This window comes from Pleurodeles waltl, chromosome 9, assembly GCF_031143425.1.
Source record: "Pleurodeles waltl isolate 20211129_DDA chromosome 9, aPleWal1.hap1.20221129, whole genome shotgun sequence".
NCBI lineage: Eukaryota > Metazoa > Chordata > Amphibia > Caudata > Salamandridae > Pleurodeles > Pleurodeles waltl.
Window position 1 is genome coordinate 59,443,752 of NC_090448.1, and position 144,179 is coordinate 59,587,930.

The 144,179-nt window shown below is 46.9% G+C and overlaps 1 protein-coding gene across 1 annotated transcript; it reads right to left on the reverse strand.

Annotated features, from left to right (window-relative positions):
* Positions 1 to 63,729: 63,729 nt before the first annotated feature.
* Positions 63,730 to 101,573, reverse strand: KLF15 (KLF transcription factor 15). The gene is made up of 3 exons (XM_069206280.1): positions 101,421 to 101,573; positions 85,998 to 87,111; positions 63,730 to 65,505 (listed from the first exon to the last, which is right to left on the reverse strand). The coding sequence occupies exons 2-3, from the start codon at positions 87,038 to 87,040 to the stop codon at positions 65,337 to 65,339; spliced, it is 1,212 nt and encodes a 403-aa protein (XP_069062381.1). The 5' UTR covers positions 87,041 to 87,111; positions 101,421 to 101,573; the 3' UTR covers positions 63,730 to 65,336.
* Between the last annotated feature and the right edge of the window lie 42,606 nt (positions 101,574 to 144,179).

Sequence of the window (144,179 nt, forward strand, 5' to 3'; positions counted from 1 at the left end):
TACAGAGCTCCCCAGGTTGCACGGAGAGCACATGTTTTTAAGTCAGGAACTTTGCGCCGTATTCCCCTGTCCTATCACACATGCATCACCCCATGACCATCATGGTGAGCACAGTTCAGTAGTACAGCTTGCCAAGTTGGTCTTCTCACTCATACTAGGGGTCGGATTTGGGGGTGCCATGGGGCATTTGGAGGGTCTAAATACCGTCTGAAACCAGGCTCCTTCCTTTTTGGTGGTTTTTCACTGCAAACCCCACCTATCACTTACTCTCAATCTTGGAAGTATGAAATGAGAGAAGTTGATCACATATGCATGTGTTGCAGTGGTTCCTTTCCATTGTTCTATGTTGCAGGCAGAGCTACGGTGTGATCCAAAGGACTCTGCTGCAGAAAGCAACCATCGGAGGAAGTCCAAAGGGGGCACTTCATGCCAACTACCCAGGAGTCTTTACTAAAGAAGCCCAGGATGAAAACAAAGGTACCCCATTAGTCCCTTGGGCAAGTATGAGCCAGTGAGGGGCTTTCCTGGTAACCATCCACCCCTGTGCATGTGTTCTGCTTCCAGGACTATAGGATTCAGGCTTTAAACACCAAAAGGTACAGCAACTGATGTAGTTTGGGTGTTTGTTGGCTAATGTGGTGAGTGGTCAGGATGGGTCCTATCCTCCCTGGCTGCCCTTGGATCACCAATCAGGTAACTCATTACCTTGCCTACCAAAAAAAAACACCTTCAAACGAATATTCTCTAATCCTAATGGTTGTTGTCTTATCTTTTTTTGTAATATTGTCTTCACTTTCTGGGTGCTTGCATTCATTCAACTGTGGCAATATGAGTATACCAGGCTATGGTATATCAGCGCTATGGTTCCAGTACAAATCCAATGCTTGACAGCACACACTCACCTTGCACAGAGCAGTCAAATTAGAGCACAAATTCAGGGAACGACGGCAGAAGCAGGGTAATCATAGTGCCTATTGCTCTGCACTTTATGCCCCCCCTTGAGCAATGCAGCAAAGCATCTATGGTTGCTGTTGTACATTGGTTAATAAATTAGTAAATCTACCTATTCAAAATCTGGGTAAATGGAGTGACCTAGGGTGCACTTGTAAGCATATTCTTGTAGATGTAAAGACTAATTTATAGGGCGGGTTGAGGTATCTCCTCAAGAAAAGACTTTTATACACCATATAAGGCACCATTGACTAAAGAAAAGTATACATCCATCCGCCATAAGCTTTTATATGAAATTTGTGTTTATTTCCACAATTTTAAGGTTTCATGAAAATGCCAAATGGTACAGATGGGAATTCATGAAATGCACAGATATTTGTAGATTCCACCTCCCCCCAATACCTCTACCTTCTGATTGTTTGAAGTGCAGACAATATTTATGAGCTGGGTTATAAATTGAGACTCACTACGATTGGATGCCATCACATGGACGGTGGCCCTTTTTTTAATGCAGTTAATTTTCTTTAAAGGAAATGGTAATACATTTTAAAAGAGAAAGGTTTTTTTTTTGGTTTAATTGTTTGAGAGTCTACTCCCCAACAACACTTTTTCTGAACATTCACAAATGGGAGGGTTGCCATTAGCAGATAACACTCTAACATTGGAGTCAGTAACTTTTCAATGTTTTGCGACTGGACTAAGGTCACCGATACAGGCCATAACAAATCGCTGTTAGGAAGGGATGACCTAAACATTTGTTATGGGTTTTAAAACCCATTTTGCGATTCGGTGATGTGTTACAGAATAAGAAAATATGTATACCACATATTAAATAGTATATCAGGCTCTTAGTATCTGTTTCTATACATTTTAAATTATTTGTCACATGGAGAAATCCCTTCCTCTGCATCCCCTAAGTAAATAGGAGAGTTTTTCATACCCCATGTGAATACTTGTTATAGCAATTTTACCACAAAATGAGCCTTTGCAATTTGGAAATGAAAAACGTTGACAGTATTTGTGAATATTCAGAGTTACTTCTATGTCGGCATTGCCAACCTTTGTACTGTCAGCCTCGCCATCCACCCGGTCTGAGCATCTAGGTTCCATCCCTGAACATTAAGCACACAACTGAGGAATATTCAACATGTTAACAGATTTTATGCAGTAGTAAATCAAATGCACATGCGTAAGTGTCCAAATATATAGTGAGTCTAAGAATAAAGATCAAACTGTTTCAGATTTTGGTGCACAGAATATTGTGCACAAGTGACTGGCAGCAAACAGTGTATTTGGAAGCATGTTAGGTCAGTAATACTGTTTATTTCCTGGTAGGATTTAAAGAGTACATTACAGGAGGAAAAGGCAGAACCAACATCACAATAAATCATCCAAATATAGCACTGCATACAAAATATAGCCCTCCATGTAACCTGTACCCAGAAATTACAGGGAATCAACATGATAAGGCTGGTATAAGATCCATCTAACAAGGAGGAAGGCAAATGTGAGTCCATACATCATATCAGCACTTGTCATAGCCCCATTTGTTGCAGCACACAAGTTGTCCCTATCCCCACACATAGTCCCTCATTTTGACTTCGGAGGACAGAGAGGAAAACCCGTCTGCCAAAGTTCCGATGGGGAGGTTGTTGCCAATGTGGCTGCCTCCTCGCCAGGGCCATTACGAGCTTTCTGCTGGATCAGCAGGTGGAACCTCAGTTTCCACCTGCTGGCCAAGCGGGAAACAGCCTACAGCATTGTCTCCAGCTCGTAATAAAGACGGCGGCAATGCTGTAGTGCGTAGAGTGCACCAGCACCCGTCGCAAAGTTCACTGTCTGTAAAGCAGGGGCTCCTGCCAAGTGTATGGGCAGTGAAGGGGCCCTCCTGGGCCACCCTGCACCTCGTGTCCGCCAGCTGTTTCATGGCAGTGCTACAGCCATGAAACCACTGGCGGAGAAGGGAGTCGTAATCCAGCGCTGCCCTGGCAGATTAGTGCTGCCAGCACCGCCACACCGTCGTGCCAACTGAAAGTGGCGGTGCTGGCGGTCCGACTATGGTGGTCAGACCATCGCATTGGCGGCGGTCTGACCGCCACCACAATCTTGCCGGTTATTGGAACGCCAGGGTCCTAATAAGGCCCATAATGACTTACGTGTCACGGCAAATGGATCAAGTGGGTATTCCCCAGAATGTATATTTACTCGAGTACAACTGAAAGCCAAGACAAAATGTGGTGCATATTGTTCTTGTGCAACATGAGTCTTAGTACCCACACCTATTAATATTTTACTCTCTAGATTCTTACATATTTTCCAGTATTTTTCTGCAAGCAAGCTAATGGAATTTATACAATTTTTGCTTTATAATTCACACTGTAGAGAGTGATTTTACAACAGAGAAGGTCATGTCCTGCTGAATGCTCAGACTCAAGTCATAATAGGACTGTATTTAGTGCAGAAACATGTTGACTCTTTCCTAGGGTATAAAGATTGCCTTATTTCTTTTTGCACACTGGAGACTTTTAATAAAGGAGTCAGTCCTTCATGGCTATTTTTAATTCCTCTATGTCTATCCCCACTGTATCACTATTTACAACATGCACACAACTGATATCAATAAGGCTTTCTCTCTTTTTCGAGCCCCTCCAAGAACATCCCTGCCTTTTCGGGCTGTAGCCCACATAGTTCAATGCTTCTATTAATGTAAGGAGAAGCCCCGCAAAGAAGCATACACCTTGTGAGTGAGTGGGTGAAGGCTTTCATACTATTAGAATGATTACTTTAATGAATCTATCAACATAATGTGAAGTGGATAGGCACATTCAAAACAGTTTTGCCCACCCCTGTTTCTTTGTTCTGATTAGTCTATGAATTTTGTTAGGATGCACCCTTGGCATTTTCATTCCTCTCCCCCTTCCCTCATTTGTTCGAATAGAAAACCATTGAAACACACCACATCAATGAGAGACAGTTGCAGCTCAGAACATCATCCACACCCTAAAAACCAGACCCCACTGCAGTATGCACTGTACACAATATTATGTGCCTGAAACAATACACTCAGATTGGACACCTGTTGTACACTCTAATAATGCACATGTGTCCATGAAGTGAGACAAGCATACAGAAGAGCTGAAGAATCAGCAGAGCCTCTGTGATGCGTGGTGGCGTTCACTGTTAGCGGGAAAGACTTCCGGGAACTATATTCTTCTGTGGAGCACTCACCAGATCTCATTCATTGGTTATCCCTCTGGTTCCAAAGGATGTAACAAATGCAGATGGTCCAGGAGACTCAAACCACCTCCCTGGAAAGAGCATAGCCCCAACCTATGGTATAGTAGACAAAAGTGCACTAGGCTCTCAGCCCCCAACCTCACTACCGCAGCAACCTGAAACCAGCCTCCAACCTGTACTTGGAGTGTGGTGTGTAGCAGGAAGGGTGGATTTTAAGATATCAGTCAGTCCATTCCACTGATCTGCATGCATGGATGTGCCTTGCCATCCACCTGATTCCAGATGTTATTCTATGAAAGTGAGATGAGTGTGATGCATTCTGGGATCAGTAGGTCTTTTTGCATCGAGCTGCATGGTCTTGTTTCAGGACATCTTCTAAAGTAAGGACTGAGATGAAGAAGGGGATGAAAAAGGCAGACCTCCTGATTCATCAAAGGTGGCTGCCTCTGGCTGATGGATTCTGTGATGGCTTGACCACCGGCAGAGACATCGGAGGCTCACTGGTCCCAATACAAACTCTGAAGCTCTGCCAATTCATGACTAAGCTCCACTCTGCTAAACTCTGAATAAGGTCATTACACCTGCTTAGACTTAGGGCATCAAACTCACGGGGAGGACGCCGCTGCCATGTCAGTGAAATCCCCCCCGCCAAGTGTATTACAACGTTCCCTCCAGGCTGACCAGCGGAAACATTGTAATACGCGGTTTCCACCGGGCTGACCGGAGGGAACAGTGCTACAATATTGGTCTCGGCTCCCTCTCAATGCATTCCGATGGTGTTGGGTAGGGAGGGCCCCGGCACCTGCTTTGCACCAGCCTTTCCATGGCGGGGTTCCTCTCATGGAAAGGCTGGCAGAAAGGTGTGTTGTAATCAGCCAGGCGGCATCCTGGCTGAGTACAACTAAGGCCTCCACCGCCACATCGGGAATCATGTTCCTGGCAGGGACGGCGGTGTTAAGGCGGGTCTGCCCGCTAGGGTTGTAATGTGGTGGTCAGACTGCCTGGAGTGCGGCAGTCTGACAGTCACCACAAGTGTGGCACTCCTTGGACCGCCACACTCGTAATGAGGGCAGATAGCAAGATGTGCATGTGTCCACCAACCCCACCCACATGCTAAATAGTGTGCATTTTCAGTCCCTTTCTCAATGGTGATTTATGCAATTATCTGATGGCAATGACCACAAATTGTAAACATTTAAAAAAAAACAGTCTCACATGTTAACCTGCTCCTCATCAGGGGGTTTTCTGTCCGCCTAAAGGTATGGAGGAACTTTAATCTTAGGTGACTATGCTCTTTCTTCCTCTTAGATTCCAGGAGGCTGAAAATTGACAGTGTCGTCTGATTGAGTAATCCGTTAATAGTACGGTCAATAGTATGTTTTACTTTGTTTCAGATTCTTAGTTCTAAACTCTAGGCAGCCATAATGCAACAACTTCATTAACCATTCACTTCTGAGAAAGTTTGGAGACATGGTCTCATTGAAGGGTGTCTTCTGCATTTCAGGCTATAGACCTGTCCAAATCCGCATTCACGTCGGAGAGCACAGAGTTTCTCATGAGGTCACACTTCCCTCATCATGGGCAGAACTAGTGGTAGACCCCCGCCTCCTGCTGTGGGCATGTGTGTGCTGCAGGAATAGACATTGATGGTGCTGTCCTCTGTACGCCCTACTACCCTTGAGGACTTATGCTGTGGTACGCAGCAGCAGCAGGTCTCTGTCCATGCCCCGCCTTGGTGATTATAAAGTACATGAGTTTCAGGTACTATAGGGTCCTTGTAGTGTCGGAGGAACTGAGGATTACAAATGTCAGCATTCTAAGCACAGCATCTATTTTTACAGTTTGAACTATGAACAGGACTCTGGCTCTGATACAAATACTCCGTGCACAAGCATCAATCAGCAGCAGCTCCTGAGAACCAGCAGATAAAACGTCTCACTCGATGATCTGGTTGCTGCCCCAGAAGCAACTCTTGACTGCAGAGAGCCTCAGAGGCCACAATGCATTCTCAAGGCCAACAGGTCCAAAGTTGGACACGCATCGGTGCACCAGGGAGCCCAAAACCCTTAGCCTAGTTAATTACACTTCTTGATGCATGTAGACCCTCCGACCAAGGGACATTTAGGGGCATATTAATACTCCGTTTGCGCCGGAATTGCGTCGTTTTTTTAACGCAATTCCGACGCTAAACTAACTCCATATTTATACTTTGGCGTTAGACGCGTCTAGCGCCAAAGTCCATGGAGTTTGCGTCATTTTTTAGCGTGGACACCTACTTTGCGTTAATTATATGCAAGGTAGGCGTTCCCGTCTAAAAAATCGACTCCGAGGCATGTGCGCCGTATTTACACTCCCGGGCAAAAATGACGCCCGGGAGTGGGCGGGTCAAAAAAAATGACGTAGGGCAGGTTTTGCGCCGTTTTTTAGCGCCTGCAAAAGGCAGGCGTTAAGGGACCTGTGGGCTCGGAAGGAGCCCAGAGGTGCCCTCCCATGCCCCCAGGGACACCCCCTGTCACCCTTGCCCACCCCAGGAGGACACCCAAGGATGGAGGGACCCATCCCAGGGACACTAAGGTAAGTTCAGGTAAGTATATATATATTTTTTTTTGGGTGGCATAGGGGGGCCTGGTTTGTGCCCCCTACATGCCACTATGCCCAATGGCCATGCCCAGGGGACATAAGTCCCCTGGGCATGGCCATTGGGCAAGGGGGCATGACTCCTGTCTTTGCTAAGACAGGAGTCATTTCAATGGGGGTTGGGAGAAAAAAAAAATGGCGCAAATCGGGTTGCGGCGCAAAATTTGCCTCAGCCTGACTTGCCCCATTTTTTGGCGCCCAAACTCCATTTTCCCCTACGCCGGCGCTGCCTGGTGTATGTCGTTTTTTTTGACGCACACCAGACGGCGCCGGCGGCTAACGCCGGCTAACGTCATTCAATAAATATGGCGCCCGCATGGCGCTTCAGAATGGCGTTAGCCGGCGCTAATTTTTTTGACGCAAAACTGCGTTAGCGCATTTGTGCGTCAAAAAGTATAAATATGGGCTTTAGTGATTGGAGAACTTGATCTTCAGATGAAGAAGCTATCAATGATTTGAGAACTTCGACCCACAGACCAAGGATAAGCTATGATTTGTGGTAACTCATTGTGTATGATGCATGCATATGTGTCAATGTGGTTTGAAAGACCTTAAGGACAATATTTCCAGTCAAGCAGAATGTAGGCTATTCCATGGATCCATAGGATGAAGTTGCTGTGTGCATTGCCTTTTTGCTGTATTGATGGGCCCTTTTTCAACGTAGTTACATATGTAGAAGGGCTAACAAAGGTAAAGTCGTTTTGGTGTCTGATAAATCAGGGGTACCTTGGGTATTTGTGATGAACAGTAGAGCACTTCTCATTGAATGTTGAACTATCTGCTAGTTGTCATATCAGACATCTCTCCCTCCATTTTCTGTCAAGGGAAATTAGCATTAGTGTGACTGTTAGCCAGGGCTGGGCTGTTGTGTTTATATAGAGCAGAGAAGGCGAGTAATTTCAAGGCCCCCAGATAGGGAACTCCATGCTCTACCTCTCTCCTTTGGAGCAATTTTGTGTAGAACTAGAAGGAACTAAGTGAAGGAGAAATTAGGCAAATAAGTAGAGACATTTAACACTTTGAATTAGAGCGAAAGTGGTATGGGTGGTGTTAATCCTTCAGCATGTGATTACTTTATACTGTTGTATTAAAGGATGCCAGCCCGCTGATCAAGAATAGCTTTAAGTTGTATGATATGCTATTGTGTTTAATTTATATACTGCCAAGATGTGCTCACTGAACCTTGTAGTAGTGTTGGCTCAAGAAGCAAAACTGAGCCACCTCATTGACTCACAGGTAGCACTCTTAGTGGGCGCTTTGACTTTTCAGCCTATAACCTGCGTTCTTGGCCGGAGGCTTCGGGCTCTCAAGTGATATTGGCATTAACCCGGCGAGCTGCACTCATATGGTGGAACACACCTTGTCCAATTGTATCAGTGCTTGGATCAACCATTCTTCCCTGATTTTGCAGTGCTAGGAATGATGGATGCCGGCATTGCATGTCTCAGCCCGCTGACCAGCGGAAGGCTCTCCCTACATTTATGGAGGGCGCATGAGTGAAGAAGATCAAAGTGGCCCTCTTACAATTTATTATATTTATTTGGCTTGTTTAGGAAGAGAATGTGCTGCTTTTCTCTGATCATTTACTCAAGAATACCACCTGAGTTATAAAATCTTGGGGTCTGATTTATACTTTTTTTGCGCCACATTTGCATAATTTTTTGACCCAAAAGCAGCACAAACGTCCAAAATATTATTGAATTTTTTTAATTTGTGCTGCTTTTGCGTCAAAAAATTATGCAAATGCGGAGCTAAAAAAGTATAAATCAGGCCCTTGGTTGCTGTGATGCAGGGAGTTTGAACAAAGCTGGATTACCTTATGCCTGGGCAAGTGTTAACCTGCTGAGTGTGTGTAGCCGGAATGTGCAATGATTCTGTTTCTTGCCTGCTATGAACAAGAAATTGACTAGAGCAACAGGTGCTGCTGCCCTGTCCTTGGGAAGCTTTGCTCCTAAGGCATGGAACGACCTTCCACTCCTCATCAGATCCTCCTCATCTCTTCTTGAGTTTTGCAAGAAGCTGAAAATCTAGATCCTCTAATAACCCCACAGTGGCTACGACCCTGCACAACACCAGGATACCCTCACGGGTGATAGTGCACTGTACAAATCCACATACCATAATAACATAACAGTACTCATCTTTCCAGAAACCATGAAATATATGGAAAGTTGTCAGTACTTTTTCCTATGTGTCTTTTATTGATACATTCTCAGAACTTTCTAGGCTGCATTGGACTTCCAGAAAATCAAAGCAAAACTCATGAACATTTTACAAAGACTGTGAGTATGATTCACCACTCCCCGCCCAACCTTAAAAGAATTAGAGAATATTAAATGCTACAAATATCTGAATGTTAGGGGGGCTTGCAGCTGTGCAAAATTAAGGTCAATTGCCAATGTAGTAAGACTTAGCTGCCAGAATGGGTTGTACATAAAGGCCCTCATTCCAACATTGACGGGCGGCGGAGGCCGCCCGTCAATGTTGCGCGTCAGGAATACCGCTCCGCGGTCCAGAGACCGCGGAGGGTATTCCAAGTTTTCCCCTGGGCTGGCGGGCGGCCGCTGAAAGGCCGCCCGCCAGCCCAGGGGAAAACGACCTTCCCACCATGAAGCCGGCTCGTAATCGAGCCGGCGGAGTGGGAAGGTGCGACGGGTGCTACTGCACCCGTCGTGTATTTCACTGTCTGCTATGCAGACAGTGAAATACATTTTGGGGCCCTCTTACGGGGGCCCCTGCAGTGCCCATGCCGTTTGCATGGGCACTGCAGGGGCCCCCAGGGGCCCCACGACTCCCCCTCCCGCCATCCGGTTCCCGGCGGGAGAACCGCCAGAAACTGGATGGCGGGAGGGGGAGTCGGAATCCCCAAGCCGGCGCAGCAAGCTGCGCCGGCTTGGAGGATTCCTTGGGGGCAGCGGGAAACCGGCGGGAGACCGCCGGTTTCCCTTCTCTGACCGCGGCTAAGCCGCCGCGGTCAGAATGCCCTGCGGGGCACCGCCGGCCTGTCGGCGGTGCCACCGCGTCCCGCGGCCCTGGCGGAAGTAATCCGCCAGGGTCGTAATGACCACCAAAGTCTAAAAATAACGATTTTTAACAATGAACAAGCAACACAACATCTCACACCATTAGTGTTATTCAAATACCGTCAACAGCATCACTTTGAAAACGTGATACACTATAACATCCTTGTTTTCTTCATAACCACTCATTCCTTACATATTAGGACAGCAACAGTTTGCTTCCAATTCACCAGCTCTTAGAAATGATTCATACATGTTTTCACTCTCCCTGGCATTTTGGCTTGAAAACACATAATAAAAGAAATCTGCAAGAGATGCCCTCAGTCCCCAAGAGGTTTGAGATCACAGCTATCCGATAAAGAATGCCTTGAGAGCTATTCCATGTCCAGCTTCGCATTCCTGGTTGAATTGCATTAGAACAGAGTCTCGCAATCAATTTTCAACGTTCAGAGAGTTTCTTATTTCTCAGATATCTCCTGGGCTCATGGGACAATGTATAAACTTCACATGGCCTCTGGGAGGAGAGAAAAATAGCAACATCAGGATCCATCAGCATATCTTGGATCCTCGAATAATATTGGCATCACAGGCAGCTCCAAAGCAATGCGTAAGCTGAGTCCCTTGAAGACATATTAGAGCGCCGAAAAAGCTACAAGGCCATCCCAGCTTAAGGAAAAGTTTGATGCTGTATATACTTTGGGATAACTTCTTTCTTTGATTTCCAGTTTCACTTGAGATTGCTTTCCGCTAGGGAAATGTAGTGCCTTGAAAACAGACAGCTTCTTCAGTATTTAAATGGGAAGCCGAGTTCCAAACTTTTTTCTGAATCATGCAAAGCCCTTAAGTCTGTTTCCATTTCAGATCTATATTGTTCTCACTAGCTGAAGGGAAGGTAGAAAAAATCTTCAAAGTTCTTTGAGAACGCTTCTGTGTGCTGTCACAGAAGGAGAGAAATTCAGATATTCCCTGGAGGCTGGTGCCTCTGGACGTCCAGTAGTGCTAGACAAAGGCAACCACACACAACATTCATCAACCTTATGGGACCAAGGCAGATCAGCCATTTATCTCATCAGGATAAGGCTGGAGCTGTTTGAGGCTGGTTTTGAGGTCCAGAGTCGCCTATATCTCCAGCACTTCAGCACTTATGGCAGTAGCAACATGGGGGAAAAGAAGAGAGGAAGAGAGAATAAAAAGAATGCGTGGAAAGAAAATGGGTGCAAATAGAAAGGGCTGGTTTAGAAAAATTTGCCAGGGCTCCTTTTGGTTACCAGTTTAATCCACTCCAGAGTGTGCAACAGAATTTTCAGATCTCCCATTTGCTCAGTTTGGTCTTCCCTCTATACAACTTAATAGAGCAGAAGTTATACTTCAGGAAAAATGATTGTGCTCCAAGATGCACCCAGAGGCCGATGAACTACTAGGAGCATGGTCAATTGAAGAAGATTTCAAACAAATTGAAGAAGTATTGATGCAATCTTATCAGATAATTTAAAATAAAGCGCTTCGGCAGGATCGGAGACAGGGTTAACTTCAAGAAGATATGAGGAAATGTGCATCAACAGATAATAGCTCTGAGACCAAATAAATCAGCATAGTCAATAATTAAGATCTGAATCAACAAGGATGGAGTCCAGTGATTTAGAAGCCACAAAGGTTTATTTTAAATTAATGATTAATACAGAAGGCAAAAATATAAGGTCAGGCAGAAAGCACGATAAATCAGTACAGGGAATTAGCATAAGGCCCAATGAGATGCAGCAAAGAGTCTGACATAAAATCAAGTTTCAAAGCAAAACTATTCTAAGTCAAAATCAAGAGACAGATTGGTACAATTCTTCTCTCACAGAGTTGGGACAAACCAGACTGGCTCACCTCCAAATGTTCTGTCTTTTAGAGGCAAATCTATAATGGACGTCCATGCAAATATGACAGTCAGTCTAAGGTTAGCAAAGCTAAGTAAATCGCATGTCAGGATTATACAGTGTCAGCTATTGCCACAGCCTCGCACTATCTTCTACCTAATATTAAGGTGCCCTGTTCTAACCTAACATCATTGAACGTGGCAGTACAAACCCAGTTTACAAAAACAATGGAAGTCTCATTTCTACAGTGTTATTGGCTAGGAGACCATTGCATGTACCAAAAGGATTCATCCGGAATTTTTCAAGAACAGCATGTCAATACACAGCATCAATGCACAATTTGGTTAGGTGCGGTGTAAGAATGACTAATGAAAACACACATAATGGCTGCATTGCAAAACAATATCAGTGAAGCCTAGTTCGGGCTTAGTTATTGTTAGAAATGGGGTTTTTGGTTGGCAGTCAGGTTACCCTCTGTCCAAGCAAGAACCCTCACTCTAGTCAGGGTAAGTCACACACAATCCAAATTATCCTGTGCCCACCCTCTGGTAGCTTGGCACGGAGCAGTCAGGCTTAACTTAGAAGGCAATGTGTAAAGCATTTGTGCAATAAATCATACAATAACCCAATATAGCACCACAAAAATACACCACACAGTGTTTAGAAAAATATATAGTATTTATCTGGGTATTTGCAGGTCAAAACGATCAAAGATGCTATATGAATTTGTAAAGATATCACTAAAAAGTGATATGAAGTGTCTTAAGTCTTTAAAAAGCAAACAAAGTCTCTTTCAAGCACAAAGTACATAGTTTGGAGTGGAAAATCTCCGCAGAGGGCCGCAGAAGAGGAGATACGTGGAAAAATGGTGTGCTCGTCGGTTACGCCCCTTCACACACGGACTTGCGTCGTTCTTTTTCACGCGGGGAGACGTGTGTTGTTCTATGGGAGGAAAAATGGTGTGTGTGTGTCGGTTGCGCCCCTTCATACACGGACTTGTGTCGTTATTTTTCACTCGGGGAAGATGTGCGTCGTTTTCCGACATGCGGACCGTCTCCTTCTATGGGTCGCGGGATTACCAGATGCCCCAGGGTTTGTGCGTGGATTCTTCGGCATGTTTTCCGGCTGCGCGTCGTTCTGGGAGGCTGTGCGTGGAATTTTCTTTCTCACGGCAGGCGTTGCGTTGATTTCCCTTCTGGAAGTCGGGCGGCGTTGTCCATGCGGGGGCGTGCGTCGAAGTTCCGGTCGCCCCGTAGGCGTTGCGTCGAGCAGCATCGGCGTGCAGCGATTTTCTCGCCGCGGAGCAAGCTGTGCATCGAAAATTTCAGCGCACGAAAAGTCAAAATGAAAAAGAGAAGTCTTTTTGGTCCTGAGACTTCAGGGAACAGGAGGCAAGCTCTATCCAAGCCCTTGGAGAGCACTTTTACAGCCAAACAAGAGTTCAGCAAGGCAGCAAGGCAGCAGTCCTTTGTAGAAAGCGGACAGGTGAGTCCTTTGAGCAGCCAGGCAGTTCTTCTTGGCAGGATGTAGTTTCTGGTTCAGGTTTCTTCTCCAGCAAGTGTCTGATGAGGTAGGGCAGAGGCCCTGTTTTATACTAAAGTGTGCCTTTGAAGTGGGGGTGACTTCAAAGAGTGGCTAAGAATTGCACCAGGTCCCCTTTCAGTTCAATCCTGTCTGCCAGGGTCCCAGTAGGGGGTGTGGCAGTACTTTGTGTGAGGGCAGGCCCTCCACCCTCCCAGCCCAGGAAGACCCATTCAAAATGCAGATGTATGCAAGTGAGGCTGAGTACCCTGTGTTTGGGGTGTGTCTGAGTGAATGCACAAGGAGCTGTCAACTAAACCTAGCCAGACGTGGATTGTAAGGCACAGAAAGATTTAAGTGCAAAGAAATGCTCACTTTCTAAAAGTGGCATTTCTAGAATAGTAATATTAAATCCGACTTCACCAGTCAGCAGGATTTTGTATTACCAATCTGGCCATACTAATTATGACCTTCCTGCTCCTCTCAGATCAGCAGCTGCCACTTCAACAATGTATGAGGGCAGCCCCAATGTTAGCCTATAAAGGGAGCAGGCCTCACAGTAGTGTAAAAACGAATTTAGGAGTTTTACACTACCAGGACATATAAACTACACAAGTACATGTCCTGCCTTTTACCCACACAGCACCCTGCTCTAGGGGTTACCTAGGGCACACATTAGGGGTGACTTATATGTAGAAAAAGGGGAGTTCTAGGCTTGGCAAGTACTTTTAAATGCCAAGTCGAAGTGGCAGTGAAACTGCACACACAGGCCTTGCAATGGCAGGCCTGAGACAAGGTTAAGGGGCTACTGAAGTGGGTGGCACGACCAGTGCCGCAGGCCCACTAGTAGCATTTAATCTACAGGCCCTAGGCACATATAGGGGGTCATTACAACCCTGGCGGACGGTGTTAAAGCGGCGGTAAGACCACCAACAGGCTGGCGGTCTTTTTTTCCGTATTATGACCATGGCGGTTACCGCCATGGTCATCCGCCGCTTCACCGTTCCGCCCGCCAGGGCAGAGACGACCTCTGGGCTGGAGACCTGGGTCTCCAGCCCGGCGGGCGTCACAATACCGCCGCCGGTATTTCGACCCGGCTTACCGCCGTGGATTTCCAGCGGTAGGAACCGACATGAAATCCATGGCGGTAAGCCCTATCAGTGCCAGGGAATTCCTTCCCTGGCACTGATAGGGGTCTCCCCCACCCCCCACCCCACCGACTCCCTCCCCTACACCCCCCACCACCCCTGCCACCCCCCAAAGGTGGCAGGGCCCCCCTCCCCACCCCGACCCCCAACATCACATAACTCACACACACACGACACGCACGCAGGCACCACCAACACACAAACACGCACACACACCAACATACATGTCTACATCCACACACTCAGTCAGACACGCACACCCATATACAGACATACACGCACACATCCATACAGACATACATACAGACACTCATTCCCAGCACACGCAACACACCAGCAAGCATACACGCACTCACACCCACCCTCTACATACACAGACGCACACCCCCATGCACCCACACAACACCCACCACCCCCCCTCCCCTAACGGACGATCGACTTACCTTGTCTGTCGATCCTCCGGGAGGGGACGGGAGCCATGGGGGCTGCACCGCCCACACCGCCAACAGAACACTGCAGCGCCGAATCACAGGATGTGATTCGCTGGGCGGTGTTCTGTTGGCGTGGCAGTGGAGGTGGAGCAACCTCCACTTCCCCACCGCCCGCCAGTATGGCTGTTGGCGGCTCTCCGTCGTAAAAAGGACGGAGAGCAGCCAACAGTCCTAATACGCCGAGCGGCAAACCGCCACTACTGGCGGTCTTCCGCACGGCGGTCCCCCATAGTGCACTCTACTAGGGACTTACAAGTAAATTAAATAGCCAATCATGGATAAGCCAATCAATAGTACAATTTACACAGAGAGCATATGCACTTTAGCACTGGTTAGCAGTCGTAAAGTGCCCAGAGTTCAAAAGCCAACAACAACAGGTCAGGAAAAATAGGAGAAAGGAGGCAAAAAGATTGGGGATGACCCTTTCAAAAAAGCCAGGTCCAACAGTTATCAAACACTTGAAAATATAGTATTTCAAAGGTGTAGTGTTTTTGTTTCAGTGCAGAAATGCTCAGAAGGTTAAGCACACAGATTTGTAAAATCAAAATTCAACCTTGCAGTAGTTATAACTTTTATGTAGCTGACCTGATGGCCATTGAGTTAGTGTAGGAAAATGGCTTCTCACTCATTTAGTCCACTGTGTTTCTTTGCTTTTTTAACTATTTGGGTTTTGGACCTCTGCTGTCAATGTGCCTTAGTGTGTCTCACTCACTGTATACTAAGTCAAATTGGATTGTGATTGAAGGCACCAGTGCCTACCTTTAAAATTAGGGTCTGTGGGATGAGGCTGTGGGCAGGTCGAATGTGAACATGTGCGCATATGTGTGTACATATGTTTGGGATGAACGGGTAGAACTATGGCCCCTTTCACCCCAGTACACGCACACAGGTAGCCTGTTGCAGAGAGAACCCTTCATGAACTGATGATGACCTGGGTAAGCCTTATAATGTGAGTGGCCATTCATAGTGTTCATCTATAGTGCTTACTGAAAGGTGTGTTGTGCTTTTGTGTACTGTACATTATAGATGAAACCTGCAGGAAGGTGCAGTTCCGCAATAGTTAGGCCTAGAGAGTAGGTTCATGCAGCAATTTCCTGGCAAACAAGAATCGAGAGTGCACACATTCCATTGGTTTTATCTTATCTGCACTCGTAGCATTTTAGGCTTTCAAGAACCCTTTGAGGGAACTCCCTAATGAGACTGTGGATCACCCTGCGGAGCCAAGTTAATTTCTCTGCTGACCAGTTAGGGAGTCAAGGCCTTCCTCCACACACCAGGACCTTGCTATTAAATAGGCTTGTTCTTGATAGAGGAAATGGGACAGAATCTGCCTATGACTTTAGACACTGCTGTTGCCTGAGAGGACTCAGCACAGAGAGGACAAAGGGAAGAAGGCAGCTCTTTGGCCAGTTCTTGGTAGAGGAATTGGTTGGGACAGAATCAGCATGTGCCTTTTCACACTGCACTGGCCTGGAAAGACCCAGCCCAGGAATCTAGCCACCCCTCTGGAGCCAATCACAAGAGGTGCTTCCCTTTTATGCTTTGGAGAGAAGGGACCAGGCAGCTGTGGAAGTTAGAGGTGTGACTTCTTGCTCTCAGCAGCTCTTGGAACCGACCTCTTGAAGTCACATTGTTCGAAAGTCCCATAATGTTATGCAAGAGAGTTGGAATGGAGTGGAGTGATGATGTGTCATACTAGAAGTGGGCAGAGGTGCTTACCTTCTGGAACTTTTTATTCTCACTTAAAACCCCCTGCACAAGTGACAGAAGGGGAGAAATAGATGGATTTTGAGAGGCACTGGAGAAAGCCGAACCCCTGTCTGGAGCGATGGGCCACCCTGGACATAAACTGAATGGGTGTCTTTGGATTCACCTCTTCAGGGCCAGTGGCTTGCCTGTTTCCTTTAGTGGTGTAGACTTGCTGGGGGGCCCTGAAGGAGATGTCTTCCCCAGGAACTGTGAGAACTTGGCCTGTAGATAAGTAACCCTCATCAGAGGGGGGCCTGACTCCAGCTGACACACATGAACCTGCTAGAGGTCAAACTAGCTTGTGGTATCTGCAAAAGTGGATGCAGGAATTATATTCTGCCTTGAGAGCTGTGGGGTACTGCTGGAGAAAACCTCTGGCTGAGCTCAGCACCAGGCACTGGGCAGCAGACAGGTCCTTGGCAAGGAGCTGAGTGACAGGAGGCAGGGTCCTCCCATATCTGAGGGAGAGCTCTGGATTTGAATGTGCTCAAATCTTGCTGGGCTGGTGTATCAACTAACCCTCAGAGATCCTTTGTTCAATCACTCAGTCATCTTAATTATTTTCAGCAGTACAGACCGTAATAACTAAGCAAGTAAGAACAAACTTACAAGTTAGGATCAAAGAAGGCCCCAGCGTTCCCAGAAGTCATCCATTAACGTCCTTTTAAAAAGAGGGTGTTACACAGTAAACCATGTATCACATCTCAAAATATCACTAGCAGTGAACAATCCTTAACTAGCATAGTCTAGTGTGCAAAATTGTTTTTCTCAAGTTGTGACATGCAGCCCAGATGTAGTTAGATACACACAAAGGGCAAGTGCATTAGTGAGAGCTGTTAGAAACCTGACTAGAAGAACTAACCACATGTAGCACATGGCATTGGACAAATTAACATAAATTGCATTATTGTGTCACAACCTCCATAATCACAGTCACAACACTCGCTGATTGCTGGATGGGTAGTAAAGTTTGCTAGATAAACTCTAGCAGGGAGAACATTAAGGCCCTCATTACAACTTCGGAAGCTGCGGGTGCCAGTATACCGCCAGTGCTGGCGGTATATCTGGCTCCCTATTTCGACTTTTCCGCTGGCCCAGCGGAAAAGTCACATCAACATTGCAGCCTGCTCGTAATAGAGCCGGAGGCAATGCTGATGTGCAGCGGGTGCAGTAGCACCTGTCGCGCATTTCACTGCCCGAATTGCGATGGAGCTGTGCATGGGGGCCCCTGCACTGCCATGTCAAGTGCATGGGCAGTGCAGGGACCCCCAGGGGCACCCCGAGTCCCCCTTACCGCTAGCCTTTCCATGGTGGTGTTTACTGCCGTGGCCAGGCTGGCGGTCGGGGACTCATAATCCCCAGGGCAGCAGTGCTTGCACCGCTGCCCTGGGGATTATGACCGTCAGGTGGAAGCCTGGCGGTATAGTGGAGGGGCCGGCGGTATGGCTGTGGCTATTGCGCCACGGTCATAATAGCTGGGGGAACACCGGCAGCCTGTTGGCGGTGTTACCGCTAGCTTACCCCCGGCCGCCAGGGTCGTAATGAGGCCCTAGGTCTGAATTTAAGTGGTGCATTACTAGTGGTGTACACTATTCTTGCGGCCACCTTGCGTCCTCCAACGCCACCATGGTAGAGCCATATTTACAATATGGTGCACCATGGCGCATGTTAGGGGCAATAGCGTCAGTTTTTTTTACGCTATTGTAATGCTATACTGGATAGGCGTAAAAAAAATTATGCTAATCCAGTATTATTTTCAGAGGCCTATTGAAATCAATGGGAGCCTGTTACACCTGGCCCTTTTTGCAGGCTCATCCCTAATCTTTTTGCCTCCTTCCTCCTAATTTTTCTGACCTGTTTTTGTTGGCTTAAGGACTCTGGGCACTTTACCACTGCTAAACAGTGCTATAGTGCATATGCTCTTGGTGTAAATTGTACTGTTGATTGGTTTATCCATGATTGGCATATTTGATTTACTGGTAAGTCCCTAGTAAAGTGCATTAGAGGTGCCCAGGGCCTGTAAATCAAATGCTACTAGTGGGCCTGCAGCACTGATTGTGCCACCCACATGACTAGCACTGTAAATGTGGCTCAGACCTGCAATCGCAGTGTATGTGAGTGCAGTTTTAAACTGCCAATTCGACCTGGTAAGTGTACCCACTTGAGAGGCCCAAACCTTTCCTTTCGGTACATGTAAGGCACCCCTAAGGTAGGCCTTAGGTATCCCCATGGGCAGGGTGCAGTATATTCAAAAGGTAGAACATGTACTGGTGTGTTTTACATGTCCTAACTGTGAAATACTGCCAAATTCGGGTTTCACTGTTGCAAGGCCTAGCTCCCTCATAGGATAACATGGGGGCTGGCTTTAAATAACTTTAAAATGCAGATTCCCTTTGAGGGCAGATAGAATTATGGAGTTTGGGGTCTCTAAACTCATAATTTAAAAATACAACTTTTAGTAAAGTTGGTTTTTAGATTGTGAGTTTGAAAATGCCACTTTTAGAAAGTAGGCATTTTCTAGCTTAAACCATTCTGTGACTCTGCCTGTTTGTCGATTCCCCGTCTGGGTCAGTTTGACAGTTGGGCTGTTCACACCTCTCCTCTAGACAGTGACACAAAGGTAGTTGGGGTGTATCCTGCATGTCCTGAGGAGCAATCTGAGCTAAAGGGGAGGGAGGAGTGGTCGTTCACGCATGAAAGGACTGTGCCTGTCCTCACGCAATGCAGTCTCCAACCCCCTGGTGTGTGTCTGGGGCTTGGACTGGACAAGGAAGGATCTCACAATCACTTGAGACTTTGCTTTGAAGTTTGCCAACTTCAAAGGCAGAAAGGGGTATAAGAAGAAGACCCAAAGCCCCAGACTTTTAGAATCTTTCTGGAATCAAGAGGAACCTCTGCCGACGAGAAGAGCTGAAGAGCTGGGGGAGGAGTACTGTCCCTTTGCTATGTTGCTTTGCTGGACTGGCCTGCAGTTGGTGCTTCTGCCTGAAAAGAGTGCAAAGGGTGAACTTTGCTGTGTGACCTGCTTGAGAAAGTTCTCCAAGGGCTTGGAGTAGAGCTTGCCTCCTGCTGGAAGTCTCATTGACACCAAAGATTTCAGTTTCCACGACCTGCAGCACTGGGAGCTGTGTGTTTTGTGCTGTTCAAGAGGAGAAACCACTGCGCCGCCACCAACGATGCCGCTGGCCTGCACCGTGAGCTGCCGCCGCCGCACGGGGCCACACTGCCCGCTTTGCACAGCGACCCTGGTCTTACCGACGCCGTCATCGGATGACTTCACTGAGCTGCTGCTCACACCGCGACCTGTGGGCCTCGCACTCCGGCATCGCCTGCTCATACTGCAGCCTGGGCACCCCCAACGACGACGCTCCTGCTGACACCGGCACCATGGCCTGTAGACATCGCTCATGAGGTACACGAAGCAGCATCCCGTCTTGCACTGCAGCCCCGGTCCACCGACCCCAGCATCATCGACTTCAGTGTCATCACCAGTCATCCTGCCCTCACCATGGCCTGTGGACACCACTCGTGAAGGTCACAAAGCACCATCCCTTCCCTCACCGCTGGCTTGGGCCTACCGACGTCAGCGCTTCAGCAACGATGCCGCCGCTGCCTGCACTGTGAGCTGGTGACACCGCACATCACACCGCCCCATTTCACACCGCAACCCTGGTCTCACCACCGACGCTGGATGGCATCACCGAGGCGCTCCCAGCACCGTGACCTGTGGGAACCGCATGTCGCATCATCTCGCTTCACACCGCCGCCCTGATACCATCCACGCCAGCGCTCCTGACTTCATCAGCCCGGAATTTGATCCGCAACGCGTGAGACTTCAAGGGCCCGACAACCCATGCACAGACTCCGGAACCGACATCGCAACACCAGCGACGGTGCTCTCCGGAGCACCCTGCGAGGATTACAACGCCCTGCAAATCCAAGGTACTGTTCACGGGTCTGAATTGTTGGTTTTGTTCATCAGGAAAACGTGATAGCCCCAGATGGACCTATTGACTTCAAGGAACTGTATTTTTAAGTAAATCTTGCAACATTTATATCTTTAACACTGGTTGTTGGATTTTTATCATTTTGGTCTTGTTTTACGCAGATAAATATTGGCTATTTTTCTAAAACTGGTGGGCTGTCCTTTTATAGTGTTTTCACTTATTACTGTATGTTATGTGCAAATGCTTTACACATTGCTTATGAGATAAGTCTGACTGCTCGTGCCAAGCTACCAAGGGGGAGATCAGGGGTTATCTGAATGGGTATCCTGACAAGAGTGAGGGTCCCTACTTGGACAGGGTGCACTCGGACTACCAACTAGAGACCCCATTTCTACAAGAGCCTCATTATAACGCCTGCTTCAAGCAGGCATTAAAAATTATGCTAGAAATGGTGCAATGGAATCTTGCATATTCCATTCAATCAATCAACAACAATTTATATAGCGCGCTACTCATTCCTTCGTGTAGGCTGGCTCTGGCGGTGGCGGGGTCGTTGGTGAGGGAGAGGATCAGCTGGGTGTCGTTGGCGTAGGAAATGATGTTGAGGTTGGGTTGGCGTGCGATGGTCGCGAGGGGGCTCATGTAGACGTTGAAGAGGGTGGGGCTGAGCGAGGATCCTTGAGGTACGCCGCAGATGACTTCGTGCCTGCGGACCGGAACGGGGGGAGGCGGACTCTCTGGGTTCTTCCGTCGAGGAACGAGATGATCCATTCCAATGCCTTTTCTTGTATTCCGGTGTTGCTGAGGCGCTGTATCAGTGTGCGGTGGCAGACTGTGTCGAACGCTGCAGAGAGGTCCAGGAGGATGAGGGCAGCTGTTTCCCCGTTATCGAGCAGGGATCTGATGTCGTTGGTGGCTGCGATGAGGGCGGTCTCGGTGCTGTGGTTGGCTCGGAAACCGGACTGTGAGGGGTCGAGGGATCCGTTGGTCTTGAGGAAGGCGGCGAGCTGTTTGTTGACGGTCTTCTCGAGGACTTTGGCAGGAAAAGGGAGGGGCGAGATGGGGCGGAAGTTCTTGAGGTCGGTGGGGTCCGCTGTCGGTTTCTTCAGGAGGGCGTTGAGCTCGGCGTGCTTCCAGCTCTCCGGGAAGGTGGCGGTGGTGAAGAAGATGTTGATGATGTCTCGGAGTTGGGGTGCGATGATGGAGTCGGCCTTGTTGAAGACGTGGTGGGGGCAGGGGTCGGCAGGGGATCCGGAGTGGATGGTGTTCATCGTGCGGGTGGTGTCTTCGGTGCTGACCGGGGTCCAGTTGCAGAGGGTGGTGGGCGTTGGTTCGGTGGTTGGGTGCGCGGTCTGTGCGCCGAAGCTGTTGTGTATGTCAGCGATCTTGCGGTGGAAGAATGAGGCGAGTGAATCGCAGAGGTCTTGCGAGGGTGTGATGTCGTTGTTTCCGGCGCTGGGGTTGGAGAGCTCTTTGACGATGCTGAACAGTTCCTTGCTGTTGTGGGTGTTGTTGTCCAGTCGTTCTTTGAATGTTGCTCTTTTGGTGGTGCGGATCAGCTGGTGGTGTATGCGGGTGGCGTTCTTAAGAGCTGTCATGTTTTCTGTAGTCTGGTCGTGGCGCCAGGCTTTCTCAAGGGTGCGGCAGTTTTTCTTGGATGTTTTGAGTTTGTTGGTGAACCACGAGGCTTTCTTGCTGCTGGGTCTGCTGGGTGGGTTCTTCAGAGGTGCGAGATCGTCGGCACAGTTGGTGAGCCACTTTGTGAAGTTGCGGGCTGCTTCGTTGGGGTCCGTTGCGGTGGCGGGAGGGTTTTGGCTGAGGGAGGTGGTGAGCTGGTCAGCAGTGATCTTGCTCCAGCTCCTGCGGGGAGCCTGTTGCGGGTGGTGGTGGGTCGTGGTTCTCCTGAAGTTGAAGTGGACGCAGCTGTGATCAGTCCAATGAAGTCCGGTGGAGTGGCTGAAGGAGATGTGCTTGCTGGAGGAGAAGACGGGGTCAAGCGTATGGCCGGCGTAGTGGGTGGGGGTGTTCACCAGTTGCTTGAGTCCGAGGTTGGTGAGGTTGTCCAGCAGGGTGGTGGTGTTGCTGTCAGTGTTGTTCTCCAGGTGGAAGTTGAGGTCCCCTAGGAGGATGTAGTCACGGGAGGTGAGGGCGTGCGGGCTGATGAAGTCTTCGATGGCTTTGCTGAATTGTGTGCGTGGTCCCGGGGGTCTGTAGATGAGAGTGCCTCTGAGGGTGGTCTTGGAGTCGGTGTGTATCTGGAAGTGAAGGTGCTCGGCGGCGGTGAGGGTGTCGTCGGAGTTGGTCGTGATGTGGATGGTGTTCCTGTGGACGATGGCGATGCCTCCTCCGGTCTTGTTGACGCGGTCCCTCCGGGTGATCTTGTATCCGTCCGGGATGGCTATGGCGATGTCATCCAGGTTTCCGTGAGGAAGGCGACGTCTGGTGATGTTGTGTCGAGCAAATTCCAGAGTTCGACGGCGTGTCTGTGGACGGAGCGGGTGTTGAGCAGGATGCACTTGAGGTGGTTGTTGCTGGTGCTTGGCCTTTCAGGAGCGGTGCAGGTCCGGAGGCAGGTGAAATTGCAGGCTTGGCAGGTGAAGGGTCCGTGGGTGCGCCTCGGGGTGGCTCGGTAGCAGGCGGGGTTCACGCCGGGTCTGAGTGCGTTGAGGGTGGCGGCGGCGTAAGTCCGTCGTGTGGGCCGGCAACGTCGGGGGCCAGGGGTCCTGGCGCTCGGTGCGGTCCAGGCGCGGACGTGCGCAGACGGGTTTGCCTCTGGCGCGCCTCTCGTGCGGCCGCCCAGCGGCCTGCATTAAGAAGGGTGGAGGGAGGGAGGAGCAGCAGCTGGGAGGCGGGTGGCGAATGGGAGAGGATGGGGGCGGGGCCGCAGGGGAGGCAGCGGCGGGAAAGGAGAGCAGGGGGTGGGCGGGGGGAGAAGGGCACTGAAAGAAACCAACAGCGAGAGCAAAACGGGCAAGCTAGAGGCAGAAAGCTAAAGGCAGAAAGAGATTAAAACGAGCAGAGGCTTAAGGCAAGAAACAATGAATACAATAAGAGCAAAACAGGCAGGCTAAGGGCAGAGAGAGAAACGACCATTGCGCTATTTGAAGCGACCCTCTAACGAGGGAATGCTTATATTAGTCATGATGTGGCTCAAAGGATTTACAAGGTGGAACAAACTTAATTTGCCCTACCTTGTTAATATGGTGCTATGGTAGTGGCCTGTTAGCATCACATTTGCAGCAAAAGTTTTGCTGCAAGTGTGGCACTAAGGGGCGCAATAGCCTTCTATATATGTGGCCCGAAGTGTGATGTGCCTCCGGATGGATGCAATCAAAATAACCCTCTTGTCGATGGGATTGCTTTACTGCGAGGCAGCAGGCAGTCAGTTGTGACATCTCTGTAATTTTTGTCATCATCTTGAGCTTATTAGACCATTATCTTGCTTTGGCTTGAATAGCAGTATCAGGTCTGCTTAATATTGGGTTATTCCTTAGATCATTGATGAAAAGATGCTCAATCACCACGTAAGGAGAGAAAACTGATCTTCTTTATTGAGGTCAAGTGCACAGGACTGGCATGCAGGCATGACCACTCCAACTCCTTTCCAGTTTCAATGGAAACATTCCTAGAATCACTTTACATTCCAATACTTTACATTCCTACACTTCCTACATGATAATCCCTACAGGGACAAGCCAAATCTAAAAATTGAAGCTGACTTCCATTAAGATTCTTTTGACATGCAGTGGTCACAGGTTGCTAGAAACCATGCCATATGACTATAACTCATTTATGGGTCATGAATGTACCTCCCCAAAGAGTTTTCTGTTCAAGAGTGGCCAATAGAACACAGGGAATATTGTAATAATGGCATTGTGTATAGCGTTAGCAGCAATACCATCTATAAAACTTTGCTTGGGCTAGGCTACTTGAGATTTAGAACATTGTCAGACAGACGGCCCTGTGGCGGGATGGTCTAGGCTCGTGCGCCTTCATTACACATGAAATGTAGGTTAGGAATATTGCCCTCACGAGCTTTCACCTTCAAGTGGTCCATAGGTCATTCTGTTCTCTGTGAATGTTCAACTGGGAAAGTTGAAAATAAATAACATGTTTTATTACTGTGTCTATTTTATTTAAAACAGAGAAAATATTGACTGAAACTTTTATTTACATTTTTTGATGTAAGATAAAGAAAAGAAGCTGGGACGCCCTGGAAAAACACTGAACATGAAGCAATATAACTTTCCATGGATCTATTTGTAGTGCTTGGAAAATGCATAAGAAGATGTTACCTAATATGTAGATGATTGACTCAAGAAATATTTAACATTCCCCTCTTGATGTCTGATGTACGCAACGGGAAAGCATGTGTTAGTAGGGTTTGCTAAAATTATGTATGCCCAGAATTTGGTGCTTCCTACTATGATAACGCTTATCCCAGTCTTTTTGTCGCACAGCATGCACCCTTTAGGAATATATAGACAGATGTACAAAGGGTTTTAGCGTTTGTTAGCACGTTGAGTCTGTAAATCAGAGGATTTTGCAAACACTAAAAGCCTTTTTCAAATGTACTAAGCATGGGTGGGTGGTGAACTCCGCTCCGTTCATGGAGCTTACATGGTTTTTCCCACTTCGTGCTCCGCTTAGAGGGCAGAGTTCCGAAAAACTGAGTGTGGGAGTTTTTTCCCTCATTCACGCTCACCAATGTTAAGTTGGTGAGTGCGAGTGAGAAAAATCTTACGTAGAGCACCTCCAAGCAAGATTTCTCAATGCGGGTGGTACCAGATGGTCGCTACCACGTGCATTGAGAAACCGTCTGTTTGCGTTGAGGAAGATGCCGCTCGAGTACAAAATCTATTTGAGTCACAGACAAGAAGTAGTGCCCCTTTGTGCTGCGTGTGGTGCCGTTCGCACTGATTTTTCAGTGTGGGACAAACAACCGGTGCTAAGAACAGTGTTTACGGCATGACCTAAGGCCCTCTGCTGCTTGCGGCATGACCTAAGGCACTCTGCTGCTTGCGGCATGACCTAAGGCACTCTGCTGCTTGCGGCATGACCTAAGGCCCTCTGCTGCTTGCGGCATGACCTAAGGCACTCTGCTGCTTGCGGCATGACCTAAGGCCCTCTGCTGCTTGCGGCATGACCCAAGGCACTCTGCTGCTTGCGGCATGACCCAAGGCACTCTGCTGCTTGCGGCATGACCCAAGGCACTCTGCTGCTTGCGGCATGACCCAAGGCACTCTGCTGCTTGCGGCATGACCCAAGGCACTCTGCTGCTTGCGGCATGACCCAAGGCCCTCTGCTGCTTGCGGCATGACCCAAGGCACTCTGCTGCTTGCGGCATGACCCAAGGCCCTCTGCTGCTTGCGGCATGACCCAAGGCACTCTGCTGCTTGCGGCATGACCCAAGGCCCTCTGCTGCTTGCGGCATGACCCAAGGCACTCTGCTGCTTGCGGCATGACCCAAGGCACTCTGCTGCTTGCGGCATGACCCAAGGCACTCTGCTGCTTGCGGCATGATCCAAGGCACTCTGCTGCTTGGGGCATGACCCAAGGCCCTCTGCTGCTTGCGGCATGACCCAAGGCCCTCTGCTGCTTGCGGCATGACCCAAGGCACTCTGCTGCTTGCGGCATGACCTAAGGCACTCTGCTGCTTGCGGTATGACCTAAGGCACTCTGCTGCTTGAGGAACTCCGTGTCGTGTGACAGAGTTTTTTGGTCACTCTACTTCTAAGCCCATTTAACAACTTGGAGAAGCTTTTCTGAATCGTTTAATAGGTTAAGATACCATAACGAATCGGTATTTGGAAGGAGCATGTTTATGGTGTTCCTTCCAAATAGCGATTCCTTATGGTATGCATTATTGTTTTGTGACCAAAATCCAGTGGTAAAGCATTCATATTTTACCAACACCTCAAAGAAGGATGAACCCACTTCCTTTTGTGGATGATGAAAAAAAACATTTTTAGGGGTTGTCAGTGGTTGCATAGACCACTGACAACCCCTAAATATGTTTTTTTTCAACTCCTAAAAAACAAAGTTGGTGAAACTATTCATTTCTAATGCATTCCAACACAAGCTACCGTTTACAAATAAATGAGTGCTTCATTTAAAAGCAATTACAGACATGGTGGTCTGCTGACCCCAGCAGGCCACCATCCCAGTGAGGGCAACGTGCCATTTTAGGTCGTAATTTGTGACCTGCCTCATATATATTATTTAGAGAGGTCAGGTTGTAACCCACTTAGAATGGTGATTTTGCAAATCGACTTATTATTAGATAGGTCAGTTTGCAAAGTAAGACTCACTTTAATAAAAGTTGGTGCACAATTGGCGACCCCTTTTACCAAATGTATTCCTATTATATCTGGCCCCTAATTTGTTACGCTTTGTACAGAAGACGCAAGTATGTATTTCATGGGAATTGAAATGATGGATTAATTTACATTTATGTAATCCATTATGTAAATTAGTTTCCATCACGCAGACGTATTTAGATATTTTTTAGTCTGTGTTGTACATTCAAAATGTATTATGGGATTTGGAATAAACCAACTGGCTCCTTTGTCAGCAATGGTACATTCAAGCATTTCTGCTAACTTTTCACAGTGGAGATGTTAGAGCTAGCCTTGCTGTTTCAATTAGCATTAAATTAATTTAAATACAGATAGAGAAAAGGGGGAAGGATGGGGTGTGAATACAAGAGAAAGTGAAAAAGAGGGCAGAAGAGTGAGAACATTAGAGTGATGTGATAAGTGGAAAGAGGGTAAGATCAAGGGAGGCGGGGCAAAGGGAGAGAAAGAGTCAAGGAAACACTGTTCTTTTCAAACTGTTATTACTGAATGTGAGAGATACAAAAACAGCTAAAGGTCGCTGCAATCATTAACCTTGGCGTGCCACCAGATTACTGTGTACTGAAGTCACCTGCTCGCTTGGCCGAGCCACACAGAAGCGTGAGGAAGAGGTCCAGGCATGGAGGGCTGGTGGAAGGGGGTAGTGTGTCTCTGTCTGACTTTTGCACACTCCAGGTTTGAGAAAGTTCTGGTGAAGTGCTAACTCAGCAGGAAGACCTTGTCAGGAATAGCACCACAACATGAAAGTGCCTGAGAACAGATGACCATTGCCGCTGGGGGCTTCTCTTTTGACATAGAATCGCCCACGGACCACAGCAAGGAGTCGAGGTGCAAATAATCAGCAGGGGCTCCCAACAGCAAACTGTAGAGTTTCTTCTTCTGAAAGTACTAGGGTTGACCACCAAGTCAGAAGCCTTGGGACTATCAAGACCAAAAACCTCAACATGCCGCATAGATCCTCCCATTGCGGCAAATGAAACCATATGTGGGTCAAATACATGTTGTGCTTCCGCAAACACGAAGTAAATCAATTGTGCATCATCTTTGTTGGTTTGCAGCATGAGGAAAAAAGCAAACATATTTTGACCCAAACATAAGGCCTTATTTAGATACGGGTGGATGGGTTACTCTGTCACAACGGTGACAGATATCCAGTCCATTGAAATTGAATTCCCATTACGTCCTATGGAATTTAGATTTTGGCAGACGGGATATCCGTCACCGTTGTGACAGAGTAACCTGTCCACAATATCTAAATCAGGTCCATAGTCTAATTTGGGTTGCCCCAGGCTTAGGTTGAGCCAATTGATTTTGTTTCTTTGTTGCTACTTACAAAATAATGAATGCGGAAACAGAGCTTGACCTAGTCTTAGGTACCCTTTTAAAAGTAGGAAGATGAGATATAACTTTGCTTCATGCCTGATCCTGTGTTCATCCTGTGAGTATCAACAAATGTGTAAAATGACTTTGCTTTATTTCTGTCTAGATACATTGAGTTCACAATTCCATCAATGGTACACAAACCTCCACATCAATGAGGGGTACCAGCTACTACAATTGGGTTGTTCTTTAGCACCCCTGCTTTCATGGGTCTTGAACCCATTGGTAGAAATAGAAAGTAAATAAGGATTGAACGCTTTGCTGACTTTCTGTAGTTTTATGTGCAGCCCTTCCCATAGACTCTAAGCCACGAATAGGAGGCATTTGATGGGCTAAGAGCACAATGGATCAAGGATAAGGGTACCAGGGATCAGCCATGGGATATCATCATGAAGTCAAAGGGTGCATGGTGTCACCTAGGTGAATTGAGATCCATGGCCAGCCTTCTTTGACAGACCAATATGTTAGAGCTTAACAAGGGCTAATATTGGGGGTGTACGCTTTAGCCATGGGAAGTGGAGAAGTATGTCACAGTGGAATGTTTCTGGGGGTTGACTAACTGAAGGTGGGTAGCTGCTCAAACAAAGAAAATGTTTGCCTATTCTTGTAGACTTTATGGAATGTACACATGCATTCACTCATTATTTTATAGCGCACACAACTAGCTGGGGATCAACAGGTTGCTGTACATTAATAGCAGCCCTGTGAAGTGTCACACATTGGGGGTTAGTCTAATGCATTTTGGTGAAATTCCCACATCAACGCAGGGATCAAGATTTACCAAGCACGTCTGCTGATGTCAACAACTGATCTCTGCTGACTCAGGGGCTGATGTAACAAGGGTGGGGGACTGTCATCACTCGATGCATTCATGAGCTGTTCGAAGGAGACGGCCAAACAGCAGAACAGTTCCTGCAGCACGGGGCCCTAAGTAGCACATTTCACAGGGAGTGGGGACTTAAAAGATGTTGAACCACAGACTCAGGATGTGGTGCAGTAGTTGGGATAGTGGCAGGCTGGTGACTTGGTTTTTCATAACTTGTCCTAATACAGCAAAAGTCAATGAGGAGGGCTTGAGGACCAAGTCAGAGGATGCTGGGTGAAAAACTGGACAGCACTGATTGGGTGGCAGCAATGTCAGAAGATATAACCAGGAAGATCCACTAAGATTTTGTCAGGATTGTGTCACTTTTATGGTCCATCCCTGACACAAAATCCTTTTTGGCATTTACTAAGCCCCTTTGCATGCCTTTGAGTCATAAAGGAGTTGCACGGGTGGAGCATGGGTGTTACCTTGCATCTACCCATTGAGTTTGGCACATGCCTGGATTTACTACAGTAAGTAAATCTGGAAATATCCTTATTTCTCCTTGTTATTTCCTATTTGTGCACATGCTGGATTTTGCTGCATGCATAGAAAGAGGACTATGCTCCAAGGTTTTTTTCCTGCACAAAAACAATTGTGATTGTAACGCAGACACCCTTGATCCATGTTGCGAATGTACTTGCGTTGGGAGACAGCAGAAAAGCACCATACCTTTATAGATATGCCTGTATTCATCTCTCTTGCATTCACGCAATGCAGCACAACAACTTACTTTGCTACACTGTGTTGCATGAATTCCAAGTAAATCTGCCCCAAAGCGTGCATCAATTCTCGCTTCAAATATATCCAGTTCATTTGTTGCCTAAGACATAGCTAATTGCTAGGACGGTTACTAAATTTTTGAGTCAAAACCCTCAACATGCATTAGATGGTTATATGAAATTGCCAGGATTTATCACTTGGTGTGTAGCTGCCTGGATATGAGCTCGTTTTGGAAGGGGCCCTTCTGACAGAGCTCAGGGCAAGACTGGGTCTGTGGTCCCAATGTGGATATATGTTAGGTCACTTCTGGCCAAAGAAAGCCAGGAAAATCAGCACTAAACTTATAGATTTGGCTTTACTGTTAGCTAAGAGAGCAATAGCAATATCATGGAAAGCCATCACAGCCCCACCTTGAGCTAGAGGGCCCAGAATTGGGTTGAAGCTGACAGCATACATAGTGAGGAGGCTTGGTGACATACTGTGGGAAGAAGATGTTGCTTTCCTTTACGCAGGGAACAACAATGCACCAACACAAAAGGATGATGGACGGAGTGCTGAAACTTTTCAAACACTCACCCCCAGTCACAGATATGGGTTTAATCCATTGTTCTTTTTCCCACCATGCCACCCCAGTTTGGACCCAGCCATATGCAAATCCGTCTTGACCCTGTTCCCCATGAGAACAGTCCAGCCGGAAATGCCAGGCCAGGTCATCCCTAGACCGGAAACAAGCATCCTGGGACCGGTTTCAGGGTAACACCCTTCATCAGCCAGGCTACCTTGAATCCAGTTGCACAGTAAGCACAGGACCCGTGTCTGGGCATACCCCTACCACTTAGGGTGACATTAGCAACACAAAAGGATCATGGACAAGCCGTTTGCAACCGGAAAAATGCTTTGTACATCTGACCTTTAGTTTGTATGAACAGTTCCAAAACAAATATCACATGCAATCCACTAAGGGCCATATGTACAAACACATTTTCCCATTGACACAGAATGGGTAAAACCCTTTAATTCATCTGGACCTACGACATGTTCTGAGTCATTTGATATAAAAAACATTTTTTAAATGTATCTCGTCCCTTTGTGTGGTATATTTATGTATCATTGTGTTGGGGTTCAGCAGTGGCTTGATACTGCTGTGCTCTTGAGAAGTTAGAATCTAAATCACGAATACCAGTCCTCAGAGAAAAAGATGTATACAGCCAAAAAAAAGATAAACAAGAACAAATGAAACACAGAGAAGCGATGTGTATAATTCAGTGACTTGTTTTAACTCATGTTCTTTTGCCAATAACTTTAAGATCCAGAAAATGTTATTTTTCAAAGTCACAGTTCTCTATTGTCACCTCGTGTGTCCTGTTTGTTGTATTCAATTTCCTCGAGGATGAATGGCTTATTGCCCTTAGATAATACTTTGTAGTGATTCTGCCTATGTAAGCTCTAGAAGATGGACATTAAATGGTGTAAACAGCAAATGTCAAGAGAGAGTTGATCAGACTCTTGATGTCTTCACACTGATTCTTTTAGTTTGTGAAATGCTTCCTGTTACTGAGATCTAATTTGCAGATTGAGCAAAGTAGACAAGTGTAAACGCCCATGAGCGTAGGTGTATGAGTGTAGATCTAACTGTAAAGTAGATCTGAATTCTAGTTTCTTTAGTTCCATTGAACCTATTAGTTGCTTGATAGGTGTTGCTCTCATGTAAGTAAGGTTGGTCTGTCAGTGAGGACTTGATTGAGTATAGGATATGATTGAAAATGATGCCAATTCCCAGTTAGTAATCTAAGAATGTCTCTCCGAGCTTCGGAAAAGTAGTGATGAATCACATAGTATTCAGTACAGATTCTTTTCTTTTTCTGTTCTTGTTTTACTACCGTAGAGTTCTCCTGTCATTTTTCACTTTTTCGTTAAGGGATGCTGGAATAGCCTGTTTTACTGAATCAATTAAGAAGTTTTAAACTTTTTATTCAAATATTGTCGGATTAGAGTTTCTTCTCTTAGTCCACAAAAATATACTCCTTGTGGAATATATCTTTTCTGCAAAGGTGTGACTGTAAGATGTCCTCAGTGTCTCAACTCTACACAGTTCAATGTATTTCATCAATCTGGATTCTTCTCCTTGTTGTATCACGATATTGTCAAAAGGCCTGCCTCAAAAAGATATGGGGCAGGTCAATTGACGTCATGTACCCAAACACAATCTGCATTCCAGGCAGCCAAACACAAATTGCCACACATAGGAGGCAAATTTCACATCCAAAGCTGTGCTCCTGCCTGTCTGTAAATTCCACCTTTGCAGGTTGAAACTCTTTTTCGTAGAAACATTTCCACCATTTCAAGGAGCATCTGATTGGCTACTACAAAGTTTGCCAGTCTTGTTTTGTAGACAAATATAACTGTTTCTGTTATCTGGTCAAGTTCAATCAATATGTAAAGTCTGACTAATTCAAGGATGACCAGTGCCATACTCTGAGTACAACACTTACCCGGAATAATAGGACAGGAATGGCGACGGACTGTAACAAACTTCATAGGTATGAGTTTCTTCTTGGGCTGGAGAGTTCAGCAGTGCACACAAAGTGTGACAGCTGCTTGTTGTAAGGCTTGGTGTCTGAGATACACGCACTAAGAGAAAAACATTGATAGAGCCAGCACATACTACAAGCAGCAGGGCACCACAGGACTCTCACAAGACTTGCAATGGGGGTGGCCATCTTGGATTTGTGCAATATAAGTAATTTCTGTTTCAGATAAGCATGTTACTTAGTATCTCCAGCTGTATTGCTGCTGACAGTGAAGGGATATAAAGTCTACGCCTGGATTTATCAAACACGCTTATTTTCAGGGATGAATTCTAGGATTGCATTGCATTCAGGAATTTAGACTTTCATATATTGACAATTGTTTTTGGGAGTCATTTTTTCATAGGCTTTGAACTCTAAGCTGACCTATTTCCTCAATGAGAGAAACAATAAGGATTTTCATTTGTACAGACCTGTTTGTGCTTTCTTTGAGGTAATATTGTATTAGGATATTGACAATGGTAGGAAAGTTACTGCTTGTTGGTATAAGTGAAGGTTCTGTACTAACGTGTATTCCTCATTTTACGGCTGAAGGTCTTGTTGTATTCAGAATCATTCAAAACACAGATTTATTTTTAAATATCACTGAAGGTAGTTATCAACAAAGAAACAAGTACTGTAGTTCTAGGATTTTCCTGCATTTATAATAGAAATTCCATTTACAATTCAGCTCTAGGAAGCCCCAGAGTTTCAACCTCCTGCAGAGAAATACAGAGATTGCTGCCAGGTATAACATATGTCATATTAGTGAATTGGAATTTAAAAGTTGAAATACTTAAAGAGCTATTTCTCCATTTAGACATCAGCGTTTCTGCAGAGCAGGATGAGTCTGGCTGTGAGTACAGGATATCCAGTGACTCTGTTTCTCTCTTTTACCCCACTCCTCTTTTCCCGATTCTACTGCTGAACAGTATGATACTTCTTGCATGGTCAGTTGGCTCAATGGAGCAAGAAGTTTGACATCTGTACTGTTAGATAAAGGCCCAGATTTATGGTGGCCTAGCACCACTCCAACGTCACATTAGTGTCATTTTTTACGCTAATGTGGCATTGGAAGGGCTAAAACAAAGCGCGATATTTACAAAATGGTGCAAGGCTTGCATCATGCCACTTTGTAACCCCTAGCGCCATATTATGCCTGCACCATGCACAATGTATGCAAGGGGGGACGTTCCGGTGATGGGGGGTAAAAATTGTGCAAAGGAATCCATGTGATTCTTTTGCACCATTTTTATCGGCATTATTTAACGCCTGCTACGCGCAGGCGTTAAAAAGAGGCTCCCATTGTGTTCAATGGGCCTCTGGGTGCTTTGCAGGATAAGCGTGAAATTTTTTTACGCTAGCCCTGCAAAGTGCCGGGCTGGCATAACAAATTATGACGCTAGTCCCCCTGGCTACCACCATGGTGCGCCGTATCTTAAATATGGCATACACATGATGATATTAGGGGGGCACTACGGAGAGCAAGAAAACTCTAGGTGCAGCACCACTTTTCATCAATCTGGGCCTAAGATTGCCAGGTTAGTGCAAATCTACCCACTATCAGGCAATCATTTCATTAGGATATTGTGTCCAATTTTAAAAGAATATTGTTAAAAGCTGTAGCCAACCTCCTAAATGAGTTGGGTTGGCAAACGTGATGATAGCAGAGCAAAGGTTGCAATTTTCTGTACCATATTCCCTCCCATACGTCCAGCATTAATCAATTGATTCCAGAAATTATCGGTCTCCCTGGCAGCGGACAAACCAGTTTGTGAATTTTTAGTAAGAGATGCCTTAAAGCTTTGCCTGAATGCTACCTGTAAGTATGTTTTTTTCTTCCTCTATGAATAGGTTCAATCGCCTCCAATGTCATAAGAGTACATAAATGTGCTCTGGAATATCATCCACCAAATTGCATGACAGTTTCTCTAATCTTACACTCTCTATTAGTTGTCGAGTTGCTTCTGATTTGTAATCTTTTATGAATGAACTCACAAATGCTATTTATAAGGCGCGGACAGTCACGCGAACAAGGATGTCCCAGCGCTCTCTCCATCTACCGATAGTACCCCTAATTCTGCCTCTTTAATGATAATTTCATTACTGTTGTGCAACGTTTTGGAGGCTTTTATTTCCGTTTGAGTGAGGTTTTGGGCAAATATTTGTGTTTCTTTTGGTAGTTATCTCTGTATTTTATAAAGATCCTTGTGTACATGTTTCTGAAAAAGGCCATTGACATTACTTGCGGAAAGCAGTGGCATAAACATTGATTTTACTTTCAAATTTACAAGTTCGTGTCTGAAAAAGATCAATGCCCAAGCAGACACTTGTGTGCTCTATGGAATCTGATCCTTGCTCATCTGACATGTTATTATTATATATCACTTAAAGAACTTATGCAGAGATATCAGTAGTTTTGTCTCATGCTTGTCAATAAATTTGGATGCAAGTAAATTGTGCAGTTTCAATTTCCTTGTGATTGGATATAGATACGTTTCGGTAACTGTGTCACTCAATTGGGTGGTGGGACTGAAAGAAAGCCCCTTGTTCAATACACAAGTAGAATTTGTGGAACGTAAATAGTAGGAAAGATATTGGGCCGGATGTACAAAGCCCTTTTGCGTTTCTTAATGGTCCAAATCAGTATTTCGGGCTGTTAAGAAATGGTAAACGGCCTTTTCTGATGTACAAAGGCGTTTAGAAAATTGCTTTTTCTACCATGAAGAAATCACATTTTGCGATCCCCAGAATAGTAAATCAAAAATAGGGATTACCTATTAGCAATTTCTATTCTGATGTACTAAGAATTTCTGAAATGTGATTTGGGTATTGAGGAAATGCTACTACTATCGACTTGAAGTTGATGGTAACCATGTGCAATTTTAAAAAGCACCCCAATTTTTTTTTTTTTTATTGGTATAGAGCACACACATGTCCCCTGGACGTATGTGTGCCTACAGGTGCAGCACTAATTTTGGGGTGCACCAAGGGGAGCCTTATGCCCATTGACATCCTTGCTTTTTCATTTCCCAAATAGCGATTTTCTAGTAGGAAATCGCTATTTGGGAAATGCAAAACCAGCCCATTGACATAAATGTAATTGGATTCCTTATTTGCAATTTCCTAATAGTGATTCCTACTTTGTAGGAATCACTATTAGGAAATAGGTATCTCTGTCCAAAGCATTTAGCATTTCCTAAATAGCAATTTCTATGAATTTGCTATTTAGGAAATGCAAAATTGAATTTTAGTACATCAGGCCCCTTGATTCCTCTTGGCAAGTGACAATTGTGCTTCTGAGGGGTTCTACTAATAAAGCTTAACCTTTCATCAACTATGGTCTTGTCTTCCACAATTTGACAATGAGTTCTGAAGGTGCCCCAGCCCAGTTGTTGATGTGCTGTTCAAGCATGAAGGCTTAACTCAGTCGGGGTAGTGCTCTTAGAACTCTAAGGGACAGATTTATCAAATGATTGCATTGCCCTTGCATCACACAGGGAGTCGCAAAGGTATCACAAGCCTTAAATCAGATTTACCAAGCTATGGAAGGCTACCTTGTGCGGCCCTGCAATGCTTGGTAAATCTAGAGTAATGCAAGACAGCTGCCTTTCATTACTGTACGTCGGGAAGACATTACATGGGTGGAGCGTGAGCGTTTACACACATCCACCCGTGCTTTTTGGTGCATTCCCATAATTATCAACAAATATCTTTAGTTCTTCTCGTTGTTTCCTCTTTTTAAGTGTGCTTCATTTTGCAGCACACTTAGAAAGAAAAATAAGTCCCTAAGACTTGTTTTTGTGCAGGAAGGTATCCCTTCCTGCAGAAAAACAATCCTGCCTGTAATGCACACACAATGGTGCAAGGGTGTCTGCATTGGTGCTAGGCTGCACATAGGCTGCCCGTGGTGTGAGAAAGCAGGAATGCACCATATCTCTGTAAATATTGTGTCTTCCCGTTCTCTCGATTCGATACGACACAGCAAGTTGTCTTACTGTATTGCGCTGCATCAAATAATGACAAATCTGGGTCTAAGTGAACTGCCTTGTCCAAGCAGGAGTGGCCCTGGTGTAAGTCTCCTATTGCTTTTTGGAAAGCCTCTGAGCTGATAACTACCCAGTGTCCATCTTGCTTGGAATGCTTCATTCTGCAGAGGAGCAGTGTTCCTTGGTGCAGGTCATCTCCAACTCTGTGGGCCGTAGTCATAGATCCCTAGCTCACAGGAGCATCACTTTTTGTGACGCTCCTGTGGCTTAAAGCCACTTTTTGTGGCTTAACGCCACTTTGTAAATACAGCCCCTTACCACGCAGCACTGTGCATGGAAGGGGCGTGCAATGGGTGTTGCTGTGGGCGTGCCACAGCAGCACCCATTTTATTTTGATGCTGCCTCAGATTTATGAAATTTCGTAAACCTGAGGCAGCGCCAAAATCTCCCAGGGGTGGCGTTAGCAGGGCGCAATGAGGAGGAATACTTTTATTCCTCCTCGTTTTTTGCTTTTTCTATGCGTTCTGTTTGTACGGTAGTCCTGTCACATCTCTATTTGGGACACAGACTTGTTTACCCACCCAGGGCAATAGTCTATGAAGTCTACGAGCTACCATACCTGGTGTGATATGCATAATAATCATATGGGTAGGAGACAATGGGTCTATGCCAGGTGTGTATGTAGGCACCGGAGGATCCCTGGGAGTCAACAACTAGTATGTTTGCATTGCACAGCATACAGCAATAGGGGCCTAAAAGTAGTACGGGAAAGGGGAAGAAAGGCAGGATTACCAGGACCCTAGCACAGACTCTATGAGGTCTCGGCTAGCCTTTCAGCATTAACTCAAAGGAAGGGAGACAGTGTGCGTGAGTAAATTATACTTTCCTCCCTCCACAAGATCAATTAGAAGAAAACAACTGTTGTTCTTTTCCTTTCCTTTCTTACTTCTCTTTCCGTCAGCCCATTGCACCTCTTCCTCTTTAAGTGTTTTTCCAAATCATTGAACAACCTGAGGATGAACAAAACAAGTATGAGGATGTTTTGGATAGACTTAGGGGCATATTTATACTCCGTTTGCGCCGAATTTGCGTCGTTTTTTTCGACGCAAATTCGCCGCAAAACTAACTCCATATTTATACTTTGGCGTTAGACGCGTCTAGCGCCAAAGTTCATGGAGTTAGCGTCATTTTTTTGCGTGAACACCTTCCTTGCGTTAATGATATGCAAGGTAGGCGTTCCCGTCTTAAAAAATGACTCCGATGCATATGCGTCGTATTTATACTCCCGGGCAAAAATGACGCCCGGGAGTGGGCGGGTCTAAAAAACCCGCATTAGCACCGGATTTTAACGCCTGGGTCAGGGCAGGCGTTAAGGGACCTGTGGGCTCAGAATGAGCCCAGAGGTGCCCTCCCCTGCCCCCAGGGACACCCCCTGCCACCCTTGCCCACCCCAGGAGGACACCCAAGGATGGAGGGACCCACCCCAGGGACATTAAGGTAAGTTGGGGTAAGTATTTTTTTTTTTTTTTTTTGTGGCATAGGGGTGCCTGATTTGTGCCCCCCTACATGCCACTATGCCCAATGACCATGCCCAGGGGACAGAAGTCCCCTGGGCATGGCCATTGGGCAAGGGGGCATGACTCCTGTCTTTGCTAAGACAGGAGTCATTTCAATGGGGGTTGGGAGTGAAAAAAAAATGGCGCAAATCGGGTTGAGGCGATTTTTTTTCCTCAGCCTGACTTGCACCATTTTTGGACGCCCATACTCCATTTTCCCCCTACGCCGGCGCTGCCTGGTGTACGTCGTTTTTTTTAACGCACGGCGGCGGCGGCTAACGCCGGCTAACGTCATTCAATAAATACGGCGCCCGCATGGCGCTTCAGAATGGCGTTAGCCGGCGCGAATTTTTTTGACGCAAAACTGCTTTAGCGCAGTTTTGCGTCAAAAAGTATAAATATGGGCCTTAGCTTCTCCTTGCCAACAAGAGATGCCAGGGCACACGTGGCTGAGCCTGGAAATTAGGCTATACTGGCAACACAGCCAGCAGGAAGGGCACAAGGAAACAAGCAAATAAGGCACAAGCGGGTGTAGCAAACACAGCGAGGAAAGCTGCAGGAGCAAAGAATTAGAGCACAATGTGTACTGTGTGAGATTTTAGGAAGACTCCATCAACCTACATAAATGCTAAAAACCTCAAATCCACTACTTTCTCACTATGTGAAGGAATGAAGGGGCCCACAGTCTGACCATTACCTGATAGCTTGAGAGGCACTGCAAGATGTATTGCCTAAAAAATAACTGGAGACAACCATCTTGATCAATGTACACTATATTTTGGTGATGCAGATGATGATAGACCATTCTTGGGCTCCTCCAATGCCCGTATTCCTTTGAGAGGTTACCCCAGCCATACACGCAGGATAACACTTAGGCCCTCATTATGTCAGTGGCGGTAAATCCCACTTACCGCCGCAGTGACGGCCACCAACATACCGCCGCAGTGGCAAATACCCGTTCGCCATATTATGACACACACACAGCAAACCGACAGAATACTGCCACAAACACAAAGCCGCCAGCCAAAGGTCAGTGCTAAAGTGGCAGTACCAACACCCATACCGTTACGCCAACAAAACAACGCCCACCACATTATGACCCACGAATCACCACGGCGGACATTCAATGGTGGTAAACCATTGGCGGTACACACCAGGGCGCACAGAATGGCCACCCTAATACAAAACAAAACAACATTGGCCAAAACTAAACACACACACCTGACACTCATACACACACCACACACACCCACCAATAGCACTATAAAACACACACCCACATCACACACCACCCTTTACGAATACCAATAAGCGCCACAAGACTAACACGAAGACCACTGAGACAACTACACACACACCACAAACACCCATACATCCGTCACTCACCCCACATCCCACATCCCACACCCCACCACATCACTCAACACGCTATGCACAACACACACCACACAACACCAATGTCCCCAGAAAGGCTCCCCCCGTTTCACAGATGAGGGGTTGCGGGTCATGGTCAAGGAAATAGTCAGGGTAGAGCCACAGCTGTTTGGAGCATAGGTACAGAAAATTTCCATTGCCAGGAAGATGGAGCTATCGCTGTTAGGGTTTGTACACAGCAAAGAGCATGTCCCCTCTCACTGCACTAGTGGGTTCTGTAATAGCTCCCTTTTAAACTTACTATTGAAAGCCTTTCTTGTTATCTCACCTTCCCCCCCCCCCAGGCTTCTGTGTATGTTGTTTAATGTGCTGTTTTGTTTACACATTGGGCCTTGCTTTTACCAAGGCTTCTTTAAAATACTCCTCCCTAGGCCATGTGTTAATCCAACTCATTTGTATAATAACTGAAACTCTGCACACCTTTCAAGAACATGTGCAGCATGTGAGGACCACACCCAGCTCTTCAAACCACACCCAGCTCTGCACACCTTCCAAGAACATGTGCAGCATGTGAGGACCACACCCAGCCCTTCAAACCACACCCAGCCCTGTCTATAAAAGGCATCCCCCGAGCCTCACCCAGTGCTTGTGCTCGTCTACCTCCCGCTTACCTGAGAACGGATCCCTCGGCGCTGGCGCTCCTGCTCTTTACAGACTTTCGTTGACTTCAATGGGCGCAGCTTCTGGCTCTTCCTTCTTCCGGTTTCCGGTTCCTCCTTGCTTCAGCCTCTCTCCTATGAGTAACCTGCAAAAGAGAAAGAAGACAAGGTTAGACTGATCAGTATCTCTTGCCAGCAACAAGTAAGTGCAAAACCTTCTATTACCTGAAAGAACTTTGACAACAATTTCTGGATTCGTGTATAGACAGTTTGAAACGAAATACCTTCCACGAACATTGTGATTCAAACTCTTTGTTACAAGAATATTTTGCAGAACTTTGTGAAGCAAGCATTGTTTTTTCTCATGGAACTTTTAAGAATCGAACAGTGAAAACCATTAACAGCAAGGCAAACAGTAAATCAAGGACTTGCACAAATTACATGCTGTATTTTGATGTAAAATTACAGTATTTGTTTTATAAAAGATTCTGGAAATATGGGAAAAAAGCTTTACAGTAATAGAAAACACATCCCAGAGCAGTAACACATTCCAAACCTGGAAACTAGAGACATAGGGCCAGATGTAGGAAGGAAGCAATTTGCGAGTTGCAAATTGCGAGTCCTTCCGACTCGCAATTTGCAACTCGCAAATTGCTATGCAGTACGGTGTCTCAGACACCGACTGCAACTCGCTATGGGGTCGCAATGACCCACCTCATGAATATTCATGAGGTGGGTCGCAAATTGCGGCCCCATAGCGAGTATAGGCACTCGCTAACATGGAGGCCTGCTGTAGTCAGCAGGCCTCCATGTTAGCGACCTGCTTTTCAATAAAGCAGTTTTTTTTTTTTTTAAATGTAGCCCGTTTTCCCTAAGGGAAAACGAGCTGCATTTCAAAAAATCCGAAACCTTTTGTTTCGGTTTTTTCAGGGCAGGGAGTGGTCCCTTGGACCACTCCCTGCCCTGAAAAAATATTTTGGGGTCCATTCACAAAGGGGAAGGGGTCCCATGGGGACCCCTTCCCGTTTGCGAATGGGTTGCCATCCACTTCAAGTGGATGGTAACTGCGACTCCATTTGCGACCGCATAAGCGGTCACAAATGGAATTGCATACCATTGCGAATCGCAAATAGGAAGGGAACACCCCTTCCTATTTGCGATTCGGAAATGCATTTTGCGAGTCGGTAACGACTCGCAAAATGCATTTCTGCATAGGAAACACGCAAATTTTGCCGTTTGCGACTCGCAAAGTGCTTCCTACATCTGGCCCCAGGATCCAAGAGGCACCAGTTTCTACAGAAGTCAGAAAGGGCCGCAGATTTGTGCAGCACTTCAACAGTGGAAACGCAAGAACGGTGTTGTCTCTCTTTTTTATTTTATCCACTTCCCCCCTTCCCTTGAGCTTCTGTTCTTAGTGCACTGTTTTAAAAAACTAGTGTGCTGGAACAAGCAGTTTCAGGGTGGGGTCGGATTGTCTTCAACCTCCATCAGAACTGAACAAGAACTCAGGTGAACTGGGCTTTGACAGAAGCACAAGCCTTAAAAAATTTCTGTTCTGGTGGACGATGAATACCGGGGAAGAAATAGAGGGCATTGACGTCACGGATATGGCGCAGGCCCTAAATGAGGACTTGGCTCATAATGAATCAGTGTCTGGCATCTTGCAACATATGCAAGAGGAAATAGAGAGATTAAAGATGGAGAATACCTCTTTAAAACAGGATTTAAGCAGGTATAAATTTAGGGGATCTCAGTGGAACACAGCTTCTACGCCTTTGTTTAAAACCTCCTCAGAGACAGGGGCGCCATCAAAACATACAACTTTGCCTTCCCCAGTTGAGGTTTCTGTTAATGTTCCTAATGTGGTGCCCTTAGCAGCACCTGAACGTTTTCATGGAGATAGTAACAAATTCCATGTTTTTATCAATCAATGTCAATTACACTTCATTTGTAAGCCACAACAGTTCCCTACTGATGATACGAAAGTGGCATTCGTCTTGTCTTATTTGGGTGGCACAGCAGCCAATTAGTCAATTCCTTTCGTGGATAGAGATGATCCCATCCTCCATAATTGGAATCAATTTAAACGTACCATGACCAGCCTTTTTGCAAAACACACTTTCATGCAGGCAAGTGATAATGAGCTTTTAAATCTTAAACAAGGTAACAAGGATTTATTGACCTATCTCACTAGTTTTAATCGTTTACTCACCGAGACACAGTGGCCAGAAGAAAAGCGTGTCTCCCTTTTTTATAAAGGTTTGAGAGACGAGTTAAAAGACGCGCTGGCTCATATCGTTGATTTGCCAAAAGACTATTCGGACTTTGTAGATTTAGTTGTGAAATTAGAACATAGACTAGGAGAAAGAAAGGGAGATAAATACAAACTGGAATCACGGTTAACTTTTATTAGACACGAGAAGAAAGACACAGATAATAAACTCCCTGAACCAGAGCCTATGCAAATAGGGACACTCAGAGGTCCACTCACATCAGAGGAAAAAGAAAGAAGGAGAAAATTTCAATTATGTTTATATTGTGGCAGGGCAGGTCACTTTGCCAGAGAATGTCCAGTAAAGCCTAAAACTCCACGAAAGGGTGCTGTTTCCTCCACCTCCTCAACTGAATCGGGAAACGATTAAGCTCGACAAGGGGAGAGGTTACTTGTTCGAGAAAACATCTTAATCAAACCTCTAATGCTGCAGCCTTCAGGGTACCGCACATACCTAGACATTTCATAATTCAGGTCGTTTTAATTGTTACTACCCAAGTGAGGCATTCTCTCCCTGTCCTACTGGACTCAGGCGCGACAGGAAATTTTGTGGATAATAAGTTAGCTGAAATCTTAGGACTTCCTATGTGCCTAAAGCCTTGTCCAGAAGCAGTATGTGCAGTGGATGGGTCAGAATTGACCTCTGGATTAATCACAAAACAAACAAGTCCACTTGTTATGGTCTGTCAGAACGGGCACACAGAGGTGATTAGCTTTGATCTGATAGATACTCCTAATTTTGGTTTGATTCTCGGGGTACCCTGGTTAACAACTCATAACCCAAAAATTGATTGGGTGAATAGAACTGTTACTTTGGATTCCTCTTTCTGTAGAACCAATTGCTATCAAGAAGCAGGTACAGAACAGAGCACAGTATTACACTGTGCTAGTGTTACACAAGATGAACCAAGTCTCCCTCCTGAATATTCTGACTTTAAAGACGTCTTTGATCCAGTAAAGGCTAGTGTGCTGCCCCCACATCGGTCTTATGACTGCCGTATAGATCTTATCCCAGGGGCCCCTTTACCTAATAACAGAGTATACGCTTTGACTGACGAAGAAACCAAATACTTAAGAACCTACCTAGATGACCTACTACAGTCTGGGTTCATCCGTCATTCCACATCTCCGGTGTCATCTCCACTCTTTTTTATCCCGAAGCCGGATAAATCCCTGCGCGCGTGTATCGATTATAGAGGACTAAATAAGGCTACAATAAAGAATAAATATCCTCTTCCTCTAATACCTGTGTTGTTGGATCAATTAAGACATTCTACTGTATACACTAAACTAGATCTGCGGGGAGCTTACCACCTGGTCCGAGTAAAAAAGGGGGATGAGTGGAAGACAGCTTTCAAGACAAAGTTTGGTTTATTTGAGTACACAGTAATGCCCTTTGGGTTATGTAATGCCCCTGCGGCCTTTCAGTTCTTTATAAATGAGGTCCTACACGAATTCCTGGACGTTTGTGTCATAGTATACATAGACGACATCCTCATTTACTCTAAGAACTCAGAAGAACATACCCAACATGTTCGTGCAGTATTATCAAAGTTAAAAGAAAATCATCTTTTTGCTAAGTTAGAAAAGTGTACTTTTAATGTCAACAAGGTGGACTTTTTAGGATACTGCCTGTCACCTCAAGGAATAACTATGGATGTAAAGAAAATCAGTGCTATTGCTGATTGGCCAGAACCATCCTCTGTAAAAGATATTCAGAAATTTCTAGGTTTCGCCAATTTTTATAGGAGGTTTATTGCACATTTTGCAGATATTGCGGCCCCAATAACTACCTTGTTGCGGAAAGGGCAACGATTTCTTTGGACTGATGAGGCGGCACACGCCTTTCAACTCCTAAAACAAAAGTTCACTTCAGCCCCAATTCTGAAACATCCTGATCCTGACTTGCTCTTTTTTGTTGAAGCGGATGCTTCACAAGTAGCTTTAGGAGGAGTTCTCTCTCAACGAGATGCAGTAGATGGCCAGTTACATCCTATAGCCTTCTATTCCAAAAAGTTATTGCCAGCTGAACAAAATTACACTGTGGCTGAAAGGGAACTACTAGCTATCAAAGTAGCGTTTTCAGAATGGAGGCACCATTTAATGGGAGCCAAGTACCCAGTTACAATCTTTTCTGACCATAAGAACCTACAGTTTTTTGGATCACTTAAAGCACTAACACCACGTCAGATGCGCTGGTTAATTTTTTTTAGCACATTTGACTTTGTTATAACCTATAGACCAGGTGCACAACAAATTCAATCTGATGTGTTATCTAGATACGGACATACCTCAGACATGAAACAAGATAAAATAGGAGAACCCATTATTCCTCCCCAAAAGTTGTTGGCACCAGTACAACAGAAGGATTTCATCACAGATCTATATAATGCACACATGCAAATAGCACCTCAGGATTGGTTAAAGGATTCCCATAACACAATACAACGAGGTTTATTGTATCACGACAACATGCTGTTAGTGCCCACCTCTGAATTACAAACACAGGTGATAATTTGGCATCACGCCTCACCGTTGGCAGGTCATCCTGGTTGGGTAAAAACCCTGGAAAATGTGCAAAAACACTTTTGGTGGGACACTATAAGAAAGGACATTAAGCAATTTGTCACTACCTGTCCAATTTGTGCAAGACATAAATCTTCTCATAAGGCTCCTGACGGCTTGTTAATACCAATGCCAACACCCAAACAACCTTGGCACATTGTGAGCGTAGACTTTATTGTAGGTTTACCACCTGTAAAATCCTTCACAACAGTGTTGGTTATAGTGGATTTTTTATCTAAAATGGCACATTTTGTACCATTACGGAAATTACCCACGGCGGCAGAATTTGCCGATATTTTTATAAGGGAAATTGTGCGTTTACATGGTTTGCCAAGCAAAGTGGTGTCAGACAGAGGGAGCCAGTTCAACTCCAGATTTTGGAAAAAATTATGTGAAAAACTGAAAATAGATGTGGCCTTATCCACTGCTTTCCACCCAGAGACAGATGGACAGACTGAACGACTGAACCAAACCTTACTTCAAACGCTACGTTGTTTATTGGCTGATTATTCTAGTGAATGGTTGGAAGCTCTCCCTGTAGCAGAGTTTGTTTATAATAATACTGAGCATTCAGCTCTACTTTGCTCACCATTCTATTTCTTGCAGGGGTATCATCCAAGAGCTATACCCATTTTGTTAGAAGATTCCCTGTTGCCTACAGTAACGGATAGACTAACGAGGTTAGGTGACATACAAGACAAAGCCAGGAAACATTTATTAAAGTACAAGGAAAGAATGAAAAGACAAGCAGACAAACACAGGTCTGAGGCCCCAATGTATAAAATTGGTGACAAGGTATGGCTCTCCACAAAGAACCTAAACATAGAGGGATCCCGAAAGCTGCAACCACGTTTCATTGGACCCTTTAGTATAACTGCCATAGTAAACCCGGTAACAGTAAAATTAGATTTACCAAAAGAATATCCAGTACATACTACATTCCATGTGTCCTTGCTTAAGCCGTACAACTCAAAAACCCGACCTGAACCACCACCTCCACCCATACCAATTAAGGGAAATCTGGAATATGAAGTGAAAAGCATAAAAGACTCAAAAAGAATTAGTGGACGTCTGTTTTATTTAGTAGAATGGAAAGGATATGATGAATCTGAGAATTCATGGGAACCAGCATCATATGTACATGCCCCACAGCTGATTGAACGGTTTTATTTAAAAAATCCAGGAAAACCCCGTCCTGTAGGAGGGCCTTTGAGGGGGGCAACTGTTAGGGTTTGTACACAGCAAAGAGCAAGTCCCCTCTCACTGCACTAGTGGGTTCTGTAATAGCTCCCTTTTAAACTTACTATTGAAAACCTTTCTTGTTATCTCACCTTCCCCCCCCCCAGGCTTCTGTGTATGTTGTTTAATGTGCTGTTTTGTTTACACATTGGGCCTTGCTTTTACCAAGGCTTCTTTAAAATACTCCTCCCTAGGCCATGTGTTAATCCAACTCATTTGTATAATAACTGAAACTCTGCACACCTTTCAAGAACATGTGCAGCATGTGAGGACCACACCCAGCTCTTCAAACCACACCCAGCTCTGCACACCTTCCAAGAACATGTGCAGCATGTGAGGACCACACCTAGCCCTTCAAACCACACCCAGCCCTGTCTATAAAAGGCATCCCCCGAGCCTCACCCAGTGCTTGTGCTCGTCTACCTCCCGCTTACCTGAGAACGGATCCCTCGGCGCTGGCGCTCCTGCTCTTTACAGACTTTCGTTGACTTCAATGGGCGCAGCTTCTGGCTCTTCCTTCTTCCGGTTTCCGGTTCCTCCTTGCTTAAGCCTCTCTCCTATGAGTAGAATGCAAAAGAGAAAGAAGACAAGGTTAGACTGATCAGTATCTCTTGCCAGCAACAAGTAAGTGCAAAACCTTTTATTACCTGAAAGAACTTTGACAACAATTTCTGGATTCGTGTATAGACAGTTTGAAACGAAATACCTTCCACAAATATTGTGATTCAAACTCTTTGTTACAAGAATATTTTGCAGAACTTTGTGAAGCAAACATTGTTTTTTCTCATGGAACTTTTAAGAATCGAACAGTGGAAACCATTAACAGCAAGGCAAACAGTAAATCAAGGACTTGCACAAATTACATGCTGTATTTTGATGTAAAAGTACAGTATTTGTTTTATAAAAGATTCTGGAAATATGGGAAAAAAGCTTTACAGTAATAGAAAACGCATCCCAGAGCAGTAACACATTCCAAACCTGGAAACTAGAGACCAGGATCCAAGAGGCACCAGTTTCTACAGAAGTCAGAAAGGGCCGCAGATTTGTGCAGCACTTCAACAGTGGAAACGCAAGAACGGTGTTGTCTCTCTTTTATTTTATCCACTTCCCCCCTTCCCTTGAGCTTCTGTTCTTAGTGCACTGTTTTAAAAAACTAGTGTGCTGGAACAAGCAGTTTCAGGGTGGGGTCGGATTGTCTTCAACCTCCATCAGAACTGAACAAGAACTCAGGTGAGCTGGGCTTTGACAATCGCAGAGAATCGTGGACAGGGTGAGCACCGTGGGACAGCATCCAAGAACACAGGACGACATCAGGAAGAGGTGGAACGACCTACAGGGGAAGGTACGTTCGGTGGCAGCAAGGCACCAGCTCGCCATACAGCTCGCCTGGCAGTAGGTCACCACAGCTCACAGCATGGGAGGAGAAAGTCTTGGCAATACTGCATCCTGAGGGACTCACTGGAGTAGCCGGAGGACTGGACACTGGTGAATCAATATTTACTACTTATCATCCCTCATACCTGCATGCCATCTCAACCCCTCACCCTAACTCCCATCACTCCACTCCATCCCACACACTGCACCTACACATATGACTAACCCCAATGCCAAGCCCTGCATGCCATACCAATGCATGGACAGCCCTCCCAGCCCTGCATGGACACCCATCACCAAAGCATGCACAGCATGGAGAACTAACAAGCACACAATCCATCACCATACACAAACAAAGGTGGCAGGGCAACAGCAACAATAGAGGGGAAGCAAGGGTTGTACAATATGTCACAGACATAAAGTACAGTATAATACATCACTTACATCCCCACAGGTGCCCCAGCCAATCTCAGCGGCGAGGAGGTGCCATGGCTCACCAGTCCCCCAACAGAAGACGCCCCCAGTGATGATAGTAACTCTGGACTTCAGGATCTGGATGAACTAGCTGGCCCATCAGGGACCACTGGTCAGTCAGCCACACCAGCCCACGCACAGTTCACCACAGAGCCTCCCCAATCAGTATCCAACACCACAGCACCCACACAACATCCCCACACCTCTGTCCCCAGGACACGTCAATCAGCAGTGTGCCCACCTGTACAGGGACCCCAGTCCACACCTCACTCCCAAGACAATCAGGGACTTGGGGTCAGTGGCAGTGGGCACACCGTTCAGGAGACAGAGGCACAGGGGAACAGGGACACTGGGAGGACTACTGTGCGTCAGGGGGAGGACAGGCCCAGGGAACCGACTCTCCAGAAGGCACTCACCAATGTCCTGGGGGCTTACCAACAATCCCAGGACAAGATAGGCCAGATCCTAACCAACATGCAGGAGAGCAAGCGGCTGCAGGAGGTGCACCATCAGGAGAACAGGGAGGATTTGCAGGCCCTCAACACCACCATGGTCTCCATAGCAGGGGTGCTGGCAGATCTGGCCAACATCATGAGGGAATGGACAGCACACCAGCGGGCCCCTACCACTAGCCAGTCTACTGACCAGCCCACCACTTCTGCTGCAGCTAGTGGGTAGGAGGCCCTGCCACAGGACCCACAGGCCACCAGCATCCCTCCTCCTGCTGAAGGTGAACCACCCCCAAATGTTCCCTGCGACCCAGACAGAAGCCAGAGACACTTGCCAAGATCAAGACCACCGGGAGGAAATGAGACCCTCCTGAATGTCCCCCTTGTGTCCCACCTTGTCCACTTTTAACTGGCTTTGCTCCCCTTCCTATGGCCCCTTGGACACTGGACCTGTGCTACAAACAGACTGGAACAATACCTTGGACTTTCCTCTACCATCACCCTATTCCATTGCACTTTTCCATCAATTATTTGCACTACAATAAACACCCTTGAACACGACCTAAGTGAAAGTGTTTTTTGTGATGAAAATGTGCATATATGGAAACAGTTACATCTTGTGCAAATGATCTGAACACTGTGATAGCATACATTTTAAGACCTGTATCTGTCTGTAGACATCACATCAGTACACGGTTGTCACATCACCAGCATCTGCAAAATGAGAAGCCATAGGTGACAGTAAGTAGAGATGCAAAGGAAGTGAATGCCATAATGCTGCAGCCACAGCATCAGATCAGATCAGAGGAATGGTCAGTTCCACTGTCTCACCTGTGTGTCATTGGAAGTATTGACGTATAACGGATGTTCTGTTGTCCACATCCTCATCCTCTGTTTCCTCATCCTCACTGTCCTCAGGGTCCACTGCTGCCACAGGGGAATTTCCCGTCTCCTCCTCCTGCAGATAAGGCACATGTCATCTGAGGGCCAGGTTATGCAACATGCAGCATGCCACTACTATCTGGCAGACCTTCTCGGGTGAGTGGCACAGGGATCCACTGGTTAGATGGAGGCATCTGACCCTGCCCTTCAGGAGGCCGAAGGTCCTCTCAATAATTCTCCAGGTTCGCCCATGTGCATCATTATAACGATTCTCAGCCCCTGTCCTGGCATTCCTCACAGAGGTCAAGGAGCCACAATAGGTTTGGGTAGCCAGAGTCACCTGCAAGTATTGAGGGACAAACATTACCCTTACACAATGGTATGGGGTCAACACCAGAAGGCATACACTGACATTCTTTGGGTGGGGACTCAGCCTCACCAATTAGCCACACCCTGTGCCTCTGTAGTTGTGCCATCACATGAGGAATGCTGCTATTCCTCAGGACGAAGGCGTCATGCACCGATCCAGGATACTTGGCAGTGACGTGGAAGATGTACGGGTCCACCAGGCACACCATTTGCACATTGAGTGAGTGTCAACTCTTCCAATTCCTGAACACCTGTTTATTCTGGCAGGGTGGACAAACGCAACATGTGTACTGTCAATCTCCCCAATAATATTGGGTATGTGTCCCATTGAATAGAATCCTGCCTTCACAGTGGCCAAATCTTCCACTTGGGGGAAGGCGATGTAGCTGCATATGTGTTTCACTGGGGCAGACAAAGCCCTTGCCAGCACGATTGAGAACATTGGCAGTGACATTTCTGCTGCCAAGCCCACTGTCACTTGGTATTAACCAGTTGCCAGGAAGTGGAGCACTGATAGAATCTGCACTAGAGGGGGGATCCCAGTAGGATGACGGATAGCTAATATCAGATCAGGCTCCAATTGAGCACATAGCTCTGTGATTGTGGCCCTGTCCAGTCAATAGGTGAGTTTTATATGCCTCTCCTCCAGTGTAGCCAAGTTCACAATGGGTCTGTATACGGGGCTTGTCTTGTTCTCCGATTCCTCTGCAGTGGTAGGTATCTAAGGGACACAAGAGTGAGTGGGCTGCCACAGTTTAAACAATGGAACCACCACCTCAGTGTACATAGAGCAGGAACGTAATGGGACATTGGGAATGACAATGTATGTGCAAAAAATGGAAATGACGCAGTTCTCCATTATCTGAATACTATCCACAACCATAAAATGTCGACCGCCTGCCCTGCATGTAGGGACAGGTGGAAGTGAGGTAGCTCCACTGGCGTAGCTCGCCACGGTAGAAGGCGGTCTTGCACCGCCATGCTATTCCTCATTGGATAACATGGGGCTCTATGGAGTACAGTGGCCAATGGGGATCACCGGTGTCGGTGTGCACCGCTGCTGACGTGACCACCATTTTCTGTCCATACCCTCACTCGATTCCTGACTTTCCACAGGCAACACCTACACTGCGTGTGCTGCTGTGACCTGTGTCTGGATCCTGCCATGGCCTGTGTGACCGGGGAAAGGGCCCCTTCCTTCACTTTGGAGGAGTTGGAGCGTTTGGTGGATGGGGTCCTACCACAGTATGGGCAGCTGTATGGGCCTCCAGACCAACAGGTGAGTACACCTTGGGCACGATGCATGTGAGAGGGTTGCATGGAGATGTGTGTGCAAGCATTGTGTCATTTTGGGGGTTGTATGTCTGGTGGTAGTGTACAATGGTGGACGCTGAGTAATGTGTGCGCTAATGGGGTGGAAGGGGATTTATGGGCCGTATGTGTGACAGCTGGATTGTCTGGTTAATGGTGTCCTTGTGTCTGTGATTCCTTTTCAGGTCAGTGCCCATCAGGAAAAGGGATTGTGGCGTGCCATCGGCAAGGACATGTGGACCCTGGGGGTCTACAGCAGGCAGAGCACCCACTGTAGGAAGAGGTGGAAGGACCTGAGACGCTGGGTCTGGAAGACCACGGAGGCCCAGCTGGGGATGGCCTCCCAATGAGGGTGGGGTGCCCGTCAGACCCTGAACGCAATATGGCCCGCATACTGGCGGTGCCCTACCCAGATCTGGATGGGCGCTTGAGGGCATCACAGTAGCCACAAGGGGGTAAGTACAGTGTGCGTTACAACTATGATTGGTAGGTGGCCTGGGAACCTGGTGGTGGCTGTCAGTTAGTGGGTGCCCCTCAATGCCAGCTCAGAGAACGCAGTGTGATCCAGCTCAGGGGTAATGGTGTATTGCTAAATCTGGTAACATGGCTAGATTGCATACCATGTCAGACAGGGCGCAGGGGGTCCCAGGAGGGGTGCAGTTGGCGGTGTTTGGCTCTCATCTTGGTGTGGTAACTAGCCAATATAATGCCAGTGCGATGCATGGGACACAATCTTGATCCCTGTGTGACGGTAATATGTATGCCATATGTGGTGTTGGTGCTGTAATTGACCCAGTGCTCCCTTCCTCTCTACCCCCCCCTTTTTTCTTCTGTTATCTTCTCCATGTGTGCATTAGCATCATCTGGTGGAGGAGCAGGGGCACCGGCGACAGAGGGAGCTGCATCCTACAGGACCCAGGAGGCTGAGTCCACCGACACCGAGGAGACCAGTGGGACGGAGGGCGAGGGGAGCACCATGGCGGAGACAGGAGGTGACAACACTGACTCTGATATCTCCTCCAATGGAAGCTCCCTGGTGGTGGCGGACACCTCGGGCCACCCCAGCTACAGGTACAGCTGCCACCCTCAAATACCAGCACTGCCCTCCCAGTAGCCCCTCATCAAATTACCCGTGCCCGCTCACCCAGGAGGGTGGGCATCTCCTTCGCCCCAGGCACCTCAGGTCCTGCCCCAGTGAGCCCTGCTGCCCTGAGTGAGGAGGCTATTGACCTCCTGAGAACCATCCCTGTAGGGCAGTCAACCATTGTGAATGCCATCCAGGGACTGGCATCCCAGATGCAGTAATGCAATGCATTCCTGGAGGGCATTCACAGTGTATTGGCAGCCCAACAGAGATCATTCTAGGCTCTGGCCTCCTATCTAAAGGCAGCCATTGTCTCTGTTCCTACAGTCCACCCTCCAACTACCACTTTGCAGTCCCAATTTCCTCAACCCCAACCCATCCCATGCACACATGCACACAAGCATGCACACAAACCATCACACGAGTGGCACAAACACAGGCAGCACACTTCAGGATACAAGCACTCACACATACAAGAGAGAGTTGCACTCATGACAACATCCACTGACTCCACTTTCTCCCACTTCTCCTCCTCCCTCACTGTAACATCCGCACTCACACCTGCATGCACTGCATCAACAGCCACCACCACCATCACCACACCAAGCAGCACACACACCTCACTTGCAGACAACTCCACAACCTCCATCCATGAGTCCCCTGTGTCCTCTCCCACCCTGTCTGCCCCCACCTCCTAAGAGACACAAGCACATGCACACAGACACCCAACAGCCATCCACCTCACATCACCACACTGCCCAAGCACCTGCACCCAAGTCCAGCAGACATACACCTCCAACAACCACTCCCTCAATCTCCACTTCCATCCATCCTCCCTCATCCCACCCCACTGTCCCTAAGAAGCTTTTCCTTCTCAACTTGACCTCTTCCCTCCTCCTCCACCCCCGGTCCTGCCCGTAAGAGTAGGGTCCCAACGACCCAGCCCAGAACCTCAGCCAAACAGTCCACGGGGACAGTGGAGGCACCTCCTAGTCGTGGAGGCAAGAGAGGGAAGGATTCCACTCCACCACCCAAGAGAGGGAAGGATCCCACTCCACCAACCAGGAAAGGGAAGGATCCAACTCCACCAGACAGGAAAGGGAAGGATCCCACTCCACCAACTAAGAGGGGCAAGAGCCCCCACCCCCCCCAAACAGCAGTGGTCAAGGTGTCCTCACCTCAGGCTGGGACACAGCAGCCCTCACCTCAGGCTGGGACACAGCAGCCCTCACCTCAGGCTGGGACACAGCAGCCCTCACCTCAGGCTGGGACACAGCAGCCCTCACCTCAAGCTGGGACACAGCAGCCCCCACCTCCAGCAGAGGGCATGTAGGCCATCCCCAGGGACTGTTGTACAAGGAGCCCCCTCGAGAACCAGTGGGCAAGTCCCCCACCTCAGAGACTGTTACCTTGCACTCCCCAGCTAATTGTAATGGGAATGGAGACCTCTCCAGAACCAGTGGGCAAGTCCCCCAACCCAGAGACTGTGTCCTTGCACTCCCCAGCATAGGGAAATGGGCATGGAGCCCCCTCCAGAACCAGTGGGCAAGTCCCCCACCTCACAGACTGTGACCTTGCACACCCAAGCTAATTGTAATGGGCATGGAGCCCCCTCCAGAACCAGTGGGCAAGTCCCCCAACTCAGAGACTGTGACCTTGCACTCCCCAGCATAGGAAAATGGAAAATGGGCATGGAGCCCCCTCTAAAACCAGTGGGCAAGTCCCCCTCCTCCGGAACTGTGACCTTGCACTCCCCAGCTTATTGTAATGGGCAATGGAGCCACCTACAGAACCAGTCGGCAAGTCTCCCAACTCAGAGGCTGTGACCTTGCACTCCCCAGCTAATTGTAATGGGCATGGAGTCCCCTCCAGAACCAGTGGGCAAGTCCTCCAGCTCAGCTGAGGTGCCCGGCCATTCCCACCATGTTGCCCCTGCACAGTGTAGTGCGGATTACATCAGGGAAAGAGTTGGGGCTTGGACTGTGCCCTGTGGCCATGTGAGCCTTTTCTACTTTGGACTGGCCATTGGCCCTTTCTGCACAGTTACTCATGTGTATCTTATCACATAGACAATATGGTGGCTGTTTACATCCAATTACACTTTCTGTTCTGGAATGCTGTAGTCCTTGCATTAATATGACGTGGGTCTGTGACACTGTTTTTCATCTGCAGCTGGTTGTGTGTATGGTGTGTGTGAATGGTGTGTATTGTGTGTGTGTCACTCTCCTTTTCCTCCCTCCCTCCCTTGTGTGCTAGGCAGCTGTACTCACCGTCGTCGTCTTTGTCGGCATTGGTGTTCCAGGTGGAGCATGGCGTGGAAGAGCATCAGGTAGACTTGAAGTTCCGGTTCCATGGCGGCCTTGTTCTTCTCTGTGTCTCCGAGGGTGAGTCTTTCGTCTTCTGTGTTCTGTTTCCGCAAGGCTTTCTATGGGGTCGTTACCGCGCCAGGAATCCTGGCGGTGTGCTATGTCTTAATAAGGAGGGCGGTACCTTGTCTTCCGCCTGGCTGTTGATGGCTACCGCTGTGGTCAGTAGTGTTTACACCCTAGCAGTTGGTGTGGTACATTGGCTGTCTAAGGGAGTAATCACCGCCATGGTCATAATTTGGTGGTAATTACTGCCAGCCTGTTGGTGGTATTACTGCCAATTTATCACTCAGCGCCAATGTCATAATGACCACTTTAATGTCTGTTGGCCCTGATTAATACATGGAAAAAGTTCCCTAGCATTCATGATCCTGCAAAATTCCTCAGAATTCTAAATGTTAATGAATTGCATGGGCTGAACTGGGTTGATGTGAATCAATTGTTGAGATTGGTTGTGCCAAGTAAAGTGAGAGAAAGGCTGCTTGAAAAAAGTAGATGCACCAACAGGTCTTCCGAGACTTTGCAGCTTTGGCAGCTACAAAGGATGGGTTTTTGGGTGCTGTGTTGAAGGCATACTGGACAAAAATTTCTAACTGTAAACAGAACAAAGGAGAGTAAACAGTAGGGGCCAGATGTACCAAAGGATTTTACCCATTCTGTGTCTATAGGAAAATGCTTTAGTACATATGGCCCTAGGTTATTTAGACAGGCTAAAAGATGCTTTTAACATTACTCGGGCCTAGCTTCCCTACAGAAGAAGCTCAGGATGCTGAAGGTGCTGCCTTTGTACAGGAAATATTACCTAGCCTGCCCAATCAGCAGCCCTCTAAGGAGGGTCATGTTTTAGTTGTGATCATTTAGAAAAATTCCCTAACCTGATTTCAGATACTCCTCCCAACCCGACCCGCCTGAGTTTACTCGTCATGCAAAATCAGTATCCAGATAACTAGGACAGCCCAAGAACGGACAACTGTGCTATGAATACCATGATCCATCTTCATCAAAAGGGTCACTGCGTAAAATGTATGATTAATGATAGGTTCGCTTCATGCCTTATCAATGCTTCCACCAGCCATTCGACCCTTAAAACCTCTGTGTTCCCTTTAGTACCTCTCTGGCTTGTCTATAGATGGAGTCGGAATCTCAAATCAATGATTTCCCTTTTAGATCACTGACCCAGTTTCTGCTACATTGGATCCCATTGTGTAAATTGAAAAGTACTGATTTCTGTAAAAGTGTTGACAAATGAATAATTAGATAATAAGAATGTTAAATGTGATTCTCAAATGTCTGAAGTTTTAACAAGAGACATCTCAAGATGCCTCAATTAATGGGTTCTGACAGATGGTGACAGTGGCAGAATTGTTGGAAGGGATGGGATAATTCGCTCCACAGCGACCAATTAATATGCACCCTTCCTTCCTTTTCTTGCCCAGAATTATTGCCACTTCTCTATCGCCTACTAAGCCAACAACATTGGGAAAGGGATTAAAATCATCCTGTTAATCGCCCTCCTCCCTGAGAGTGCAAAGACGCTTTTCTGATAGAATTTGCTCGTAGAGTGTTCAATAATGCTATTTGCTTGTGGCCAAAGAGGTGTGATTTTCTGCTGCTACACATTGAGATGATTAAAAAAGTCTCTGAAATCTCGACTGTTGAAAGGGGGCCATTGTCAGACTTTAGAAATGAAGGAGCACCCCATATAACAAAAATGCCATCTGATCATTTGAGGACTCTTTCTTGAATAATCAACGAGAGATCTTCTACAAATGGAAAATGGTAGTAATCATTGACAATCACCATCAGGTGATGTCCATTGTCAAGAGGACCAAAGAAATCAACAGTGATTCTTCCCCATACATGTTTTGGTAAAAATGACATGTTCAAGATACGTTGAGTAATTCTGAGAGATAAGCAATTGCACAAATTACAGGCCTTCAATTCCCTTTCAACTCTCTTGTCAAGATAAAGAAACCAAATTCGGTCTTGGAGAGCCTGTTTAGTCACAACAATTCCATGATGCCTTTCATGGGCCACTGCAACTACTTGCTGTCTCAGACTCTTGGATATGATAGTTCTTGAACCTTATAAGATATTACATTCTTGAATAATGGATAGTTCTTTGTTCACATTTCTATATTTCTGATATTCACTGTCATGCGTGAGAGGTGGAGTGTGATGTTTTTCAGGATTGATGTGCAATAATGTCTTTTAATATCGACAGTCACTATCATTGCTCTATGCAGTAATAATTTGTTCCAAAGAAGTAGCAGCAGGGGTACTGGACTTTATGATGTAGTTAATGTAGGCTTTGGAAGAGGGTACCATGACACTGTACTAGCACTCGTGAAAAGCAGTAGTGCGGTTTTGATCTTTTCCGTGCACCGTGCACCATAGTGTAGTCATATTTCTGTCATCCCAAGCCCCAGTGTTCAGTTCTCGGAGGCATCTTGGCTTTTGGATTGCCAAAGATGGTAAGCGATGCTTACTGATCGGTTACAAGAGTGAAAGGTTTGCCATATAAGAATACGTGGAAATGCATACAAACCCACACCACTGCTAAGCATTCTTTCTCAGGTTCTGAATAGGCATGTTCAGTTTGTGACAAACCTCTGCCTGAATATGCCACAATATGCCTTCAAGCATGTGGGTGTCCATTGTGTTGGGCAAGGATCCCACCCAACCTGACCAGACTTGCATCAACAACAACCTTGTATAAAGCTTCAGATCAAAGTAGACCATTTCAGTGACATTATCAATTGTGTGCTTGAGTTTCTTAAAACGCTGTTCACATTCGTGTAACCAGTAAAACGAAGCATTTCTTTTTGTTGAGGGCTTCATTTACAGTTTGGCGGATGGGGTTACTCCATCATAAATGTGACGATTATCCTGTCCACCGTATTACCATTCACATATATTGGATATTATAGGATTGTAATACGGCGGATGGGATAGCTGTTATGTTTGTGATGGAATAACACCATCCGCCAAACTCTAAATTTACTCTAAGGGCCAGATGTACAAAATACTTATTTTGCATTTCCTAAATAGCAACTCCTTAGAAATAGCTATTTAGAAAGTGCAAAATGGTATGTACAAAGATAGAGATTCCCTAATAGCGATCCCTACAATGTAGGAATTTCTATTAGGAAATTACTATTTAAGTTATACCAAACTATTTGTTCCTGCATGCCGAATAGTAGCATTTAAAGTACAGGCCCTGGGTACAAGGGATACCACTGTACAAGGGACTTACAGGTAAATTAAATGTGCCAATCAGATGTAAGCAAATCATGTTAAGTTAAGAAGGGGAGCACATGCACTTTAGCACTGATCAGCGTTGATAAAGCGCCCAGAGTCCTACAGCCAACAAAAAGAGGGTCAGAAAAACAGGAGGAGGAAGGCAAAAAGTTTGGGGATGACCCTGCAAAAAATGGGCAGGTCCAACAGGGGGCCACGCAGAGCCCCCTCCCTGAGCCATTAATGGCCTTGTGGACCCCGTCTACTGGGTATGGTTCACATGATACAGGCAGGACATCAGAACAAAAAATTGCTCTCACCCAAAGGGAGCAGCATTAGTAGCTGCTCCCTGCGGATTGGTGCTCTGCCAGCTCCCGTAGCATGTGGGGAGCCAGATGGGGCAGTGGAGGCCTTTGAGCTCTTCCTGCAGCCCCCAAATAATATATACTGGGTGCCCTGGGTTGGCACCAGGGCACTCGCCTTTAGAAATGCGGACCCAAGGGCTGGGGTGCCAGCATCCAATAACGGCTCATGAAGAGAGGCCCCCTCTCCCTTATCTAAATGAGTGGCCCTGGGGGATGGAGCCCAGAGCCTAACAAGGCTTCGGAGAGGTGCCACATGGCCATCCTTTCCTTTATTTTAAAAAAATGGCCCTTTGGGGTTGGGGTCCCTTGGGCCTAACAAGGCTCAGGGAGGAGGGCCTTGCGACCCCCCTCCACTTTCAATAAAAAAAGGCCTGGGGAATGTGGTCCCTGGCCTAAGAAGGCTTGGGGAGGGGGGGGCATGTGGGTCTACTTCCCCTTAATTAAAAAAAACTGCCATGGGGAATGGGCTCCCCAGGCCCTAACAAGGCTCGGGGGTGGGGGAGAAATGGTCCCCCTTCATCTTTCATTAAAATCAATGGCTGTGGGGATAGGCTCCCCAGGGCCTAAAAAGGCTCAGGGAGGGGGGCATGTATTCTCCCTCCCCTTTAATTTAAGAAAAAGGCCCTGGGGGTGGGGTCCTCAAGGCCTACAAAGGCTTGGGAGGGGTCCACATGGCCACCTTTCCTTTTAATTTAAAAAAATCAGGCTTGGGAATGGGGTCCCCAGTGCTTAACAAGGCTCAGGGTGAGGGTCCACGCACCCTCCCTCTCCTTTAATTGTAGAATTGATGGGTCCCCAGGGCCTAACAAGGTTCAGGGAGGGAGGCCGTGTGGCCCACCTCTGCTCTCAATAAAAAAAAGGCCCTGTGCGATGCAGTCCACAGGCCCTAAGAAGGCTTACGGAGGGTGGGCATGCGGACCTCCTCAATGAGCAAATTTTAAAAAGGGTCTTTGGGGATGCTCTGGAAGAGTTTTCCCACCTCATCAAGGGAACTGTTCAGTTGCCAGGTGGCTGTTGGAGTTCATGCAAATGGGCATTGAGAGGCTTTAAGCAAGGAAAACGTACCTTTCTAAAAGTACCCTTTTCCCAAATATTTATTACAAATATTACTTCATTAGTGAATTGAACTAGTAATAAATATTCCAAAAAGTCCAATAATGTAATTTGTAGCTGTTTCCTAGCTGGAGATATGATTTATAAATGAATTATTTTATCCCAGAGCTTTCCGATGGAGCACCAACCCTGCTACATTGAAAATGTCTTTTGGAGCCTTCTCACTGGAAGGACATCGATAATATTAATATTTTACATTACCTACTTTTAAATGCCATTGCACCCTGCCTTATGAGTTATAAGGCCTAATTAGGGGTGACCTGTTAATGTTTTAAAGGAATATTTTGTCTTTTCAAAAGGGGTTCCTTTGACAGGTTGAATTTGCAGTTTGACACTGCACAGCCAGGTGACAAGAGTAGGCCTGCAGTAATGTTTATACTGTCACTGTTGTGGATGACATAGTACTGCAGTCCACTTGTGACTTACAGGCCCTATGTACACTCTTGTACTGTATACTACAGATGCAAAGGTAAGCTAAATATGGCAAATTGGGTTATGCCAGTTTCATCATGTTGAAAGTTTTAGAGGCAGCCAACAAAAACAGTCAAGGCAAAAATATGGGGGTACACCACGCAAAAGACTGTCATTTCCAAAAGAGCGTGACATTGCCTCAATGTCATTGCTTGCTACGTTGCCATGCTGAATTCCGATAAAAGTCCTGGACTGTTATGGCCAGTTGAATGCATATTATGGAATCTACTTTGTTTGTGGTAGGCCTGCCTAGAGATTGGTCCAGCGCTTGCTACCCTGCCTTTGTGGTCCCAGATATCTTTCACGCTCCTGATCAGATCCCCCATTGACAAAGACTGCCTTGTGCCATCTCAAACAAACCATGTTTCTGTGTCCTGTTTCCCATGTATGTGGTGGGGCAATCTAACTGTGAATGCCAAATAATTGCCAAAGTACTGGAGGAGGTGGTGAATGCTATAGCACCTTCATTGGAACTTGTTTCTGATACATTCCTGATTTCCAAAGATGGCGTATGTTGTATTTTTATCCCCAACACCTCACTTAGGGCCAGATCTACTAAAAAGTGGTACAGCGCGGTGCTGCGCCACAATTTGCAGTGCCGCACTGTGTCACTTTAGAAACGCAGGGATGCGCCGTATTCACTAAAATACGGCCCACCCCTGTGTTTCCCCCTGTGCCAAATTTAGCTGCCAGTGCCAACACAGGCATCCTTGCACCATAGTGCAAGAGTGTCTGTGTTGAGGGGATTGATTGTTTATGTGTAGGAAGGTGCCCCACATAAACAATCTGCAATGGCAATTTTATGCTCAAATCCTTTGACCACTCCCAAGCTACCCTCAAAAATCTTTTTATGTTTCAACAAGACATACTCCAAAGAACCAACACATGCCCCACTTTCATTAATCAAAGAAATTTGGTTGTGCAGTACCCGGTCTGATGACCATCCCAAGCTTACCCTGATCCTTCCATCCTAAAATGTTGTAACCCCGCTTAGCCACATAAACCTTAGAGCAAATGGATCCTTATATTGTAAGGATTCCATAAAATAACCACACAAATCTATTTGTTGTCCGTGAAAAGCAATAGTGCGTATATCAGGGGAAACAATTCCATCCCAATCCATTTCTCCAAAAATAATTTATCAGACATTATGGTTATGGGTGATCCAGAATCATCAGTAACTTGAACACAACACTCACCCGTTTTCACCTCACACACTTCTATGTGTGCGGAAACTTTCCTGCACATAAACAATCATCCATGGCATTTTGCTTCTTCTATGTGTGTTTCAGAATGCAGCACATATAGAAAAAGCAAAAATCAAGGAAGAATAAAACATTCCTCCACATTTTGCCATTTCTCGTAAATCTGGGGCAGCGTCAAAAGCAATGGGTGTTGCGGTGGAACGCCAACTGCAACAGCCATTGCACGCCCCTCTGATACAGAAAACTGCATCGGATGGGTCCATATTTACAAGAAGGCTCAACGCAACAAAAGGTGGCGTTATGCTTCCTTGTAAATATGGAGCAATGCTTAGCGCCACCACAGCACCACGAAAAGTGATGCTCCGGTGGCACTAGGGGGACTTAAATATGCCCCTTAGTGAGTTCGAGCTCTGTCCCTCTGTGATATCACTATTCGTTTGCCTATCTTTGCATAATAATGATGTTTTAAGTTTCAAGTGAGCTCAGAGCAATATTTTTCTTTCAAACCGTTTTCATAAAAACCCTCCTGAAACAACCTTCCTCTTTCCTCCTAATCTGTCCTTAAACTCGAATTTTCACAAAACATTTTGCAAATTTATATGAGAACCTTTTGGCTTTCAGCCACACATCTATGGTCATTCTAAGTCATTTCAGGATCTGTTTGACCTATCAGATGGTAAAGTGAACCTCTCTGAAAGCTTTTGAACTTCCCCAACGTGTTTGTGAGCCTACCTATTCAGCAAGCCATATTTGTGATGCAATATTTCCTGTTCCTCAAACCATTGCATCTAAGCCACTCAAACAACTCATCTGAATTGAGCAACAGCGCTGTTCAATTCTCTAACAGGAAGCCCACGTGAACAAAATCCACCAATCAAATTGTTCCATCCAACAAAGACCTGATCATGGGACAAAGAAGCCCCCCCCCCCGCCTTGAGGCACCCCATGAAGTTGTTAGTGCGACCACTCCAATAGTTCTCTTCAATTTAAACCTTCAGATTCTTTAGTTCTCTTCAGTTTAAACCTTCTTTCATTGCAAGTGCCATTGCTTCTTTGGGACATCCAAGCTCCTACGACCAAGACATTAAAAGATATACCAAAGAAGTATCCACACGAAAATCAAAGAATAGTATATGTAAAGCAAATGGATGCACATCGCTGATCCAAGACAAGCTACTATACAACCAACATCTGAGACACTACAAACCTGCAGTGAAAGGAAAAACCAAATAGAATTTAAACCATTGTTCTTACTGACTCTCATTGTCCCCTCAGTGAAACATTGTGAAATGGTCTCCGGATTCAAGAACTTGCATCTGACCAAAGCACAAACACACTCCTATCAACATTTCTGCAGTAAACCGGCCTGCGCCTCTATCAAGAAAGTAATGGCATTGCTCTTGCGCCCATCTCCATCCCCACCTTCCCTGCAAATGTACTCAAACTTTTTAAAAGATGTCATGAAGTAGTATGATGTAGTACACTCCAGTACATGGTGAGGAGCTTCAATCAATAATATGTGAACATGTTTTTCATGTATTCTCCATTATTTATGAATATCCCTTTAATTATAATTTTAACTCAGAAAATAATAAAACGTGAATACAAATTATGTGACATTCATTGACACATCATTTTAGCAGATAATGAAGAAATCCCTGCCTACCAGCTTCACGTGATTGTCTCGTTCATTTGTCTGCCACAAAGTGATATTTTAGGCTCTTTATTGTTGAAAACTGTCAGTTCTCTTATTTCACAACGAATCTCTCAAACACAAAATCTCTTGAAAACATTTTTGGTTGCCTCATATTTATTCCCCCGGTAGCAGGTCATCTGGTTACCTTGCGCCGGGACACTCCCTGAGTAGCTATGCACTTTATAAGCCATGTCATTCATTTATTAATTCATTCTTTCATTTTAATTGTCTATTTTGGAGTGTATTCCAAAATGGTAAGATAAAAAGACGAAATGGTCTTCTTTTTGTATATGCAGAGCTTGTTTCTAGCCTTCTGAACACTAACACTTATTCTAATTGTATACCTGTGGAATGGCTTCAAGGTATGTAAATACCACCGTATTCTTATTGTATAATCCTATTGTTATCATGAGGTGGTCTCCAGATTACAATATATTATAGTCTTCTAATAGAATACATGGGACAGGTCTCTAGGTTTATGGATGATAGAATGTCTTTTAATTGTATACCTGCGGTATTGTCATTACATTTACTAACGTTAGAATTTCTCCTCATTGAGTACCTAGGGCATGGCTTCTCCATTTGTAAATAGCACACTCTTGTAATCACAGTTCTGGGGTGAGATTTGTTGCCCAGTAAATATTTGAACATTTTCTAAATGTGCATTCTAGGTGAGGTTTGATGACCTATGAACTATCTGGTCTTCTAAGTATGCGTAAGTGTAGATTTCTAAATGTATATTCTCTCTCAACTGATTCTTGAGTCATGGTTTCTAGACCTGACAACATTCTGCTGTCTACTTCTGGATCTGCAATATAGTTTCTATATTACTATGTTTTATTTCTATACCTGAGGTATGATCAAAATATTTCTTGAATATTTTGCTTTTCTAGCTGTAGTTCTGGTGTATAGACCGCATATCTTTAAATCTTGGAGTCTTCTAATTCCATATCTGGAAAATATTTTCTGACGTAAGATTACTGAACTGCCCTTATCCTAACGCATGTGGTCTGGTTTAGAGATTTTTGAGAATTTTAATGTGGCCCAGCTGCATATGTGGGATATGCTTGTCTGATGTAGGTTATGATTTTTAGCATTCCATGTAGCTTTGTCTAAGTGTTTTAACTTACAACACTCTTTCTGGAATATCCAATTCCTCACTCAGCATGACCTCTACCTTTATCTGGATGAAATCAGCCTAAATCAGAGATCATAAGACAACTTATTTTTCCGTTTGTTCTTTTATTGTCAAAGTAAATATATTTTTTGAACAGCAAAATAAAATATACAGAATTGTCCTCTGTGTACACTGCTGCTTTCTAGATATAGTTTGACTCCAATTTACACAATTTTTGATACATTATTAGAAGATATTTTATAAAGATGCATCTATGTACAGTTTATTTACATACATTCATAGGATGTGAGATAAACCAGTTAATACAAGCAAATTCATGTATATTAATTTGTGTAGACTAGAGGAATGCATTACTAAATACGATGGTTTTGCTATCTCGATAATTCCTGCACGCAGCACGTTTCCTGCATGCCCCTATGTTGCACCAGAAATGCAGTGTTTAACACAGACCTTGCACCATTGAAAGTAACCAGAGACTGGGAGCTCACTGCCCATTACTGGTCTATATCCTGCTTGCAGTGATTCTGCATGCCAGTAACTTTCCCAAATATTTCAATACCTGCTCTCCTCCTTTTCTGTGAAGAGGCTGGGATGAAAAGAAAGCAGGCACTGTGCATATACATGAGGGTAAAGAACTTGTTGACTGACTACTGGTTTCTTTGTACCATTTCCTCTATTGGGCCCAAGGTATTAGCAAGTTGCTGGACACAAGTCAACAGAACTCTATCTGGCTCATTGGTCTCTCTGTCCTACTGTTACATAGACATCTGACAGGCATGTTACAAACTGAACACTTTAAGGTAGAGGTATTATAGTGACGTAGCACCAATCCACTGAAACTGCATGGGCTCCGCATATACACACAATGGCACGGTACATTACACATGCATCATACGGCATCTCAGTCCTTCAAGCTCTTCATTTAGACCTCAGGGATGGCAGTGTCCAAGGTGATAATCCACCAAAGCGGTGTTGGTTTTATTGAGGCACAGGACAAATATACAACTTACATTCGATCAACCATACACTGTTGGTGGGCAGCTGAGACTCAACCTTTGACCCCTCCAATGCCACATCAGTACAATTAAACAAACAGATTAGGCCTAGGTGTCTCTAATCACAAAGTGTGTAGAGTGTGGCTCATGTTTCATTTAGTGGAACAAAAAATACTGTCAGGTTTTTGTGCAAGCAGTAACTGTGCCGTTGACCTGTTTTTGGTATCCTGTTGTGTTGTTCGATTTAAGAGCTGACTTCAAACATATACTGACTGCCTCACAAATCCCTGGGAGTAGCAGCTGGCTATGATTTAAAGATGAATAGACTGAAAAGACACACTTGAGGAGAACCCTTTAACCCACATCAAGTACCCTTTGTGCGAGGGGCCCTGCAGGTGGACTGGTCCTTTGACTGAACTAGCAGCAAATTAGCCCATACATTTTCTTGGAGCAGAAGACATCGGCCACGTATATATGTCAGTGTCCCATCCAGGAAGAGGATGGTAGAAAGCTAAAACACAATAGGATATAAAAGTACTAGTCTTTCTCAGCTTTTTAGATAAAAAACACATTCATATGTGGTGGCATCAAGTAACACAATTGTTGGTTCATGAGGCAATAAATTATCAGGACGCTGGGCAGACAAAGTGCTATTGTTGGCTATTCTCCATTGGAAAAGGGGGGTCTCTGAGTTGGTCAGTTCGGTAGACGTGGAGAGCGGCTGTTTCTGGGGAACCGGTGAACCTTGATGTGTTTGGATAAGTGGTCACTCCGGGCAAATTTCTTCTCACAGACGGGGCACTGGTAGGGTTTTACGCCAGAGTGTGAACGTCGGTGTCTGGAAAGCTCATCCGATCTAGAAAACCTATGCAAGAAAAATAACAGGAAGACATGAGGATTGATGCTCAGGTGACAATTCACACATGATGAATGCAGCACTGACATCTCACTTCTCAACAGAACAAGTAGATTACAGCAAAGAATGAGTGCTAAAAGCCAAGAGAGGTAGCACATCTAATAATAAGTCACAGTGTGCAGCTATGTTACTTGGGTGCATCCAGAAAATATTTTTGTCCCAAACTGCCTGGGGTGAAATTGGGAAATGTTTAAACAAATCATAATTCCAAACTCAAACGTCCATGTCAGAGGGCCTCAGCAGAATTTTAAAAATGGCAGATGTAATTTTTTATGAAAATGAATCATTGTCTAGTTACACTTTAACTGTCTAACATGTAACCAAGAGACAGAGCCCTGGAATACTAGAGAGGGTCAAATCTAGAGAGGGTGAGAGGGTCAAATCTTGTCCTGTGCCATCATCATGATAAACCTTTAAGACCCTACAGTGTTCAAAGGTAGCTTTTATGACATCTCAAATGTCATGAATGGCTTCTGTGAAACTGGGCATCCAAAGATTATATAAAAGTTGGTCTCAAATCTCATCAACCAAAAGGAATGTTCTGATATCCTTATTGTTGGTGAATGTTGATGATGTCAAAATAGAAGGCCTGATTTTAAGTGTGGCGGACAGGCTACCCCGTCAGAAGTGTGACGGATATCCCATTCACCACATTACAATCTCCATTGGCTCTTATAGGATCGTAATATGGCGGAGGGGATATTTGTTAAGTCTGTGACGGACTAACCCCTTCCACCAAACTCTAAATCAGGCCCAGAGACTTTATTATTTTCCTTCTCGCTGGACGACAACTTCTAAATGCTTGCAACATCACAACCATCGCTCTTGTGGCAAATGCACAGTGATGAACGGCCTTTGTGGCATCACATGGCATCATTATATCATCAACACTATCACTGTCGTCATGAACAACTTTCTCACTTCACAATAATGATGGCACAGATTTTACTGAATCATAGCTGTTGTATATAACGTTTGTGACATTGCAGAGTTGGAGGATGGATGACCTTTGTGAGATCACAGCCATTGTGTACGGCTTTTTGGTCATAGGAATTATGATGAACTGTTTGAGCATAGCCCTCTTCCTCCAGTTTAGAGCGCAAGACAGACATGTCAGTTCACATTCTATGCTATCATTTAGACCGTGAGCGGCCGTGTCTATAAGAGTGAGTAGTGTAAGGAGAGATGCAGGTTGGGAGCAAAGGAGGAACAGGACCGCATTGATACGCAACACAAACACCAATTCATTCCACACCCAAAGGCCTTGATTATATAGAAACAAACCTCAACTTCATAGCTGTAGGCTCTAAGTCACCCAACAAGTGATTATTTAAATCCACCTACTTCCAGAATCTTAGACAGACTGGTTCCTGGAATAGAACCATGAAACCACAATGGTGGGTTTAAAAGCCACTGACCTTTGGACCGAATAATTGTACATTAGCAGTTTACAGTACTTAACACTACATCCAGTTTTTACTACAATTGTACAGCTCCAGGTCTTGAATTATCCAGTCCCAATGAGGACAGATACAGATGAACATCATTATCAAAGTTAGTGCCAATAATGTTCTTAATTCAATGACTACATCCTTCTTTTCGCCGAGACCTCGCAGAGAGCTCCCTGCTCTTATGGTTGGCTCGAAGACTAAACCTCGCTTTCCCTCTAATCCACAATCCACTTGGCTGGTGCCCATGGCCAGGAGCCACAGGTAAGGCATGCAATCAGACGAGTAATTAGAATGGAAAGCTGCCACTGTTTGGCAAAGAAGACCATCTCCATCCTGCCTGGCCTGGGGTGCTGTCCCCCGCGGAGGGGCATCTCTGAGCCCTTCGGAACTTGTCTTCTGCTGAGACATGAATGGCTGCAAAGAGGGGCGCTGCTGAATGGTACGCTGGCAAATGGCGTGTCTGCTGGAAAGGGGTCGGTCGCAAAGGGGTTCCAGTGTGACCAGAGCTAATCTGCAGAGAGCTGAAGTCATGGGGTTTGAGTCACTGGTGGACCTTGTGCAACCACTGTAACTCCAGGAAAATATTCACACAATTTCGGGGGAGAGTTTAGTATCTTTTTAATGCAGCAGGTAAGAGCGATGTAAGTGGTGGAAGAAAATGAGCGGCAAATGAAGAACGGAAGGGAGGGATAAAGAGAGGGTGGGCAGAAGGATTCAAGGGAGGAAGAAGAGAAGAAAACAAGAAGGAAGAAAGGTATGCAGGGAGGGAGGAAGAAAGGAAGAGAGGAGGAAAATGGGGGATGGAAGGAAGGAAGAAAGGAAAGGACAAAGGGAAGGAGGAAGGGTGGGAGGAAGAAAGGGAGGAAGGGAGGAGAAAAAAGGGGATGGAAGAAAGAAAGGAAAGGAGGAAGGGAGGGAGGAATGTGGGTGGAAGAATGGGAGGGAGGAGAGAAGGGGATGGAAGGAAGGAAGAAAGGAAACACTGTGGGAGGGAAGAAAGGAAGGGAGGAAGAAAAGGGGGAATGGAAGGAAGAAAGGAAAGGAAAGAAGGAAGAGAGGGAGGAAGGGTGGGGGAAGAAAGGGGGGGGAACGAAAAGAAGAAATAAAAGCAGGAACAAAGCACGAAAGGATGAGTAGGAAGAAAGAAAATAACAAATGAAGGAAGGGAGGCTCTGGAGGAACCAAGGAAAGAAGTAAAGACGAGAATAAGGAAGAAAACAAGATATAGTGTGAGGAAGGAAAGAAGGAAGGAAGGAATGGGGTGAGAAGGTGGAAAGAGAGGAAAGAAAGATTAAAAGACCAAGGGACGGAAAGAAGGAGAATAACAAGGAAGGAAGAGGATTAAGGATCAGCAAGGAAAAGGGTCAGGAAGGAGAAAGCAAGAAACGAGTACAGGATTGAATGAAGAAGAGGTTAAAAGGAAAGGGAGAAAAGAAGACAAGAAAGAATGACAGAAAGGAAGGAAAGGTGGAAGGGTGCAAGAAAAGAAGGGAAGATGAAATGAAGGAAGGGAGAAAAGAATGAAAGAACTAAATAAAGCAAAGGGTGAAAAGGAGGAAGGAATGTGGGAAGAAACCAATTCTACTTTAAAACCAGGATCACGAGTCTAAAAAAAAAAGTTGGACTAGAGAAACCTGGTAACTGGACTTGATAACCTGGCAGCTATGGTAAAGGTTAGCAAAAATGTGTTCATTCGCTGTCAACATCAGCAGTGATCTGAAAGTCACAGGTTCAACCCCCAATAAGGCATGTTCCACACTTCATCTTTAAGAGGTCGGTAAATTGAGAACTATAGCACTAGATGACACTGAGCATCTGTTATTTAACAGGACTTGTAAAGAAAGAAACACAACTGCAAACAAAACAAGCATTTGCAATGCAACAGGTCTCGCATTTCTCCGAGTTAGAGCTATTAGCAGTTGTAAACTCCCAACTGGACTTTTCCTGCCTCATGAAATGGAAAAAAAACGGGCGCGATCACGCTGCTAAACAAGCGAGATCGCGCTGCGAAAAAAGAGAACGAGTAGTCCTAAACTGAATGGAAAACAGCGAGCCTCGTATGTTTTCAGTACATGGTCGCTGCGCTCGAGGAGGACTAACCACCGGAAAAGACATGACATATGCATGCCTTCCACTAATGAAAGCAAGCAGATTTTGAAAAGCAAGCCCACGAACCAATGAAAGACACTGATGTGACATGGGCGGGGCTCCGAGCCCTTTTCTAACTACTACAGCGTCTCTCAAGCGATACGCACGCGCAAGCTCATGATACGCAGGCTCGACCCTAAAAAAAGAGTCTTCCTCTAAACTGCACCTGGCAGCAGCAGAGTAGCTTCTTACCTGTGGGCAGGAGTCAGGCCTTACTTACTCAACCCTGTCATGTTTCCCAGGTCCATGCGCAATGTCCTGCACCAATCCGAGTTTTTCTTTGAAAACTGGGACTTGTAATCGACTTTATTTCCTTATGTAATAAGACTAAATAGACAATGACCTTCGGGCATGGGCGGTCTTGTTACATGTTCTTAACCACCAGCCGGAGATTCACCCCCTGCCCCCCACTTAGTTTGGAATCAGATGGTTGACTGTCTTAGTGAGTTTAATTCATACATGTCTTACTAACAGTCTTAGCTGTCCCGTGCCCCCGACGCACACCATTCTGTCACACTGTAGTTCATATTTGTTGTAAAGGTGGGCGGGATAGGGAGTTCTCAGTTATAGTTATTTATTTGTGTTTTTGTGCTATTTTTTGTGACATCCTATGGATGTATGAATATATATAGATCCTGGGATTTCTACGACCAATAGGCCATCGATGTATCTTACATGGTGTTGTCTTTTTGGAAAATAATAAAAAAAAATAAAAATAGGACTACAAGTCCCAGAATTCAAAGAAAAGAAATCTGGGCTGGACCATCACATCACACATGAGCCTAGGAAAGTTGCCAGCTATGCATGTACTATGCTTAGAGTGCTCTGAACTATCTTAAAGGCAACACTAAGGGGTATGTTTACAAGAAAGTGGTGTATCGGACCCAATGCACCACTTTTCTTGCGACACACCTGCCCCACCTAACAACACCATGGTTGCACCATATTTACAATACGGTGCACCATGACCATCATTAGGACAATAGAGCCAACATTTTTGACGCTATTGTGGCACTTTGATGCACTAGCATCAAAAATGTTGATGCTAGTGCAGCAAAGCACACAGAGGCCTATTCATTAAAATGGGTGCATAATTTTAACATCTGCTCTGAGCAGGTGATTAAAATGATGGGAAAAATGGCACAGTGAAATGTAAATTTCACTGCACCATTTATTTCGGGCCTCCCTCCATAGGAACACCCCTTTGCATATATTATGCCTAACGCAGACTTAATCTGGTGCAAAAGGGTTGCAAAGTGGCACTATGCATGCATTGCACTACTTTGTAAATACGGCGTGGGGGAAAGCTGCCTTAGCGCCACCTTTTGAGGAAAAAGAATTGTGCTATGGCAGTGCAAGGTGGCACTAGAGGCTTGTAAATATGCCCCTAAGAGCTCCACAAAACTTCTTAAGACGTAAGTGTGTTAGCACACCCCTACTCCCTTCAATAGCTAAGAGCTCAGTTTGAGAGTCCTGGCCGTCTGCAGAGGACCTTCAAGAAGTTCAAGAATCAAATGCACCATCTGTAAACACCAGACAAGATGCTCTGTACAACAAGAACCAATTTATCATGTTTGGTGGCTCAGTGAACTAATGCATCCACCCCAGAAATCTGTGTTTGACCTAATGACCATAGGTTCGAATGTCAGCAGGTCCCCCTACCTAATCATCTTTCTGAGGTCGATAAATAAGTACCATTGAGTTTAGTAATTATGAACATCTGCTACTCAGTGGCACGGTTCCCCAAGGGGTGAACGTGCACTTTACAAATACTCATGAACCAATAAGCCTCTTGACTGGTCACAGTTTCCCGAAACTTCCAAAGATAGCCGCACTTCTCCAGTGTGATCACTCGTGTCAGGGGGATCTTGCAGTGTCCATGCCACTTAAAACCCAGCCGCGAATATTCCAGGAATTGTCTGAAACCCCATCTCTTAATCTATGTCTCACTTTTGTGAACAAAGGTGCGACCAACATGCCACTATCTAGGCTCTTAAAATACTACTAAGAAATGATAATTAAATGTTAAGAAAAGTGTAAACAAAGACATCTGCTAATCTCTAGGCCTACTAAAGAAATATATAGTAGAACAAGGTGACAGAAGTACAATTTTGACAGAGGCCCAGTAAAATAAATTAGATCTGCAATATATTCAATACTGCAAAGTCCAATCGGAAAATTTGCACAAAAGAAAAGACATGATTGATGCATATTGTAGGAGACAGAGGGGACCAACCACAAATGAGTTGCATTTACCTTAGAATAGGTCTGTCTGGTGTAGGTCTGAACCCTAAGCCAATGTGAAATCCCTTTACAAGAGGTTTATACTTGATAAGTCACTCAATAAGGGTCTCCTTATACAGGAAAGGACCAGTGGCAACTCAAGAACTGTGAGAAACACAGAAAGTTTCAAAGCTCCACTTCAGGAGAGGGAGTTCTTCTGAAGGTCAAGTTCTGCAGTCACCAATCAGAAACTGGATTGCATGCACGGCAAGGAGAAACCTGAAGCGTGCAAGTTTTACAAGGTGTTTGCCTTGGCATCCCCCCAAAACTGCAGGACACTGGCACAGATCAAGTTACAGGGATTAGATAAGATTATTTCAGTTTGCGAAAGGACAGGGGGGAAGATCAGAAGGTATTATGAGCCTTATAAGTTTGACTTTGCATGAGTCGCAATTATTTAGCAGATAATGAGCCGTCATGGGACTCTACTTTAGGGCATGTCTTGCAACAAACTCGATTATCTGCAGAAGAAGTCATTGTTGACTTAATGCAGCATTGTAAACCCTGCAATGACCTTAAAAAGTGATACAGCAATGTATTTACAATTTCAAGCAACCTACCAACTCTACCTTCAGATTTATTTTATTTTTTTATATCTGTTTTTTATATCTGTGTAGCTTGACCATGATGTTCAGGTTTAAATACATTTTTTAGCTCCTGTTACGAGGTTCAGAATTATGGGCAAAATAGCACCACTTTCACTGATAATATCGAATGTACCTGAACCTTCGGTCAAACACTAAGGGCCAGTTAGTTTATCTCTTCTGTGCCCCAGAGGTTTTTGCGCAGATTGTGAAACAGTGAATGAACACAGAGGGGCATATTTACAAGCCCCTTGCGCCACATTAGCATAATTTACTTTTACCCTAATGTGGCGTTAGGCAGGCATTTCCGACTCTCCATATTTACAAAGTGGTGCAATGCGAGCATTTCACCACTTAGTAACCCCTTGCGCCACATTATGCCTGTGCCACACATAATGTATGTAAAGGGGGTGTTCTGGCCCTGGGAGGCCCCAGAAAATGGTGCAATGAAATTTACAACATTTCTCTGTGCCATTTATTCTTTTATTTTAATGCCTGCTCAGAGCAGGCATGAAAATGACGCACCCATTTTAGTCAATGGGCCTCCCTGTGCTTTGCTGCATTTGCGTCAACATTTTTGACGCTAGTGTAGCAAAGCGCCATAATAGCATAACAATCGCCATGGTGTAAATACGGCACAACCATGGTGTTGTTAGGTGCTGGTAGGAGGGGGCACATGAAAAGTGGTGCATCATCCATGATACGTAACTTCCTAGTAAATATGCCCCTGAGTGTGGTACACCACTAGATGTGCACAAACGCAGGAATTCACCTACTGGGAATATCAGCGTTGAGACCATAACAAGACAAACGTGCTTTGAAGGAACCAAAGTGCATCATCAGCGCTACACAGGCATGACATAGCAACACGTTTCCTACATCCCTCTGCCCTGAACCCACCTTCTTCGTTTTTGTGTCTTCCTCCCCTCTCATGCTCCTCTCCTACATTCATTATTTTCTTGTCACTCAGAGCTTTGAAGCATCCTAAGGTCACTCTATGTGCTGTGCATTAATCTATGACATAACTCCATGAGCCCTCCATCTTTCCTTCCCGTGCCCTTATTCCCTCACTATAGCATCCTTTCACCACGTACCTTTCACCTGCCCCCATCTCTTCCTCCTCAGTGCTTTGATGTGTTGTAAAAGATATGCAAAAATGCATCCAATACAATCATTTCTGACAAAGATCTAGAAAGTGTTCCTCTGAAGTAACATTACCATGAATTAATTTTTATGTGAAACAAGACAGTTTTGTATCCAAAACCATGCATTTCCAATAGTGCACCTCTTCTGTGGCTGTGCTAAGTGTTTCCCTTTTCAGCCTCAGGATGTGGCAGCTGCCGGGGAGGCAGATAAATCTTTCTAGAAGGAGCCCCCGGGGGAGCCGAAGACACCTACTTCTCGATCCATAAATAGTTTCAGCACTTGGCGAGTTCTTTTTGTGCAGCTGAAAAGCAGGTTTTTAGGTTTCAGTTCAGCTCAGCAGATGTGCACTGATGTGAGAAGAGAAGGGGGGTTCTGCCTTGAGATTCATGAAAACAAAGCTAGTCCTCCCTCTCAGGTGGGAGTCCGGGCCTCAAAATTGCATGTGTTCCCGAAGTGAGATCATGCACCCTCTGACCCCATGACATCACATCTAACACCCTTCTGTTTGCTGCTTAGACCTGAGAAGAGCAGAGCGACTTGGAGTGGAAACAAGAGGCAACGAGGTGGCTTTTAGGCCCCTTTTACTTTCTGTTCTTGCCACAACCTACATCGCCCCAGAGAACGGAGCTAGCAAGGTGATCGGTGCATGTCAGGTGTATCGGCTGCTACTTGCTACGCCTAACTGAGGTCTCTATGGCAGTAGGGTGTCTGCTCAGTTTCACCAACATTCCAAGTGCCAAAAATGAACTAAAAGTACAAATATGACAACTACTTTAAGTTTTTGATTTTTGAATGGTGCAGTTTCAGGGGATGTAATGAAAAAGTGTCCATTGGTTGCCCAGTTTCACCTTTATAAAGTAATTAAACCTGGATGCTAGCCTGTTTTTAAACACCTCCAAGTTTGGGAATGAAACTCGAGGAGAGACATAGATAACAGGGCAAGTTGCAACAAAGTTGAAATGGAGGGAATTATAGATCTCTGCATTTGTCTTGATTCACAAAATCCAGAAACTTAGACAAGAGAAAACTACAAGTTGTGTCTATGTGGGGTAAAAAATACACAGACTGCACTAGCAGAGTAGTGAATTTGCACTGTGCAGCCTATTATAACGAGTGCAGTAACCCATTGGACATATAGCAGCACTTGGAGTACCCCCAATCTCATTGCACCACTAACTCCTACTTGAAAGCCTCATTTTACCTGTGCAATCAGTGCGGGAACCACCATTGCCAGTTGTGAACACTCACAAATACCACATAAGCGACAATGCTGATCTTCCATAGCAATACGTACTCTGACCCTGCCAAGCAACACTTAGAACCCCATTCACTTGGCAAGTTCCCCACAGCATTAGCTATCATCTGCTAAAGTAAAATCTGCTTTTTTTGCAGATTAAAGTTTGCTGTGCATAAGAGGACCAATTCACAAACGCATTTATGAATATGGAAGCAGCAATCCGCATGATTTGTCCAACTCCCCATTAGTAAAACTGCAAAGAGGGCAAGGTCTTTTCTATTTGTACTAATTGTATATGAATGTTCCCTGAATATTTCCATTTTAGATGTTTTGAGGCCAATTCAAATAGGCGTGTAAGAATATGTTAAAAGTTACTACAGGAGTACCACTCTACTACTCCTAATGCCTTTGTGAATAGGTCCCTGCAGTCGTAACCATCACCCAGTCGTATGTTGTCAGGATCACATAATTTTGGTCAAGTTGCAAAAGCAGTACCCAGGGTACAAGTATTGCCTGGGTCATATCAGTGGCATCCCAGCCCTGCACCCAGAGATGTCATTTAGGATGCAATGCAATGCAACCCCTGTGGACTGCTTTGCAACCTTGGTGCTTTTACTATTCTGGCTGCAGGTCCTTCAAGGAAGGAAGAAGGAGGGAGAAACATGCAGGAAATCAGCAATGAAAGGAGAAGGTTGGGATGAAATAGAGATTGCAATAGTGAGATAAAAAGACAGGAAGTGGAAGGTGGTGGTAGAAAGAGGTGTCCAGAAGGCCCACCACATTGAACCACCAGGCTTCTAAGAAGAATCTTATTCATGCCTCTGCACTTTGTTTTTATTTAACAAATCAAGCACTGCCAAGTTTTCTTGTTCCCAGGAGTACAATTTAGTTCCTTGTTAGGGAAGAAGGGGCTCAGAAGATAAGGAAAGTTGAGTCCCGAGAACTGAGACATATGATAGATGCGAAGACATCACATGAGGTGTTTGTTAGCTGAGCGGTCTGAGCTAATATGTTAAAAATAGTCCTCTCCCCCCCCCCTTCACACGTGTTACATACTGTACATATTTGAGGGTCAGTGAGGGCTCACCGAAATAACCCTTGTGTTTTTGTGTTGATAGAAACCCATGTCAGAGCACGAGGAGTGAAAACTAGGGCGGAAAAATCTGCAACATAACTGATTGAAGACATCCCAACTTCTCAAAACTTTTTACTGAGGTAGAGGCGGAGCCTTGAAGGAGGTGGTGCTTTGAGCACAGCATGCCTATGAAGCAGTTGGACCCTCCACCTAGGGTGACCACAATTTTAAGGCCAAAAACCGCAACATTTCACAAACACAGAGGAAGGACTACAATTTTGCTTCAAACCAGCGCACAGAATGGCAGTGCTCATCACCACAGAATTACAGAAGAGGCACTAAGAGCATAAATAAAATGCATTTTTTTAAAGCCAGTATCATGCCTGTTAATTAAATAGCTTTCTGATAACACATGCTAACCATCTCTTCTTTGGAAAACAAAAAAAATCTCCTCCCACAGTTTTCAGGTGACTTTCTCTAAAAACCGGGGCATGAGCTGAATTTCCTGAAATCTGCCGGGACAGCTGGTGAAAAAGCGGGACTGTCCGGGCAAATCCGGGACACCTGGTCACCCTACCTCCATCCCATCCCCTTCTCCTAGAAAAAGGCAAACAAATGAACTACAATAGCTTCTGATGCTGGTGCTATTGTCCTGGGGAGGTGTAAATACCCATAATGGACCTCGGCGATCCAAAGCCTCCAGAAACCAGCTGGAAACTCTTGGAAACCAACTCTGTGCAAGGCTCCCAATCCATCAGGTGCTCACCATGTGCTATGGGCTCTTTACTGGGTGACCATGTGAAGGAAGTCAATATCATGTGACACAGAAGTACCATGAGATCTGGCAGGTCTATGATTGCGTAAGACACATTATTAACCTGCAAGACAACGTCACATCCACAGAAAAGCCTTTATGCTGATAAACAATAAGGCTGCCTCTAGAGGGCACTACATTCAAAAATAGGTCTCACGAGGTTACCTTCCACAATAAGAGACTGAGGGATTTCAGTTTATATTAAAGAGTATTAAAAAAAGATGGTGACATTAGGAATTCCAAACAGCCAGGGAAGAGCTGTGGGCAAATGGCTAAATTATTGAGTCCTAATCCGAGCTTTGGCACTTTGCCAAAAATCATGTTATTGTGGGCAAATAAAATAATCTTCATCTCTCTCTCAAAAGGTTTAATACAAATGTGTAAATCCTGAGTTGATGTACATGAGCTTCAAATGTCTCTAAACCCCCAAATGATGCAGGGCTCTCTTTGTTAACTCAGCTAGGCTAGCAGTTTAAAAATACTGCATAGGAGGCCCACAGCAGTACAGAGCCCCCCACCCAGGCTGGGAAGTAGAAAGATATAGACACTGACAGAGAGAATTGTGGGAAGAGTTATGTTCATTTACATTTCATCTTTACAGATGTCATCAATTTTGTCTATGGCTAGCAATTTCATAAACCAAAATCACACATTAGTGTAAGGGAAGGAAAATCAAAAAGCCAGAGCGCCTCTTTAGATTTAACATATCTGGAACCAACACTACTCTAAGCGACAACCCCAGAAACCCTACCAATGCCATGGTTAGAGCTACAACTGCCTCTGATTAGTTACTCAGAGCTAGCTAACGGAGGTTCCTATTGGTTGCTCTATTTAAATAAAGTGGCCTCCTCACCCATGCAATGGTGACTAACCCCGGGCATCTGAAACTGATTGTGGATGAGGCTCATGACACAGGCCACTATGTTGATTATTCACTAGCCCCTTCGCTAGCCCCCAAAATGATGGACAGTCTACTTCAAAGCCCTCACCATCCTTCACAAACTCATACATCAAAGTTGTCCCACCGTCTTAGCATTTGAGTTTGTGTTGCACCAGCCCAAATAGATCCATGCGCTCCTCCCACCAGTTCCTTTGGGGAGTCCCAGAGATGGGGCTGTGACTTTTGAAGATCAAGCTTAGGTCATCATGGCAGCCAAGTTCTGAAATTCCCTCCCAGTAACTCCTGGCGCACGTCAACTTATCCATTTCTAGAAAATTGCCTAAAACCTGGCTTTTTAACAAGTAAATCTCCTTCCTTCTGCTGTTTTTATCCTTCTCTCTAGGTCCTTTGCTCGTTAGTGCCATGAAGTACTATTTTAGTGAACTTTGCAAATAAAAATAGTGTAACAACGTAACATAACCAACCATAATATGCAAGTGACTAAAAAGGGCACAAGCGTGACGTACGGTGGAGTTATCTTGACAACAACACTTCGGTAGCCGGACTGCGATTGAATAAGAAACTAATGACTCGTTTCACTTTTGCTGCCAACAAACCAACAAACACCAGCCTGGTTAGCATCACAAAACCACAGAGATGCACTTCCCTTGCAAGGGAAGAAGCGCCATCCAGAGCACTGTGTGGAACTCTCAGAAGACCCAAGTAAGTGGATAGAAACGCAGGCAATGTGTGGATTTTAGATGCCTTGATGGGAGTGACATCCGCCCACACCTCCACACTTTAGTCAATCACCCAGAGTTCATGTGAATGGCCAAACAAATTATAGATGGTCAACCAAACAAGTCTATGGTTTATACTTGAGTTTCTAGAAGGCAGTCTGGCACCCCAAATCTGGTGGTCTTCTAGGAATCTGTAAATGGTGATGCAGAACTCATCCAGGATTGCAAACACAATCATCTTCATTTCCCACTGCGAGTGCTCAAGGAGTGGCCTGTGATACAGTGGTGTGAAGGTTGTAGAGTTGTGCGTCACCATGCCATGCAGAGAACAACAACAACCTAAGTCCTCTGGGAAGGTGCAAACATGTTGACATGCTCAACCCTGCAGGCTGACGGGAACATTGAGTGTTGTTATGTCAGGATCAATGTTCGCGTGCTTGCATGCCACAGCACGCCGCAGCGACCATTGTGCAATAGAATACCAGCGTAATGCTTGATGCCCAGAGCAAACTGCAACAGCCGCACACACCCAATGCAAACAGCACATTCTGTAGAAGTGAACGACCAAGGTTCATGGTTCTTTCAACATGATAAGGCATTGTTTCAAATACGGCCCTGCTCAGAAGCCTTTTGGTATGGCTGGTACATTGCTGCCCACAGCGGCACAACAACGGATAATGTTAAGCTATTTGTGGTCTATGGAAGCTGGATCTTTGGGGCTTATTTAGGGGGCTTGGCCTAGGACAGCGCCACTAGTCTTCTTGCTGGGCTGCACTACGCTACTGCACTAGGGCATGAATGTACCGCATTTATGCAATATGGTGTATTGCTGTCCTTTCCCCCTGCATTGGCGCAAAATTGGCTGCGCAGCGCCAACGCAGGCATCCATGCACCATGGTGCAAGGGTGCTTGTGTTGTAAGGAGGATTGTTTTTCTACAGGAAGGGGCACCTTCTTGCAGAAAAGCAATATCGAGAGGCGTTTTCCTCTTTCTATGCGTGTTGCAGAATGCAGCACTCAAAGAAAGGGGGAAGTACTAGGAGAAATACAAATATTTCTCTTAGTTACGCCTGTTCTGGGGAGGCGTAAGGTTTATGTGATTAAGTAAATCTGGGGCAGCGTCAAAATCCATGGGTGTTGCGTAGGAAAACCCACTGCAACGTCCATTGAACGCCTCGCTGGCGCAGAGTAAGGCAGCGCACCGACCTGCACTGCCTTGCCTTACTCCATATCTATGAGACCATTAAAAGCCACACAAAGTGGCTTTGCGTGACCTCATAGATAGGAGTGAGAGTCTTGCGCTGTCAGAGCGTAAAAAAAAATTACACTTCGGTGGCGCAAGCCTCTCATAAATAGGCCCCCCAAGTCTCTTGCAGATCTGTTGGCCTTTCATCCAGTCCACTGCTGCTCCTTAACACAAGTGGTTGGGTGATTGCTAGCGCTTGAAGCAGAATATCCAGGCTGTGCCTGAGGGCATTAACTCCCTGCGGATATCTGCCTTTCACAGCTCTGACTTGTGTCAGGTAAAATTCACCTAATTTAGTCATTCCAGGATGTTTCTTTGACTGATCATGTCTCCTTAGATTTTGTGACCTATTGTAATGTCACTCAAGAAATGGATTAACAAAAAACAAAATTGAGCAACAGCACAGTTTTTTGGCACATATTGTTCCAGGTGAGCAATTAATGACCTTTTCAGAAGTTGCTATCACGAGATAACTGTACAACTCCCTGTTTGTGTGCCTTTACCTTGTGAGGTGCAACTTGGGAGGTGTGCAACCCCCCCATGATAATTCCCTGTGAACAATAAGGGCCTGATTCTAACTTTGGAGGACGGTGTTAAACCGTCCCAAAAGTGGCAGATATACCACCTACCGTATTACGAGTCCATTATATCCTATGGAACTCGTAATACGGTAGGTGGTATATCCGCCACTTTTGGGACGGTTTAACACCGTCCTCCAAAGTTAGAATCAGGCCCTAAGTCATGCCATGTTGAATTCATAGTCGCATGGCCAGCCAGTAGAGGGCGTGGAAGGGTACGCTAAGGATGAAAGGGTGTTAGGCCCTGCAGGACTGAACCCCTTCTGATCATGCCCACATTGCAACCGCTTTCCCTTAGAAAGATGACTGTAGCGAGTGGCACTGAGTGCCCCCCCTCCCCCCAGACATCACGTGTGAGTTGTAAGTTTGCCCATGACCTCAGTCATCTGAGTGTAATCACTTCCCTCCTGTGTATGTTCACGCTTGCCAGGAAGGGTGGTAGCTCAGAGGCACGCCATCAGCCACAAGCCTTCAGTACACATCATGTTTTTTACTACCATGTCGGGTGTGCCCTAATTTGGCAACAGGGCACACTGTTTCGTAATATTTGAACAGTGTTAAGTGTGATTCACAGAAGCAATCTAGTCTATTCTTCAAAAAGCGCTACCATTGTTGTACAGTCACTTCCATAGAATTAATAGTCACCCTGACACTTAGGATCACTTATAGGTCAGCCTCACTGTATTTGATTCACTCCCTACGGCTTCCTTGCCATCGCGGGGCTACCGAATGTTCTCGGAAGGAAGACAGCGCCTAGAGAGGTCAAGGTTTGGTTTATGTCAAGGCGAGACCTGCCTGTCCATCTTCCACGTTCAGTGTCGAGTGATGGCCACCTAAGAGCAACTGTCCCGCAGAGCTACATCCTTGTGCCTGGTCAAAGGGTAAACACCCACCGTTTACACGCTGGGCAGAAACAGAGGCATGGAATCTGCTAATAGCGGGTCCTGGGAGGAGAGAGGCAGAGAGACGCGTTCCCTTACACTGCCCTCCTCACAGACAGACTGCCAGCAGCGTGCCCAGGGAGGAGAGAGGCAGAGAGACGCGTTCCCTTACACTGCCCTCCTCACAGAGAGAGACAGCCAGCAGCGTGTCCTGGGAGGAGAGAGGCAGAGAGACGCGTTCCCTTACACTGCCCTCCTCACAGAGAGAGACAGCCAGCAGCGTGTCCTGGGAGGAGAGAGGCAGCGAGACGCGTCCCCCTTACACTGCCCTCCTCACAGAGAGAGACTGCCAGCAGCGTGTCCTGGGAGGAGAGAGGCAGCGAGACGCGTCCCCCTTACACTGCCCTCCTCACAGAGAGAGACTGCCAGCAGCGTGTCCTGGGAGGAGAGAGGCAGCGAGACGCGTCCCCCTTACACTGCCCTCCTCACAGAGAGACAGCCAGCAGCGTGTCCTGGGAGGAGAGAGGCAGAGAGACGCGTTCCCTTACACTGCCCTCCTCACAGAGAGAGACAGCCAGCAGCGTGTCCTGGGAGGAGAGAGACGCGTTCCCTTACACTGCCCTCCTCACAGAGAGAGACTACCAGCAGCGGGTCCTGGGAGGAGAGAGGTAGAGAGACGCGTTCCCTTACACTGCCCTCCTCACAGAGAGAGACTGCCAGCAGCGTGTCCTGGGAGGAGAGAGGCAGAGAGACGCGTTCCCTTACACTGCCCTCCTCACAGACAGACTGCCAGCAGCGTGTCCTGGGAGGAGAGAGGCAGAGAGACGCGCCCCTTACACTGCCCTCCTCACAGAGAGAGACTGCCAGCAGCGTGTCCTGTGAGGAGAGAGGCAGAGAGACGCGTTCACTTACACTGCCCTCCTCACAGAGAGAGACTGCCAGCAGCGTGTCCTGGGAGGAGAGAGGCAGAGAGACGCGCCCCTTACACTGCCCTCCTCACAGAGAGAGACTGCCAGCAGCGTGTCCTGGGAGGAGAGAGGCAGAGAGACGCGCCCCTTACACTGCCCTCCTCACAGAGAGAGACTGCCAGTAGCGTGTCCTGGGAGGAGAGAGGTAGAGAGACGCGTTCCCTTACACTGCCCTCCTCACAGACAGACTGCCAGCAGCGTGTCCTGGGAGGAGAGAGACGCGTTCCCTTACACTGCCCTCCTCACAGAGAGAGACAGCCAGCAGCGTGTCCTGTGAGGAGAGAGGCAGAGAGACGCGTTCCCTTACACTGCCCTCCTCACAGAGAGAGAGACTGCCAGCATCGGGCCCTGTGAGCAGAGAGGCAGAGAGACGCGTTCCCTTACACTGCCCTCCTCACAGAGAGAGACTGCCAGCAGCGTGTCCTGGGAGGAGAGAGGCAGACAGACGCGCCCCTTACACTGCCCTCCTCACAGAGAGAGGAGAGACTGCCAGCTGCGTGTCCTGTGAGGAGAGAGGCAGAGAGACGCGCTCCCTTACACTGCCCTCCTCACAGAGAGAGACAGACTGCCAGCAGCGTGTCCTGGGAGCAGAGAGGCAGAGAGAAGCGTTCCCTTACACTGCCCTCCTCACAGTGAGAGACTGCCAGCAGCGTGTCCTGTGAGGAGAGAGGCAGAGAGACGCGTTCCCTTACACTGCCCTCCTCACAGAGAGAGACTGCCAGCAGCGTGTCCTGGGAGGAGAGAGGCAGAGAGACGCGTTCCCTTACACTGCCCTCCTCACAGACAGACTGCCAGCAGCGTGCCCAGGGAGGAGAGAGGCAGAGCGCTCCCTTACACTGCCCTCCTCACAGAGAGACTGCCAGCAGCGTGTCCTGGGAGGAGAGAGGCAGAGAGACGCGTTCCCTTACACTGCCCTCCTCACAGAGAGAGACTGCCAGCAGCGTGTCCTGGGAGGAGAGAGGCAGAGAGACGCGTTCCCTTACACTGCCCTCCTCACAGACAGACTGCCAGCAGCGTGCCCAGGGAGGAGAGAGGCAGAGCGCTCCCTTACACTGCCCTCCTCACAGAGAGACTGCCAGCAGCGTGTCCTGGGAGGAGAGAGGCAGAGAGACGCGTTCCCTTACACTGCCCTCCTCACAGAGAGAGACTGCCAGCAGCGTGTCCTGGGAGGAGAGAGGCAGAGAGACGCGTTCCCTTACACTGCCCTCCTCACAGAGAGACTGCCAGCAGCGTGTCCTGTGAGGAGAGAGGCAGAGAGACGCGTTCCCTTACACTGCCCTCCTCACAGAGAGAGACTGCCAGCAGCGTGTCCTGGGAGGAGAGAGGCAGAGAGACGCGTTCCCTTACACTGCCCTCCTCACAGACAGACTGCCAGCAGCGTGCCCAGGGAGGAGAGAGGCAGAGCGCTCCCTTACACTGCCCTCCTCACAGAGAGACTGCCAGCAGCGTGTCCTGGGAGGAGAGAGGCAGAGAGACGCGTTCCCTTACACTGCCCTCCTCACAGAGAGAGACTGCCAGCAGCGTGTCCTGGGAGGAGAGAGGCAGAGAGACGCGTTCCCTTACACTGCCCTCCTCACAGACAGACTGCCAGCAGCGTGCCCAGGGAGGAGAGAGGCAGAGCGCTCCCTTACACTGCCCTCCTCACAGAGAGACTGCCAGCAGCGTGTCCTGGGAGGAGAGAGGCAGAGAGACGCGTTCCCTTACACTGCCCTCCTCACAGAGAGAGACTGCCAGCAGCGTGTCCTGGGAGGAGAGAGGCAGAGAGACGCGTTCCCTTACACTGCCCTCCTCACAGAGAGACTGCCAGCAGCGTGTCCTGTGAGGAGAGAGGCAGAGAGACGCGTTCCCTTACACTGCCCTCCTCACAGAGAGAGACTGCCAGCAGCGTGTCCTGGGAGGAGAGAGGCAGAGAGACGCGTTCCCTTACACTGCCCTCCTCACAGAGAGACTGCCAGCAGCGTGTCCTGTGAGGAGAGAGGCAGAGAGACGCGTTCCCTTACACTGCCCTCCTCACAGAGAGACTGCCAGCAGCGTGTCCTGTGAGGAGAGAGGCAGAGAGACGCGTTCCCTTACACTGCCCTCCTCACAGAGAGAGACTGCCAGCAGCGTGTCCTGGGAGGAGAGAGGCAGAGAGACACGTTCCCTTACACTGCCCTCCTCACAGAGAGACTGCCAGCAGCGTGTCCTGTGAGGAGAGAGGCAGAGAGACGCGTTCACTTACACTGCCCTCCTCACAGAGAGAGACTGCCAGCAGCGTTTCCTGGGAGGAGAGAGGCAGAGAGACGCGTTCACTTACACTGCCCTTCTTCCATAGAGAGACAGTCATCAGTGTATTGTAGGAAGAGAGAGACAGAGACATGTTCTCTCACACTACCCTGCTTACAGAGACAGGGCAGACTGTCAGCAGCGTGTTCAGGGAGGAGAGAGGCAGACAGGCATGTTCTCTCACCCTACCCTGATTACAGAGAGAGGACAGACTACCAGCAGCGTGTCCTGGAGAGAGAGAGGCATGTTTTCTCACCTTATCCTGCTTCCAGAGAAAGACAGACTGTCAGCAGCGTGTCCTGGGAAGAGAGAGGCAGAGAGACATGTTCTCTCACCTTACCCTGCTTCCAGAGAGAGACAGACTGCTTCCAGAGGGAGAGACAGGCTGTCAGCGGCGTGTCCTGGGAAAAGAGAGGTAGAGGGGCATGTTCTCTCACCTTACCCTGCTTCCAGAGAGATACTGCTTCCAGAGAGAGACAGACTGCTTCCAGAGAGAGAGACAGGCTGTCAGCGGCGTGTCCTGGGAAAAGAGAGGTAGAGGGGCATGTTCTCTCACCTTACCCTGCTTCCAGAGAGAGACTGCTTCCAGAGAGAGACAGACTGCTTTCAGAGAGAGACAGGCTGTCAGCGGCGTGTCCTGGGAAAAGAGAGGTAGAGGGGCATGTTCTCTCACCTTACCCTGCTTCCAGAGAGAGAGAGACTGCTTCCAGAGAGAGACAGACTGCTTCCAGAGAGAGACAGACTGTCAGCGGCGTGTCCTGGAAAGAGAGACGCATGTTCTCTCACCTTACCCTGCTTCCAGAGAGAGGACAGACTGCTAACAGCGGGTCCTGGGAGGAGAGAGGCAGTGAGACCTTCTCTTACACTGCCCTGCTTCCAGAGAGAGAGACAGTCAGCATCGTGTCGTAAGAAGAGAGAGACAGAGACATGTTCTCTCATACTACCCTGCTTACAGAGGGAGAGAGAGACTGTCAGCAGCGTGTCCGGGAGGAGAGAGGCAGTGAGACCTTCTCTTACACTGCCCTCCTCACAGAGAGAGACAGACTGCCAGCAGCGTGTCCTTGGAGGAGAGAGACAGAGACAGGTTATTTTACACTACCCTGATTACAGAGAAGGACAGGCTGTCAGCAGCGAGACCTGGGAGGAGAGAGGCAGAGAGACATGTTCTGTTACACTGCCCTTCTTACAGAGAGAGACTGCCAGCAGCGTGTCCTTGGAGGAGAGAGACGTTCTCTTACACTGCCCTCCTCACAGAGAGGGACAGGCTGTCAGCAGCGAGGCCTGGGAGGAGAGGGGCAGAGAGACATGTTCTCTCACCTTACCCTGCTCCCAGAGAGAGACAGACTGTCAGCGGCGTTCTCTGTGGGGAGGGAGACAATCTCTCACACTACCCTGTTTGCAAAGACACATAATTCCGCACATTCTGAAAAAATATTAAGTATTTGTGAATAAGATTAAAAAAAGAAAATCTGCGTCTTGTCCTTGGACGCCGGCCAGAGACACCAAAGAAACTACAAAGGAGCCTGTCCCCAGACGAGAAGCTTCTAGAACAAAACACACGTGGCACCAGTTACAGGTTGGCGAGAACTGAAAATCTTCCAATTTTTGGAGTAAACTTAAAATACACAGGTCAATGCACCACCTGAATTGCCCCCCTCCCCCCATCCCGATCCCTCACCAATTGGGGAAATTAATGTTGAGAAACTTTACCCAGAGTATTTTGACTTGCAACCAGAAGTTAGAGAAGTTTTTGTTCCATTCAAACTGTACATGAATCCTTTGGTTTGTGGTAGCCTGGAAACTGTAAGGCCCTCTACTGGACAAAATGTGTCATCGCATGCATTCCTTGTATGTACCTGGCCAACCAAGGTGGGTGTGGCTTGTTAGGGTTGAAAAGGCAGGTGAACGTCATGTCACATGGAGTTAATTTGCACCCTCTCTAAAACCCTCGCCTTTCGCCTTGCATCATTTTCTATCATATATTTTTAGCTCATACCATGTGATGCTCGCTTTACTCTGTCTTGTTCCTATCATATTTGATCTATTGTTTTTCTAACCTGGTTACCTGGAAATTTCTCAATGGGCGCTACATTGCCTAAGGACCCAATACTGTAGATACATCAACGAACACAGTTCAAATACCAACCTCCAGCCACAACCAGGCCACGTGCAGGCAAAGGGCTTCTCCCCGGTGTGTCTCCTCAGGTGGGCTTTGAGGTGGCTGCTCTTGGTGTACATCTTGGTACATCCAGGGAAAGTACATTTGTGCATTTTGATAATCTCTGCGGCGGCGTTCCGCTGAAATTTTTGACCCACAAGGATTCCAGCTTGGCCCTGAAGTCCACCTCCAGGCCCCACTGGCTTGGCAGCGATGGGTACAGGTGCAATGCGGACAAACTTGGGTGAGAAGTTCGGGTTGGAAGACTGGACCACCTGAGGCACCAGGGCGAAGGTTTGCCCTTGGATGTTGACAAGAAGTTGTGCGATTTTGATGTTGTCCGCGGCTGGCGCTTGTGAGGCAGGGCTCGTGCTGGTCTCTTGTTTGATCTGTACAGGTTGAATCTGAAGAATAACTGGTATCCCCCCCTCCACAGGAGCCGCGTCTCCTGAGGAACCACCATCTCCAGTTGTGGAACCTGATTCCTCGCATTTGCATTCCTTTAAAGAAGGGTCTGGTTCATTACTGCCTTTAGGTCCCACTCCGGCCAAGGAAACATTGGTGAAAGTTCTCAGTTCCTTGGCCTCATGTTTGCTTTCCCTTTTAAGATCCATCTCCATGTTCTCCTCCAAAAATTCCTCAATTTCTTCAAGGGTTGGTTGAAATACCCTGACGTCCTCCATATCCACAGCAAATTCTGGGATATTAAAGTTCTCCTCTTTCACTGTGGGGCTCAGCCTCCGTGCGTCCCACCAAGTCTCAGAAGAGTTCCCCAGCGAGGCCTGAGACAGAAGGTAGTCCAGGATGTTGTCCTGGCTCTCCGCACTGGACGTGCTTCCATAGCTCGAGCTGAGGCCCTGGGAGTCAGGGCTTGAGCACGAGCAGAAGCTCGAGGAGTCGCTGTCGTCCTCTGACATGGGTGAGGGCAGCATCTGGTACGTCCGCCCACCGGTCAGCCTGTCCCCAAAGTAACCGACGGGGGACGCTGCAGATGAAAAGGACTCATCAAATGGAAGTAAGTGGTCTACCATCCCTAGAGAAGGTCCTATGGAGGTCCCACCACCATAGACCAACAAGATCACCCGCGCTGAAGGAAGAAGTCCTAAAGAGAGAAAACAGAAAGTGATGGTTAGTTTGACGTCTGGCCACATCCCTTCGTCTGACACACAGAATCCAGCTCAACATGCAGCCTTGCTTTGCAGACACTATCAGTTTCACATGGAGCTTCCAACACAGCATCTGTTCATTCCATAGCGGGCCCATTGCATAACCAACGTGATTTACGACGGCCTCCGCTTTCCAGGCATTACAACAAGCTTGCAAAATCCTTCTTGCCAAGACCATTTCACAACAATGACCTTGTTCAGCTGGCGAAGTCATGCCCATCCGGAGATAGAGTACAAGTGCTACTGAAGGAGGTAGTAAGACTAGGTGCGGTGGGACACCCAACATAAACCTACCACTGTAGGGCTGGTGGTGCCCACAATCACCTCTACAGAAACCCAACATAAAACTTCCTCTGTGTGGTTAATGGTGTCCACAATCACCTCTACGGATGCAGAACATCCATCTACCTCTGTGGGGTTGGGGGGTGTTCACAATCACCTCTACAGACACTCAACATAAGTCTACCTCTGTGGGGCTAGGGATGTCCACAATCACCTCTACAGCCACTCAGCATAAGTATACCTCTGTGGGGCTAGGGATGTCCACAATCACCTCTACAGCCACTCAGCATAAGTCTACCTCTGTGGGGCTAGGGATGTCCACAATCACCTCTGCAGCCACTCAGCATAAGTCCACCTCTGTGGGGCTAGGGGTGTCCACAATCACCTCTACGGGTGCTCAACATAAGCCTACCTCTGCAGGGCTGTCCATAATCACATCTATAGATGCCCAACATAAGCCTAACTCTGTGGGGATGGTGGTGTCCACAATCACCTCTATAGATGTTCAACATAAATCTACCTCTGTGGGGTTGGTAGTTTCCACAAACATCTCTACAACTCTGAAGAGGTTCCCATCTGGTGACAGGTGTGTAACACAAGCCCCTGCAGCTCAAAGGATTCCCCACTCTTTTAGGGCTCTTCATTTAGCCTAAGGTCTATGAAGATCTGGGAGTTTTAGGGGGCCCTCACCACAATCTGCAGCAAGGGGCACCATCATTTTGCCTTTTGCTTCTGACTAGTACCCACAATATATAGTGTTGTTTTCTAGGTGATGTAGGTGCCATTATTGCTGGAATTAAAAATTGTGATGAGAAGAGAACACAAATTTGATGGTTAAACCTAGGCCTGGGTGGAATTTCAATTATGTCAGAGTAATTGGATTAATTTTGGTAATTCCGTGTCAAGCTCTGATAGGAAATTACCAATAATAACACGATTATGCCCACTTGCGTAATTAAGAGTAACTTGGAGGACAATATCCTCCAGCAAGAGCACATTTAATGAGTGTGAGCATCATGTTTGTTGAATAAAGTACTATTTATTAGCGCAAAATGCATCCTCGTGCTCATTTCGGACACGGGGTGCTTTTTCAGCTAAGAAAATGACAGTACTAGCCAAGAGTACGTTGGGGGGGGGGGGGGGGGTGGAGTCTGTCTCAGAGGGACATCTAGCAGGAGGCGGCTCTGAGCTCGCTATTAATGTTCTGTTGCATTTAGCGCCATTTATTAGTGCAAAATGCATCCCCCTAGCCATTTTAGAAGCGAGGGGACCTTTTTGCATTAGGGAAATAGTGTTAAATGCTGAATTACTCTGCTATTATGCATGACCTGTAACTTACCAGCCGGTTTGTGACGTGCTATTTTCTATTAACGCTTATTTTAATATTCGATATTTTGTGTCAGCTTGCGGTTCGTTATCTTATGAGTGAAGCAACGTGAAATGTACTGTTTGAAAGTATGTTAGCGATGGTTTCAGACAGTGGTTTCAGACAGTCTGTTTTTTATGTAAAAGTCTTACCAAGCTGCGAATCGTCATCGAAGCACTATACAGATGATGTGATTAAGAAGTCAACAGGCGGCAGAGATTTCGCCAATGACAGCAAAATATACACTTTCAAAATATCAAATGCGACAAGCCGTGAGCGCGCCCCGGATTGAAGGTGGGACACTCTGGCCCCCCTAATGCTCCGCCGCAGGCAGTCGGTGATGGCAGTGCCAAGTGCCTCACTGCTGCCGTTTGTTGTGTACATAAAGCCGGGGTGAGCCTGGCAACCGGCACGTGACCCGGCGCCTCTCCATCTGCCCACCTTACGGAATGCCCACCGTGCGCCGAATTCTGCTGCCACCTATGGAATCTTTCTGCCACGTGTGACCTGTTCCGTAGGTGCCCAGCTCCGGTTACCAACACGCGTCTCGGTTTCACTTAACCTCTCCGCGTACGTGTTCTGTTGTGCATACAGCGCTTAACCAGCAAAGCATTCTTCTAAGCACATCTAACTGTGAGATAAAGAGCTACAATTTACTAATAAACTAAAGGGTTTGTGTGGTGAGAAAACCCCGCCAGTGCGTTCCCCTTCGAATTTCGTACTTGGTCCACAAATTCATCACCCTCGACTAGGCCCTAAATCCTTAGGTAACCCTATTATTTTAAAACTAATCTAATGTTCGCATCTGATTACAACCTGGCGCCCCGAAGCGCCCAGGAAGGCACTTTACAAGTAACATTCAATAAATAAAGCAAGAGAGGATTTTGGAGAAAATATACTTCGCCAGGATCACACAACTTGATCGAGTGGATTAGAAATCTGGTGTTCTGATTCCACACTTAGATCACATCTCTTCCTTTGTCAATTTAATTGGTGGCAAATGTTAGGGGAGAATCTGGGCTTTGGTGGCAGACCTGTGTCCCTGAAAGGACTGAGGGGCTGGGTCAGGGTCATGTGAATGTCATTAAGCCTGATTCACGTCCACAGGTATGTCCTCTTGACATGTTACTGGCTCCACCCCAGCCCATCAAGCCTTTCGTAGATGCCCACTGATACGTAACTGCCCTGCAGTCAGTGCTGTTCAGGTCCCTGTGCTTGTCAAGGTGAGAGTGAGAATGAAAGACGCAGTGGAAAGGACTTTCCAGGGAGCGCAGCCCGGTCCTGTGACAAGGCACTCAGTCACCCGATCAGTGCGTGAGGCTCGAGTGGCACCAACAGTGGGCATGTGACAGGCAGCGTAGGAAACACCGTGCACGGCGCGCGCCTTCCTCGTGCCGTATGAAGTACTGTGGCATGCTCTGGAAGGGAGCCTGATCTGGTGATCAGGGGACCTGCGTTATAATTCTATCTCATCCACCTTCTGAACGGTGTGATCTTGCGCAAGTCACCTTATCTCCTTGTGATCGGAAAGATGGATCCTGTTCGGACTCAGGGCACACAACCGTTAGCAGATGCGATAGATAAACTTGCCATTTAACCCCACTAAGGTACATCGGCCTGGATTTATTTATTTCTTGAAACACAGCAACCAACTTTGTAGCACTGTGCAGGGGGGGGGAGTGGGGGCTGGGGGTTGGGGTCGGGCGCAAAGCCGCATGTACTGCTGATGTCATCCCGTTAGCTCGTGCTCTAAAAAGCTGCCTTGTGTACAGCATCACACCATGGTGCAGAGGTGTGTGTGCTGTGTAGGATAGGATTCATACTGAAAGCACACCCTTCTTAGGTACACAAACGTGGAAGGATCCTACACACTGGGTGTCTCCTGCACACATTGTTTGGATTTTATAGAAATGAAGACATTTCCCCTTGTTCTGCCTGTTTCAGGGAGGCATTCTTTTTGACACAATCCCAGTATGGCTATCCTAGAAGGTCGGGATTTATGTCACAGCCTATGGGGGTTTGTGCTGAGCTGCCCAAGTAACACCCTGGTAATGACCCTTGACACAGTAGCCCAACGTGCTTTTTGTGCTAAGAAAGTTTTAATAACTTCTATGTTGGAAAGAAAATAACTTGCACCACTTTGTATCACTTTGTGCTGCCAAGGCCTTGGAAAATCTGGGCCTGACTGTCCAGGATATCAGTTAAAGAAACTCAGTGGGCTGATTTGCTTGCTGCAAAGATCTGTCTGAAAGCCCGGGTCTCACGTTTATGTCTTGTGAATCTTTCACACTTCTAGAAATGTATGAAAAGAACCAGGGGCCAGATGTACGAAAGTTGGGAATTGCGACTTGCAATTTGCGAGTCGGAGCGACTCGCAAATTGCAAGTCGCAATTCCCAATGCAGTACGGTGTCTCAGACACCGACTGCAACTCGCTATGGGGTCGCAATGACCCACCTCATGAATATTCATGAGGTGGATCGCAAATTGCGGCCCCATAGCGAGTATGGGCACTCGCTAACATGGACGCCTGCTGACGTCAGCAGACCTCCATGTTCGCGACCTGCTTTTAAATAAAGCAGTTTTTTTTTTTTGAAGTGTAGCCCGTTTTCCTGACAGGAAAACGGGCTACACTTCAAAAAAAACCGAAACCTTTTGTTTCGGTATTTTTTCAGGGCAGGGAGTGGTCCCTTGGACCACTCCCTGCCCTGAAAAAATATTTTGGGGTCCAGTCACAAACTGGAAGGGGTCCCATGGGGACCCCTTCCAATTTGCGAGTGGGTTACCATCCACTTGAAGTGGATGGTAACTGCGATGCCATTTGCGACCGCGTACGCGGTCGCAAATGGTATTGCATCCCATAGCGGCTCGCAAATAGGAAGGGAACACCCCTTCCTATTTGCGAGTCGGAAATGCATATTGCGAGTCGGTAACGACTCGCAATATGCATTTCTGCATGCCAAACCCACGTTTGCGACTCGCAAACTGGCCCCAGATGTTTAGTAATGAAGTGTACTTTTTGTAAAGGCAGGGCAATTCAGGTGATGGGATGCACACTAGAGTCCATTGGTCTGTGAGCCACCTGTGGGTTATACTTTTGAATAAAAGCAGACTCCAGCTTTCATCCAGTAGGCTGGTGGTTCCCAACCGTTTCACCTCCGTGGTCACCCACGTCATCATTACTGGAACCCAGGGACCCCCACAGAATCATTTTTGGAATCCAGGGCCCCCACACTGAGTCATTACTGAAAGCTGGTTACCTGATCTGCTAATATTATTTAATTTTCTAAGCAGTCGCGGACCCCCTGAGGAGGCTTCACTCACCCCCAGTGGTCCCCGGACCACAGGTTGGGAACCACTGCTATAGACAATAAGCTGAGTATGATTCAGGAAAATAGTGACATTTGCTACCACAAAACTTATCTAACCAGATGAGATTTAAAGTTGTCATTCAGGATATAATATTACAATTGGTGACAAGGCCTCGTCTGAGATAATCAAATACAGGGACAGTCCATAATCCTTACTGTAACCACTTCAGTGGTACCGCAGTGGATCTTGTAGCAAATAAAGCCACAGTAGGCCTTACGTTGACCATCCAGTGCAGAGAAAAATCAGTTCTTTTCACCCAGCCCTGCAACTATAACAACCATCCACAACAGGCATCGTAGAATGTTACTTTCTTTGAGGATGTCTGCTTCGATGCTGATGTTTTGTGACCAAAATGGTCCCTTTGACCCAATCAAAGAGCAACACAACAGGGAAATTCTGGAATCCTGCTTGATGGAGACTAATGGAGTAAGATTTGTGGTTGAAAGGGGGTGATTTTTCTATTTGGAATAACAACCTGTGATAACTACCACAGAACCTGAGGATATGGCTGATGTGACCTCTCCCCCAAGACACATTATCAGAACAACCAGTGACTACATGAATGATTTTCAATTAGATTGAGCATAAGCAAATTTGTCTTGTTGATATCTTGAAAATCTGGCTTGAATCATCCTCCCGTGAACAAGCATTAGACATATGTGCCCGAGAGCGCCTAGATGCCTCCCTGCTACCAGAACATCATGCTTTCAGGTCTGGATTCGTTGTTACCAAGTGTGTAAGCCAGATTGATTCAATTCAGGAGATCCGTCAAGTGAAAGGCCAGGTCCTGATCCAGGTGCCTCATTGACAGAAAGTTATCTGCTCACCTTGGCTTCTGTGCCGTTTCAGTTCTAAATACTGTTTGTTTCATCGCAGTCACAATGCACAATTCAATCTTCAACCAACATGAACAATGTGTCCTACTATCTTCACATCCTATGATGAGCAGGTGAAGAATAAACACTCTGACGTACAGCGGGCACCTTCGTTGGGTTTTCTGAAGGAAAATGAAGCTGGGGAAAGTCCCACTTTTGCTCAATAAAGCATGCCATTAGACCCAATTCAGGCGGGTTATTCCCAATTTTGTAAGCCAAAAAAGGCTTTACTTTGGTTGTCTCCTGCCTGAAAATGCTTTTGCTTCAATAGAAGTCAATGAGCGAAATACATTCTCCTGATTTTTTTTTTTAAATCCCCCAATATCTTCTTACAAAATGTTGACATGTATGCTCAATGCACTGCCTTGAGTGACACTGACCAGGAAGCTCAGCTAGAGGCTGGCCACGCCCTCTTCCTGCTCTTGTAGCAGGTCATCTGCCAATGACCTATGGTTTCCTCCTGACATTCTTTTCAGACTGAGTCTGTCACTTATTTTTGAATGCCTGTGGCACTGGGGTTAACCATGTGAAACTGATGATAATAATACCTTATTTTATACAGTTTAAACCCCCAGTTTTTGCGCTTCTGGGTGCTGTAAACAATTAAGTTTACCAGATAAAGGTATGCCACCAGGGGCATTATGCTCTAGGACAGGACTTTCCTTTTTTTAAAAAAATCATTGCATTCAGGTGTGTAAGTCGACTTGGTACATTTGAAATGAACGAAAATTAAAATACCCAGAATGCAGTAGGTTGGTAGCAGAAAACTAATGACTACAAAATGGGAGCAACGTTGTCATCGAGTCATCTAGCAACCTTATAAGGACAGGTGTCACAACCACCCAAAGTTTCAGCATTCATGGTGCTCAAATATATTGACCTGAAATATGTGTCGCTCCTCTCTTAGGGCCATTTGTACGAATGCTTTTTCCCATAGGCACAGAATGGGTAAAATCCTTTGCTACATCTGGCCCTTACTCCTTAATAAAGGCTATAGTTACTCATCAATCGTTTTATCAACCTTAGGGGGATGAAAGGCTGAGCCAACGCACCCAGATTCAACTTTGTGACCAAAAGGTTGCACATATATCTCTGCTGCAGACGTAGCTGCCATCTAAGCTGTCTGACCAGCTGTTGGGTAACACTAAGAAGTCTTTTTGCAGCAACAGCTGAAGATAAGCACATGTCATTCCAGGTGCAGCTAGCAGCACCCACATTTACTTTAGGAACTTAAAATAGCACAGGTCTAGCTTGAGGAAGCACTTTACAGTGATCATTTTTATTACAGCAGGAGCATCTTCGCCATGAGGTGCTGTTCCTAGATTAGCACAGTGTGTGTTGTGGGGATAAGTGGGTCCAGTTGAGGCCAGAATCCACAAACAGAACATGGTGTAGGAACAACTAAGCGAGACAGAACTAAACATACTCTGCAGATTTGGTACTTGCATGTTAACAATTTATGGCACTAGGAAAGAAAAGCTGTGTATCTGGAATAAAGGCCAGCAGCCATGATTAGACCCCTTATCTCCCAGTTACAAGTTCAGGTATTTACCACTAGACCAGACCTTCCTGAGTTTCTACCAACTTAGAGGCCGATCACACATATTGAGAAGTGAGTTACTCATGAGGTACTCCTGCCTTAGGGAGATTGGTTGACGGCCACTAGCCCATCAGGTCAGTGGAAGGATGTGCTCCTTTCGCCTAGGTGGACTATGCCCACCCTCTCAGACAGCCTGAGATCCCTGTGCCTTCAGCAGAGCCAACATAGAAGTTTGTTATCAAAAAATAAAATACAAATAGCCCAGCCCTCACGGGTTGGGAGTGTTTTTTGAGCCTGTGAAGAAGGTGGTCACTTCTTTGACTTATTGTCGAGGACCCCCAGACTTCTCCTGACAGTCCCAAAAAGGAGAAATGTACGTCAGAATGCATGTCCAACCTAAATAAGGGTTTCAGTTGGACGTAAATTAACCGATGGACTAATGGCGAACAGTCCGTCGCTCAAAGGTTTCTGGGAGCAGAGCCGTCTGCGGCCTCACCACTGCAAACATGGTGCTTGCTATGACTTTAGAGAGTGGGAGCTGCAAATTTGGCGGATGGCACATCCTCCTCTTTTTGGAGGTGGCCTTCTTCTGCCAAAGTTTTAATGAGCTCATTAGTCCTAAATTCCAGGAGTAAGCAAGGAATGCACCAGGAATGGAGGAGTGAGCTGGCATTACTACATGAGTAACTCACACTTACTCCAAGCTAAATCTTTCGGAATCAGGCCCTTTGTTTTGAAAGATTATTTTGTGAGGTAGTCATTGGGTTTCTAGACCTACCAAGCTTCCCCATGTCACAAGTGACACATTCACCCAGTCTTCATTTTTTGACCAACAGCACTTTGGAGTTTTGTTCTTACATACTAGTATGGAATGAAAATCCATGCACAGTAGCACAATATTGTTGAAACAATCCAGCAATGCTCGAAAATATCACGCTTCTCCCGCATGGCACCTGACTATTTGGTAGCAATGTCTTTAGGTGTCTTGCCTTAAAGCACAAGAGAAAAACAAAAACTTTTCAGCTGCTTAGTCAACTGTGTGAACATACTTGGGTTTGCATTTGCTACAGCTGTGCACGTCTTTGCCAAACACACTAACATATTACATCAATGTGCCAGCCTCTAGCTGCCAGCTTCACAGCAGCATCCAAAAGGCTAGCCTGTACTTGTGCAAGCTTTTCAGGGTGGCAAGGGGTGCACCCTCTTGGCAAAGCTTGGTAGAGTGGGATGTTCTATAAATGATTCTCTGGAGACAGTCAGGTGCCTAAGCTCTTCTGTTAAACAAGCCAGGACAAGTTAGCTAAGTGTGTGCTGATGTGCAGATGTGTATTTGACACTTAGCCAAAGGTTTTGCACAGTCGATACCTGATGCTGACATTGTGGAATTACTGAGCCAGGTCACCATGATAAAGTGCAGCCCAGTCTATAGCAATGGACTGCCATTGAGTCAGTTGTGTTGACTCCACCTTCAGCACTTAGCATGGACCTGGAGTTTCCTCCTTTCATTAGAAGCATGAGCCCACACACCAAAGCAAAAAAACAGCTCTAGCTAATGGACTCCTTAATGACATGGGCTTCCTGGCAGCTGAGCACTTTGCCTCGTCATCTGTCACGCATTCGGCCAGTCCTGGCGTTTTAGCCAGCCGCACTTCGCATCCTGGCACTTGTAGTTTCTCTCCACATTTCTGGTACACAAAATGCTCTTGGCTAAAAAGCCATGTCTGGCTGAGTGTGTTACGCATGACAAAGAGCAACTTGGCAGCTCTGACAGTAATTTCTGAAGTGTTAATACAGCCAGATGCCCCTGCAGTAACGTCACCCAGTGTTGTGGCGAACCTCTGTGAATGGCTGCAAGTGAGCGCTTCAATAGAAGTCCAAGGGACATTGTGTAATGTCATCTCACATCAACCCATGTCATATTAAAAACATTTGTGCAAATCTATCTGTTGTTTTTATGTCTCGTCTGCAACAGTGCATGTGCTGCATGTGCTCTCACTTGCGAGAGATATTGCACACAATCAGGGGTATGCAGCCCACCCATTGCTTAACATTCCTTGGCGTCACTGTCACTCTTATTTGCTGCCCTCTAATTGGCCAGTGCATGCTGCCTTCGCTTCCTTGCATTTCGGCTGGAGCATGGACCAAGCACTGATTGCTTCAGCGTGATTGCTGCCCTTTAGCTGATAGCGCGTTGTTTGGGGTTACTATTTTTATCTTAATGTCTTCTGTGCCATCCTTGTTGAACTGCTTGCTATTTGTTGCTATGTTTTTTTACGCCACATACACACTTAAAAGAAGCTCTTTTCTCCTTTCAAATGGAAGTTTATTGTGACAACATATGTTATCTGCTTTTATTGTGACAACAGGTGTTATCTGCTTTCTAAATGAGGCCTGGGCGCAATTGCTTTCTTTATGTGAAAGAATTTTTTGCTGAATGTCATTTTTTTCTTCTTTTTCCCCGATGTGGCAGTCAACTGATTTGCCCAGAATCACAGGGGTGTTGCGCTGAGGCCTATCAAGCACTTGCAAAGCCAATAGGTCTCACCTATGAGATTATTGGCTCTGCCATTGCCTTTTATTTATGCTGTACAGCATGGGCATTGCCTACTTTGGTGTCCATTTTTAGCCATGTTGTATAACAATGTGGCTACCGTGCAACATGGCTAAAAATAATACTAAAAAAATGACTATGACTCATCCAGCGCTAATGCACTTTTTAGAAAAAGCGCATTAGCCCTGTTTGCATTATATTGCCCTTTTAGATTAGTTTTAGACACACTACAAAGCATCTGTGTTGCTGTACAGCATGGCTACAAAACATTGGCAAAGCCAAAAGCTCCCCTAAGTGAGACCTATTGCCTTTACCAATGCTTGTTATGTTGGAAGTAGTTAAACATGGACATCGACATAGGTCCATGTGGGGCCCTATTTTCATGTCCTTAACAGTACTGGCAAAACCAGCAATGAACAATTAATGTGAAAAACAGGTGAAGCATGTCAGTGATTTAGTTCCTGTTTATGTTTCACACGTTTTTTCTTAGTCTTGCATTCCAAAGGTTGAATACTGTGTCAGATGTGTTTTTCTGTGATTTTTTGTGTGTAGCATATTACACTTGTATAGTGCATATTCGAACTGAGCCCCCTCCATAGATTTATATCGGGCCACGATTGAGAACTCTGGAGCTGAGGCTGGACGCAGTGCGGGCTGGTCTTAGTGCAAGTTTCTCACAGTGCCTGTCAGTGGGTCAAAAAGGTGTTCAGAATACATGCTCATCCAATTCTTGGCCTCTCTGCGGAGACCACAGAGCAATGGTCGTGTACACTTGGTGCAATTGTGATTCTGTACAAATGTGTGTGTGAAGGGGGTAGACACACATTTGTCAGAGTTTCGGCTGCCGCTGTGAATCACAAACACCGTAAACCAGCAGGATGCGCCCATTGCCGTTTTCGGCAGGTGCTTTAAAACTTTTTAATGGTACCAATTCTCACCAGCTAATTTACTCTAATTATAGCTGTAATAAAGACACAGAAGCAAACATTATGCAATATTTCTCTAATCCATCCAGTGGGAGGGACAACTCTTAGGCAAGGCATTGGGATAAATTGCTCTACACCAGGTATTAAATACACATCCAGTCCTGTTTTTCCCTGTTTCCCCTGATTTTTTGAGCATGAAAGGAGTATTTCTCTCTCACCTCATGGGATTTGTTTAGGCATCATTGCGTATCCTATGGAGTTTTTGCATTACAATAGAATTGCAAAGAAACTATTTTATAACTTAAAAGTACTCTGAATTGTGGCATATTGAATTGTGTATCTCAGTGGTTCCCATCCTTTTTACTTCTGTGGACCCCCACTGAGTCATTACTGGAATCCGGAGACCCCCCACTAAGTCATTACTGAAAGCTGGAGTCCTAATCTATTAATATGATTTAATTTTCTAAGCAGGGAGGAAGATTCGCGGACCACTCGGACCACAGGTTGGGAACCACTGTCCTAATAGACGCAGTATATACAGGATGTAACGCTTTTTGTATTCATTTTCACTGCAGCAAATTACTTTATTGTTTTAGTCAGGACTAAAAATGCAAGTCAGTCCTATTGGCTTCATCATGGTTGAGTCAAGTGTACTGAATCGATTCCAAGACACGGAGTTAGTAGCCAAAAGGACACAGGCGCGTGATGTGCCCAGGATCACACTATTTGATAAAGCGGAGATTAGAACTCGTGACTATGCTACAATACCAACAACTAAACTACGCGAGCACCGTCCCTCCTACAGCGGAACTTGACACTTGTGCGTTACAACATGACGGGAAGAGAGGGCAGGACCCTCCTGCCCTCTCACTGCCCCCGCGTGCCCAGCCTGTCCATGCGGGGAAGAAGGTCGTGTCAGCAGGAGAAGCGGGACTCTACCCCTAGTGGCCGGCGGAGGGTACTGCACCTTGTTGAGTCGTGGTGCGGGAGCTTCCCTCGCCTCGGCCCCAGAGGCGGGATGGGCGGGATGGCCGACAGTAACCCCGGCTGCCGAGCTCCCAGCCTTGTGATCACAACAGAGCTGGAGAGGGAAAGGAGGGTGGTGAGGAAAAGGGGGAGTAGAGGGCCCGAGAGGGGATAGAAGAGGGAGTGCAAGGGGACAGAAAGGCACATGCATAACAGAAACATATCCAGAGAAATACATGGGGAGCGATAGCACAGAGGTTATGGAGAGAAGAAAATGTGAGTGGATGGGTGGGGGAGAAGAAGGGGAAAGAGAGACAGGGGGTGAGAGAAAAGGGAGAGAGCGTAGAAGAAATGAATGGGGGGTGGTGGGGAGGGGGAGGATCTGAAAGGGAAAGAAATAGAGAGCGAGTGACACGAGTGGAGAAAGTGTAGACCGAAGGACGTTCAGAGGAGGCAGGAGAGGATTAGAGGGGGAACGCCAGAGTGTAATATAAAGATAGAGGTGAGAGAGGACTGAATGAGGAAGGGGAGTTAAAAAACAGAAAGAAGGCGCTGAATGGTCCCCAGTGGAAAGGCACATAACATCACAGTGCGGGGGTGAGGAGATTTTAAAGCGGGGGAGAAGGGAAGAGAAGGAATGAGAAAGAATTAGGGGAGAGGGCAAGAGGCTACAGAAGAGAGAGAGAAAGCACACAGGATAGAAGACGCCCCCACCAGTGCTTTATATGAGCCGGTGTTGTCCGGTACTCAGTACCTGCTCTTCTTTGTTTTGAGAGGTAAAGTACAAGCACTTCGCGGCAGATGTGCAATACTTTTAATTGGAGAGTACCGGCACTTCTCTGGAGTAAGTAGGTACTCTGGGAAATGGAGACCTGCACTTCTGTTTTTTCATTTCAAGCACTGGCTACCACCCAAAACCACGACTATCGGAAAAGTACTTATTCGGATCAGTTTTTTGTGTGAAAACCGCGCATTTCGGTTTTAGGTCAAATCTGTCCTCCAGTTATGATGGCTCCCAACAGCTGGCAGCGAACAGGTGAGGGATGTCAGAGGCTCCCCGGAGCAGGTCAGTCATAGGAAACTACCTTTTCTGACATGGGGTGGGGGGGGTGTCTGAACACCCCCCGCGAGCCCTTCACAATATATACAAATACACATTACTTTGTAAACGTGTTTGGTGCGGTCAGGGCACCTCTATCGCGTGTACCCAGGTATATATGCACACTAAAATGTTCTTGCCTTGTCATAGTCAAGCAGCAAAACACAAGCACGGTCAGGCATACATTCATCCAGCCCGGAGCAAGGAGTCTCTTTGAGGTACGCCGAGATCAGTGTGGCACAGGAGAGGGGTCCCAGCCGCCGCCGAGCGCCTCTACCAGCCGGGCCTGGAATGACAACAACACGCAGATTGCGCACACAGCCCCTCGCAGCTGCACCAGAAAACACCAGGCAGAGCCCTCTGGAGGCTGGGCACAACCCACCGGGGCGATCCCTGCTGTCCCAGCAGAGATCCGGCATCCCTGCATCATGGCCAGTGGGCATCCAACCACCCCAGGGAGAGAACGCATGAACCGCCCCGCGCCACAGAAACACGCGCCGCAGATCCAGCCACATGTCACCAGGTACAGACATGGGCAGCACCGGGGGCGTAACAAAGGCCCCCGCAGCCCCCCGAGCTCCAGGGAGGCCCCCCCTCAGCACTGTGCAAGGGGCGGCAGTCCCCTGGCTGGGTCCAGGAGAAAGGGGGCCCCTTACAGGTACTTTGCAGGGGGGTCTTTTTGGTATTGTTATGCCACTGGGCAGCACATGTGTTTAAAGGCTCCGTCGTTGCTCGGAGCTGCACCTAATCGCTACACCTCCCCCGTGCCACGCTCCCCGCCACCCTTGCAAGGGATCGAGCTATGTAACATATGTCAATCGGGCTTCGTAAACACGCACGGTAATCACCCCAAGCTGGCCTGCCTGGTGATCGTTGTTACAGCTTCCTCTCAGCCTTAAATCATCAGCGCAAACTTACGAAGTCCGATCAGGCAGAGAAATCAACAAGAAATGCATCTTACAATTCCATCCATAACTGCAAAATAGACCCACGCACAGAGCAGCCTGTCCTCTATATCTGACATACTGGCGAATAAACACAAAAATATGAAATTCGAAACATTTTGTACGACAAACCACGAGAGACCCAGCTCCAGCCCAATCCCACATCTGTCATGTTACCAACCCCCTCCCCCGCCTCAAGTACCCCCATACCAGCCCAGTCGGTTCATGTAAACATCACGCTGCCATATGCTCCCAGGCTGCGCCTGCAAAACCTGTTTTCTTTTGCAGCAAAAACATCAAAAGCAGGTCCGGTTTCTCTTCCTACCTGGACTCTCGGAGAAAAAAAAAAACAGAATCCAAAATGTTATTTAAAAATAAAAAAAATCAATCCAAGTTGGTGTTGTCCCCGCAGCGGAGCTGCGCCGGGTGCCCTTGAACTTGACGGCGCTGCGCGTCCTGCGGCTGCCACTGCTACTATGTGCCCGTCACATGACTCACCCGTGGGTTATAAAAGTAAAAGCAGGCGGGGGCTCGCGGAGGGCTCGACCCAGCCGCGCCCCCTGATTGGACAGCGGTCCGAGGGGCCTGGCTTGCTCCTTTGTCGTCAATGGAAGGAGCTGCCAGGCCTCCCCCCTCCGGCCCCGCCTTTCGCCCCGATGTGGGAGCAAAACAAGCTGCAGGAATTCCGGGCTCCGTGGCATGCATGCTATGCTATGTTATTCTCACTGTGTAGCGCCAGCCGCCATTGTTATGGCCTCGTGGCGCATGTGGGGAAACTGGGAGGTATGCAGGTAGGCCGGCGATTCCACAAGGCTAGTGGGGTTGGGTCCTAGCGAGTTACATGCCTTGCATACCGGAAGTAACAGAAGGGTGTACAGGATGCAGATTTTTGCAGAACCGTAGTCATACACTGAGGGATTTATACAGGCTGGTGTTGTTGGAAGGACGATAGAGCTGGAGCGGAGTAAGTCACACGTTAGGAGTATGAGTGACTAACTGGGCTTCAGTGGGGTATTAAAAAAACGGGAAACTCCCCAAAAAGCTCAATGGCAAGAATTGTATTGAAATTCCATTCATACATCGCTCACGTTCCCTGAAGCGCTTTTAGGCTAGAAGCAGGCTTTTCCAATAGGAACAGTGATGGATCAGACATAGGCCAGTCTTGCTGGGGCTATAGGGTTCTACACACGACCATATACCGGAAAGCGTGGAACTGCAAGGTTTCAGGCCAGGCTGGTGACTCTGTATGGCAGGGCTGGGTCAGCATCGTGTGTAATGCGCAGGGCGTGTCTTCCACAGAGGAGGTTTGTAGTAAACTGCCCTCGGCGTCCCAGCGCCCCTCCCGTCCCACAGGAAAGGCACGTGCTCTTGTTTTTCTACCCTGTGGCCCGGGAGGGGGCGGAGGAGACGCCGAGCCTTGTGCAGAAGCGGAGGGCGGGGCGCCGAGGAAGATGCAAGGCGGCGGGCTTCCTTTTCGTGCTGGGTACCAGAGATGCGCGAGCCGAGCCAGCAAACAGAATGGCTTGATCCAAGAGCCTGAACACGAGCCGAGCCAACAAAATGTAGTTTAGTTGCATTTATGTTGCGCTTAGTACCCCTTGGCGAGGCGTTTAAGCGCTATGGCAAGTACAATTTGCAACAAACGTCATTTTAATAGAGGCTAAACAATAAACTCCAATTAAAAAAAAAACTTTATATCTTTGTACCATGGAAAGGTAATTAGATTATATCTCTGCATTGCATGCTGTTTAGTATAAGTGATAGTTTCTGTACACGAACATAGAAACATACATTGAACAGCTCCCACCCTGATGATGATCACATTAGTGGACCGAGACAAGTCGAATGTCACAGTGCCCGGTATATAGGGTTTAATTATATACGGAGAAAAAATATAGTCTAATAAACTACAGAGCATTGTGTACACAGCTCCCACCCCGAACTTGTGTACAATAGGGTTCTCTCAAGTGTGATGAGGAATGAAAAGGAGGAAAAGTGAAATAAAGAAATTGTTGAGGATCACACAAGTTGATCAGGTGAGGAAACTGGGACGAAGCACGTTTTCTGGTTTCGCGTCGTTCCATTCCTGCCACTAGAGGGGCACCTCGTTCCCATTTTCCTTTAAAGGTTAGTGCTTTGTGTTGAATTCTTTGGTGAAATTAATCAGTACGCTTTTAACTGTAGGCATTACATGTTAAATCGAGTTGACACTTGAGCAATTTCCAAATACAACTACAAATTTAAGTAAAGTGAAGGCCAGACACCATTGTAATGAAGAGATCACCAGTTTCCCCTGACTTAACAAAGAGACCCACCTTACAAGAGGGTCAGCACCCCAGTAAAGGTAATTAAACCTATCAAGAAAACAAAAAGTCTGGGAGACCCCACATGTATTCACATCAACAGAGTGAAATGTACCTAGCGCTCAGATGCAGACAGTCTTTCCTGGCAGACCCTGCACTTCCACCTTTTCTGCATTGTGAAACATCCCCTGGGGTCAGGGGAGAGAGGGCTGGGGCAGGTACAGGTGGGCTACTGGCTTTAGGGCTCTTCACAATCTCCTCATCTCCCAAAGACCAGGATGGTGCAACCAGTGCTTAATTTGTTTAACCCCTTCGCTGCCAGGCCTTTTCCCCCTCCTGTGTCAGGCCTTTTTTTGCCTATTTGGGGCAGCTTGCGCTTAGGCCCTCATAACTTTTTGTCCACATAAGCTAACCAAGCCAAATTTGCGTCCTTTTTTCCAACATCCTAGGGATTCTAGAGGTACCCAGACTTTGTGGGTTCCCTTGAAGGAGGCCAAGAAATTGGCCAAAATACAGTGAAAATTTCGTTTTTTTCAAAAAAATTGGAAAAAGTGGCTGCAGAAGAAGGCTTGTGGTTTTTCCCCTGAAAATGGCATCAACAAAGGGTTTGCGGTGCTAAACTCAGCAGATTCCCAGCTTTCAGGAACAGGCAGACTTGAATCAGAAAACCCAATTTTTCAACACAATTTTGGCATTTTACTGGGACATACCCCATTTTTGCAATTTTTTGTGCTTGCAGCCTCCTTCCAGTCAGTGACAGAAATGGGCATGAAACCAATGCTGGATCCCAGAAACCTAAACATTTCTGAAAAGTAGACAAAATTCTGAATTCAGCAAGGGGTCATTTGTGTAGATCCTACAAGGGTTTCCTACAGAAAATAACAACTGAAAATGAAAAATATTGAAATTGAGGTGAAAAAAACATAAATGTTTCTCTACGTTTTACTCTGTAACTTTTCCCTGCAATGTCAGATTATCGAAAGCAATATACCGTTACGTCTGCTGGACTCCTCTGGTTGCGGGGATATATAGGGCTTGTAGGTTCATCAAGAACCCAAGGAACCCAGAGCCAATAAACGAGCTGCACCCTGACGTGCGTTTTCATTCTATACCCGGTATACAGCAATTCATTTGCTGAAACATAAAGAGTAAAAAATAGCTATCAAGAAAACCTTTGTATTTCCAAAAAGGGCAGAAGATAAGGTGTTGAGGAGCAGTGGTTATTTGCACATATCTGAATTCCGGGGTGACCAAACTAGCATGTGAATTACAGGGCATTTCTCAAATAGATGTCTTTTTTACACACTCTCCTATATTTGGAAGGAAAAAATGTAGAGAAAGACAAGGGGCAATAACACTTGTTTTGCTAATCTATGTTCCCCCAAGTCTCCCGATAAAAATGATACCTCACTTGTGTGGGTAGGCCTAGCGCCCGCGACAGGAAACGCCCCAAAACACAACGTGGACACATCCCATTTTTTTGAAAGAAAACAGAGGTGTTTTTTGCGAAGTGCCTACCTGTAGATTTTCGCCTCTAGCTCAGCCGGCACCTAGGGAAACCTACCAAACATGTGCATTTCTGAAAACTAGAGACACAGGGGAATCCAAGGAGGGGTGACTTGCGGGGCTCGGAACAGGTTCTGTTACCCAGAATCCTTTGCAAACCTCAAAATTTGGCTAAAAAAACACATGTTCCTCACATTTCTGTGGCAGAAAGTTCTGGAATCTGAGAGGAGCCACAAATTTCCTTCCACCCAGCATTCCCCCAAGTCTCCCGATGAAAATGATACCTCACTTGCGTGTAGGCCTAGCGCCGGCGACAGGAAACACCCCAAAGCGCAACGTGGACACATCCAAAATTTTGGAAGAAAACAGAGGTGTTTTTTGTGAAGTGCCTACCTGTAGATTTTGGCCTCTAGCTCAGCTGGCACCTAGGGAAACCTACCAAACCTGTGTATTTCTGAAAACTAGAGACCTAGGGGAATCCAAGATGGGGTGACTTGCGGGGCTCGGACCAGGTTCTGTTACGCAGAATCCTTTGCAAACCTCAAAATTTGGCTAAAAAAACACATGTTCCTCACATTTCTGTGGCAGAAAGTTCTGGAATCTGAGAGGAGCCACAAATTTCGTTCCACCCAGCGTTCCCCCAAGTCTCCCGATAAAAATGATACCTCACTTGCGTGGGTAGGCCTAGCGCCGGCGACAGGAAACACCCCAAAGCGCAACGTGGACACGTCCAAAATTTTGGAAGAAAACAGAGGTGTTTTTTGCGAAGTGCCTACCTGTAGATTTTGGCCTCTAGCTCAGCCGGCACCTAGGGAAACCTACCGTAACTGTGCATTTATGAAAACTAGAGACCTAGGGGAATCCAACATGGGGTGACTTGCGGGGCTCGGACCAGGTTCTGTTACCCAGAATCCTTTGCAAACCTAAAAATTTGGCTAAAAAAACACATGTTCCTCACATTTCTGTGGCAGAAAGTTCTGGAATCTGAGAGGAGCCACAAATTTCCTTCCACCCAGCGTTCCCCCAAGTCTCCCGATAAAAATGATACCTCACTTGCGTGGGTAGGCCTAGCGCCGGCGACAGGAAACACCCCAAAGCGCAACGTGGACACGTCCAAAATTTTGGAAGAAAACAGAGGTGTTTTTTGCGAAGTGCCTACCTGTAGATTTTGGCCTCTAGCTCAGCCGGCACCTAGGGAAACCTACCGTAACTGTGCATTTATGAAAACTAGAGACCTAGGGGAATCCAACATGGGGTGACTTGCGGGGCTCGGACCAGGTTCTGTTACCCAGAATCCTTTGCAAACCTAAAAATTTGGCTAAAAAAACACATGTTCCTCACATTTCTGTGGCAGAAAGTTCTGGAATCTGAGAGGAGCCACAAATTTCCTTCCACCCAGCGTTCCCCCAAGTCTCCCGATAAAAATGATACCTCACTTGCGTGGGTAGGCCTAGCGCCGGCGACAGGAAACACCCCAAAGCGCAACGTGGACACGTCCAAAATTTTGGAAGAAAACAGAGGTGTTTTTTGCGAAGTGCCTACCTGTAGATTTTGGCCTCTAACTCAGCCGGCACCTAGGGAAACCTACCAAACCTGTGCATTTCTGAAAACTAGAGACCTAGGGGAATCCAAGGAGGGGGGACTTGCGGGGCTCGGACCAGGTTCTGTTACCCAGAATCCTTTGCAAACCTCAAAATTTGGCTAAAAAAACACATGTTCCTCACATTTCTGTGGCAGAAAGTTCTGGAATCTGAGAGGAGCCACAAATTTCCTTCCACCCAGCGTTCCCCCAAGTCTCCCGATAAAAATGATACCTCACTTGCGTGGGTGGGCCTAGCGCCGGCGACAGGAAACACCCCAAAGCGCAACGTGGACACGTCCAAAATTTTGGAAGAAAACAGAGGTGTTTTTTGCGAAGTGCCTACCTGTAGATTTTGGCCTCTAGCTCAGCCGGCACCTAGGGAAGCCTACCAAACCTGTGCATTTCTGAAAACTAGAGACCTAGGGGAATCCAAGGAGGGGTGACTTGCGGGGCTCGGACCAGGTTCTGTTACCCAGAATCCTTTGCAAACCTCAAAATTTGGCTAAAAAAACACATGTTCCTCAAATTTCTGTGGCAGAAAGTTCTGGAATCTGAGAGGAGCCACAAATTTCCTTCCACCCAGCGTTCCCCCAAGTCTCCCGATAAAAATGATACCTCACTTGCGTGGGTAGGCCTAGCGCCCGCGACAGGAAACACCCCAAAGCGCAACGTGGACACATCCAAAATTTTGGAAGAAAACAGAGGTGTTTTTTGCGAAGTGCCTACCTGTAGATTTTGGCCTCTAGCTCAGCCGGCACCTAGGGAAACCTACCAAACCTGTGCATTTCTGAAAACTAGAGACCTAGGGGGATCCAAGATGGGGTGACTTGTGGGGCTCGGACCAGGTTCTGTTACCCAGAATCCTTTGCAAACCTCTAAATTTGGCTAAAAAAACACATGTTCCTCACATTTCTGTGGCAGAAAGTTCTGGAATCTGAGAGGAGCCACAAATTTCCTTCCACCCAGCGTTCCCCCAAGTCTCCCGATAAAAATGATACCTCACTTGCGTGGGTAGGCCTAGCGCCGGCGACAGAAAACACCCCAAAGCGCAACGTGAACACGTCCAAATTTTTGGAAGAAAACAGAGGTGTTTTTTGCGAAGTGCCCACCTGTAGATTTTGGCCTCTAGCTCAGCCGGCACCTAGGGTAACCTACCAAACCTGTGCATTTCTGAAAACTAGAGACCTAGGGGAATCCAAGGAGGGGTGACTTGCGGGGCTCGGACCAGGTTCTGTTACCCAGAATCCTTTGCAAACCTCAAAATTTGGCTAAAAAAACACATGTTCCTCACATTTCTGTGGCAGAAAGTTCTGGAATCTGAGAGGAGCCACAAATTTCCTTCCACCCAGCGTTCCCCCAAGTCTCCCGATAAAAATGATACCTCACTTGCGTGGGTAGGCCTAGCGCCCGCGACAGGAAACACCCCAAAGCGCAACGTGGGCACGTCCAAAATTTTGGAAGAACACAGAGGTTTTTTTTGCGAAGTGCCTACCTGTAGATTTTGGCCTCTAGCTCAGCCGGCACCTAGGGAAACCTACCAAACCTGTGCATTTCTGAAAACTAGAGACCTAGGGGAATCCAAGGAGGGGTGACTTGCGGGGCTCGGACCAGGTTCTGTTACCCAGAATCCTTTGCAAACCTCAAAATTTGGCTAAAAAAACACATGTTCCTCACATTTCTGTGGCAGAAAGTTCTGGAATCTGAGAGGAGCCACAAATTTCCTTCCACCCAGCGTTCCCCCAAGTCTCCCGATAAAAATGATACCTCACTTGCGTGGGTAGGCCTAGTGCCCGCGACAGGAAACACCCCAAAGCGCAACGTGGACACGTCCAAAATTTTGGAAGAACACAGAGGTGTTTTTTGCGAAGTGCCTACCTGTAGATTTTGGCCTCTAGCTCAGCCGGCACCTAGGGAAACCTACCAAACCTGTGAATTTCTGAAAACTAGAGACCTAGGGGAATCCAAGGAGGGGTGACTTGCGGGGCTCGGACCAGGTTCTGTTACCCAGAATCCTTTGCAAACCTCAAAATTTGGCTAAAAAAACACATGTTCCTCACATTTCTGTGGCAGAAAGTTCTAGAATCTGAGAGGAGCCACAAATTTCCTTCCACCCAGCGTTCCCCCAAGTCTCCCGATAAAAATGATACCTCACTTGCGTGGGTAGGCCTAGCGCCGGCGACAGGAAACACCCCAAAGCGCAACGTGGACACGTCCAAAATTTTGGAAGAAAACAGAGGTGTTTTTTGCGAAGTGCCTACCTGTAGATTTTGGCCTCTAGCTCAGCCGGCACCTAGGGAAACCTACCAAACCTGTGCATTTCTGAAAACTAGAGACCTAGGGGAATCCAAGGAGGGGTGACTTGCGGGGCTCGGACCAGGTTCTTTTACCCAGAACCCTTTGCAAACCTCAAAATTTGGCTAAAAAAACACATGTTCCTCACATTTCTGTGGCAGAAAGTTCTGGAATCTGAGAGGAGCCACGAATTTCCTTCCACCCAGCGTTCCCCCAAGTCTCCCGATAAAAATGATACCTCACTTGCGTGGGTAGGCCTAGCGCCCGCGACAGGAAACACCCCAAAGCGCAACGTGGACACGTCCAAAATTTTGGAAGAACACAGAGGTGTTTTTTGCGAAGTGCCTACCTGTAGATTTTGGCCTCTAGCTCAGCCGGCACCTAGGGAAACCTACCAAACCTGTGAATTTCTGAAAACTAGAGACCTAGGGGAATCCAAGGAGGGGTGACTTGCGGGGCTCGGACCAGGTTCTGTTACCCAGAATCCTTTGCAAACCTCAAAATTTGGCTAAAAAAAACACATGTTCCTCACATTTCTGTGGCAGAAAGTTCTGGAATCTGAGAGGAGCCACAAATTTCCTTCCACCCAGCGTTCCCCCAAGTCTCCCGATAAAAATGATACCTCACTTGCGTGGGTAGGCCTAGCGCCCGCGACAGGAAACACCCCAAAGCGCAACGTGGACACGTCCAAAATTTTGGAAGAAAACAGAGGTGTTTTTTGCGAAGTGCCTACCTGTAGATTTTGGCCTCTAGCTCAGCCGGCACCTAGGGAAACCTACCAAACCTGTGCATTTCTGAAAACTAGAGACCTAGGGGAATCCAAGGAGGGGTGACTTGCGGGGCTCGGACCAGGTTCTGTTACCCAGAACCCTTTGCAAACCTCAAAATTTGGCTAAAAAAAACACATGTTCCTCACATTTCTGTGGCAGAAAGTTCTGGAATCTGAGAGGAGCCACGAATTTCCTTCCACCCAGCGTTCCCCCAAGTCTCCCGATAAAAATGATACCTCACTTGCGTGGGTAGGCCTAGCGCCCGCGACAGGAAACACCCCAAAGCGCAACGTGGACACGTCCAAAATTTTGGAAGAACACAGAGGTGTTTTTTGCGAAGTGCCTACCTGTAGATTTTGGCCTCTGGCTCAGCCGGCACCTAGGGAAACCTACCAAACCTGTGCATTTCTGAAAACTAGAGACCTAGGGGAATCCAAGGAGGGGGGACTTGCGGGGCTCGGACCAGTTTCTGTTACCCAGAATCCTTTGCAAACCTCAACATTTGGCTAAAAAAACACATGTTCCTCACATTTCTGTGGCAGAAAGTTCTGGAATCTGAGAGGAGCCACAAATTTCCTTCCACCCAGCGTTCCCCCAAGTCTCCCGATAAAAATGATACCTCACTTGCGTGGGTAGGCCTAGCGCCGGCGACAGGAAACACCCCAAAGCGCAACGTGGACACGTCCAAAATTTTGGAAGAAAACAGAGGTGTTTTTTGCGAAGTGCCTACCTGTAGATTTTGGCCTCTAGCTCAGCCGGCACCTAGGGAAACCTACCAAACCTGTGCATTTCTGAAAACTAGAGACCTAGGGGAATCCAAGGAGGGGTGACTTGCGGGGCTCGGACCAGGTTCTTTTACCCAGAACCCTTTGCAAACCTCAAAATTTGGCTAAAAAAACACATGTTCCTCACATTTCTGTGGCAGAAAGTTCTGGAATCTGAGAGGAGCCACGAATTTCCTTCCACCCAGCGTTCCCCCAAGTCTCCCGATAAAAATGATACCTCACTTGCGTGGGTAGGCCTAGCGCCCGCGACAGGAAACACCCCAAAGCGCAACGTGGACACGTCCAAAATTTTGGAAGAACACAGAGGTGTTTTTTGCGAAGTGCCTACCTGTAGATTTTGGCCTCTAGCTCAGCCGGCACCTAGGGAAACCTACCAAACCTGTGAATTTCTGAAAACTAGAGACCTAGGGGAATCCAAGGAGGGGTGACTTGCGGGGCTCGGACCAGGTTCTGTTACCCAGAATCCTTTGCAAACCTCAAAATTTGGCTAAAAAAAACACATGTTCCTCACATTTCTGTGGCAGAAAGTTCTGGAATCTGAGAGGAGCCACAAATTTCCTTCCACCCAGCGTTCCCCCAAGTCTCCCGATAAAAATGATACCTCACTTGCGTGGGTAGGCCTAGCGCCCGCGACAGGAAACACCCCAAAGCGCAACGTGGACACGTCCAAAATTTTGGAAGAAAACAGAGGTGTTTTTTGCGAAGTGCCTACCTGTAGATTTTGGCCTCTAGCTCAGCCGGCACCTAGGGAAACCTACCAAACCTGTGCATTTCTGAAAACTAGAGACCTAGGGGAATCCAAGGAGGGGTGACTTGCGGGGCTCGGACCAGGTTCTGTTACCCAGAACCCTTTGCAAACCTCAAAATTTGGCTAAAAAAAACACATGTTCCTCACATTTCTGTGGCAGAAAGTTCTGGAATCTGAGAGGAGCCACGAATTTCCTTCCACCCAGCGTTCCCCCAAGTCTCCCGATAAAAATGATACCTCACTTGCGTGGGTAGGCCTAGCGCCCGCGACAGGAAACACCCCAAAGCGCAACGTGGACACGTCCAAAATTTTGGAAGAACACAGAGGTGTTTTTTGCGAAGTGCCTACCTGTAGATTTTGGCCTCTGGCTCAGCCGGCACCTAGGGAAACCTACCAAACCTGTGCATTTCTGAAAACTAGAGACCTAGGGGAATCCAAGGAGGGGGGACTTGCGGGGCTCGGACCAGTTTCTGTTACGCAGAATCCTTTGCAAACCTCAACATTTGGCTAAAAAAACACATGTTCCTCACATTTCTGTGGCAGAAAGTTCTGGAATCTGAGAGGAGCCACAAATTTCCTTCCACCCAGCGTTCCCCCAAGTCTCCCGATAAAAATGATACCTCACTTGCGTGGGTAGGCCTAGCGCCGGCGACAGGAAACACCCCAAAGCGCAACGTGGAGACGTCCAAAATTTTGGAAGAAAACAGAGGTGTTTTTTGCGAAGTGCCTACCTGTAGATTTTGGCCTCTAGCTCAGCCGGCACCTACGGAAACCTACCAAACCTGTGCATTTCTGAAAACTAGAGACCTAGGGGAATCCAAGGAGGGGTGACTTGCGGGGCTCAGACCAGGTTCTGTTACCCAGAATCCTTTGCAAACCTCAAAATTTGGCTAAAAAAAACACATGTTCCTCACATTTCTGTGGCAGAAAGTTCTGGAATCTGAGAGGAGCCACAAATTTCCTTCCACCCAGCGTTCCCCCAAGTCTCCCGATAAAAATGATACCTCACTTGCGTGGGTAGGCCTAGCGCCCGCGACAGGAAACACCCCAAAGCGCAACGTGGACACATCCAAAATTTTGGAAGAAAACAGAGGTTTTTTTTGCGAAGTGCCTACCTGTAGATTTTGGCCTCTAGCTCAGCCGGCACCTAGGGAAACCTACCAAACCTGTGCATTTCTGAAAACTAGAGACCTAGGGGAATCCAAGATGGGGTGACTTGCGGGGCTCGGACCAGGTTCTGTTACCCAGAATCCTTTGCAAACCTCAAAATTTGGCTAAAAAAACACATGTTCCTCACATTTCTGTGGCAGAAAGTTCTGGAATCTGAGAGGAGCCACAAATTTCCTTCCACCCAGCGTTCCCCCAAGTCTCCCGATAAAAATGATACCTCACTTGCGTGGCTAGGCCTAGCGCCCGCGACAGGAAACGCCCCAAAACGCAACGTGGACACATCCCATTTTTTGGAAGAAAACAGTGCCTACCTGTGGATTTTGGCCTGTAGCTCAGCCGGCACCTAGGGAAACCTACCAAACCTGTGCATTTCTGAAAACTAGAGACCTAGGGGAATCCAAGGAGGGGTGACTTGCGGGGCTCGGACCAGGTTCTGTTACCCAGAATCCTTTGCAAACCTCAAAATTTGGCTAAAAAAACACATGTTCCTCACATTTCTGTGGCAGAAAGTTCTAGAATCTGAGAGGAGCCACAAATTTCCTTCCACCCAGCGTTCCCCCAAGTCTCCCGATAAAAATGATACCTCACTTGTGTGGGTAGGCCTAGCGCCCGCGACAGGAAACACCCCAAAGCGCAACGTGGACACGTCCAAAATTTTGGAAGAAAACAGAGGTGTTTTTTGCGAAGTGCCTACCTGTAGAATTTGGCCTCTAGCTCAGCCGGCACCTAGGGAAACCTACCAAACCTGTGCATTTCTGAAAACTAGAGACCTAGGGGAATCCAAGATGGTGTGACTTGCTGGGCTCGGACCAGGTTCTGTTACCCAGAATCCTTTGCAAACCTCAAAATTTGGCTAAAAAAAACACATGTTCCTCACATTTCTGTGGCAGAAAGTTCTGGAATCTGAGAGGAGCCACAAATTTCCTTCCACCCAGCGTTCCCCCAGTCTCCCGATAAAAATGATACCTCACTTGCGTGGGTAGGCATAGCGCCCGCGACAGGAAACACCCCAAAGCGCAACGTGGACACGTCCAAAATTTTGGAAGAAAACAGAGGTGTTTTTTGCGAAGTGCCTACCTGTAGATTTTGGCCTCTAGCTCAGCCGGCACCTAGGGAAACCTACCAAACCTGTGAATTTCTGAAAACTAGAGACCTAGGGGAATCCAAGGAGGGGTGACTTGCGGGGCTCGGACCAGGTTCTGTTACCCAGAATCCTTTGCAAACCTCAAAATTTGGCTAAAAAAACACATGTTCCTCACATTTCTGTGGCAGAAAGTTCTGGAATCTGAGAGGAGCCACAAATTTCCTTCCACCCAGCGTTCCCCCAAGTCTCCCGATAAAAATGATACCTCACTTGCGTGGGTAGGCCTAGCGCCCGCGACAGGAAACACCCCAAAGCGCAACGTGGACACGTCCAAAATTTTGGAAGAAAACAGGTGTTTTTTGCGAAGTGCCTACCTGTAGAATTTGGCCTCTAGCTCAGCCAGCACCTAGGGAAACCTACCAAACCTGTGCATTTCTGAAAACTAGAGACCTAGGGGAATCCAAGATGGGGTGACTTGCTGGGCTCGGACCAGGTTCTGTTACCCAGAATCCTTTGCAAACCTCAAAATTTGGCTAAAAAAACACATGTTCCTCACATTTCTGTGGCAGAAAGTTCTGGAATCTGAGAGGAGCCACAAATATCCTTCCACCCAGCATTCCCCCAAGTCTCCCGATAAAAATGATACCTCACTTGCGTGGGTAGGCCTAGCGCCGGCGACAGGAAACACCCCAAAGCGCAACATGGACACGTCCAAAATTTTGGAAGAAAACAGAGGTGTTTTTTGCGAAGTGCCTACCTGTAGATTTTGGCCTCTAGCTCAGCCGGCACCTAGGGAAACCTACCAAACCTGTGCATTTCTGAAAACTAGAGACCTAGGGGAATCCAAGGAGGGGTGACTTGCGGGGCTCGGACCAGGTTCTGTTACCCAGAATCCTTTGCAAACCTCAAAATTTGGCTAAAAAAACACATGTTCCTCACATTTCTGTGGCAGAAAGTTCTGGAATCTGAGAGGAGCCACAAATTTCCTTCCACCCAGCGTTCCCCCAAGTCTCCCGATAAAAATGATACCTCACTTGCGTGGGTAGGGCTAGCGCCGGCGACAGGAAACACCCCAAAGCGCAACGTGGACACGTCCAAAATTTTGGAAGAAAACAGAGGTGTTTTTTGCGAAGTGCCTACCTGTAGATTTTGGCCTCTAGCTCAGCCGGCACCTAGGGAAACCTACCAAACCTGTGCATTTCTGAAAACTAGAGACCTAGGGGAATCCAAGGAGGGGTGACTTGCGGGGCTCGGACCAGGTTCTGTTACCCAGAATCCTTTGCAAACCTCAAAATTTGGCTAAAAAAACACATGTTCCTCACATTTCTGTGGCAGAAAGTTCTGGAATCTGAGAGGAGCCACAAATTTCCTTCCACCCAGCGTTCCCCCAAGTCTCCCGATAAAAATGATACCTCACTTGCGTGGGTAGGGCTAGCGCCGGCGACAGGAAACACCCCAAAGCGCAACGTGGACACGTCCAAAATTTTGGAAGAAAACAGAGGTGTTTTTTGCGAAGTGCCTACCTGTAGATTTTGGCCTCTAGCTCAGCCGGCACCTAGGGAAACCTACCAAACCTGTGCATTTCTGAAAACTAGAGACCTAGGGGAATCCAAGGAGGGGTGACTTGCGGGGCTCGGACCAGGTTCTGTTACCCAGAATCCTTTGCAAACCTCAAAATTTGGCTAAAAAAACACATGTTCCTCACATTTCTGTGGCAGAAAGTTCTGGAATCTGAGAGGAGCCACAAATTTCCTTCCACCCAGCGTTCCCCCAAGTCTCCCGATAAAAATGATACCTCACTTGCGTGGGTAGGCCTAGCGCCGGCGACAGGAAACACCCCAAAGCGCAACGTGGACACGTCCAAAATTTTGGAAGAACACAGAGGTGTTTTTTGCGAAGTGCCTACCTGTAGATTTTGGCCTCTGGCTCAGCCGGCACCTAGGGAAACCTACCAAACCTGTGAATTTCTGAAAACTAGAGACCTAGGGGAATCCAAGGAGGGGTGACTTGCGGGGCTCGGACCAGGTTCTGTTACCCAGAATCCTTTGCAAACCTCAAAATTTGGCTAAAAAAAACACATGTTCCTCACATTTCTGTGGCAGAAAGTTCTGGAATCTGAGAGGAGCCACAAATTTCCTTCCACCCAGCGTTCCCCCAAGTCTCCCGATAAAAATGATACCTCACTTGCGTGGGTAGGCCTAGCGCCCGCGACAGGAAACACCCCAAAGCGCAACGTGGACACGTCCAAAATTTTGGAAGAAAATAGAGGTGTTTTTTGCGAAATGCCTACCTGTAGAATTTGGCGTCTAGCTCAGCCGGCACCTAGGGAAACCTACCAAACCTGTGCATTTCTGAAAACTAGAGACCTAGGGGAATCCAAGATGGGGTGACTTGCTGGGCTCGGACCAGGTTCTGTTACCCAGAATCCTTTGCAAACCTCAAAATTTGGCTAAAAAAACACATGTTCCTCACATTTCTGTGGCAGAAAGTTCTGGAATCTGAGAGGAGCCACAAATTTCCTTCCACCCAGCGTTCCCCCAAGTCTCCCGATAAAAATGATACCTCACTTGCGTGGGTAGGCCTAGCGCCCGCGACAGGAAACACCCCAAAGCGCAACGTGGACACGTCCAAAATTTTGGAAGAACACAGAGGTGTTTTTTGCGAAGTGCCTACCTGTAGATTTTGGCCTCTGGCTCAGCCGGCACCTAGGGAAACCTACCAAACCTGTGCATTTCTGAAAACTAGAGACCTAGGGGAATCCAAGGAGGGGTGACTTGCGGGGCTCGGACCAGGTTCTGTTACCCAGAATCCTTTGCAAACCTCAAAATTTGGCTAAAAAACACATGTTCCTCACATTTCTGTGGCAGAAAGTTCTGGAATCTGAGAGGAGCCACAAAGTTCCTTCCACCCAGCGTTCCCCCAAGTCTCCCGATAAAAATTATACCTCACTTGCGTGGGTAGGCCTAGCGCCCGCGACAGGAAACACCCCAAAGCGCAACGTGGACACGTCCAAAATTTTGGAAGAACACAGAGGTGTTTTTTGCGAAGTGCCTACCTGTAGATTTTGGCCTCTAGATCAGCCGGCACCTAGGGAAACCTACCAAACCTGTGCATTTCTGAAAACTAGAGACCTAGGGGAATCCAAGGAGGGGTGACTTGCGGGGCTCGGACCAGGTTCTGTTACCCCGAACCCTTTGCAAACCTCAAAATTTGGCTAAAAAAACTCATGTTACTCACATTTCTGTGGCAGAAAGTTCTGGAATCTGAGAGGAGCCACGAATTTCCTTCCACCCAGCGTTCCCCCAAGTCTCCCGATAAAAATGATACCTCACTTGCGTGGGTAGGCCTAGCGCCCGCGACAGGAAACACCCCAAAGCGCAACGTGGACACGTCCAAAATTTTGGAAGAACACAGAGGTGTTTTTTGCGAAGTGCCTACCTGTAGATTTTGGCCTCTAGCTCAGCCGGCACCTAGGGAAACCTACCAAACCTGTGAATTTCTGAAAACTAGAGACCTAGGGGAATCCAAGGAGGGGTGACTTGCGGGGCTCGGACCAGGTTCTGTTACCCAGAATCCTTTGCAAACCTCAAAATTTGGCTAAAAAAAACACATGTTCCTCACATTTCTGTGGCAGAAAGTTCTGGAATCTGAGAGGAGCCACAAATTTCCTTCCACCCAGCGTTCCCCCAAGTCTCCCGATAAAAATGATACCTCACTTGCGTGGGTAGGCCTAGCGCCCGCGACAGGAAACACCCCAAAGCGCAACGTGGACACGTCCAAAATTTTGGAAGAAAACAGAGGTGTTTTTTGCGAAGTGCCTACCTGTAGAATTTGGCCTCTAGCTCAGCCGGCACCTAGGGAAACCTACCAAACCTGTGCATTTCTGAAAACTAGAGACCTAGGGGAATCCAAGATGGGGTGACTTGCTGGGCTCGGACCAGGTTCTGTTACCCAGAATCCTTTGCAAACCTCAAAATTTGGCTAAAAAAACACATGTTCCTCACATTTCTGTGGCAGAAAGTTCTGGAATCTGAGAGGAGCCACAAATATCCTTCCACCCAGCGTTCCCCCAAGTCTCCCGATAAAAATGATACCTCACTTGCGTGGGTAGGCCTAGCGCCGGCGACAGGAAACACCCCAAAGCGCAACGTGGACACGTCCAAAATTTTGGAAGAAAACAGAGGTGTTTTTTGCGAAGTGCCTACCTGTAGATTTTGGCCTCTAGCTCAGCCGGCACCTAGGGAAACCTACCAAACCTGTGCATTTCTGAAAACTAGAGACCTAGGGGAATCCAAGGAGGGGTGACTTGCGGGGCTCGGACCAGGTTCTGTTACCCAGAACCCTTTGCAAACCTCAAAATTTGGCTAAAAAAACTCATGTTCCTCACATTTCTGTGGCAGAAAGTTCTGGAATCTGAGAGGAGCCACGAATTTCCTTCCACCCAGCGTTCCCCCAAGTCTCCCGATAAAAATGATACCTCACTTGCGTGGGTAGGCCTAGCGCCCGCGACAGGAAACACCCCAAAGCGCAACGTGGACACGTCCAAAATTTTGGAAGAACACAGAGGTGTTTTTTGCGAAGTGCCTACCTGTAGATTTTGGCCTCTAGCTCAGCCGGCACCTAGGGAAACCTACCAAACCTGTGCATTTCTGAAAACTAGAGACCTAGGGGAATCCAAGGAGGGGTGACTTGCGGGGCTCGGACCAGGTTCTGTTACCCAGAATCCTTTGCAAACCTCAAAATTTGGCTAAAAAAAACACATGTTCCTCACATTTCTGTGGCAGAAAGTTCTGGAATCTGAGAGGAGCCACAAATTTCCTTCCACCCAGCGTTCCCCCAAGTCTCCCGATAAAAATGATACCTCACTTGCGTGGGTAGGCCTAGCGCCCGCGACAGGAAACACCCCAAAGCGCAACGTGGACACGTCCAAAATTTTGGAAGAAAATAGAGGTGTTTTTTGCGAAATGCCTACCTGTAGAATTTGGCGTCTAGCTCAGCCGGCACCTAGGGAAACCTACCAAACCTGTGCATTTCTGAAAACTAGAGACCTAGGGGAATCCAAGATGGGGTGACTTGCTGGGCTCGGACCAGGTTCTGTTACCCAGAATCCTTTGCAAACCTCAAAATTTGGCTAAAAAAACACATGTTCCTCACATTTCTGTGGCAGAAAGTTCTGGAATCTGAGAGGAGCCACAAATTTCCTTCCACCCAGCGTTCCCCCAAGTCTCCCGATAAAAATGATACCTCACTTGCGTGGGTAGGCCTAGCGCCCGCGACAGGAAACACCCCAAAGCGCAACGTGGACACGTCCAAAATTTTGGAAGAAAACAGAGGTGTTTTTTGCGAAGTGCCTACCTGTAGATTTTGGCCTCTAGCTCAGCCGGCACCTAGGGAAACCTACCAAACCTGTGCATTTCTGAAAACTAGAGACCTAGGGGAATCCAAGGAGGGGTGACTTGCGGGGCTCGGACCAGGTTCTGTTACCCAGAATCCTTTGCAAACCTCAAAATTTGGCTAAAAAAACACATGTTCCTCACATTTCTGTGGCAGAAAGTTCTGGAATCTGAGAGGAGCCACAAATTTCCTTCCACCCAGCGTTCCCCCAAGTCTCCCGATAAAAATGATACCTCACTTGCGTGGGTAGGCCTAGCGCCCGCGACAGGAAACACCCCAAAGCGCAACGTGGACACGTCCAAAATTTTGGAAGAACACAGAGGTGTTTTTTGCGAAGTGCCTACCTGTAGATTTTGGCCTCTGGCTCAGCCGGCACCTAGGGAAACCTACCAAACCTGTGCATTTCTGAAAACTAGAGACCTAGGGGAATCCAAGGAGGGGTGACTTGCGGGGCTCGGACCAGGTTCTGTTACCCAGAATCCTTTGCAAACCTCAAAATTTGGCTAAAAAACACATGTTCCTCACATTTCTGTGGCAGAAAGTTCTGGAATCTGAGAGGAGCCACAAAGTTCCTTCCACCCAGCGTTCCCCCAAGTCTCCCGATAAAAATTATACCTCACTTGCGTGGGTAGGCCTAGCGCCCGCGACAGGAAACACCCCAAAGCGCAACGTGGACACGTCCAAAATTTTGGAAGAACACAGAGGTGTTTTTTGCGAAGTGCCTACCTGTAGATTTTGGCCTCTAGATCAGCCGGCACCTAGGGAAACCTACCAAACCTGTGAATTTCTGAAAACTAGAGACCTAGGGGAATCCAAGGAGGGGTGACTTGCGGGGCTCGGACCAGGTTCTGTTACCCAGAATCCTTTGCAAACCTCAAAATTTGGCTAAAAAAACACATGTTCCTCACATTTCTGTGGCAGAAAGTTCTGGAATCTGAGAGGAGCCACAAATTTCCTTCCACCCAGCGTTCCCCCAAGTCTCCCGATAAAAATGATACCTCACTTGCGTGGGTAGGCCTAGCGCCGGCGACAGGAAACACCCCAAAGCGCAACGTGGACACGTCCAAAATTTTGGAAGAAAACAGAGGTGTTTTTTGCGAAGTGCCTACCTGTAGATTTTGGCCTCTAGCTCAGCCGGCACCTAGGGAAACCTACCAAACCTGTGCATTTCTGAAAACTAGAGACCTAGGGGAATCCAAGGAGGGGTGACTTGCGGGGCTCGGACCAGGTTCTGTTACCCAGAACCCTTTGCAAACCTCAAAATTTGGCTAAAAAAACTCATGTTCCTCACATTTCTGTGGCAGAAAGTTCTGGAATCTGAGAGGAGCCACGAATTTCCTTCCACCCAGCGTTCCCCCAAGTCTCCCGATAAAAATGATACCTCACTTGCGTGGGTAGGCCTAGCGCCCGCGACAGGAAACACCCCAAAGCGCAACGTGGACACGTCCAAAATTTTGGAAGAACACAGAGGTGTTTTTTGCGAAGTGCCTACCTGTAGATTTTGGCCTCTAGCTCAGCCGGCACCTAGGGAAACCTACCAAACCTGTGAATTTCTGAAAACTAGAGACCTAGGGGAATCCAAGGAGGGGTGACTTGCGGGGCTCGGACCAGGTTCTGTTACCCAGAATCCTTTGCAAACCTCAAAATTTGGCTAAAAAAAACACATGTTCCTCACATTTCTGTGGCAGAAAGTTCTGGAATCTGAGAGGAGCCACAAATTTCCTTCCACCCAGCGTTCCCCCAAGTCTCCCGATAAAAATGATACCTCACTTGCGTGGGTAGGCCTAGCGCCCGCGACAGGAAACACCCCAAAGCGCAACGTGGACACGTCCAAAATTTTGGAAGAAAACAGAGGTGTTTTTTGCGAAGTGCCTACCTGTAGAATTTGGCCTCTAGCTCAGCCGGCACCTAGGGAAACCTACCAAACCTGTGCATTTCTGAAAACTAGAGACCTAGGGGAATCCAAGATGGGGTGACTTGCTGGGCTCGGACCAGGTTCTGTTACCCAGAATCCTTTGCAAACCTCAAAATTTGGCTAAAAAAACACATGTTCCTCACATTTCTGTGGCAGAAAGTTCTGGAATCTGAGAGGAGCCACAAATATCCTTCCACCCAGCGTTCCCCCAAGTCTCCCGATAAAAATGATACCTCACTTGCGTGGGTAGGCCTAGCGCCGGCGACAGGAAACACCCCAAAGCGCAACGTGGACACGTCCAAAATTTTGGAAGAAAACAGAGGTGTTTTTTGCGAAGTGCCTACCTGTAGATTTTGGCCTCTAGCTCAGCCGGCACCTAGGGAAACCTACCAAACCTGTGCATTTCTGAAAACTAGAGACCTAGGGGAATCCAAGGAGGGGTGACTTGCGGGGCTCGGACCAGGTTCTGTTACCCAGAATCCTTTGCAAACCTCAAAATTTGGCTAAAAAAACACATGTTCCTCACATTTCTGTGGCAGAAAGTTCTGGAATCTGAGAGGAGCCACAAATTTCCTTCCACCCAGCGTTCCCCCAAGTCTCCCGATAAAAATGATACCTCACTTGCGTGGGTAGGGCTAGCGCCGGCGACAGGAAACACCCCAAAGCGCAACGTGGACACGTCCAAAATTTTGGAAGAAAACAGAGGTGTTTTTTGCGAAGTGCCTACCTGTAGATTTTGGCCTCTAGCTCAGCCGGCACCTAGGGAAACCTACCAAACCTGTGCATTTCTGAAAACTAGAGACCTAGGGGAATCCAAGGAGGGGTGACTTGCGGGGCTCGGACCAGGTTCTGTTACCCAGAATCCTTTGCAAACCTCAAAATTTGGATAAAAAAACACATGTTCCTCACATTTCTGTGGCAGAAAGTTCTGGAATCTGAGAGGAGCCACAAATTTCCTTCCACCCAGCGTTCCCCCAAGTCTCCCGATAAAAATGATACCTCACTTGCGTGGGTAGGCCTAGCGCCCGCGACAGGAAACACCCCAAAGCGCAACGTGGACACGTCCAAAATTTTGGAAGAACACAGAGGTGTTTTTTGCGAAGTGCCTACCTGTAGATTTTGGCCTCTAGCTCAGCCGGCACCTAGGGAAACCTACCAAACCTGTGCATTTCTGAAAACTAGAGACCTAGGGGAATCCAAGGAGGGGGGACTTGCGGGGCTCGGACCAGTTTCTGTTACCCAGAATCCTTTGCAAACCTCAAAATTTGGCTAAAAAAACACATGTTCCTCACATTTCTGTGGCAGAAAGTTCTGGAATCTGAGAGGAGCCACAAATTTCCTTCCACCCAGCGTTCCCCCAAGTCTCCCGATAAAAATGATACCTCACTTGCGTGGGTAGGCCTAGCGCCGGCGACAGGAAACACCCCAAAGCGCAACGTGGAGACGTCCAAAATTTTGGAAGAAAACAGAGGTGTTTTTTGCGAAGTGCCTACCTGTAGATTTTGGCCTCTAGCTCAGCCGGCACCTAGGGAAACCTACCAAACCTGTGCATTTCTGAAAACTAGAGACCTAGGGGAATCCAAGGAGGGGTGACTTGCGGGGCTCAGACCAGGTTCTGTTACCCAGAATCCTTTGCAAACCTCAAAATTTGGCTAAAAAAAACACATGTTCCTCACATTTCTGTGGCAGAAAGTTCTGGAATCTGAGAGGAGCCACAAATTTCCTTCCACCCAGCGTTCCCCCAAGTCTCCCGATAAAAATGATACCTCACTTGCGTGGGTAGGCCTAGCGCCCGCGACAGGAAACACCCCAAAGCGCAACGTGGACACATCCAAAATTTTGGAAGAAAACAGAGGTTTTTTTTGCGAAGTGCCTACCTGTAGATTTTGGCCTCTAGCTCAGCCGGCACCTAGGGAAACCTACCAAACCTGTGCATTTCTGAAAACTAGAGACCTAGGGGAATCCAAGATGGGGTGACTTGCGGGGCTCGGACCAGGTTCTGTTACCCAGAATCCTTTGCAAACCTCAAAATTTGGCTAAAAAAACACATGTTCCTCACATTTCTGTGGCAGAAAGTTCTGGAATCTGAGAGGAGCCACAAATTTCCTTCCACCCAGCGTTCCCCCAAGTCTCCCGATAAAAATGATACCTCACTTGCGTGGCTAGGCCTAGCGCCCGCGACAGGAAACGCCCCAAAACGCAACGTGGACACATCCCATTTTTTGGAAGAAAACAGTGCCTACCTGTGGATTTTGGCCTGTAGCTCAGCCGGCACCTAGGGAAACCTACCAAACCTGTGCATTTCTGAAAACTAGAGACCTAGGGGAATCCAAGGAGGGGTTACTTGTGGGGCTCGGACCAGGTTCTGTTACCCATAATCCTTTGCAAACCTCAAAATGTGGCTAAAAAAACACATGTTCCTCACATTTCTGTGGCAGAAAGTTCTGGAATCTGAGAGGAGCCACAAATTTCCTTCCACCCAGCGTTCCCCCAAGTCTCCCGATAAAAAGATACCTCACTTGCGTGGCTAGGCCTAGCGCCCGCGACAGGAAACGCCCCAAAACGCAACGTGAACACATCCCATTTTTTGGAAGAAAACAGTGCCTACCTGTGGATTTTGGCCTGTAGCTCAGCCGGCACCTAGGGAAACCTACCAAACCTGTGCATTTCTGAAAACTAGAGACCTAGGGGAATCCAAGGAGGGGTGACTTGCAGGGCTCGGACCAGGTTCTGTTACCCAGAATCCTTTGCAAACCTCAAAATTTGGCTAAAAAAACACATGTTCCTCACATTTCTGTGGCAGAAAGTTCTGGAATCTGAGAGGAGCCACAAATTTCCTTCCACCCAGCGTTCCCCCAAGTCTCCCGATAAAAATGATACCTCACATGCGTGGGTAGGCCTAGCGCCCGCGACAGGAAACACCCCAAAGCGCAACGTGGACACGTCCAAAATTTTGGAAGAACACAGAGGTGTTTTTTGCGAAGTGCCTACCTGTAGATTTTGGCCTCTGGCTCAGCCGGCACCTAGGGAAACCTACCAAACCTGTGAATTTCTGAAAACTAGAGACCTAGGGGAATCCAAGGAGGGGTGACTTGCGGGGCTCGGACCAGGTTCTGTTACCCAGAATCCTTTGCAAACCTCAAAATTTGGCTAAAAAAAACACATGTTCCTCACATTTCTGTGGCAGAAAGTTCTGGAATCTGAGAGGAGCCACAAATTTCCTTCCACCCAGCGTTCCCCCAAGTCTCCCGATAAAAATGATACCTCACTTGCGTGGGTAGGCCTAGCGCCCGCGACAGGAAACACCCCAAAGCGCAACGTGGACACGTCCAAAATTTTGGAAGAAAACAGAGGTGTTTTTTGCGAAGTGCCTACCTGTAGAATTTGGCCTCTAGCTCAGCCGGCACCTAGGGAAACCTACCAAACCTGTGCATTTCTGAAAACTAGAGACCTAGGGGAATCCAAGATGGGGTGACTTGCTGGGCTCGGACCAGGTTCTGTTACCCAGAATCCTTTGCAAACCTCAAAATTTGGCTAAAAAAACACATGTTCCTCACATTTCTGTGGCAGAAAGTTCTGGAATCTGAGAGGAGCCACAAATATCCTTCCACCCAGCGTTCCCCCAAGTCTCCCGATAAAAATGATACCTCACTTGCGTGGGTAGGCCTAGCGCCCGCGACAGGAAACGCCCCAAAACGCAACGTGAACACATCCCATTTTTTGGAAGAAAACAGTGCCTACCTGTGGATTTTGGCCTGTAGCTCAGCCGGCACCTAGGGAAACCTACCAAACCTGTGCATTTCTGAAAACTAGAGACCTAGGGGAATCCAAGGAGGGGTGACTTGCGGGGCTCGGACCAGGTTCTGTTACCCAGAATCCTTTGCAAACCTCAAAATTTGGCTAAAAAAACACATGTTCCTCACATTTCTGTGGCAGAAAGTTCTGGAATCTGAGAGGAGCCACAAATTTCCTTCCACCCAGCGTTCCCCCAAGTCTCCCGATAAAAATGATACCTCACATGCGTGGGTAGGCATAGCGCCCGCGACAGGAAACACCCCAAAGCGCAACGTGGACACGTCCAAAATTTTGGAAGAACACAGAGGTGTTTTTTGCGAAGTGCCTACCTGTAGATTTTGGCCTCTGGCTCAGCCGGCACCTAGGGAAACCTACCAAACCTGTGAATTTCTGAAAACTAGAGACCTAGGGGAATCCAAGGAGGGGTGACTTGCGGGGCTCGGACCAGGTTCTGTTACCCAGAATCCTTTGCAAACCTCAAAATTTGGCTAAAAAAAACACATGTTCCTCACATTTCTGTGGCAGAAAGTTCTGGAATCTGAGAGGAGCCACAAATTTCCTTCCACCCAGCGTTCCCCCAAGTCTCCCGATAAAAATGATACCTCACTTGCGTGGGTAGGCCTAGCGCCCGCGACAGGAAACACCCCAAAGCGCAACGTGGACACGTCCAAAATTTTGGAAGAAAACAGAGGTGTTTTTTGCGAAGTGCCTAACTGTAGAATTTGGCCTCTAGCTCAGCCGGCACCTAGGGAAACCTACCAAACCTGTGCATTTCTGAAAACTAGAGACCTAGGGGAATCCAAGATGGGGTGACTTGCTGGGCTCGGACCAGGTTCTGTTACCCAGAATCCTTTGCAAACCTCAAAATTTGGCTAAAAAAACACATGTTCCTCACATTTCTGTGGCAGAAAGTTCTGGAATCTGAGAGGAGCCACAAATATCCTTCCACCCAGCGTTCCCCCAAGTCTCCCGATAAAAATGATACCTCACTTGCGTGGGTAGGCCTAGCGCCGGCGACAGGAAACACCCCAAAGCGCAACGTGGACACGTCCAAAATTTTGGAAGAAAACAGAGGTGTTTTTTGCGAAGTGCCTACCTGTAGATTTTGGCCTCTAGCTCAGCCGGCACCTAGGGAAACCTACCAAACCTGTGCATTTCTGAAAACTAGAGACCTAGGGGAATCCAAGGAGGGGTGACTTGCGGGGCTCGGACCAGGTTCTGTTACCCAGAATCCTTTGCAAACCTCAAAATTTGGCTAAAAAAACACATGTTCCTCACATTTCTGTGGCAGAAAGTTCTGGAATCTGAGAGGAGCCACAAATTTCCTTCCACCCAGCGTTCCCCCAAGTCTCCCGATAAAAATGATACCTCACTTGCGTGGGTAGGGCTAGCGCCGGCGACAGGAAACACCCCAAAGCGCAACGTGGACACGTCCAAAATTTTGGAAGAAAACAAAGGTGTTTTTTGCGAAGTGCCTACCTGTAGATTTTGGCCTCTAGCTCAGCCGGCACCTAGGGAAACCTACCAAACCTGTGCATTTCTGAAAACTAGAGACCTAGGGGAATCCAAGGAGGGGTGACTTGCGGGGCTCGGACCAGGTTCTGTTACCCAGAATCCTTTGCAAACCTCAAAATTTGGCTAAAAAAACACATGTTCCTCACATTTCTGTGGCAGAAAGTTCTGGAATCTGAGAGGAGCTACAAATTTCCTTCCACCCAGCGTTCCCCCAAGTCTCCCGATAAAAATGATACCTCACTTGCGTGGGTAGGCCTAGCGCCCGCGACAGGAAACACCCCAAAGCGCAACGTGGACACGTCCAAAATTTTGGAAGAACACAGAGGTGTTTTTTGCGAAGTGCCTACCTGTAGATTTTGGCCTCTGGCTCAGCCGGCACCTAGGGAAACCTACCAAACCTGTGCATTTCTGAAAACTAGAGACCTAGGGGAATCCAAGGAGGGGGGACTTGCGGGGCTCGGACCAGTTTCTGTTACCCAGAATCCTTTGCAAACCTCAAAATTTGGCTAAAAAAACACATGTTCCTCACATTTCTGTGGCAGAAAGTTCTGGAATCTGAGAGGAGCCACAAATTTCCTTCCACCCAGCGTTCCCCCAAGTCTCCCGATAAAAATGATACCTCACTTGCGTGGGTAGGCCTAGCGCCGGCGACAGGAAACACCCCAAAGCCCAACGTGGAGACGTCCAAAATTTTGGAAGAAAACAGAGGTGTTTTTTGCGAAGTGCCTACCTGTAGATTTTGGCCTCTAGCTCAGCCGGCACCTAGGGAAACCTACCAAACCTGTGCATTTCTGAAAACTAGAGACCTAGGGGAATCCAAGGAGGGGTGACTTGTGGGGCTCAGACCAGGTTCTGTTACCCAGAATCCTTTGCAAACCTCAAAATTTGGCTAAAAAAAACACATGTTCCTCACATTTCTGTGGCAGAAAGTTCTGGAATCTGAGAGGAGCCACAAATTTCCTTCCACCCAGCGTTCCCCCAAGTCTCCCGATAAAAATGATACCTCACTTGTGTGGGTTGGCCAGGTGCCTGCAACAGAATAAGGCCCAAAACCTGAAGGGATACAAGGGACAGCACAGCAAGTTTATAAGGGCATATTCTTTTATACATCTTTAGACGGACTCTGCTTTGGGGACCCACATAAGTGAGGTGTCATTTTACTTGGGAGACTGAGGGGAAAACTGGGGAGTAGGAATTTTGTGCTGGAGCCGTGATCCTACTAAGAAAAGTCAGGAAAATATGCTTTTTTATGCAAATTTTGAGGTTTACAGAGGAGTCTGGGTAAGAAAATGTTGGGGGAGCCACGCAAGCCACACCTCCCTGGACTCCTTGGGGTGCCTAGTTTTAAAAAGTCTCTGGGTTTTGTAGGTTTCCCTACATGAAGGCCGCACCCAGGACCAAAAACATAGGTGGGCCCTCCCCCCCAAACACAGGTATTTTTGGAATATATCACTTTGATGTGTGCACATACGTCCGTAATGTGCCAAACACTAAAATTGTGAAAAGAAACACACTTAGGTTATGTGAAGAAGACCCCTCACCCACCAACCAAGTTGGTGGCATGCTTCATCATCGGGGTCCCACCCGAGGCACCTAGCGTGTCACAGGTGTGCTGCGACGCCTGATTACAGCGGAGCAGGTTTTGTCATTTTTTACAACACATACTGGTTGGATTTGGCACGAGGGTGAGTGATGGTTCAGTGGATCAAATTTTATTAACAAGAGATTTCACAAAAATGAAATGCACTGCTAATAACTGAAAGGCAAAAAAGTGAACCAATGACTCACAGCTCGTGAGCTGTAAAGCCGCGACAAGGCACCAACCGCTTTACAGTCCATTCACACACCTTTCATACATGACACGCACAAGACCATTCACACCGCCAGCCACGGGCCCAGCACATTACAACACTCACATCGACAGACCGCGCCACTCAAGGGCCCATCACTTACATACGCCCACATGCCTGATACAAGAATCACACCAGCTGATGGGAGTGTGGACTGCCGTTTGGCTGGCACCGCCAGCCAAGCGCCACCCCACGCACACCGCCAGCCAAGCGCCACCCCACGCACACCGCCAGCCAAGCACCACCCCACGCACACCGCCAGCCAAGCGCCACCCCAAGCACACCGCCAGCCAAGCGCCACCCCACGCACACCGCCAGCCAAGCGCCACCCCACGCACACAGCCAGCCAAGCGCCACCCCAAGCACACCGCCAGCCAAGCGCCACCCCACGCACACCGCCAGCCAAGCGCCACCCCAAGCACACTGCCAGCCAAGCGCCACCCCACGCACACAGCCAGCCAAGCGCCACCCCAAGCACACCGCCAGCCAAGCGCCACCCCACGCACACCGCCAGCCAAGCGCCACCCCAAGCACACCGCCAGCCAAGCACCACCCCACGCACACAGCCAGCCAAGCGCCACCCCAAGCACACCGCCAGCCAAGCGCCACCCCACGCACACCGCCAGCCAAGCGCCACCCCACGCACACCGCCAGCCAAGCGCCACCCCAAGCACACCACCATCACTTTTTTTGTTTATAAACAACAAAGAAACCACTAATTATAAAATAAGCACAAAACTACAAACACAAAAGCTCTAACTAAATACATGACAGAGATGCCAACTGTGAAACATATGAAAATATAAAACAGACAGCTTACGCTCAAGGTATTTCCCAGAATTTGTTTGGGGTATGGTAACTTCTGTAACAGCCGGGAACACACAGCCCAGGCTTTGAAGGGCATTCGGGGCAGTACATCCGGCTCTCCCTCCGGATTAATCTCCGGCCACATACTCTACATTTCTTTGTGTGCATGTCTTTTTTGGGAGTGGGAGGAATGTGATCTGGAAAGTGCTGATCTGTTAATCTAGCCACATCCTCCACCACTTCTACTCTAGGAACTCTTGCCGGTTCCACCACAATAAGGCTTTCTATCACCGACTCCTGAAATTTAACAAATGTCATCCTTGACTCGGGTGAACAATCCTTGTATACAATAAAGGCATTAAAAGTTGCCAAATGAAATAAATGTAGGGCCACCTTTTTATACCACACATATGACTTACGAAGAGCAGTGTAAGGTTCTAACCTCTGATCTACTCTATCAACACCACCCATGTGCCTATTGTAGTCCAAAATGCATGCAGGTTTACGCACTTCCGCAACCTAACCCCAAACAGCCACAGGGGAAGTACTCTCATCATGGATGGTCGATAGCATGTACACATCCCTCCTGTCTGAAAATTTCAGAGCTAGCAGCTCATTATTCCGCAAGGCACTGCACTGTCCCCTCTCAAGTTTTTTACAGACAAGCTCCCTTGGATAGCCTTTCCGGTTAGAACGGATTGTGCCACAAGCAACAGTGTCCACCCTAAACAACTCCTTGAACAACTGCACTCCAGTGTAGAAATTATCTATGTACAAATGGTGACCTTTGTTAAACAGCCGTCTAGCAAGTTCCCACACAATTTTTTCGCTAACTCCAAAAGTGGCCGGACAACCAGGAGGGTCAATACTGGAATCCCTACCAGTGTAGACCTGGAAATTATACACATATCCTGTACTGCTTTCTGACAGCAGATACAATTTAATCCCATACCGTGCCCTCTTACTAGGAATGTACTGCTTAAAAACTAAATCCTGTATTTATACTTTTTTTAACGCCGCATTTGCGCCGCTTTTTGACGCAAAACTGCACAAACCTACAAAATACAATGGTATTTTGCAAGTTTGCGCAGTTTTTGCTTCAAAAAACAACGCAAATGCAGTGCAAAAAAAGTATAAATACGGGCCTAAACGCCCCTTGAAAAGGACCAAAGACTCGTCCACACTTATCTATTTGCCTGGAACATAGACCTCTGAAAACCGATCCACAAAATGATCAAGGACAGGCCTAATCTTAAAAAGGCGGTCACAATCAGGGTGATCTCGTGGCAAGGCTAAAGCATTGTCTACAAAATGCAGCATACGAAGAAGAAGCAAATACCGATTACGTGTCATAGTTGCAGGAAATTTAGCAGTTGCCATCAAGGGACTAGTAGACCAATAAGAAGCCAGTGACGGCTTCCTGATCAACCCCATCAAAAAAGACAAACCTAAAAACCTTTTCATCTCTTCCAGATATGTGGGAACCCAATGAGTAGCTCTAGACTGAGGCTTAAGTCTGGCAGCGTTGTCCCGCAAATATTGCTCAGCATACAGATTTGTCTGCTCCACAATCTCTTCCAAAAAAACATCGTCCATAAACAAGTGAAAGAAATGGACAGGCAGAAAGTTTTCCGTATTAACTCTACACCCTGGGAGACCAGTAAATGCAGGTAACTGTGGCTGCTCCATGTTTGGGGCAATCCAGGTGTCAGGTCTTCCAATGGGAAACCCTGCAGCCCCAGGCTACTGCACTCTTGGCACATCAATGTCCTCCTCTAACACAGGCCCTTCATCTGCACTGAGAGTAGCTTCCTCATCAGAAGAATACTCTCGGACAGAAAACTCACTTCCAGAATCTCCTGCTTCCTCCTCTGCCTCAGATGCAGAGTCAGTGTCGTAATTATGGTCTGAAGACGACTCAAAAAGCATGCGAACAACCTGCTGAGCGGTCACTTTGCGGCTAGCCATGATCCTAACAACAAATGGATTGCCAACAACAACTAGCAGTAAAATAAGTACAAAGTGTAGCTTTATCACAAAGAGTTATGTACTACAAAAAACTATACCATTCAGTTGCCTGAAATAGCTACTCACCAAGCAACTACTCTGCACAGACAGCAATCACCAATGATATCCCACTAAAAAGAAAAAAGAAAAAAGCAAATTAGACATATGACAACACAAACATCACTGTGCTCAAATCTAAGGACAATGTCAAACACACAATACTGCATTTAGTACACCACCTACAAACATGTCAACAATACTCCTTTGGAGTAAATTGCTTTCACTTACCTAAAACATGCAACTATGCAAACCACAGGACAACTACTGCCAAAACCGCAAAGATCCACAGCAAAGGAAGCAAAAGCGTTGAACTAGAAGAAAAAGAAGAAATAAATTGTTATAATCACAAATACAAATACTTTGCCAGTTGACAAACACCCCACCACCAAGAACTTAGAAGTTGTCCCTGGTACCTAAGTGGATCCTGCCCCCCTCGGGGGTAGATGGGCGTAAAAAAATTGGCCAATCTGCCCCCAAGGGGGGCAGAAATGGGCAACACCTCTGTGCCCCCTTTCAGGGGGCGACCCTTCCCAAAGGGGGCACCCCCAGCACAACACAAAACAAAACAAAAAAATCCCTGCCGTATTGGTGGTTTCTGCCCTCCTTGGGGACAGATGGGCCTACAAAATTACGGGCAGAGATGGCCAATACAAATTTTCCCCACCTTAGGGGGGCGACCGTTGCCCAAGGGGTGCCCCCAAACACACACCACACACACAACACAATCCCTGGCGCCTAGCGTGCTTCCACCCCCCCCCCCCCCCGGGCCAGATCGTCCAAAAAATGGCTGTCTGCCATTGGGGGGGCCGAAACAGAAAAAAAAAGCTACCCTTGCCCAAGGAAGTGCCCCCAAAATAATCAATAAAAACAAAATCCCTGGTGTGTAGTGGTTTTTGCCCTCCCCTGGGGGCAGATCCGCTGAAAAATCCGCGAATCTGTCCCCAGGGGGGAGCGAACTACAAAACAAAATGGCCCCCGGGGGGGGGCCACCCTTGCCCAAGGGGTTGCCCCCAAAATACTTATAAATAACAATATCCCTGGTGTCTAGTGGATTTCGCCCCCCCCGGGGGCAGATCCGCCGAAAAATCGGCGGATCTGCCCCCAGGGTGGGGGGCGAAATACAAAAATAAATTGCCCCCGGGGGGGTGCGACCCTTGCCCAAGGGGTCGCCCCCAAAACACACATAAATAAACATATCCCTGGTGTCTAGTGGTATTCGCCCTAGCGCTCCCCCAAGTTCCCCTGTGCCTAGGACGAGATGATCTCGTCCAAGGCACAGGGGAACTGTAGCGTTGGACGAGATCATCTCGTCCAAGGCACAGAACCGGTTAAAACATTAGGGCTCATATTTATGGGACTTTGATGCAGGGCAGCGTCGTAAGTCACTGCTGCGCTGCCCTGCATCAAGGAGCAGGAATGCGCTATATCCACGGCATACGGCGCATTCCTGTCCTTTCCCACTGCGCTGGCTCTGTTTTGGCAGCCTAGCGCCAGCGCAGACTCCCGTGCACCATGGTGCAAGGTTGGAGGCAGGATTGTTTTGGTGCAGGAATGGGCACCTTTCTGCACAAAAGCAATCCAGGGAGGCATTTCCCTCTTTCTATGCATGCTGCAGAATTCAGCGCACATGAAAAGAGGAAAAAAAAAGGAGAAATAGAGATATTCCTTCTCATTGGGCGCCCCCTGGGGAGGCGTAAGGTTTTGTCTCATCCCCAGGCTTACAAGGTTTTGACCTTTTATTTCATCCCCAGGTTTACAAGGTTTTGACCTTTTGTTTCATCCCCAGGTTTACAAGATTTTGACCTTTTGAAATCTGGGGATGCGTCAAAATTCATGGGTGTTGCCTGTGAACACCCACTGCAACACCCAGCGAAGCCTCGAGAACACGATTTGCGCTGTCTTGCCTTACTCCATATCTATGAGGCCTTTCAAAGCCACACAATGTGGCTTTGCGTGGTCTCATAGATGTAAATTCAACATTTGTTCGTCCTTTGCCTCACAAAAATTGATGCAACAGCGGCTCAAGGGGCTCATAAATATGCCCGTAGGTGCCAAAGCCCAAGGTATTTCTCACTGGTCCACTTCAGCTGGCACCACCCGTATCACTTGAACTTTGCTTAAAAATACACACGCAGGTCCGCCATGTGGTAGTTTCTCATAAATATGTGCTGGGGTTTACACATAAGTGCTGGTGCTGAGCACTCGAAAACACCGGCACAAATTAAGCGCAGGAGGCAAAGCAGGGCAGCACCTCTCTTTTCATGCTAGAATGCACATGTATCTGGGCCACTTTAAATCTCTCAAAATACATCCATACCCTTGTCTCCATGCACACATTATAATGGTTTGCCACCCTAATTCTCTAATGTACATGGTCCGCTTCACATGCATAGCCATCATCAGTGAAGCAGGTGCAGCGGCACCCAGTGCACCTGCAGTGACCTCTATGACTGCAAAGTGGTTTACTGGAATGTGCAAGATGGCCCACTCGGGACGAGATAGTTAAGCAGGTGGTGAGGCCCAAAAGCCTGGGAACACACTTACGCTTGGTGTGATCCTCGGCAAGTACTGCTATCAAAAATTATTTTGGGCCTGCAAAACTGACAGAACGTTAGCAATAACTGAAAAGAACTTACTGCATTTTAACAACATACATTGTGCAAAGCGTTCAGTAAAAGGCTGTAGTCTCACTGGTCATATGCAATCAGGAAATCACAAGCTATAGGAGTGTGGTGACAATCAAGAGGTTAAAAACCAAAGGTCCAGAGGCTTTGTAGCGTCATAAAAGGAACTCTATAAAGCTCTAGTGTGGTATCTCAGTAGATTGCCTAGGATGCATGACATTACAACGCATGCCTGTATCACAAATCCTTTCACCAAGCAGTGCCTTTACCACGCAATGCCTTTACCACACGTCTTTACCACAAATCTGTCTTTTCTAAGCAAGCCTTTACAATGAAAGGTTAGCATATATAAGGTCATTTAGGCCCCTCTTTTTTGGCAACTTTGCCACCCTATTCCCTCACCCATCCCTGAACCCTATAATACTCTTACCACCCTATACCCTTAGTCTAAAAACATATTTACCACCCAATAATCTCACCCACCCCTAAACCCTAAAAAATACCCTCACCACCCAATACCCGTAAACCCACCACAAATCCTAAAAACACTTATACCACAGAATAACCTTATCCACCCCTAAACTCTGAAGATACTCTTAGTACCCTAAACCCACCCTTATACCCTACATTTTATATATATATATATATATATATATATATATATATATATATATATACACATATATATATGTGCATATATATATATATATATATATATATATATATATATATATATTTTTTTTTTATATATGTGTGTGTGTGTGTATATATTTTCACTGTTACAGGAATGTTATAGTTAGGTTGCATTTTTCCCATACAAAATCATAGAAATTCAGCAGTTATAGTTAACCTTATAGTTATACTTATGTGAAGAAATTGTAACTCATTACCCAAAGTTACTTTCCAGCATGAGTTATAGTTTGTTCAGATAAATATAACTATAAGCTAGCTCGCCCATATACAGGGAGTGCAGAATTATTAGGCAAATGAGTATTTTGACCACATCATCCTCTTTATGCATGTTGTCTTACTCCAAGCTGTATAGGCTCGAAAGCCTACTACCAATTAAGCATATTAGGTGATGTGCATCTCTGTAATGAGAAGGGGTGTGGTCTAATGACATCAACACCCTATATCAGGTGTGCATAATTATTAGGCAACTTCCTTTCCTTTGGCAAAATGGGTCAAAAGAAGGACTTGACAGGCTCAGAAAAGTCAAAAATAGTGAGATATCTTGCAGAGGGATGCAGCACTGTTAAAATTGCAAAGCTTCTGAAGCGTGATCATCGAACAATCAAGCGTTTCATTCAAAATAGTCAACAGGGTCGCAAGAAGCGTGTGGAAAAACCAAGGCGCAAAATAACTGCCCATGAACTGAGAAAAGTCAAGCGTGCAGCTGCCACGATGCCACTTGCCACCAGTTTGGCCATATTTCAGAGCTGCAACATCACTGGAGTGCCCAAAAGCACAAGGTGTGCAATACTCAGAGACATGGCCAAGGTAGGAAAGGCTGAAAGACGACCACCACTGAACAAGACACACAAGCTGAAACGTCAAGACTGGGCCAAGAAATATCTCAAGACTGATTTTTCTAAGGTTTTATGGACTGATGAAATGAGAGTGAGTCTTGATGGGCCAGATGGATGGGCCCGTGGCTGGATTGGTAAAGGGCAGAGAGCTCCAGTCCGACTCAGACGCCAGCAAGGTGGAGGTGGAGTACTGGTTTGGGCTGGTATCATCAAAGATGAGCTTGTGGGGCCTTTTCGGGTTGAGGATGGAGTCAAGCTCAACTCCCAGTCCTACTGCCAGTTCCTGGAAGACACCTTCTTCAAGCAGTGGTACAGGAAGAAGTCTGCATCCTTCAAGAAAAACATGATTTTCATGCAGGACAATGCTCCATCACACGCGTCCAAGTACTCCACAGCGTGGCTGGCAAGAAAGGGTATAAAAGAAGGAAATCTAATGACATGGCCTCCTTGTTCACCTGATCTGAACCCCATTGAGAACCTGTGGTCCATCATCAAATGTGAGATTTACAAGGAGGGAAAACAGTACACCTCTCTGAACAGTGTCTGGGAGGCTGTGGTTGCTGCTGCACGCAATGTTGATGGTGAACAGATCAAAACACTGACAGAATCCATGGATGGCAGGCTTTTGAGTGTCCTTGCAAAGAAAGGTGGCTATATTGGTCACTGATTTGTTTTTGTTTTGTTTTTGAATGTCAGAAATGTATATTTGTGAATGTTGAGATGTTATATTGGTTTCACTGGTAATAATAAATAATTGAAATGGGTATATATTTTTTTTTGTTAAGTTGCCTAATAATTATGCACAGCGATAGTCACCTGCACACACAGATATCCCCCTAACATAGCTAAAACTAAAAACAAACTAAAAACTACTTCCAAAAATATTCAGCTTTGATATTAATGAGTTTTTTGGGTTCATTGAGAACATGGTTGTTGTTCAATAATAAAATTAATCCTCAAAAATACAACTTGCCTAATAATTCTGCACTCCCTGTACACCGGGTCTGACCTGTCCCTGCTAAACCAATCATTAATGACTAGTGTTTGGGATGTCAGATAATAAAGATAAAGGTTAGTCATGCCCACGCCCCCATCATACGTGGCTTGTTGGCACCTAGACAACTCCACTCTCGATCTAGATTTGCTCCACAGAAAGGTCTTTGCTGTAGTGTCCCTCTCCTGGTACCACTGACGAGATATCACCATCGGGAAGTTTTGAAAAAGGTACAGAAACCGTGACAAAACCATCATTTTATGTAGCGCAATCCTACCCATCACACTGGTTGGGAGGGACTCCCACTCCTTCAAGGCAGCTTGCAGTCTGCGGACCAGTGGAGCAAAATTAAGACTCCATTCCAATTTGGGAAGGAAGGTGGCATAGATTCCTAGATACTGAAAGCTTAAGCATCATATTGTGAGGATGCCTGCCATGCAAAGCACTCCTGAGTGCTGTGGAGGGGAACCAAAACAGACTTAACATGATTGACGCACACACCTGAGGTCTCTCCATAGAAATTAAGAATCTGAAGGCAATCCATGCCCATCACACGTGGGTTGGTCAGGAATAATAGGACATCATTTCATGCATAGGTGTTAGACCCTTGTGTCCCAATTCTCACGACCAGTCCTGCACTTGCGCATCATAATGAATAGGCCGTGCCTTAATAGCGAGGGAAAAGAGGAGAGGAGGAGGGGGCATCCTTGTCTGGTTCCCAGTCAAATAGGAAATAGATCAGAGACTACTCCATTAATTTGCACCTGCTATGACGGCTCAGAATATTGCAGCTGGATCTACCAGCAAAAGCAGGGTCCCAATCCCCCTTATGGAGGACCTGGATCAGAAAGGCCCAGTTCACAATATCAAATGTCTTTTCAAATGAAATAAGTAGAAGAGTGCTGGAAGGTGGTAACAACTGTCGGCGCACCAAGGCTACATGGAACCTTCTCAGGCAGTGCTATGTATCTCTTTGGATGGCATGAAACCGCACTGACCTGGGTGGATAAGAGTTTTCAAAGAGCAATTTAACCCGTTGGTCAGGATCTTAGCAAATATCTTAACCAGAGTTAGTCAAAGAGATGGGCCAATGGGCAGCACATCTGTTGGGTGTGGGAACTGGTTTGGGGATAACACTACAGTGTCCATATCAAGCCCACCTTGACTGCTTCATCATAAAGCGTTAATAGGTGTGGGGAGAGGATATCTCTGTACACACTGTAAAATTCAGTAGGCTAGTGATCCAGGCCATATGTTTTTCCAGAAGGTCAGAGATAGCCTCTGCGATTTCTTCAACAGTGATTGGTTGATCAAACTGCTGCAGTAGGGACCAGGACACTCTGGCAGGGAGATACTATTCAACAATGGGTAGGCCCTTTCATCCACCGGGTGAAGGACATCATCATAGAGCCGTTGGTAGAAGTTGACCAAGGCCTGTGCTGTGTCATATGTGTCATGAAGTGGCATACCCACAGAGTCTAAGATTTTAGTAATTACCTGAGATGCCATGTGTCTGGTGCCCAGCCAGTAAATTAGTTTGCCGTATTTGTCACCCAACTCATACACCCCTGTCATGGAGGTCCACCAGATCTGACACACCTACTCTTGGGTAAGCTCACGCTTGGGATGCCTCACCCTTGGGGCTGTCTGTAAAGTGCACCTCCAGGGTCAGTATCTGAGCCTTCAACAGGACCATGCATTGGAGTTTTTCTCTTTCTTTGCAATAAAGCTTTTGGCATACCCTCTAATAGTTGCCTTGCCAACCGCCCACAAAGAGATCGTGCCCTGGTTGACTTGGAACTATGCCGTTAGTTCCTTAGCTAGCGCACAGGAGGGCATTTTGTCATTTAGATGCCAGGCATTGAGGCACCAGATGGACAGCTGGCGGAAAGCCCCTGAGCCGAGGTGAAGTAGTATGGGGTAGTCATCAGAAATTCCCCTGGGCAGGATCTGCACATGGGAGACGCGTAGAAAGTCAGTGACAGGCAGAAGGTCTATACGGGCACAGGTACGATGGGCCACAGATGTATGCATATAATGCATTTGATGCAGATGCCACAGTCTCCACTCATTGTACAAACCAAGAGTGCCTACTCATTTGAATAACTGACAGGCTCCAAGAGCGGGCTGCAACTGGGTCAAGGCCCATACAATGACTTCAGAACCAGGAGCCACCAGTCATCCTTGGAACGATAAGGAGGTCACCATCTTGTTTGCGTCCGGTGCCTCCCTGGCAGGCCAGGTAGCTCCTGATGCTGCACCGAGCTGGCGCCTCTCACATCTCTCCCTGGAATGCCCGGTTCCCTCTGACCACACCAAGTGGCAAAAGGCCGTGGAACTGCTAGATCAGGGAGGCTGTATGCAGAGGATGATGAAGGAGGCCCAGAGCACTCTCAAGGTGCAACCTTCCATCCTGATGAGCTAAGACACACCCGCCTGTTGTTGTGTTTATGATTGCATTTTGTGGGCTGAAAAATGTTAAAAGAACGACTCAAAGCCCACAAACTACAGTAATGAAAACAATGTTATAAGAAAAATGTGGACATTTTTATTTTTAAATATAACTTTATTAAACATTTTTATAATAATCACTATTTTTAAACAATGGATTTCTTGAGTTACTGAAATGTTCATTAGACTAAAATACTGGTGATTTCTTAGAGAAAGATGACAATAGGGGCATTTTATATATTTTGGTGGTGTGATTTTTTGGCACAGTCAGTAAGTCTACCTGAGTGGAGCCAGGACCTGCACATTCCAGAAGGGGTTGGGTGTTTGCAAGTGGTTGGAGGCAGGGTCCTGAGTCCAATCCCTGCCGCACACAGCCTGTGGGAGATTGACTTTACATATGGTAATAAAATATTACTTGATGGTAAAAAAGATCCTAGAAATTCACTGAAAAATCAAAGCTTAAAGTGGCATCATAGGTGAAAATATCACTGCAACACTTGCAATGAAACTATTGATGGGAAAACTGTGAATCGTGGGAGTGGGAGTTATAGTTACTGTTAGAAGTTGGGGTCTCTAGGTGACAGAGTTATTCACGCTGCCCAAGTAGGGACCACAATCCTAGTCAGGGTAAGTCACAACACAAGCCTAATTATCCTGTGCTCACCCTCTGGAAGCTTGGCCCAGAGCAGGCAGGCTTAACCTAGAAGGTAACGTATGAAGTATTTGTCCAATAATTCAAACAGTAACACAGTAAAAATACCACAAAAAGTACTCCACACCAGTTTAGAAACATAGATAATATTTATCTGAATAATTTAAGACCAAACCAACAAAAATTCAATATGCACAAGTCAAGTTATGCATTTTTAAATATTAAGGCCCTCATTTTGACTTCAGCAGTCTTTTTAGTAGACCGCCGAAGTCACGTCCACCATATGACTGCCAGTGTTGGCGATCTACAGACCGCCATATTATGGCTGCTGGCTGCTCTCCACCACTATTTGGCGGGGAAGCCGCCAGCAGTCATACTGGCAATTGGTGGTCTAGTGGAGCTTGCTCCGTCACCACCGCCACGTCACCACAACACTCCTCGCTATATTACAACATTGTAAATGGCGTGGCTGTGTTGTGTTGGTGGGGTGCTGGCAGGGGAGCAAGCACCATGGACCCCGTTCCCTCACAGATGACCACTGCAACCACCACATAAGGAGATCGTCCGACAGGGGTGGGGGATGTTGAGTGTTGTGTGCGTGAATGGGTGTGTGTGAATGGAGGGAGGTGGGGGTATTGTGTGTGCTTGGGTGCTTGTGTGTGCAAGTGTCTGTTTGCTTGTGGGAATGCGTGTATGCAGGAGCAGTATGTGTGCGTGTATGCAGGGTGGGGGAGAGTCGTGGCCATGTGTGTGTGAATGAGTGAGCTTGGATGTGTGTGTATGTATGTATGTGGTTTGTGCGTGCATGGATCAGGGGATGGGGTCAGTAAGTGGATCAGGGGGGTCAGTATGGGGATCAGGGAGGGGGGCATTGCTGCTTGGGGGAGTGGGGCTCCTGATGGGGTCAGGGGGCAGGGGGGCTCCTACATGGAGGGGTGGTTGGGGAGTTCTGTAGTGGCAACAGGAATTAGTATTCCTGTCGCCAGTATCCTTACTGCCAGGGATTTCGTGGCGTGGCTCCTGCCAGGTAATTCCTGGTGGTAAGGATACTCATTATACCATGGATGGTGTTAGGTGGACCGCCGGCCCGAAGGTGGTTAACCTTCGGCTAGGCGCTCCCACCCCCCTGGCGGTACAGGCGGTGAACTGGAGGTGTTAGTAAATTAAGACTTTGATGCCCCTGAGACTTCCCAACCGGGGGTAAGCTCAGTCCAAGCCCCTGGAGATCACTTGTGGGGAAAGGCAGAGTCCTTCCAGCAGAATCAGGGGCCAGCAGGGCAACAACAGGAGACTAGTGCTTCTAGCAAAGCAGTCCAAATGAGTCCAGTTGTAGGTCCAGAAGTGTCTGATTTGGTGGGGTTATAGACCCAGTATATATACCCAAAAGTGCCTTTGAAGTGGAGGAAACTTCAAAGAGTGGTTTTGAAGTGCACACATTTCCCTTTCAACCCAGTCCTGTCTGCCATGAACTGTGTGGGGGGTTATCAGTCCTTTGTGTGAGGACTGGCCACTGGCCTTTGAAGTGTAAGAGAGAGCCCCTCCACCCTTCCTGGTCAGGGAAACCCATCTGTATGCAGATGAATGCAGATGCAGCTGAGTGTCCAATGTTTGTGGCTGTCTGGGTGAAATGCACAAGATTTGCTGTCAACCAGCACAGACCAGATGTGGATTAGAGACAGGCTGTAAGGCACAGTTGGCAGTGAGGGCAGAGAAATGCCTTCTTTCTAAAAGTGGCATTTTTAAAAAATAGCAATGTAAAATCCATCTTCACTGGTAAGTAGGATTTCTCACTACCATTTCAACCATACCAAATGTGACAAGTCTATTCCTCTCAGATCAGAAATTACCAGTTAAAAGCAAATAAGGAACTTTAAAATGCTAGACTATGAGAGAAGCAAGCTTCACTGTAGTGAAAAACGACTTTGGGACTTTTTCACTACCAGGACACGTAAAACTTATAAGTACATGTACTGCCGTTTACTTATATAGCACCATGCCCTATGGATTACTTAGGGCCTACATTAGGGGTGACATATGGAAGAAAAGGGGAATCTAAGGCTTGGCAAGTAGTTTTAAACGCCAAGTCGAAGTGGCAGTGAAACTGCATACACAGTCCTAGCAATGGCAGACCTGAGACATTGTTAAGGGGCTGCTTATGTGGGTGGCACAATCAGTGCTGCAGGCCCACTAGCAGCAGTTAATTTACAGGCCCTGGGCAGATCTAGTGCACTTTATTAGGGACTTATAGGTAAATTAAATAGGCCAATTGAGTATGATCCAATGTTACCATGTTTAGGGGAGAGAGCACAAGCACTTTACCACTGGGCAGCAGTTGTAAAGTGCGCAGAGCCCTACAACCAGCAAAAATTAGATCAGAAAAATGGAGGGAGGGAGGCAAAAAGTGGGGTGAAGACCACCCTAATGCTGTCAGGTCTAACAGTTAACTTAGGGCATGAGTTATAGTTACTTGAGATAATTATAACTGGTAAAGTTCACCTTTAAATTGGGAGAGTGGGCCTTGAGTGTGGTGGCGAGGGTCCTCTGTAGTCGTTGCAATAGAATACCTGTCTGCCAGACTTTAAATCAACCCCACAGGCTCACCTAATGCAAATCAGTACTGACCCTGCTCCTCTTGGGAACAGTTCATCCCGAACCTTGGTCATCGCAGCCATTCACACTGCAGCCCACTTCTTTTTGTTTTTTTAGGTGGAAAATTTGAGATTCACATACCCTGGATGTCACTGAATAAACTGCACTTCTGTTAAGGGTATCTCCAAGAAAGATTTCTGTTTATGGTATGCACTGTAAAACATTTCACTATTTTTCTACATGCTCTCTTCTCAATCTCTGGGGGAAGTACAGCTGCACTTATTTTATTAGATCGTAGCACAGACTTTGATACTGTGTCCCACTCCGTCTTGCTCAAATGTTTACCTTCTCTGTGTTTGGAAGGAAAAGCCCTTGCCTGGCTAACATCGTTTCTTAAGGACCACACATTTCAAGTCTCTTCAGTCAACGCTAGATCTGAAACCCGAGTCTTAACTTCTGGTGTCCCCTGAGGCTCTGTGCTAAATCCTCTGCCCTTTGGCAGACGTAGTGGAGAGTTGCGGTTTGAGCCTTTTTTCTTACATTAGACAACACCCAAATTATTTTCTCTTTGTCATCTGCTCAGGATCATGGACCTTCTGATTTTAACCTGGGCTTGAGCCCAGTGGCCACCTGGATGCAGGCTAACTCCCTCAGGTTTAATGGCGATAAGATAGAGGTCATGGTCCTGGGTAGGCATATTAAGCTTTGGGGCCCCCAACACTGGCCTATTTACGTAGGACCTCTTCCCATTCTGTCATACAAAGGTTAAGAACCTTTGTTTTGTTCTTGATGAAAAACTATCAATGAAACCTCAAGTGCCTAAAGTTACCTCCACCCATTTCGCTGTGCTGAAATGGTTGAGAAATATCATCTGGATGATTTTCTAATCTGCCCAAACGACCTTGATTCAAGCTAATACTATCTAGATTGGATGATGGTAATGTCCCATATTTGGGAATAGACCAGGCATTGATCAGGCGTCTGCAGATGGTCCTGCATTCGGCAGCCAGACTGCTGTTCCACCTTCTAAAGCACGCCTCAGTCTCTCATCTTTTTCTTGAGCTGTACTGGCTTACAATCTCCAGACTGATCCAATTCAAGGCACTCTCCTACACGTTTAAGACCAAAGCTAGAACAGGTCAGTGCTACCTAGTGACATCTTAAATCCCTTCTCGTTCCTTGAGATCGTCCAACTTGACCTTCTGCACTATACCTAGGTTTCACTTGGCCTGGATGGGAGGGCGTTCTTTTGCAGTGTTAGGTCCAAAGCTGTGGAATCCCTTTTCTAAATCTCACAGGGACTGTGCCTCTCTTCTTGTGTTCCGCAAAGGCCTGATGAAATAGCTATTTTAAGTTGACATTTTGACTTTTGTCATGCTTAGAGCCGGGAAACTCTGTTGGGTAGCTGTGCGCTCTACAAGACTATAAATAATTATAATCTCTCTCAGCTGAATCCCTGTGGTCTTCTTTAAGCACCATGTTTATCTTTTATTTTTTCTTTCTCACCGTCTACTCCTTTCTTCCTCATATTTTTGTTCTTTTTCCTTGCTTCTTTATTGCATCTCCTTGATGGTTTAGAGAAAAAAGGGATTGGAAATTTTTTACAAAGAAGGCAGAAAGAGTGAGAAAGAGAGAATGTTAAAGCAAAGTAAACTGTAAGGGCCAAAAGTAAAAACAGGTAGAAAACAGAGAAAGAAGAAGAAAGCAGCAAGAGAGAAAACAATTAATTTAAGGGAAAAAGGAAAACGAGAAAGAAAACAGAAAAGAATAAAGAGATAAGAAATAAAAAACAAAGAAAAGAGGAGATGAGAAAATAAAGAAAAACCTGGAGATCCTATTTTGGTGAAGAGTAAAATAAGAAAGAGCAGAGAGGCAGGGTGAAGAAATAATATGAAAGAGTAAGATGATAAAAGAAAAGGAGTGAGAGCGTCATGCTGCAAGGAAAATGAGAAGAAGTTTACAGTAAGCTAGGAAATCTAGAAAAATAACAATCCAACTGTTTGTAACATGCATACTCAAAGTAAAGACCTCTGGTAAATAATGAAATGTTCTTGTGCAAAAATACAAGATGGCAGAAACAATCCACAGAATTTTGGTGAACCTGAGAGTTACACTCTTAAACTTTACAAATCAATGGAAAAGTACCACTTTGATACATCTTACATCTTTAAGGGCCTGATTTAGAGTTTGGATTGGAATACTGAGTCACAAATGTGGTGGATATACCGTCCGCTGTGTTCCGATCCCAGGACAGCCTATGAAGATCATAATACGGCGGACAGGATATCAGTGGCGTTTGTGACGGAGTAATCCATCCGCCAAACTCTAAATCAGGCCATAAGTCATGTTAGTAAATTATTAATTGAATTGCAAAGTAACAAAATGAACAAGGCAGACAGCGGAGAGGAAGCAGAAGCCACATATCGGCTCTGCTGATTTTAGGCTCACAGGTCCAAGAGGGAGTTATAGCTGGGCTCGAACCTGGCTCAAGCCTTCAGTCGCTCGCACACCTTTACTATGTACTTCACACAGGGATAGCCAGGGGCAGCAGTAGTCACCACACCTCGTTTGTGTTTTGGTACACTTGGCACTGGGTTGATTTTTTTTTGCCAAATTCAAAAGTGAATAGGGCATAGTTTCACTATTTTTGCTATATTTCGCA

Coding starts and splice junctions, on each gene's coding strand:
- KLF15 (XM_069206280.1), bottom strand. CDS start 87,040: ATGGTAGACCACTTACTTCCATTTGATGAGTCCTTTTCATCTGCAGCG. Junction 65,506..85,997: donor TGGCCTGGTTGTGGCTGGAG/GTTGGTATTTGA, acceptor TTTCTTGCATAG/GTTTTCTAGATCGGATGAGC.